This window comes from Haemaphysalis longicornis, unplaced genomic scaffold (assembly GCF_048455015.1).
Source record: "Haemaphysalis longicornis isolate Haplotype H1 unplaced genomic scaffold, Haemaphysalis longicornis Haplotype H1 scaffold_1, whole genome shotgun sequence".
Classification (NCBI taxonomy): Eukaryota; Metazoa; Arthropoda; class Arachnida; order Ixodida; family Ixodidae; genus Haemaphysalis; species Haemaphysalis longicornis.
Genome location: NW_027526203.1, coordinates 460,271,013 through 460,374,311, shown reverse-complemented (window position 1 = coordinate 460,374,311; position 103,299 = coordinate 460,271,013). Strand labels below are relative to the sequence as shown.

At 48.4% G+C, this 103,299-nt stretch overlaps 1 protein-coding gene and 1 long non-coding RNA gene across 3 annotated transcripts; one reads left to right on the top strand and one right to left on the bottom strand.

Moving 5' to 3' along the window:
- The first annotated feature begins 20,074 nt into the window (after positions 1-20,074).
- LOC144173436 (uncharacterized) lies at positions 20,075-25,153 on the top strand. Its single transcript, XR_013323271.1, has 2 exons — positions 20,075-20,224; positions 24,392-25,153. It is a non-coding gene; the product is annotated as an uncharacterized LOC144173436 (long non-coding RNA).
- An 8,857-nt stretch (positions 25,154-34,010) lies between these two features.
- LOC144156134 (ionotropic receptor 25a-like) lies at positions 34,011-83,465 on the bottom strand. Of its 2 annotated transcripts, none has more exons than XM_077687964.1 (18): positions 83,358-83,465; positions 80,903-81,061; positions 66,223-66,351; positions 64,694-65,008; positions 63,394-63,569; positions 63,085-63,138; positions 60,008-60,136; positions 58,418-58,594; positions 53,820-53,945; positions 51,213-51,320; positions 49,543-49,740; positions 43,167-43,366; positions 42,366-42,505; positions 40,460-40,709; positions 38,518-38,717; positions 36,856-36,988; positions 36,407-36,534; positions 34,011-34,981 (listed from the first exon to the last, which is right to left on the bottom strand). In XM_077687964.1, exons 2-18 carry the CDS (start codon positions 80,997-80,999, stop codon positions 34,836-34,838), a joined length of 2,706 nt encoding a protein of 901 aa, XP_077544090.1. In that variant the 5' UTR covers positions 81,000-81,061; positions 83,358-83,465; the 3' UTR covers positions 34,011-34,835. The 2 variants fall into 2 exon arrangements, with proteins under 2 accessions (XP_077544090.1, XP_077544091.1); XM_077687965.1 differs by having other exon boundaries at positions 80,903-81,141; positions 83,358-83,458.
- Between the last annotated feature and the right edge of the window lie 19,834 nt (positions 83,466-103,299).

Here is a 103,299-nt window from a genome sequence, read left to right as displayed (position 1 = left end):
AACGATGTTTCATAAAAACACGTGTTTGTGAATAATAAAATGATTATGAAGTGTGATGACCAGCTCATTTCGCCTGTATTAACAAGCGCTCCGTATTCTTATTCGCGTAAACTAGCTAGCCCAAAAGACCTTTTATAGCTACCGAATTTTCTGCGTAATTTCGCCATACGTCACACCTAGTAAATGGAAGAAATACCACCATGGATACCAAAAAAGAACACGTAAAAGCGAGACGAATATTGAGAGTGCAAACAAGGTACAAAAAAGGGGAAACCACCGAGCAGAACGCAGGACGAGAAGAGGAGGCACACACACAACACCGCTGGACTAACAACTGAACAATATAAACCAACTAGCCCAGCAGTTCACTCTCTTGAAGGTACAAAAAATGTGTCGTGGCATAGGTTGAAAAGCGGAGCGCAGCTCGGCCGTCGCGCAGGTAACTCGAACTTCTCGTAACACGGAATGTAAGCGGTCAGCTGCCACGTAAATAATTTTGGAGGCTTCTTTCCTGTTAATAAGCATTCAAAGGTGGTAATGTAACTATAAGAAACTGATCGTGGGAACCAAGGCCGGATTAACGGGGGGGCTACGGGGGCTGCAGCCCCGGGCCCCCAGCTGTCAGGGGCCCCGATCGATCATATGAAAAAAAAAATATCTTGAGTGTGCTCGCTGCCTGCATTGAAAGCTGAATGTACGAGCTTCAACCCTACCTTCCCACCGAAGCTGACTAACTCTTGACAGGTGGGGAGGAGTGAGGGGCCCCTCACGTTATTGTTGACAACCTTCGAGTCCATTTCAATTTAATGTAGTTATTCCTACTCCTCTTCCTTGTTTTCCCGAGGTTTATGAGAAGACGTCTTGGACTAAAAATCGTGGGTACAAGCTTGACCGGCACTAAGAAGCCACTAAAAAGGCCCCGAGCTCTGCTCCAGTCTTTTTCGGCACAGGTCGTTTCGGTACAAGGACATCTATAGTACGCGGACGTTTCGGCGCGCGCACGTTTCGGTATAAAAAAGGGTCAGGCATGCGAATGATGAAATAATGTCCGAAGGACAGTGTAAATTGTTTAAGCCTGAGGGACGTTATATGTAATTATTGACAACTCAAGCACTGCCCTACGGGCTCATACACAGTTTTTGCCGGAAATTTCAATGTATAGCGCTTGACAAGGAAGTTCATTGCGATGACGACCCGTTCAATAAAGCTGTAGTGGATTAGTTGAATCACACCAACGTCATTGATATCGATTAGATATTTCTCGCTGAATGGTCAGCGTATATATGGTTATTTAAATGTTCAAAGGTTGTGTAGGCCACTCGCGGGGTCGTTCGGCTTCAGCCCGCGCCTCTGTGCTGTAGCCTCTGCAGGATGTCTGAGCAACAATCCGCGCGACTCCAGTCGTAGCATAAGTCTCTAGGCCCCACTCCGTGTGGACGCAGACGCCGCCGGGCCAGCCCGACCCTAGCGGCTCCCTTCGAGCTGGGGAATCAGCAGGCCTAGGTGGTGTGAAGAGATCAGTCGTGGACGCCAAACAAAGCAACAACAACGCCTGTTTCCTTTCGGGATGACGAAAGCTGTGTCCACTTAAAAACGCATCGTGCATGCAGCCCCTCCAATGCCGTCTTGAAAACGCACCTCCGCCGCGACTCGGGGACGGTAAGCTGTTTGTCCCCGTGGGTGCTTTTCTTTTTGGAATGAGCCGGCGGACGGCGCGGACCAAAGGGCGGCCCGCACATCTGGTCCCGCTTGAGCGCGGCGGCAGGAGGAGAGGAACCCCCGAAGGAGCGCGGGAAAACAGTGGATGCGGCAAACCTGTTGAGGACTCGTCGTAGACCCCGAATCAAGACGAGAAGCTTCAGCGTGTTTCCACTGGCAGTTACGACCGAAGAACGACCCGACCGATCGACAACGAACTACTGACTGCTGGAACTGTTGCGCGGCACCGACGGGAGCAGCAGCGCGGGAATGAGCAGAGACATTCTATCCCTATTAAACTGTTGTCTGATGCCATCTCTCGTGCTCACCTGTCGCCCTCCAACCCAAAGGGGACCCGCTAATGTGTAACGGCTTGCCGACTGACCATCACAGCTGCGCAACAGCAGTTCATCGCCGCTGAAAATTCGACGGCCATGCGCAAACCCACGCACGAAGCGAACCACTCCCCAGCCCAAAAAGCGATATTTTTCTGCTTATCATCTTTGTGCCAATCGTGCTGCGATAGGAAGGTTGCGTTGCACGACACGTCTGCGCGACACATAACTTTGACTGAATAAAAAGTGTGCTGACCTGCCGTTCGCCGGGAAGCGGAAATAATTCCCTGTGCTATTCCTTCCCGAGTTGTCGCACCGCACAGCATCGAAGCACGCGTTGTGTCCTTTTCTATTTCTCTGACATTTGAGCCCGTTCGGACTCGCAGACACCAAAATTTTCACCTTCAAGGCACACTACAAAACTTTTACACGTGCACACAATGAAAGCGGCAGGAGCAGACGGACAGGATGGCAGCAGAAAAGATAAGAGCGAAAGCGCCGGCCGTCGGCACAACGAATGAAGTGACTGAATAAATAAATAGGCTGCCAAATAAGGAAATAGCCAAGAACACATTTTATTTCTACGCATAATGGAATCCCTTTAATTTATTTCTCCTTATGTTCAAAAGATAAAGCTACATATGCAAAAGTTGCTGAATTTTCGCTTGGCTACCAGCGTCATGGTGGCACTTTATTTTGCGATACCGAAACTAGCCGAAGTGTCCGGCCCCTGGTATCCACGCGGCTGTCGGACATATCCAGCGAGTTCGGAGCCACCCGCGTAATGCAGGCTCGCCGCTTGATCTAGTGGGCCAGTGCACCTCAGAGCTTGTAGAACCCCAGCGGGCAGCACTGAACATAGGCATTGCCCGGGGGTCCATCGTTATTCGCTCAAGTTATTGCACCACACATGTAAAGCCATGTCGGCAATGTGACGCCGGCACAGACGGGGAAACGGAGGCCTTGTATTTCTTTATGCATGTTTTACATTTGGATGTGCCCGGAAGGAGGTGGTTGGGAGGAATTAGGAGGGAGTGTGGGTGGGTGTGGGGTGAGGAGCAGGTCTGCAGAGCTCACTTGACTGCGGATGGCTTGGCTGCAGTGTAGGAGGAGGAATAAACTTTATTGCAGTATGCAATTTAGGGGCGGGTGGTGACTTCGGCAGCACGTTCCACCAAGGCTTTCTGGACCCTGGGGTCAGAGCCGCCCAACGCCGCCTCCCATTGACCCACAGAGGGGATTAGGCATAAGGGGTTTCGAGGGCACGCCCACATAGCGTGGCAGATGGTGTCGACATCTCCGCAGTGGGGGCATAGGGGTGATGGGTACTGATCGGGGTATATGCGATAAAGGTGTGCGCGGCACGGAAGGGTATTAGTTTGAAGGAGCTGCCACAAGCGTTCTTCCTTTGTAGAAAGTGAGGAGTGTGTTGGAGGGTATTTCTGGCGGATGAGGCGGTAGTGCGCGGTGATAGCCGCGTACGTAATAAGGCTATCTGGAGTGGATTGCGCTCCGTGGTCAGGGGTAACAGAATGGCCTGCTCGAACAGTAAGATCTCGAGCTGCTGCATAGGCCGCCTCGTTACCCCCTAAGCCAGTGTGGGCAAGGTGTCCAGACGAGCTCCACGGGCTGCAGTGTAGGTGACGGGTCCCATTGGTGGTCGATGCGAGTCTTGGGGGGGGGGCTTGTTTCTGTGCTTGGGCAGCCCGGATGTCGGCGTCGTAGTTGTCGCGCAGAGGGAAAAGCGTGGGACGGTGTGCCGGTTTCCGTGGTGGCTGGGAACGCTTCTAGAAGGCGAGGTAGGGCCGCCGCTCAGTGTACATTTGAGGTTACACAGGTGTTGGAGAATGGGACCGTGGAGCCCACAGGAGGGACAGTGGGGTGTAGGGGAGGGGTGGGGCCACACATCGCAATGGTGGACAGCTTGTCAACAGGCGTAACACGCCTCGACTGTTCTTTTGAACGGGTAGCACCGCATGATGGTGGAGCGGTAGTGTAGCCAGAAAGGCACTCGCTCCAGCGAAGTGGACTTGCACAATGCTGGTGTTGTGGACACGTTTGGTTTCCAAGATGCTGTAGGGGACGCTCTGTTTAAGGCTGGTCATGATGGTCGTGTCGTTCACGGGAGAGAAAAAAAGTTAGGAGACGGCATGACGTCACGCAGCTAACCTTCACAAGCCCACCTCCGTTAACGCCGCACCCTCTGCTGTTTCCCTTTCTCTAGCCGCCGGAGCCAGCCCAGAATGTGACCCACGATACGCTTTTGCTTGTAGTTTCATGCCGGTGTTTGTTTGGCTGGAGTCGGCGTGCACGTTCTCACACAGCGGGCGCATGTAGCACAAGGACGCCTGGGCCGGCTTCTAGTTTACTTTTTATGTATACACTCTAATCCTTGTAACCTATACACCATTTTCCATAAGCAGCCGGGAAAGGAAGAACATACTCTCAAACCAGTTCTCTCGGCGGCCGACCAGTGTTGCCTGTGCGCGCTGGGCTGCTAACATCGCTCGGCGCGGTATGCTCCGCTGCGTATACAGGGGGTATTTCGCACCGCATGCTTAGTTTTTGCGGAACTTTCAACTGTTTTAGCCAATGCTGCGATGCCGTTCAAGGAGCAAACGTCACTTGGTCAGCACTGCGCGGTGGTGGGTTACAGGGGTTTATGCAGAATTTCGATTTTGGGGGGGTGTCGGTGGGATGTTTGGGGGGGGGGGGGGTGTTGTATAAATCCCTAGGCAGGGTGCTTGTGGTTGTGGACTCTTTTTTTTGGGGGGGGGGGGGGTGTCGAAGTCCTTCTGGGGGGGTGTTGGGGGGGGTGTTAGGGGTGTGTGCATAAATCCCTGGTGGGTTATTGAACAACCAGAGAAAGCGAAAAACAGTCGCTGACAGCATGCATGTGCACGACACTGCCTGGAGAAAATGCAGTGCGGTAGCGGCGTGTTTTTGCTGCATCGCTTCCCAACACACACCGAGTTGAGATATTGGTGGATGCCGCTGATAAATCACAACGACTTTGTACCAACGACCAACTCCAGGGTTTGTTGGCTGCACTTGGACGGCAAGCAGACGGAGCAAAATCCATTTATCACACGCAAAGCTGCCACAGGGAACGGAACCCCCGGAATGTTAGAAGCAACTTTATCCTTTACCATACAGCATTGATTGATTGGTTGATTGATTAATTGATTCATTATGGTGTTTAACGCCCCGACGCTTCATGGGTGATGAAGCGCGCCGTAGTGGAGGGCTCCGGGTTAATTTTGACCACCTGGGGATCTCACGAGCGCCGATACAATACAACATTACAATAACTTCTGTTTCCTTGTAGTCAATTTAAAATACCATATATTGTTTCGTCATTACAGCCGATTGGCATTAAAGAATACCCTTTTCATCTAATCTCACCTTTAAAATCATGGCGTTTTGTTTACTTTTTTTCAGGCCAACGCATACACTGCCAAACGATATGAAAGGATAACTTTCCCCATCGCACACTGCTGGTCGATAGCAGGATAAGCAGGCAGCCCAATGTGGAAACGAAGCTCGAGATACGCGTGAACGCTGCATTTGTAAAATAGCTCAACCTGTTCACAACTCGGTCAAAGGAAAAGCTTCTAATCCTTTTGCGTTGTCACGGAATCTAATTACAATTACAAAACAGTTACTACTGGTCGCGTAAAGCATTTGTGGTGCAAGCAGCGGTTTCACAAAGGTGGGCTCCGAGCGACAGGCCACATGCGCTGCGCAGAGTTAGGTCAATCATAATCACGATCATGATCAACCAGAATTAACTCGCCCGAACGTCGACCCTTCTGCTCAACCTTCGAATAGTTATTTGACTGGTTGTGCGGTCGTGTTATTTTTCCGCCCAGGTAATTTCGTTTCGTCAGTAACAGTAACCGTCATAAGTCTAGTTAAGAAAGATTATATTACATTGCAATGTCAACAGCGTAGCAATCGCCTCGTCGAAAGTCCATCGCGAGCACGGATCACCGTGACCCACATATGCTGTGCGCGCTTCGCATTCGACGTCCGCGCTTCCGTAAACATGACTAATCGGTGAACATAACGAGCACGGTGGCATTGAAAACACGTATTTACTCCCCGATATCGATTTCTATGTCAGTCGGTGCCATACCGGTACGTTTGCATCGCGGTACTGCGGAGCACCACCGGCACCACCACCACACTGCTACTGCTGCTCGCAACAGCCGGGATCGGCATTTTCCGCTCTGGCAGCAAATGAAGACCTAAAATCCGTCCGCAGATGATGAAAACAAAACAGAACACACACACACACAAGCACTGCAACCGCTAAGTTACCGCCAAACCACTACGGTTCACTTGGTAATGCACGGGTACCGAGCAGACGCACGGAAAGAACGGCGCGGAACTTTCGGCGGTCGCTTATAGGCGGCGCTAGCGTCCGGTCAGAAAAAGCAAATGGCGGCGCCCACCTCTAGCAAGGAAAATGGTGTATATTGCAACTTATAAACGGAAAAGTTACAATGAAACCATTTTGATGTTTTCTTTATCCCAGTCCATTCTAAGGGTTACAAGCGTGAAGTTAAAAGCGGTTTATAGGTTACATTAATAATTTATAGGTTACATCAACCAAATCTGACATGTAACCTTTACGTTGTAACCTATAAAACTCATCGTAACCTATAAGAGATGCTTATCGCGCCTACTCTCCCTGCGCCCCGTGATTTCTCCGTCTCATGATGGGATACAGAGAAATGGCGGCATCCACGCGTTTCGCGCCGCTCGAGCGTTTTCACAGCTGTGGTTCACCTATGATGAACCGAGGATTGCTGTTACAAGAATTGTTTGTCGGAGTGAGTCGCCGAGGCCGCGGCGAGCCCGTTTGTGACTTGCAGCGCTACACGGCCCGTTCTTATACGACCATCAAGTCCGCATGTTGGAACAATGCCACGGCGCCAGATGGGAGCGAACTCCGCAACGGTTTGCGCGTTTTCATTGGATGTTTGTTTTCACTGGGGTCTTTTCAAATGTAATATTTGAACAAACAGCATACGAGAGGAATCTTCGTTACCTCAGTTGCTGTTTGGCTGTATGTTTTTTTTTTGTTTTCCGCGACAGAAGGACAAATTTTCAGCGTTGAACTTGATGACATTGGAGTGGGGGCATCTCTTGGATTTTACATAGAAAATTCTCATAATTATTTTTATAATCATGAATTCATTCGGGGCTGTATAAAAGTGCCTCGGCTGTGGCCTGAGGTTTTGCGCACCCGTTTTCCTCACACACATGGGCAAAAGTCGGGGCCAAATGATATCTGTCAATATGAGGCCAACCTCCCACAGGGGACGAGAGTTGCTGGATGCTACTACAGCCTGCGGGCTGCTCGTGGCCAACACAGGCAGCCCCACCTTCACTCACCCTGGTCCCTTGGGCACGGTCCAGCGGTCTCACATTGACGTCACACTGGTGTCCTAACGGTGTGCCTACACCTGGAAAACCGCCACCAGCACCTTGGGATCGGACCACTACCCCGTCCTGGTCACCCCCAGGGGCGATCGCAGGCGAGCAGACACCAAGGTCTACGCCGTTACCAACTGGAACACCTACCGCAAGGAGATGGCAGAGCGTCTGGAGGACCCAGAGCATTTCCTGGCAGCTGTCATGCAGAGCGCCAACAAGGCCACGGTGGGGGGGGAGGTACCCCTCTGCACGGCACTACCGGGCCGGGAGCTCCTGAGACTCCAGGCCAGGCGCAACCAGCTGCAACGGCGGGCCATCCGGAGCAGGCGTCCGGAAGACTGGACGGCGTGCCGACAGGTGGATGCACAGTGCAGGAAGAGAGCCAAGCAGCGGCGGAGGCAGAGCTGGGAGACGCTCTGCTCCTCCATGGGCTCGCGTATGGATCCGGCCAAAGCTTGGAGAGACATCCGGGCCCTTCTCCAGCCTTCCGTCACCAACCGGCATCCCCTGCTGGCCTCCGTCATTTCCTTGGGCATCACTGAGGAGGCCTTGGCAGAGCAGCTAGCCGACCAGTTCACCCCGGCTCCATCTGCCGCTGAGGCCCAGGTGCATGTGTTGCCGGCAGCCCCCCAGGACCTGCAAGTGGTGGCCATTTGCAGTGGCGACATCACACTCCGGGAGCTGCGGGCCGCCCTGGATCGATGCCCCATGTGGCGGAGAGCCCCTGGCATTGACGGGGTGACGTACCAAATGCTCCGGAACCTGGACATCACCCAGCTGCAGCCGCTTCTACAGCTCCTCAGCAGGGTGTGGAGGAAGGGCAGCCTTCCACCTACTTGGTGGGTGGCACTAGTCAGGCCGATGCTGAAGGTCGGTAAGGCGCCCACCGAGTCTGCATCGTACCGGCGGGTTTCCCTGACGTCCGCAGCGGGGAAGCTGATTGAGAACACGATCCTGGCCCGCCTCTAGTGGATTACTGATCGTCGGGGCGTCTTCAAGAAGCAGTAAAGTGGCTTCAGGCGCCACCGCTGTACGGCTGACTTCCTGGGAGATGTGGTGTCTATGCTGGAGCAGGCCCGCCATGACAGTGAGGTGGCCTTCTTGCTCCTGCTGGACATGAAGTCGGCCTTCGACTCCGTCCCCCACACGGCCATCCTGGAGGCCCTGGACAGCATGGGCGTTTCGGGGCACCTTCGGAGTTACGTGACGGCGTTCCTGACTAACCGGACCCTACGAGTCAGGGTGGGCCGAGCAACGAGCAGCCCAACAGACGACGTCAGCTCTGGGGTTCCCCAGGTGAGTGTGCTCAGCCCGTTCCTGTTCAACCTCGTCCTGGCTTCACTACCCGGACTGCATCCCAGCTTGGCTTACATTTACAGTGGGCATGGCAGCCTTCCTGACAAGCCGTGCCCTGCAGCTGTCCGAGACGAAAACGCAGGCCTTAATATTTCACCCGAGAGGCTACAGGGCACGCAAGACGACACCGCCGCTCACATTGAACGGCCAGGCCCTTCCGTGGTGCACCAGCGCCAAGTATCTGGGGCTCCTGGTCGACTGTCAGTTGTCCTAGCTACCTGCGGTGAAGGCGCTCCGGCAGCGCACAACGAGGGTCCACCAGGGCGTGCGAAGGTTGCTGGCGCGTGGAAAGGGCTTCACACACACCGTGGCCCTGCGGGTGTTCCACGGGATGGCGTCGTCCGCCGTCCTCTATGCTGTTCCTTTAGTGCAACTCAAGCCGCGCCGATGGGAGGCGCTGGAGGTAAATTAGCGCCGGGCTATCCGCCTCTGCTTGGGCCTTCCGAGCACATCTCCGGTGGCGGCGACGTACACGGAGGCAGGCTTCCGGCCTATCCAGATGCGGGCCCTGCAGGTGGGGCTCCACCACATCAACCGCCTGTAGGGCATACCGGATGGCGTGGCACTCCTCCAGCGCTACCGCAGCCGGCCCAACTCTCGGATGGGCATGCTGCTCAGTACGTGCAAGAGCCACATCGCGTTGCCGCAGCGGCCCCGCCTGAAGCCACCACCCCCAGGCACGGGGCAGGCTGTACGCATCGCCACCACATCGCCGCGGGTCCGTAGCAAGAGGTCCACTCCACCCAGGTGGCTGCCCTGCTGCAGGACCGCGCTGCCGGACTTCTGCAGGTGTACACGGGTGGCTCCGTGCAACAGTCGACGGGCAGAGCCGGAGCCGCCTGGACGGCCCTAGAACTCGGCACCAGCCAGGTGTGCAGCCTGCCCTTCCCTGCCTCACCCACCCACGCAGAGCTGGCTGGACTCCACTTGACCGCAGATCTTCTCAAGCAAGTCACCCCTACCCGGGGGCCATCATCCTGACTGACTCACGGTCTGCCCTCCTCCGTCTGCGTGCCGCCGACCAGCCAGCCAGCTCCAGCGGCTACGTTGAGCGGTCGCTGGCGTCCAAGCTTCATGCGGTAGAGGCGCAGGGGTGTCCACTGCGACGTCACTGGCTGCCATCGCACGTGAACATCACGAGCAACGAGGTTGCAGACGCCTTGGCCAAGGGTGCTGCTCGCCAGGCAGGGGTCCCAGCCTCCGGGGATGGGGTGTCATTTGACGCTGCAAGGACTATCCTGGCGCGAGTGGTGGAGGCCATGCATCCAGATGCCGGGGTAGTCAGTGGCCAGGCCCCCCGGGTCCTGCCCGGACGCATCAGCAGAGACGCCCGGTCGCTCCTACTTCGCCTGCGGCTTAATTGCTTCAACGTGGGAGTGCGCTTGCACCACTAAGGCCGCCGGGCGTCCCCCACCTGCGCCGACTGCCCAGAGCCCGAGACGCTAGAGCCCTTACTGTGCTCTTGCCGCCAGCACGACACCGGGAGGGCGGAACTCCGGGCCGCAGTCCAGCGATTTGGTGCCCCAAGCCACAAGCTGGAAGACTTCCTGTTCCCCACGGGACCGGACGCCATTCGACGGGAGGTCTTCCAGCCCCTCCTCAACTTCCTGGTTGTGACAGGACTAGCGCTGCGAGCCATCGAGTCCTGAACGAAACGAACGCGACATAGACTGTCCCCCACTATCCTACCGTTCTTATCTTCCACCTTCTCTCTTCCTATCCTTTGAAACCCCAATCCCCTTCCCTGGACTGGGTTGTATGAGGATGAACTCCCCGTTGAGTACAAAAATATCCCCAGTTCTTTTCTCTTCCGTCCTTTGTTAATATATCACCACCACCCCACCTCCTCAAGTAATGTTGTAGACCGTGTGAGGTTTGTAAGGATAGATAGCGTTAGTTAGCCTAAGAGGACAATTGGGCTTTCTCTTGTACTTGAAACGACATTCTTCAGTGTCCTCTGTTTCTCTTTAAAACGTTCAACACACGCCAGTAATTTAAAGGGGCCATGGAGATAAAATACAAGTTTGTTTTATTCGTAAAATTTCGTGTGTTATACTGCCCCATGCGCTTGTCCGCAGCAAATGATGCCGTAATCACTGGGAAATTAATCAATTTACGCTGAAATATTGATAATCCGGCAAAATCGTGTGTTTTCGGGACGCCAGCAATGAAGTAATAAGTGCGCGTATTCAAATGAACTGCCACTGCGTCATTCGGCTCTGCAGCCTTGCTTGCCATCAGTCCTCCAAGATGGCGCTACCATACTCATCCACGGACCGTTGTCCGCCGTTGCTTTGTTTTTGATCGTATTTGCATCTGGCTTGTTTTTGGTACAATAGAAAGTAATATTTTTGGGAAACATGAGGTATACTCGACAAACTTTGTCACGTAAGACAACGTCGCCTACGTCAATCGGCCAGTGTCGTAGACAACTCGAAAGCGGCGAACTGCTGTCCAGCTAAAAGAAGCATAGTGCGCCCAGTACCAACAGCAGTGTGCATCGGTACTTCTATGCTTACGTGTACTTTCGTAACTTTCATTGCCTACCGCACCATTCTTACTGCTGTCAAATAAATATGCATTATATTGAAGTGTGAATACTTCGCTCGGCAAGCTCATAAGCAGTGCATAAGTTGCGTTTGCCTTTGGCGCCCTCAGCCAATTGCACGTATGGCGTCATATGTTCTATTGCGGGAAATGAGCTAGTGGGTCGCATGGCCATTCCCTCTTTCCTAATGGACCTCTCCCTGTATGTAAACACCGTAACGTCACGAAGCGCACGTGCGCGACGGGTGGCGCCTGCTGGCGGCCGCGAAGTGCGGCGGCGGTTGGCAGAAAGCGCCTGGCCGCGCGGTGCCCGAAAGGAACGATGTGCCGTTTGTTCGGACAGTCTCTGGCCGCCTACATTGCAGGTGGGGGTCTAGCTATCCTAGCTGCGGCTGTCGCACCTCCATGTAGCTTTCCGTATCTACAACCTCTGCAACACTTTCGTATACAGCACGGTCAGCTGACGGGTGACGCTTTCGGATAATCAGTGCGCGATAGAACAGCCTAAACGAGTCATTCTGAAGGTTGGTGCCGTTGCGACGCATTACAAGAATGTTTTGTTTGAGATTCTTTGTTTTCGAACACATACCAAGGAAAGCTCATTCACCATTGCTTTCGAAGTCCGCTTAAGCTGAGCGCGGTACCTCAGGCAGCGTATAAGCTCCCTCTTCTTGGTCTCTTGGCGTCGCCCGGAGACAGTGGCGTACGCACGATTTCATGTCGAGGGGAAAAAGTAAAGGTAAAGCATGAAATGATTAAAAAGTAAAATATCCAGCAATGAAACAAAAATATAAAGAGCAAAAACCAAAAAGTATTCCAATAAAAATATCGCGTTGATGACGTGCACAATTTAATTCACAGATTGTTTTCCGAAGTGAAATCGCGAAACTGTTCATCGCCATTGTGAGAGTACACATAGCAGCCACATACGGTTAGTGCATATAGCTTGCGGCATTGGCACTGAAATAATTATCCCAAACCCACCGAAATGTTGATTTGTGCTTGAATGATGTGCTATTTTTTCTTTCTTTGTTGTGCTGTTTCCTTTCGTTGTACCGCCCACTCCTGCTTGAAGCCTTGCCCCAAGGCTAGCAGTCCCCCAATAAATAAATAAATAAATAAATAAATAAATAAATAAATAAATAAATAAATAAATAAATAAATAAATATCGGGAGTGATTATTTCATGATACTTAGTGTCCTTGTACGCCTGCTGAATACGCCAGCGTCGGTAGGCCGCAACAAAAGATTACATTCACTGAGTCCATTCGCTTAGCTGGCAAACAGATTTTTCGAGTTTTTTCTGGAGGTTAAATTTGGCGTCAACACAACAAGGCGATCGAGTAACGTTGAGCCAAAAGCGAGCGAAAGGCGGATGTCGAGCTCAAGAACATCACACAATTTTTTTACCGTATCTATTTATTTATTTCAATCGCTTTTATTAACATAACTGGGCTCTCTGCTTCAATGCAAGCTTTGTTGCGTTATCACCTTCCCTACCGCCACCGCCGCCACGCCATCGTCTGCTGCTATGTTTCATGTTTATGGCGTGATCACAGAAAAAGACGGCCGCGACCATCGCTTCTATGACACATAAGAGCAGCGAAGCGCTAGGCCTGATAACCGCGGAACGCACCGATGTCGCTGATTCTCTCATTCGTCAAGCTCGACTGCAATCAGCGCTGTAATGAACTAAATAGTCACTTTTCATTGTTATTTTTCTCTTGAGTTCGATCATGTGACCCAACAGCTTACTAGGACAAGTATGGACAAATGCCATGCACTGGGTTCTCTTTGTCATGGAGAGGCTTGTACTGCCCTCTTATGTTGCGGTTACGCCAAACAAATAATTTTTATTTCATTGACAAACATAAAAGCAAAATACTGCATGTTATTTGTATGTTCCATGATCGCTGACTTGGAAGCAGTTGAAACTATAATTTGTTTCGGTAGGAAACATGCTTTAAACAGCGCGCATGCGAAACTGCACCTGCTGCAAATTGCCGCACATTTCGCGGCGCCGTAAGCCGGGGCAATATTGTGCCCTATTTTGCTTGTATTTTGCGACAAAACCGCCGCCATTTTCAAGCTGTTACGTAGCATTACGTCACTTTTACGCAGGCTGAAGTTGCCAATGCATGACGTAATCGTTCCCGCCAACTGTTTAAATTACGTCACGCCTTCTCAGCCAATCACAGAGGGGGTGTGTATTACAAGCAGTATTGCTGTTGAATAGCAAAGACAGCCTTACGTTGTCATGTCCGCTGCATTTAGTCTGGTTTTTCATTGCCGGCCAAGAATTATGCGCCTTCAGTAACGAGAAATAAGGCAAACTTTAGAACTGGTGTCCGTAAACGACATGAAACGTCAAAATGACGACAGCACACACAACCGCTTTGTCAACCGGAAGCACGTGACCAAAATTGAAAGCCAATCAGAAAAGACTTCCGGAAAATTGCCTGAATTGCCGGCAATTTGTGCAGTCGAGAATAGGGCCCTCAGTATGCATCTACGCCTCTAGTACGAATAGATGTATCTGGTATCGCTAAGCTTATGGACGGGTTGAATAACTCGTCATCTCCCGTGTTTGATGGTATTAACACCAAATTTCTGAGAAACACTAGTGCATATTGTTCAGGTGTACTAACAAAAATATTCCAACAGTCTTTGGACGCGGGTACGCTTCCTCAACAATGGAAAACAGGGAAGGTGATTCCACTCTTTAAATCAGGCAGCCAAACACTCTCCTTTAAATTATCGCCCTATTTCTCTCACCAGTAACTGTTGCAAAATATTAGTACACATTATCTACAGTAACCTGGTTAACTTTCTTGAGAACTCATTTTTTTCCGCAGCTCAACGTGGGTTCCGTAAGTCATACTCGTGTGAAACCCAACTAAATGTTTTACTCACAAATTGCATCAAATCTTAGATCGACCATCTCATGCCGATTGCATCTTAGATTTTTCAAAAGCGTTTGAGAGGGTTTCACATAGATTGCTGCTTCATAAAATAAAAGGCTTAAATTGGGACGATACCGTGTTAAAATGGATAGAATTTTTTCTTACTAATCGTTCTCAGTTTGTTGTTGCTAATCGGTGTTGTTCTGGTTTTAGTCACGTTGGCTCAGGTGCTCCACAGGGATCGGTTCTTGGGCCGGTATTGTTCCTTATTTATATCAACGACTTGGCTACTCTTTTAAACTAGAATGTTCTATTTGCAGATGATTGTGTTATTTCTCGTGAAACAATTATTGACAATGACGCCACCATATTACAGTCTGACCTTAATGCTGTTGCTAACTGGTTCAAAGCCTGGTCAATGAAACTGAACATTAAGAAATGTAAAAAAATTCGTATTTCCCGCACCAAGACTGTCCCACCACCCTTTTATCTTAACAGTGTCCAATTAGAATCAGTTACATCTTATAAATACTTTGGCATCCACATTACTACTAACTTAACCTGAAACCTTCACACCGAATATGTAATTATCAACGCAAACCGCGTGTTAGGTTGGTTACGTCGTAATTTTTATAAGTCGCCATCGCAACTTAAACTAATGCTCTACAAAACACTAATACGTTCCAAACTGGAATACGTATGCTCGGTATGGGACCAAAGTCAGGATAAACTCAAAAATTCCCTAGAACGTGTTCAAAATAACTAAGTTAGGTTTATTCTGTCCAACTACAATCGAACAGACAGTATTACTGCCATGAAATCTAACCTTGCCCTCCCATCCCTCTCAGCACGCCGTCAAATTTCCCGACTAACTCTTTTTCACAAATCGTATCATCACCATGTTCTGCATGACCAGTTTATCGCTACACCCCATTATCGATCTGATCGTATCGACCACAGCCACAAAGTTGGAATTGACATTTGGAAGACACCGGAAACACTGTCGCTCCAGGAGCCCTTAAAGGGGAAGCGTGCTCGTCTCGTGCCGGCCCAGGAAGACACCGGCAAGACTGTCGCTCCAGGAGCCATTAATGGGTAAGGCACCACCCGACGTTCAGCAAGCCGAGCATGCGCAGTGGGGGTGTGGACGGCGCAACAACAACAAGGGAGGGACATAGGGAGCCCTGGCCAAGGAGCCCTGGCCAACAAGGAGCCCTGGCCATGAGATGCTTCGCATCTAAAAGTACGATTCATTATTTTATTCAGGCTTACGTTTCTGCGAAAGGAGGCGGCCACCACGCTTCCATAACCCCAGTCGCTCAATAAAAGTTTCTCTCTCTCTCTCTCTCTCTCTCTCTCTCTCTCTCTCTCTCTGTGTGTGTGTGTGTGTGTGTGTGTGTGTGTGTGTGTGTGTGTGTGTGTGTGTGTGTGTGTGTGTGTGTGTGTGTGTGTGTGTGTGTGTGTGTGTGTGTGTGTGTGTGTGTGAAAGTATGCCTAAACTAGTAGGGAAGCCGTTGTTGTTCGGTTAAGCGGGATTTCAACGCTGTCGACTTTATTTCATTGAATCCCTTAGTTTGTTCCGTAAAAGCGAATTAAATACGAAAGCTCTAACAGGAGAACGGCCAACGGGAAAACGACATAACTGCTCTAACAGGAGAATTGCCCGGGGAAATTCCCTTTGTGGGTACGTGCCCACCACTTCCATGGGACTACCACTATCATCGTCATCAACGTCATCATCTTCTTTGTTCTCGTCATCAGTATACCTACTTCAAGCACTAGCCCTTAGGTTAGGTATGATCATCATTATCTCTCAGTTGTCAGTGGCGCGTGGCGTCTCGTGATTTTTAACACGTCAGCGGTGCCAAAAATCGTCGTTCTATTGACAGCGCCTTCGAAGCAGGGAAGACTGCTTCCCCGTGGTGAGCTGCGTGAGTGACGGAGTGGGTCATTGGCATCTCGCAAATGACGTTCTTTTTCCTGCAATTTCCTCTGCTCCACAGCACCGCCACCGCGTGCTCTTTCCCAGCTGCTCCGCAGTTCTTTTCGGATCGCGGTAATGGCGGCCAGAGGACCCCCCCACTTCCACGCCAACCGTGGACCCCGGCTGCCCACTGAAGCTCGCCTGAATGCCGCCAACCGGCATTGAAGAAAACACCGGCAGCTCTACGAGCTTCGAGGAGTCAATACGGGCGTCGCCAGCAGGCAAGTAGCTTCGATGCTGAAGACTCTAAAAAGTTGAGGCAAGAAGCTGTGTGGCAAATCGCAAAGCAGTTGTGTTGTGCATGTGAGACGTTCGTACTCTGTAAAACTTGACCGAACTCTAACCACACCTCTTATATTGACTTAAGGGAACACAGGTCAGTTTATTTAACTCTGAATACTCTTCACTGCTTAGGCGTGGACTGACTGAAAATGGCACGCAGCGGGACGGTCCTTTTTCCAGTGGCGAGCCAGCGCGACCGCGTGCTCACGCGGCGTGTTTACGAAATTAGCATCGAGGGTTGGATCTCCGCTTTTTTTAAAGGCGAAGGCATTAGATCTTTATTTTGTGGAACGCGTGACATGCAAAAAAAATTGTCTTGAGGTACGCAGAATCGTACAAAAAAAAAAAAAAAGAGCGTTAGGCTCGAGCCGGGTATCACGCGCCAAAGAAGCGTCTGAGTCGGATGTGGGGTCTGAGAAAGGGCGACGCAGCGCGTGCTGGAGGAGGGTAGGCCACCACCGCTGCACGTGAAAATTGAGCAGCCTTGACGGTTAAAGTATCTACGGGTGCATACAGGAGGTTTCTTCGATGGCGGGAGAGCGGAACGAGCATCGGTGGAGGCTGTCCCATAGAGAAATAAAAAATCCAGTATTTCTTTCTCTATGGCTGTCCAGGGCGCAGATCCAGGAGTGATAGCGCGGCCGCGAAGTAAAGCAGACCGTCCGACCAGACTTTCTCCTTCACATTCTTAGAAAGTACTGAGTGCCTCCCCCGTAATGTTGGTTTCATTAACGGCTTGATTTCGGAATTCTGGTCAACTAACCTATGAACGTTCGGTATTAAAATAATGCCGCGTGAGAACAGTGCGCACGGGATCAGAGATCACGCTCGGGTGGAAAATATACATCAAATTAACAGAAAGAAATGAACTTGTCCTCATCATGTAGTGAATCGGAGTGGCCACGCGTGTGCCACTGTGTTACACCAGTGTACCGCTGTAATAGAGTGGCTACCGATTGACGGGTCTAGAAGGAGGGGAATACCATCAACTCGATGAAGCGATAAATTAATGAAATTCCGGGGGCAGAATAGACTCGATCAGTACAGGACAGGAGTTATCGGAAGTAAATGGGAGGGGCCTGCCTCCTGGAGTGGGCGAAATAAGCTGCTGCTGGGGTTGTTATTAATGTTCTTTATTTTGCTGTTGATGATAATCACGACGACGACGACGATGGTGATGATAATGATGATGAATGTCTTTAGATTCCCCCTATTCGGAACGCCACTGTAGTTTGCCGTGTTCAAGTAGCTGAGACGAAACCGCATCAGTGATGTCGGTTGTAGACACGCACGCGTGTAGAAAGAAAAAGTTTACGAACGCGCACGCCCTGCTTTTTTTTTTTTTGGTATTGTTCACTGGTGTTTTTTAGGTCCTATTCGAAGAGACTATGGCATTCGTAGCCCAATTATCGATCGAACCGCAAAATATTTTGCCTAATAAACTGTCTGACGGTTCCAGAAAAGTAATTGTTATCGAACGTTCGCGTACATTGCTCCTCATGAATCCTCCGGCAAAAGTTATATAAAGTACTATAGTAACCTGTATTTCTGCCGTATGAAACTGCAATAGTTTCCCACGCTGGTAGCTACTACTTTTCGTTCTACCTCCCCGCAACGTGACTGAGCTTGCTGTAGAGCACTCCTAACTCGCGACCGATGGTGGCAATCGCCTCTCACCAGTACCGGAAAAGCGCGAACCGAGTTCCTCAATCACTGATCATGATCACAAGAAAACAGTCTTTGAAACATCAAACACCTTCCTTATAACAGGCGATGGTGTGGAATATCTTCCATTCCTAGCAATTAGTCACAAGCTATACCAGCTCCTATTATGATAGTCCCTCTCGCAGGGAAGGCTCATCTCTGCGGTGAATGGGTGTTCCCTCGAGGAAGAAATGGAAAGGCTTTCTGTTTTAAGGAAGCCTAAGCATTTATATGTGCCCTCAACAATGAAACCTGTCGGTTCGTCTGTAACACCCAATGTGTCACACTTTTATTGTTATTATTATTGTTATTCAAAGTCCTAGGCAATTAATCTTTTTATCCAAGAGCGCTCCCATTGCCACTTTCTTGTCTGATCCCTTGTCTGATCCCTTGTGTAAATTTGTGATACCCCCTTGAATGGAGCCCGGTGGAAAATGCTTTGAAGGAATACATGGATTTTATTTAGGAAAGCCCGGTAGAAAGTTCTTTGAAGAAATACATTGATTTTATTTAGGAACTTAGTAAAATGGCCCGGAGTATTCCTATGTTATTGCCAGGCGGTCTATAATTGCCTTTGATAAAGAGTCTTCCTTTGCATTGCGTTTGTTCATAGACGAGAAACCGACGTCAAAGATTCAAGGTTTATATCGGAACGGCTATTACCTTTACCCCAAAAAATCTCACTTCGGTGTTTCTGCCCACTATTTTTCTGTTATTGTACCCTCATGTGACTTCAAATAGAAATTTGGTAGAGATTCAAAACGCTCGCTGCCTCCGCGCCTTTGCAACACTTTGGAGCTAGAGCGTCAGGTAACGCGCCTCAAGTCATCGGCGTCGCTAATCCCGCGAGTGAAGCCTGTCAATCAAGGTCACAGAGCTAAACCGCGTTGCTAAGCAACGTAGAGAAGCTTACGGCTCGGTGGACACAGCGGCTGCCGCAGACACCAACCGAGAGAGCGGTAGCTGTACAGCATGCAGCGGAATGACACTGTAGAGAGGAGGTTCGCGTTTGCATAGCACTGTTCACAATTACGTCATCGTATCTCAGCGTAATTGCCCAACGCATCGCCTCCATATTCCGCATCGACTTGCAATGGTTGCAAAGAATAGAAGGGCGAAGTACTTTTACCGGGTGTCGCACTCACGAGGCTTAAATTGAGGCGTCGCCCAGCTTAATGTCTATCCATTGAACACAAAGTAGTGGCTACCGAACTTTTAAAAAGTAAGAATGTTGAGAAAGGTTACCAAGAGGAACCAAGCGGTGTTCTACCCGCTCTAACGCTGCCATTCGCGTTCCCATTCGCGTACGACTTTCAATTTTTTCAATGCACATTACGAAAGCTGAAACATCACTGGTTTGTTATGGGATGTTCTCAATATACACGCTGCTATAATATGCACCGCCATCCTGTGTACGCAGCGCGGTCTGGTAGGAGGCTGGCTGGGTTGTTGTGCGTTTGCGTCGTGGGGTTAGCGCGGAATCCGCGAATAACAATATTTTTGAGGTGGCGCGCCGTTCGCTGCGCCCTGGGATATGCTTTAAGCGGAGCTAGAAGAGCACTCGTTTTCGGCAGTGGTGAAGTTGAAAATCGTTTCTATGTTGAGCGAGTCCCTGAGGTCAAAGCAGCAATCTGTAATAGTTTTCCCACTCGGGCATATCTGCAACGACTTCTGTAGCATCAAACAACCCTCGGGAACCTCGGCCCCTACTTGAAACAGAGCACAATGCCGTAGGCAGAGAGATAGTGGATGAAAATGTGCGCATGCAGGCGGTAAAGCATTCATGTATCTTATTTTCATACTCTTCTTCCAGGGCCCGTCGTCAGCTCCCACAAAGGTCCCTCATCCTCTCCCGGTGGAGTGATGGCCCCCGACCGGCTCTTGCTGCAGCAAGTCCGTGCCGTCCTCATCTGGAGCTGCTCCGCTTTCCTGCGTGTGCACCCAAGCGGCCACACGGGGCAGGAACTATGGTAGGTTTCCTAGTACGTGGTTCGCAGCCATGCCAAACTTTGGCACTGCGAGGCGTACTCGACCTGCTCGTGAACACAGGGCATCTTTTGTATCTCTTACGGAGTGTGCCCTCCTCGTGGAACCTGACATTGTACAAGCTAGATCGGTCGCCCACCTGATCAGCAGTCTGCGTTTTTCTCGTATGTAAAGAATGCTTTCAGGTGGGGGATATCCCCTCTACCCGGCCGTGGCATTAGGTAAAGCCTCTTTGGTCCTATCTCAATCGCTAAGGCGTTGTGCTGCTCAACCCAAGGATGCGGGATCGATACCAGCCCCGGTGGCAGATTTTATGATGGAGTGGAAAAGCGAGAACACCTGTGTGTTTAAATTTCCTCGCTCGTTAAAGATCCCGACGTGGTTAAAATTAATCCGCAGGCCTCCACTACGGGGCGTCTCATAGGCTAGGTGTAGCTTCGACGCGTTCAACGCCACAGTCGGTTAATCTGCGAAGTATATTCTGTACGTCACAATTGCTGACACGTAACAGTGAAGCCTTTAGCTGGTGGCGGCATGTAATATTTAACAGCGGAGCCGCTCTAGCGCTGGCTGTGACTGCAGTCGCGGCTGGTATCGTGTCACGCTCTCTCTAGAGTAGGTTTTACCGCCGCGCAAAAACAAAGTCCCGGAATAGAAAAGAAATAATAAAAAAAAGTAACAGGCCCTAGGGCCTTCATATTTTGCGATAAGATGGCTTACATTGCCGCTGTAAAAATGTCTCCTGAGGAATTCGTTTGTGTTTCGAGGAGAAGCCGACTTTAACAGCATCGGTGTAAGCTTGGGCTTTGCAAGCTGGCTTTCCCAAATTGCCTGTTGCGCAGTGAGGCACGGCCATCTACGGAGGGAGTATAATTACAGAGAACGGCTCTCACTCTTTTGTTATCGAAGGCATTCCGAAACACGTTGTATGACAATTAGCCGATTGGACGACTCTGCAATTATGACGAGTTTCATTTAAGGCAGAAAGTTGGGCTAGTTGCGTCATTTACTGACTGCATTTCACCAGCGAAAAAAGGGCGAGGACGATGAAGAGGAATATAGAACACTCGCTAGTATCCTGTGTCTAGGGTCTGTATCCTGTGCGCTCGCTAGTGGTCTATGTGCTTCTTCTTCATCGTCATCGTCCTTTTTTCGCTGGTGAAATGCAATTGGTCTCATTTACTTGTCGGAATCAGTTGACAGTGAAGTTGTAAACGTTACACATTTACTGCCTACCATCAATACACGGCCATCTTCGGAGGGAGCATGTGTACAGAAAACGGCTCTATCTGTTGTTTTACCGGAACTATCCGGCAAAAATATCACGATCAGCCGCTAAGGCGACTGTAACATTACGCAAAAGAAAGACGCCGAAACTAACCGGAATCTTCGTGAAGACAACCGGCAGCTCGGCTGTGCAGCAACTTCCAGGTGCTTTATCTTTTTAAAGGGCTCGTGCGTTTGCGCTACAGTGAATGTTTAGAGGCAACTTTGCTGCGATCTCCAGACTATCCATCCACGTAAGCAATGTACGGGTATGTCGGATGAGTTACTGGTACTGTTGCAAAATGTTTGACGGTTAGAAACTGCGCTCATTTCTCCTCTTTCCTAGCATTTTTTTTTTCATCCGACATGTGCTTTTCTGAATCATGAGCGTCCCTCACCAGAGCCAGTGTGTAGTGCTGGCCATAACTGCTTGAAATGAACAAGAGCTCCAATGTTCAATACGGATTCGTGTATTTCATTTTGATAATATGCTCGCCCCTACTTGGCGACAATATTGGCTTAGGAAGAGGAGAATCTCTTCCTAAGCCAAATTGGTCTTAGTTTAAAAGCGAAATAGGCTTGATTTCGAATAAAGTTTCCTCTGCAAACGTTGTCGCGCGTGTGCGTAAACATACGGGAAGCTTATTAGAGCATAGAAATAAGGTCGGCGTGGAGGTGCTGCCTTCCATCTCCCAAATCAGGACATGACCTTTCCAGTAGAGTGAAAGATGCCCAGGTGTAGGTCGATCGCTTTGCTGTGGGGAAGGGGGGGGGGGGGGGGCATGGATCTAGTCGGAGAAAGCAAAGCTTGCCTGTTGTAATTTGGGAGGCTTAGCCATTATTATCCGCTGACAAAGACAAAGCGTTCCGCCAGAGAATTGCATTCTTACGTTTTTACCGTTGGTTGCTTTCACCAGCGGTAAAAACGTGAAAAGGAGGAGAGTTTGCGGCCAAACAATATCCTAGTGATTTTTCTTTTCATCTTAGGTAATTTAATTCCTGTTTTTACATCTTAATATATCGAAGGAGGGCCTCCGCCTAAACATATCTTGGTCATTTTGTGTTTCATCTTCGTTATTTTTATTTTCGGTTTTATATTTTTATTTTGGGGTATGGGGTGTAAATATCCCAGGAAAGGCAAACGCCTAAAGGGGGCGGGGTAGGAAATGCAGTGCCCAGAAAATTACGGGGTGCTCTGATCCTGAACTCATCTGAGGTATTTCTGAGGTGCCCCGTTGTCCAAAGACGAGTCATGAAAAAAATAAGCAGGCAACTGGTAAGCTGTCCTGCAAACACGAAACACTCTTCATTTGTTAGGATTCAGTTTCATCAGGCAAGTTTTTCAGCAAGAAGTAGCGTCGAGATCGTATTCAAGTACCGGTAGGCCATTATACCGGTTTATTAAGTGGTAAACATTCCCTCATCATACAACAAGAGAATATGATGGGTAGTAAATGTTGAAAAGTTGCTGTAATTGATAAGAAAATGGAGGAAGCACCGTGACGCCCTTGCTAACGTTGGTTGACGGTGGCTTGGTACAACCCACCTATTCATTTCAGCTGGTCGATTATTTTTAAAACTGGATTTTGCTCACTGAATTTGCACCTTGGGTAAGAGTCCCGCCGTAGTGTCTGTCTCTATACGCCCTGAACTCTGGGGGCACGAGCATTTTATTTTTTGCCAGCATCAGAAAGGGCTTTCCTATAACTTAAATGGAGCACGCTACGGCACACTGCTTAAGTCCCTTAGCCTACAATTTATACTTAGAACTTCTAGCCTATCATTCCAGAACTGATGGAGCCTGTCAACTACGGAGGAGCCACCAAATTTCTAGGCGTTGATGTTTTTGTTGCTAACGTACGCCTGCTCTAAGCTCGGATAAGTTCATGCATCCTCGGTGTATTATGCTTCGTGATGGCTGCTTGTACTATTTAGAAAACCTTGTCAATGCATGAAACAATGCTTCATGAGCCTATATTACCCAGAGGGAAGATTTACGATTCTTTTGTGATTCTATTGTGATGCCCTGCGAATATTTAGGTGACAAAACGGCGTGGCGAGATCCCGACACTTGATGGAGAGGATCTAGAGTAATATGGTAGTATCCCGGCAGTCTTTGTTCAATTTAAACGCCGGGTGCAAACTTTAGTTCACGTGCAAGAGTGAGTGCCCGGTCCGTGAAATCAGCGGCAGTTTCTGAAGCTTTGATTTATTATAGGGTTTAGCGCGCCTACGCTACACAGGCGACGAGGCGCACCGAAGAGGAGGGCTCCGGGTTAATTTCAACCACCTGGGGACCTTTAACGTGCATCCAAATTACGAGCACACAGCATTTTTGCTTTTCGCCTCCATCAGAAAAGCGGCCGCCTCGGCCGGGAATCGAACCCGGGTCCTTGGGCACAGCAGCACAACGCCTTAGCCCCCGAGCCACCGCGGTAGGTCAGTGTCTGAAGTAGTTCTACGGCTACGGCCCCTGCAGAGAACACCGCGCGACCGAGAGACGAAAGTTCCACAGCTCTTCGCGTACGGTATCTTCAGTTTAAAAGTTAATGCGGAGTAAAACGCCGCAAGATCACAAAAAAAAAAAAAAAAACAGGTTTAACTTTGTCTTACTTTTTTCATTCATTCAGACAGTCTTGTCTACCCAGAAACTGGAAGCAATTGTCACATTTGAGTAAATGTAGTAGCACATAACAGTGACGCGATTAAATTAGATTACGTGTCCGCACTCTTGTTTACGGTGCAAAATCTAACCCGACATCACAGAAAACGAACTTAAGGCGCGTTAGCTACGCATTCGGCCAACGGGCCAGGTTTTATCAGACCCAGAATGAAAATTATGAAGAGTCCTCAGCTTCCGCCTCTTTCTTTTGACGTCACTGCAGGACGCGCGGATACTGCCGGGACTGCCAAGACATCCACAAAGCCGGGACGGGGACGACGGCGACTGGAAGACGACATCGCACCGCCCTCCGACGACGAGACGGAGCCATCCTCCGTTGGTGAACGCATCTTGGCCGCAGAATGCTCCCCGGAGGAACAGATATGCAAGGACCGTGTCGAGTACCTGGTCAAGTAGCGCGGCTGGAGTCATAAGTACAACACCTGGTAACCGGAGGAAAACATTTTGGACGTGCGGTTGCTCGACGTCCTCAAATCCAGCCAGAAGGACGCGATGCCGACGAAGCGAACTCAAGATACAAAGGGAGAAGTCGGAGCACCGGTGGGCATCCGGCCAGGCCCACCGTCTGGCACAACAGCCGAACCCTGCACCGCACCACACGGCACCCTACGTAGCCTTTCGCTTGGGTACCGGGCAGCTCGGATAGGCAACGGTCGCGCGGATCTACCGACCGACGCGGCACCTAGTGGTCACCCCAGAGTAACCCCCGAAAGTCGCGACTTCTGTCGACTCTGTCAACCCAACCCAAAACTCCCCTGCACCCGCCGAGTTTTCCCCCACCACCCACCACCCTCCACTCTACGACTCCTTCACCATCGCCGACAATTCAGGGCGTCACTACGTCATAAGACGTTAATACATGTAACATTAATATAATTCTCTAATTATTAGCGTTATTAAAAAATCTTGAATATGTGGTCGATGTCATTAAATGCACGTAAAACGTAGATGGAACGATTAGTATTATGTTGTATATAGACCGGTGTTAAACGCAATTATTCGGGAATAAACGCATGTGAGACTGATAAATCAGTATCTTCTTTTATTAGATACGGGAGGGTACCTGAAACTGTGCCTGATGTCACCCTATTACAGAATGGTGTTTTCAGCCAAAAAAGTAAGTTTGTAAATCCAAACTGTTCACGCTCAGTGTACAATGGCATCACAAGATACAAATGAGAGGATTAAGGTCCAAGGTAGAGAGCTTTCGAAATAATCTGGTACGTCGAACTTTATCGAATGGTTTTTGAGACGTCAGGAATTTACGGGGGTGTTGACTCCGGGGTGCACTTACGCCGGTAAACCATAAAACTAGTGTGGTGCAACGGAATATTACTTTACGAAAGACATGCTGGTAGTGTTTAAAAGTCAAGGGACCATTATTGTTGTTCCTGTTGTGGGGGCACATACCCACGTGGGGGATTGGCCAAGAAACGGGGTGGCTTTTTGGAGCCCTAAAACGTCCCTATACAATAAGCCTGCAGGAATTGGGGAAATGGTTACCGAATTATATAATATGTATAGAGAAGAATCAGTGATTGATGCCATTTTTGGGAGAAAATGCTGAACGGGTTAGCAGGATATGAATATGGTCTCTGATACGTATGCGTGAATGACCGCAATAATCCCTCTATGACAAAACCCCAGGGATACGGCCCCGAACGAAAGGAGCACAGGCATCGACAGAAAAAGGCCAACGCGTTGAATTGGTGCGGCTAGATACCGTTTCCGAATGAAAGAAAAACCGCGGCAGTACAAGAAAAATTAGTGCCCTTCCACTCTGTGAAGAAGGATGACCTGCAAAGTGGACGCAGTCCAAGGAGTGCACGAAACAAAACACGTCTGTCGTAATTTGCAATGGAGCAGATTTCCTAGCTAATGAGTTGAATGAACTTCTGACGGATTCAAGCTTTGTTCTTGCAGATAAACATGGAACTGCCTGTGTCCCTCCCGCGTCGTAAGCATCTCAGTGTGTGTAAGGCCGGGTTCAGACTGTTGCCGCAACTGGTGTAATAACTTTTAAATGACGTCATTTCACGTCTCAGCCAACCGAACTGCATGACATGGCATTTGTTTTCGTCCATAGATCACGATACAGGTTTTTCATCGGTAATCTGAACATAGCCTAACACACAAACCCAATCCGCTCTACCACTAAGGACTCCGGACAGGTCCCATTTGGCCGTTTAACATCCACGTTTAAATCTCGCACCAGCACAACGGACATGCCATCAATCAGTAAAGGCATGAACCCTATAGCTGCGCGTGCACGCCTCCCCTCCTTCCTCCCACTATTCTTCGCTACAAACCTGCGCACGCATAAACAGGCAACCGGTCATGTGCGCGTGCTTAGAAGTGACAGACGCCGTCGAAACTATCTCCAGAAAGCCCTCTGAAGAAGTGATATTGACTCACGCCGGCGTTCCAAGCGGGCAATTTGCTGTTCATCCGGCAGGGATTCGCCTCTACTCCACAAGCTGAACTTGAGGTGGTAATGGTTACGGCGTTGCCAGCAGCTTTCCGTTGTTTTTGCACCCATTCGCGCTTGTTTTGGGCCAATGCTTCGATTCTTGCTCTTTTTCCTCGAAATGAACGGCATGCATCCGTCCCATAAGGGTTTAAAACCTGGAAGCCCTTGAGCTCTATTCTCGGTTACAAACATGCGGCTGTCCGTTTTCCTTCCCCCTCGTATACATCTTACTGTGTGTGTAAGATGTCTGTGTAACACATCAACCCACACCTGAACAACTCGATTGAGGAGGACAGCCGACTAACCAGAGTTACTCAATATATCCAGTAACTCTGCCGTCTAACCGCATTGAGCCATGTAATTTCGACATCTAAATACCAGCACAACCGGCATTTCATCGGTAGCGGCATGAAGCCGAACAATGCGCTCACGCCCCCTTTTTCTACCCGCAAACCGTGCACGCATAAACCGGCGACCGGCGATGGCTCATACTGCGGCGTGAAAGACACCGGCGAAAATGTCGCTCGGAAGGTCTTCCAAGCTGAAAAAGAAATATGGGCTCAAGCCGGCGTTCCAACTGGGGAAGTTTCTCTTCTACCTGGAGGGATACGCAGCTACTCTGTGAAGTGAATTTGAGAGGAAACGGCGACGGCGGGTTTCGGTCGTTTTAGGGGGCAACCCCTTGGCAGCCGTTACGAGGGCTTCGCGGGAGCGGCGTGTGTTTATGTCCGCGTAACCGCGTGAGCGAACGCAGCAGCGATGAAATAATGAAAACGGAAAGGAGCGTCTAACGAAGGGGGAAGTGGAGTACCACACATGCGGCTACGGCGTCATCTCTCTCACTGCCTTTCCCTCACACATGTCTCTTGCGTCGCACCAAGGAGCGCCCTCCCCCTGACACTTTCCCCAGACGCTGTTCCATTCTCTGCTAATCCAAACCCCGTGACGTGACCTATTCGCGGGGGGTTCAAACACGATATGCAACAAAATGCTCACTGCTCCCTTGTGCAAGACTAATCCCAACCATGTAAAATTTGCGCGGGAGGTTCAAACACGATTTGCAACATGGTGGCTGGTGACGGCGGCGCACTGCGAGGTAGCAGCAGAGTAGCGCACGCCGCCGTACGTTCGCTGATCACGCGAACACTTCCTGAGACGCAGCTGAAATGTGCTGTGACCAAGACGACTGCAGCTCGCGCTGCGCACAAATTTCATATTAGGAAATGTAGTAATCGACAGCGCATTTTAACTTCCATCCGTGCTTCTGTCCATACAGAATTATTTTATTACATGCCTGTCGCTACACTCATGTAACGTCCAGCAAGCGGAAGAGACGGCTATAGACCTTGTCCTCTCCCTGACAAAGGCGAAATTAATTATTACCGCTTGTCAAGCCTCCTGTAGAGCTTACCAATTCGTCACAATTCAAAAGCAAGCGCTCAGGATTTTGCTCCAGAGAGATTGATAATTTCATTCAAGCTTACGTTTCTGCGACAGGCCATGTAAATAGATAGGGAATCCGTTATTATTCTGGGATTTCGACTTTTTTTTTTTTTTTGAAGTCCTTATTTTCTGCCCTTTGAAAATGAATTAAATACACAAGCTCGAACAGGATAACGGTCCACGTTTTAGCCTTGGGCAACCCCCTTTGCGGGCATTTACCAAACACTTAGATGACACTACCACCCTCATCGTCATCAATGCCGTCGTTATCATCATACCTATCACAAGTGGATGTGCCTATCCGCACTCTTAGGGAGAATAATTTCTCAATTTTCCGCATTCCTTGTGAGAATATATTTTTTAATTTGTTTGCTCTCCTCCAGCCCGATTGCAGCGCTGATTGGACCTGTGCCCAGGTTGTTTCTGTTTTTTAAAGCGAATCTTGCAGTGGTCTGACTGATGGCGTCTGTAAAGCAAAAAAAAAAAAATCCAACCTCTCATGCTCGGCTGCTCTTCCTCCAAGTCCTCCCGCCACTCATCCTCCAGCCACACAAAACTGCCCCTCACCTAAAATTTGCCTCTCCACCCACAACACCTCCATGCCCCAAACCAACCATCTCCGTATTCTAGGCCTGCACCTCGATCGCCTCCACTCGCTCTCCCCAAATAAGATTTATCTTTGGTGAGTGACCCTTTCGGAACTTATTGGAGATCTTTGAAGCGACCACGCCGAACAACTGCCAGGCCTAACGGGCTAGGCCTCATGCCCGGCTAGTCGGCGGCGACGGCCTTGTCCAGTGCATCATGCTTGAGGTAGAAATGGTGGAAGGCATGGAAATCACTCCCGAGGAAGCACGCGGGCCGGGATGGAACGCTGCTATTGCGAAAAAGCGTAAACCGAGGTCGGAATTGCACGTTCCCGACAGAGTTGCTCACGCGGGTGCCGGCACACGGGTCAGCCGCCGCACAGCGGACCCGAGAGGGGCAATGAAACGCCTCGCAACGGCATCACGGCTTCCCCGATTACCGAGGGAACACGTCCAAATCATCGTTCGGCCGCGCGACGGCCTTGATGTGAGATAAGTGAACCACTACGCGATTATGCAAGTGTTCGTGCGGGCTGCCGGCATTGCTCCCGAAGCAGCGAAAGCCGACATTATATGCCCCAATGTGGTGCAAAACATCCTCGTCATTGCAACGCCATCACAGGGAAATGCCGAAGCGTACTCCAAGTTACAGCACATTCATCTCGAGAGCAAGAGCTACGCGGTGGCCGCATACATTGCGGCCCCCGACAACACAAGCAAGGGAGTCGTTCGCGGCATCGACGCGAGCCTCAGCGCAACTCAACTGCAGGAACTGTTTGTGAACGAACGGAATCCGACCATCTTGGAAGTTAAGAAAATCAAGACCTCGCAGACGGTGGTACGTACTATTCGACGGAATGCGAGTGCCCCGCCGCTTGTTGTAACGGAGGTTACAACAAGCGCTTGAGGTCACAGAGAGCTTCCTGGTAGGAACGGGACTAAACCTCTCACCCTCAAAATCTGAGCTTCTTCTCTACCGGTCCTCCCGAAAAGGCGGACGCGGCATGCCCCCGCCGGAGCACACGGACATCAACTTACATACAAAGAATGGCCAACCCATACCTAAAGTGGGATGTATTCGTATCCTTGGGCTCCTTATACAAGCACAGGGCAGCAATCTGAAAACCATCGAGAAGCTCACCACCAAAACAGAGAACATGATTAGACTCATCATCCGTGTATCCAACCGACGTGGAGGCATAACGGAAAGCAACCTGCTTAGATTATACCACGATTTCCTCATGAGCCACACAAACTATGTGGCAGCGGCACTTGACTGGTCCAAAGCTGAGGAAACAAAGATCAATACACTTATGCGCAAGAGCATTAAGAGAGTCCTGGGTATCCCCATCACGGCAAATACCGAAAGGTTGGAACTTCTCGGGGTGCACAATACCCTGGATGAAGTTATCGAAGCACAGAGCACTGCCCAGACACAACTTCTTCTCACAACGAGAGCGGGTCACCAGATCCTGCGCACCCTGGGCTATAGAGCGGAAGACCTGGCGAACCATACCACCCAGCTCCCCCAACATATACGCGAAACCATACATGTTGAGCCTATCCCACGGAACGTGCATCCGCAGCATAATGAGGGAAGACCTGCAGCCAGAGCACGAGCCCTCCTACAACACGCGGCGAAGAACCCCACAAAAACAGCGTTTGTAGACGTTGCCCAGCATGCAACCCCCCGACTTTTCACGACGGTAGCAGTGGCCTTCGCAGATACCGTTCTATCCGCGGCGACCATCAAAGCACTGACTGCAGTCATAGCCGAGCAAGTGGCGATAGCTCAAGCAATGCAAGACTTGTCACGGCCCAACGTATATACGGATTCTCGCTCCTAGGCCAGGGCCTTTCTGTTGGGGAGGATTGCGACGGACGTAGCCAAAATTCTCACCGCACGCAGCGAAGAAGCCTTCCACAACATTACATAGTTCCCCGCGCACATGGGACACACAGTATACCCAGAAATCTCATACGTCAACGAGTTAGCTAACGACCGTGCGCGAGGTTTCACGTGCCGCGCCGGTCCCAACGCTATCCCGAGTGACAGCCTGGGCGAGTACAGAGACCCTTTACTCACTTTTCATGAAATCATTTCCCTTTATCAGCTATCCCGGAGGACACTCCCATTACCTCACCCGGAGTTCACACGACCACAATCCATAGCTTTCCGAATGCTACAGACGAATACGTATCCGACTAGAAGCAGGTTCAGCCTTATCCTGCCTTCCATTGAACCTAATTGCCTTAACTGCTCACAGGCTTACTGCAATCTTAAGCACATACTCCGGCAATGTCCTGCGTTACGTACGGCCACGGACTACAGCACCGAGCACGAATGGACGAGCTCTCTCTCGAGTAACGATCCGCACAAGCACGTCATGGCTGTCCAGAGGGCCTGCGAGAGGGCGGAAGACCAAGGTCTCTCATCTCCTGCGCGGGTGTGGCCAGCGACTACCTGATGAAGACCCTTAGAGGCCATCCAGGATAGTCCCTCAGGAGCTTTAATAAAGTTGTTTGTCTGTCTGTCTGTCTGTCTGTCTGTCTGTCTGTCTGTCTGTCTGTCTGTCTGTCTGTCTGTCTGTCTGTCTGTCTGTCTGTCTGTCTGTCTGTCACATAACACGGAGTAATATCAAACAATACGAAGCCCAAACGTCACCTTATCTGCCGTGATGCTAATAACCAGCACGGCATGGGAGAGTCCGACCGCATACGTCTTCTCCAAAGCTTCCTTGTCAGTCGACTAACCTACCCTCTTCTTTTCACCCGGCACCCCTTACACAGACCCAGCACGGAAAACTCAATGGCCTCATACGCAAATCCACCGCCACGCCTTGCTCTCACCCCCCCCCCCCCACCCCCACCGCGCGCCTTTAAACTATGGGACTCCACAACACTACATACGAACTCATCGAAGCACGCCGCTCCTCACGAATCCTCCATTTCTCCCGCACCTCCACCGGACGCCACACCCTAGCCTCCCTCCACATCAACCCCATTCACACGCCCTCCACTGCCTACACCCAGACACATTCGATGCCTACTCCTCATCAAACCCGTCCCTCGCAACATGGACCCTCTCCATCATGCAGCCCGCCACATGGCATGCCCCAAACACCACACCATCTACCACCTGCCCACCCCCACTACCATCTATGTGGGCGCCACCCAACACCCAAACAAAAGCGCTTACACCACTTCCGTGCACGGCCCTCCCCCCACAACCATTTCTGTCCTCACCCCCTCAACGGTGGCAGAGGAAGCCTTCATCGCCCTCGTCATAGTTCAACACCCCCACCAACCACCATCATTTCCGATTCCTAGCACGCCCTCTCCAACTACCATGTGGTCTGCCCTGCGCTGTTGTGTGAAAGCGGTCCGTCTTTTGAGGGCAGTATCCAGCTCAAAGACCAGGCTGTAATGGTCAAACGGGCTAGGTCAGTGGCAGTGGCACGTGGCCTACCGGACTAGGTGGCCGCCCTTGCCCGTTTTCTTTAACACCCTCCACTAAGGTGAGAAGACCCGACGCCGCGCTACCGTTCGGTACACCTCACGCCTTTATTAACTACGATAGTTTTTCTTGGGCTACTTAAACCCAGAAATTTTGGTCTGTCTGTCTGTCTGTAACTCGATTCAGCCACCCGGCCAAAGTAAAATGCTCACTGCGCAATAGTCTTATAGTATACTCACAGCCAAATGTAAACGTCTAAGCCCGGTTTATATGTTCATACTTGTCAACTTTGTTGAACAAGAACAAGGCATTACGCAAATATAAGACAGGAAATTAGTACACAAGGGATATTTACAGTGTTCCTTTATTAAAAAATTTCTGGGTGCTTGGTTTTTCGATAGCAAATGATATTCTACATCTACTGCAGAAAAGCGCCGCCTCCGTGCGCCATATGAAAAATCACGCGGCAACAGCAACGAATGGTTCCACTAGCTAGGTCCCACGTTCTCCTTGGAACGCACCTGGAGCACGGCCACGTGGTTCTATAAACCTTGTAGTCGGCCGCCTCCATTCACGCGCGTCTCCGCCGTACTGCAGCGCTGGCATTGAGGAACCCCGCCTGTAGCAGTAGAACGCGGTAAATTCAAATCGCCTTGAGCAAACCTTTAGTGTGTTTACTTTGGGATGAGCGCGACGGAACAGGAACAGCATGATATGTGAGCGGGAAAGCGAAGGGGGACATTTCCTTGGCAAATGCCTACAAAGACTATCGTCTTTTGACGACATTTGCAACGACAGAAGCAGATACGCGGCCAATTTTTTTTTCTTCTCGCGATCAAGCACGAGCGTGAACCAAACAACGCGCACTTCCTTATCTTTTTCTTCCTAGTGACCGCGCACGCGCCCTTTTCCGGGATCGAGAAACACCCTCCTTTACGCTTCCCCGTTTTTCAGAAATAAACGTTTACTCTCTCTCTCTCTCTCTCTCTCTCTCTCTCTCTCTCTCTCTCTCTCTCTCTCTCTCTCTCTCTCTCTCTCTCTCTCTCTCTCTCTCTCTCTCTCTCTCTCTCTCTCTCTCTCTCTCTTTTTCTCTCTGCTTCAAGGGTCGTACCTCTCCACAAGCTCTCCATACAATCCTCCAACACCCTCCACAGGATCCTGTGGAGCTGATGTGGGCTCCGGCCCACGTTGGCTTAGGAGGCAGCCCATTCCCATGCTCGAGAACTAATTACCCAAGCCCCTGCTTCCTTTGCCCCTAACCACAGCATTCCCACCCCACCATACACATACACCGGCATTACACGCCACCACAGACTGAACAGTAGAACAGTAACCCCCCCCAACACGCCAAATCAACGGAGGAGGCCCGCATGTGGCGCAGAATCCAAGCGCACTAGTTCCCCCACCTTACAATCCTGCAGCCCTCGCACCCCCACCTGGTTCCTTCACCCCACTGATTGCGCTGCGGGGCACTGGAAACGCACTTTCATTTCCTCTGCCAGTGCTCCAAGGATCCTTGCCCATCCCTCTCCGCACCCCAGGCCTAGGAACAGGCCTTGCAGAGCTCCAAGGTCTCGGATTAGGCACTAGTCCCCTCTCGAGGCCTCCAGGTAGCGACGACCCTGTGGGCAACCTACGCAGCCCCAAAAGGGGGAGCTTTTTGAATACATGTTACTTCTGTCATGTGGGCCTAATGGTCTGGCAAATTACGAAGTAAAGACACTTGCCAGCAACAGTTGTTGAAGAGTACGAAAAGCGCCCGTTATTACAGGTTCCGCGTATGGGTGCTGCCTCTTCTCATCTTAGTTACTTAAGGATGTTTTTACGCGTACTAAAAAAAATTCCAACCAACACAACTGCTGAATAATCCTTTATTGGCTTCCATGTTAATCCTTTGTTTGTTACATTTTTGATGAGTTGTCTGACGTGTTTATTCAACAAATGCATTCACTCTGTACCTTAAGCGTTACATCATTACTAGTTCCTCTTACGTTCGAAAAAAAAAACGTGGTCATCACGGCCTCTTTTCGATGGTGTCAGGACGAAGTTTCCTTTAATTTTGAATGAACAGGCACAACATATGCCATCAACACGCAGGTGTGCAGTTTGCCAAAATATGCTTCTTAAAATAGCTTGTGTGCTGTTTGGTATCGTTGTGTGCCCAAAACCCTTTGTACAAGTGCACAGATGTGCATCTTATCACGAGCTTCTAAACCAGCAACATGGGCCCTCACCCTGCGGCTGGTAGGTTATCTCCTACGATAAACGACCATTAGATGTATACTGTGTTAGAGTGATGGTCTCATCTGGCAAACTTGGTGCTTGTCATTCTGTAACTAACTCTCACACGTGCTAGTTTGATAGCTTTCTGAAGGCAACACAACCTTTGTGGGATCATTGTGGATCATTTCTGCAAGAACGAGTAATGCCCGACGTGACTCAGCTAAGTGCTGCGCCGGCAGAGGTTTTTCATGAGCATAAAATGGAGTGTCGATTGCAGCCCGTGAAGCATTCAGCAACTCGTTAGCTGCTGAATTTAACATTGCGGCTTCTTTTGTGGTGTCGTTTCCCCCCTCTTTGTGAAGCTGCTTTGCTTGCACGAAGAAAATCTTGTACAGGCAGCTTAGCTGTAAACAAGTTTGAAGAAGCTGCCCTTCGTTCATGTGCTCAGTTCGTAGGAGGCCACTAACTAATGCTTGATGGAATCCTTGCTGGAGTACTCCTTGACGGCGACCACTTTGCTGTTGGGTTTGCGGTTCTTGTAGTAGCAATATTCGATAGCCAGTGTGATGCAGGCCATTACAACTCCGATGAAGATGACAATAAATACGCCACCTGTTGGGGAACGGAAAGAAAGCGTCATCACTCACACGGCAGATCGACAGCTTGTGCTGACCCGCAGAGGTTTCTCAAAAACAAGCCTTGGCTACTTGTAGTATGAACACTTTACAATAGAAAACTAGATTGTGGTGCTGGTTGCTACTCAAAATCCTAAGGCAGCTCATGATAAAAGAAAACCACGCAAAAAAAAAAAGACGAGAACGACCTCTCTCTGTCCTCGTCTTCTTTTTTTTTTTTTGCGCGCGGTTTTCTTATATCATGTACCAACACGCCCAGTTTTCCACGTTAAGCGGCTCTTGAGCAATCAAGGCACCTGGATGAAAAGTTAAATAATGAACCTAATTAGCCTTTAAGGGGCCATGCAGACGAAATGCAAGTTTCTTTCATTTGAAAGATTGCCTCATTAGAAGAACACATACACTTTTAACGTGAAATTCACTCAAATTAGCTATATAACTACGATAAAAAGATAATGGCCATGCAACCCACTAGCTCATTTTCCGCGCTAGAATCTATGACGTATTATGCACAGCTGTGCGATAGACTGAGGCCGGCAAAAGCAAACGCACATTGAACAGGGATTATAATCCCAAGCAATCACCCGGCGTCCGTCAGCCTTCCAACGTCGTCCATTCCAGCTCTAGGGGACACTCGCTGGACGCCCGTTTCAGAGCCAATTGACATACCATGTATATAATTGGATGTGTTTCGGGAATTCAGTTAAAATTTACACAATCACAAATGCATGCTGTATTAGCGAGAAGCATATGTTCCTAAAGCGAATACTACACCGCATAACACCAACGCACTACCGGACAGATAAGTATACACGAACACTGTAAACTTCCTTCACACGTTTTATTAGCGGTTCTCAACTCTTATATACCCCTCCCCAAATAGATCATAGTTGGAGTCGGTGAGGTACTTCAAAAAAATTTTAAAAATTAGGCTTAATTTTAGTAACACACAGATGAAACTTTCAATGTACAAGTCAGGGCATTGATGTACAGATTTGGCGGTGGGTATAAACTATTGTGCAGATTTCTGTTTCACCTTCGCCGGGCGGCTGAATCTGACCGACCAACCGACCGACCGACCTATCGACCGACAGACAGACAGACAGACAGACAGACAGACCGACAGACAGACAGACAGACAGACAGACAGACAGACAGACAGACAGACAGACAGACAGACAGACAGACAGACAGACAGACAGACAGACAGACAGGCAGACGACAACTATTGCCTTTAAAAAATAGAGGCGGCGACGGGAACCGATCTTAGGGACACGCCGTGGCAGGTAACTAGTTTAACAACTGCCCTACGCCGTCGCCACAAGGAACGCGTCTTTCGAGGTATTTTACATTGCCACACCGGGTGGAACGTCACTCGCTTCACAACTCTGTGTATTCGTACCAATGTTCCGGATGCTGATGCCGTCGCTTTGCCGCTCGCTGTCGTCACACGACACGCGGGCGGGGTTCTTGTTCCACCAGGTTTCCTTGAGGCCCTCCAGGCGGCGTTGGTTTAACAACTTGAGGATTCTATCGATATTGAGAAAACGAAAGATTAGTGGGTCCACATAGCGAACGGTCCAGCGTATCAGAAATGTTTCGCACGGTCTTGTGCGCAATGGCTGAAATTTACAAACTAACACAATAGATGCTGCAGAGAGTGCTACAAGCACAATCAATAGCCTCGCGTGTGGCGCTGTTTCAGCAGTAAGCACATCTAGACCGGAAAGGGAAAGAAGGCAAGCATTATGCATAATCTGTAGCTTGAAGACGTTCACCATTTCGTTGTCTGCGCTGCATTGTTTCAAGACGGAGATGTAAGTTGGGTTGCAAGCGGTTGTATATACGCACGCGCTCGACAGTTGGTCCTTCAATGGCGAATTTTGCTGGACGGCCAGGGCCAACGGTTTTCTGCTGAATTCGCTTCCAACTGACACCAGGTCACAGTTTGTCATTGTGGCGTACTTCACACGGGTCGAGTCCGCTGCAAAATATAGTTGGTTTCAGCTGCACACATCGCACACTGCACGTGCAAGCGTAAACGTGCAACTCGTTGTTCGGCAGCCTCATCACAGCTACCGTATCTCGATACGCCGTCTGGACTACCTCATCTCCAAACAGAGAAAGGAACTAAACCCGCGCTGGGCGCGCACGCAGGAATGGCAGTGCGCACTCCTACACATTTGCACACAGGCTATGAAGCAGTCACTCGAAACCGCTTTCGAAGCTGCGCGCCGCAGCCGCGTAACTTCAATGATTGCGTGGTAAACCGTTTATAACGCCTGTTAGTTTCCGTACTGACAATCTACAACGAACACTACAACATCATCGACAGCATGCACGAATAAAGTGTTTGCTCAGAATTTGTGCCGGAGTTGGATTTTACAAGAGTGACATCGGCCATTTCACAACGACTGGAGCAATGTCGGAGAACAGATGACTAATACTCAGTATCACAAAAGGTTTCGTCGTGAGTGTCATACACGATTCTCGCATATCGGAGACAACAAGCGCATTGGTTTCTGCAACATACGTGTTAAAAGTCGTATCGTATATCTCGATTCGTTGTTAGCCAAATTTGCTCCCTTAGACGCACAGCTCATCACAGCGTGCATAAGAACCGGATTGAAGCTGGGATGGAAAGATGAAAATAACACACCGTATTTGTAACGGAGAGATGTCATGGCGTGTGTACGCACGGAGTGGGGCTTTCTTTTTTTTTGCTCGAACGATGTGAGAATTTCATCATGTTATAAAAACTTCAATTTTTGCAACCATGCTTGCAAGTTTAGGACCATCATAGGGGGCTTGGCGTTTACGCAAGTAATCAATCTTTGAGACGGGCTGCACTCTTCCACGGTTGCCACATGGTGAACGAGAAGGAATGTTTCCCGTAAGACCGCGGGTAACAACAACGAATGGTAATGACCGGACATGAACACTGCCTGTAGTTGTTTTTTTCCTTTTCATTGTCAACCAACGCTTTGGGGTGGATGAATTTATTGCATGGACCAAGATTAAATGACCCCGCAATTGCATGCGTCATTTAGCCACGTGGATAGCTGCAAAATCGTTTTTAAAAGAGGGAACGAAATGGGGAAAAGTGGTTTGGAAGAATGACCTTTATTTACTGTCTTAGAGCTGCTGGCTAATTTTTTAAAATCAGTTTCATGTGACTACCAAAATTACATTCGCGTACAACAGTAACTCCGCTTTCCGCTTTTATGGCTTAAAAGACCTATATCCCTATAAATCCAACGCAAGTGCAAAAAATCCCCGCATGTTAGCGAGCATCTTTCAGTACTATTCTTCCCTTTTTTAGCGCGCGGCAGGAAATCAAGTGTATTGACATTCATGTAAAAAATTGCGTTTTTCAATAACTCGTAGTGCCAAACAGTAGAGAGCAGTGTTACTATCGAATGCCGAAACAGCGATACACCTGTGTGCGTGCGCGTCCATTGGTTAAGAGCAACCGCGTGACTGTATTTGCAGCCACGGTGGCGGGCCACTGACCGATGAAGGCGAACCCCTCCTGCGAGCCCTTGGACTCCTTCACCCTGCGCACGCCTTCCTCGAACTCGGTGGGCATGTGTGCCTCTTGCATGGTCCACCATATCTTCGTGTACTTGTCGCTCACCGGGTAGTCCCACACGGCTAGTTTCGCCCGCTCTTCGTCGCTCAGCGTGTCGTCCAGGGACATGTTCTTCCAGATACTGCAAAGTCCCCACATTGCATTCAAGCGTTCGCAAGCGGGCAGAACGGTACGGGCAGTGGTGTTTCTTTAAACGTTTAGGGCCCAACTGTCCTACCGTTACGTTTTGGGAACTAGCGAAGCTAGACGACCTCGATAACAGTTGATCTCGTTTGCGCGGCTATCATTTAGTAGTGGTTATTTTGTTACAGCCGGATTGTCAAAGCACGGACAATGGAGTATCGTTAATGCAGTATGAATTGAAACCAGTGAAGTTCATTCCGTTTTCCAGTTGTTTTAGCGAGACTTCTATTCAGTGAGGTGTTATATATACAAAATAAAACATTTCGTTATCCAGAGTATATTTGTTTACCTCAGAAACGCATTTTTCTCACTCTCGCTATATTGTCAGCTCTGAGAACATTGTACGTAAGCGGTAATTTCCCGTGAACGAAAGTGCTCGCAAGCGGTTAGAAGTCTCTGCGGAAATGTCATTAATCAGGTTTCCGGCATCTTTTGCAAAAAAAAAAAAAAAAGATTATCAGACGTCCTTCCCGAGGTACGGTCTACAGCGACAGCGGTTGATGTACACAGATTACCGATTTCACGCTATTACAGCAATTCTGTAAGAGGGCATTTTATGCAATACGTCCTAAAGTTTCCGCTTTAGAATGAGGAAAAAAAGTTGCGGAAGCTCCCGAGTGGAAATTATCGAATAAATGCTCAGCCGCTCTGCTACACAACGAGTCCTCTACATTCGGCTTTACTTCTACACACATGCAGTGCTGGGAAGGCATTTTTTGTGCACCTTATAAAATGTCTCATCTCGAAATATGATGGCCCAAGGGCCTCTTATTAAATACCCCATCAGGCCGCATGTATACCTATGAAGCGCTATACACCGAGTCCCTTATAGTCGGTTTCACTACCACTCAGATGTATTGCTAGGATGAATTTTTTTCTGGTGTCATATAAGCTGTCTTAGACCAAAGTTGGGAGGCCCTAGAACCTTCTAATAGATACCTCCATGAGAATCCACGGATATCTATGAAACGCTGCACACGAAGCTACTCTGGAGTCGATTTCACTGCTATACACAAATGCATTCCTAGGAAGATGATTTCCTAGGGGCAATATAAGGAGTCTAAAACCACAGCATGAAAGCCCTGGCGGCTTTTATTATTAACAGCACTCTCTCGTGCGACGAAATGAGACACATTAAGCGTTACATACGGACAAGCGGATATCCTCGTTGAGTCCTCGTAGAAAGCATTTGAAACAGCGTGGATGCACGCCATGTGAGCGTTGGCAGGTATTAGCTTGGGTAGATGACCCTCAAAGGTACTGCCGTTGCAATTTTTCGTCAATCCACCGTGTGAACACTCCGTATAGCAAATTATAACTTCTTTACCAGCGAGCGCCCTTGGCCACCTTGAAGCACAGTGGCCTGGGCTCGATACCCCAAACTTCCGAAGGGGCAAATGCATTTTGTTTTTCAGATGTGTGCTTCGCAGCGCATGCACCCGGATATTGGGGACGGACACACGGCGATAGACACATGGCGGCAGGCACACGCCGAAAAAAAGTACGCCCCACAATAAAAGTTCCCCCACAATGAGCTAGGGATAACTGATGATGTAGGAAAAAGATAGGCATTTGTACTAGCTTTACAGATTCGCACGGTGTTTAGTGCCTATGCATCACTATCACTTTCCCTGAAGCTAGCGTCAAGTGTCGTGCGTGTGTCGTGCATTGGCTACTCACTCGTAGAACTTCGATTCGATGTGAGCCATGCGCTCGAAGTACGTCATCGACGAGGTGTCCTTCTGGGGCGCGTATTTTATCTTGTACTGCTTAGCCAGGTCGTCCAGCGACTCGATGGGTGAATCGAGACGCGACACAGTCAGGAAAGCGGCCAGGTTGGCCGTGTACGAGGCGATGATGATGAAGCCGAAGAGCCACCAGGTGGCCGCTACCAGGCGCCCAGACAGGTTGCGGGGGGCCTCGCCGCCACCTGCACGCGCATTATGCTCGCTAGTCGGGTGGGAGAAAATAGCGAGCATGCGCCCACACTTACACCCGCAGATGGGGAATGGCGCCTCAGCGCACAGTCCCGTTCGTTCAGCGTGCCAGCCATTTTTCAGAGAGTCTTAGAGGTGACTGCGTTTTGTTGGAAAGAAAACACCGTTGCACACACCCCCGCAGGTTTAAAACCCGAACACTGTCCGTGAGAAATCTTCTCCTTGACTCTTGAAATCTGAGGTATAGGGAGGGGGGACGGGGACGCACGCGAAGCATGACAGGGGTGGTTTCCACATATTAACCTTATTTAGCTCCTAAAACTCAGTAGGGGTGTTTAACAATTCATAAATAGTGCTTCTGGATGTTTGAGTTAAATGTGAGAGCGATTTTATGTCAGTCCAGCAACGGCTGGAAACAAGACACTGGTCAATTTCTGCTGCACTCCAGATAGCTATTTTCAAGCAATGAACATAGTACTTTTTTTGCCAGAGTAAAATTGTGTTTCCTCATTTAGGATACGCCACTCAGATGCTTTATCGTGATGTGAAAAGCTTCGGTGTTGACACGTTGAAAATTGGGGCCTCCTTGACAAGGGGTCCAAGGAATGTCGACGTTGTGGTGTTTAACGACGATAGGTGAACGCGAAGCTTTCATCTTGAGAAATCAAATGGCGAAGGGTCCAAGTCAAATCCGCTGCGATCAAAAGTCCAGACTGTGTGCGAGTCAAAGTCAAAGCTCAACAAGTCAAGCCCAAACCGACTGAGAGTCAAAGTCTAAACTCAGACGACAACCAAGGAATCCCGCAGAAGAAAGCTTCGCGTTCAAGCATCGTCGTGCATGATTTTTATGTCGGTCGCCCCCACTTTCCAGCTGTAAGCTGAGTATGTGAGCTATGCAGCGCAACTTTGCTTCGGACTAATGTAAGACCAACTGGCCCGCTTTCGCCCGTGAATTACTTACCGCTTTCATTTGTATCTACTAAACAGCAACAGCAGCATGATTGGGGTTATAGGCAGAAACCACGATAAACGTTGCAAATAGCTGCTGCATGCTAAAATGGTTCAGTGTGCACCTTTGAAATAGCAGCGTTGCAGCTTTCCTAGGGCTGACCGAGAGCTTGCAATAGTACTGCCAGTTTGCCTGATTGGAAATCCCGCATATTGAAACTTGTGCAGCTAAAAAGAGGAAAAGCTGGGATAGCAAACAAACGCAGACTTGACCGTACCGGTGCGGCCGCAGGACTGACGTGTCGACATGGCAATGATGCACCACTGCGGTTGTGTTTAACTTAAAAAGGCGTAGTAAAGCCGACCGTAAAAGATTCTTTATATGCTATCGTTCACTGCGACTTGGTCCAGTTGGTTTGTATTCAGTGTTATGAAACCTGGACGCGACTATCAGTCTCCCAGCCTCTCTGTGACTCCTTGTACGGTGCTTTCCGCGATGCTTGGTTCTTTACGCTAGCTGAACGTGCTACGCGTTTAGTATGTCGGTTGAACAGAGTGCTTAGTGTACAGTGGGTGCACTTTGCTAGAATGTTGGGTAGCTGAACGACTTTTATTAAACCGATTTGAGCCATTGATGTACTTGCTCATGAGAGTTTTGCAACTGCGAAAACTAACGTAGCCCAATGGTTCTGTAAACTGACCTTGAGGGGTAAGTGACGTCATACAAAACCAGAGGCATTCCTTAAGGTTGAAGTCTCGCTTCTCTTCGTCGTCCTTGTATTTCTCCTTGTTGTTTCGGTAGCTGTACGGACTCAGTCGGTCGAAAAGGTACATGAGGAAGCTGCGAGCAACGCAAGGACGAGCGAGCAGTGAGTAATCGCCTTGAATGCTTCAAATTTGACTAAATATTCTGCTAGCTGTTCTTACACAGAGACAGAAGGATTATTCAATTGGTATCGATAGACTTGCGGCATATTTGTACGCATACATGCAGTCATCCAAAGCATGCAGATAGCCTGTGTGATCGTGCAACAGCAACCACACGTGCCAAGAGCTGCACGTTCACCCTCTGTGGCTGCATGTAATCTGTGTTAACGCAAACCATTGCAGGAGATCTGTAGGACAGTAATAAGCTGCTCACTCTTAACAAGTACACAACACCGCAATTATCCGCAGCTCACCTCACGTCATCATGGCGTACTTTCTAACGTGTAACAATCTGCTCTTAGACATACGTGTTCACATCAGGTTTCTGCAGAAGCAACCGCTCAAGACAGCGATGAGTACATCGGGCGGTAACAATTATTTTCGGATACCTGACGTCGCTAAGACAAGGTCCGTTCTCCTAGTCACCAAAAATGGTAAACGTAAGAAAAGTAGTGGGTACAACAACTGGCTTTTCAGTACTCGTTCTTAATCACTTATGATCCATGACTGGTTGTTCTGGATGCGATTTTGTGGGGGCGAGGTTCCATGTGACGGCGTGTAAATGGTTTAGAGACCTTGTGAAGAAGTAGGCCGCCAGGATGCACCCCCAGACGTTTCCCTCGAGCACGGTGAGGAACTTGAAGAGCGAGGACTTGACCTCGGGCTTCTTCATGAGGATCGAGATGCCCACCAAGTCGTAGTAGGGAACGGTGAAGTCTACGACCGTCTCGCGCTCCGCCATCACGGAGATTGGCCCCAACGCAATGTCCGCGTTCTGCAAAGCAAGCGATGAGCTCTACAACGGCGATTTCCTATGAAAGATAAGGCCCTTACTCGGCGGTATTTATGCTGTCAGTAAATCTTATCTACCCGAGTAACGCATATCACTGCGAGGCGCGATGAATCCACCTCCTGAAGACTAAAATTTCAGAACTACATGTATGGTGTTAAAATTTGCGGCTACGTGGACGTGGAAACTTCTTTTCAGGACACATTAGACGTTTGGCCACGGGTAAAGATCTGCATTTCCTACACACCTGTAATGCGGTTCCGCATAAAAAAGAGATAATTACTGTATCAGCAGGTGATTAACATTTTTTAGACATACCCTTGTTAGCACAGTCTTTCATGTGAGGCCTTGTGACGCTGCTACAGTTTAGTAAACCAACAGCTTGATAATAAGATGATTGTGTCGTATTTTGTACTTAATGGATAGCTAGGAAGGCGTTCCGCCAACCCCAACCCCGCCGGATCGCTTAGACCTGCTGCACGCCATTTTCCTTCATTACATTCTTCACATACTATTTTCAGAAGAACTCGACTAACACTCAAAGTCCGACCTGAACGTGCCGTAGGGGAAAAATAGCTTCTAGCTTCTTCGCCATCATCTTTACGAGTGCCTCCCCGCAGCATGCTTAGTGCCCTTATAGAGTGAAACCCGGTTATAGCGAACTGTAATATGCGCCGCAATTAGTTAGATATATCCAACAGTTTGATATAGCGAAATCCGCCGATAAAGAGTTTTTTGTTACGAGTTCGCAATGCGCGGGACACCTCCCCCCCCCCCGTCACCGCATGCGGAAACCAACACAAAGTATGTCCTTACCATACGCAAAACAATCCATCTATTGCAAGCAATAAGGCTACCGTATTTACTCGCATAATGATCGCACTCGCGTAATGATCGCACCCCTGAAGTTTGTCGTCAAAATATGACTTTTTTTATTTCCCGCGCAATGATCGCACCCTGAACTTGTATGTGTGCCAAGTATAGACGACGATGGTCGTGCTTACGTTAGTTTCCTCCTCTTTCAAAGCGGACATGGCTACGTTATTGCCGCGGAGTTGATGATATTAGCGACATCGGCAAGCATGAGTTCATTGTTGGTGCGAAAGAAACTCTCACCGAATGCACACAATGTCCTCACAAAACATATAAAAAAACGCTCTCGGCTTTCTGTGTCGGCAGCCGTGTCTTGATGTCCCACACTGTGTGACAGCAGCAGCCACTTATTGGTCAACCTGTTCTCACCTCACAGCAAACTCGTTCCGGCGCGTTCCGTAATGAAAACAATGCGTTTTGCATCACTCGGTCTCATTCGGTGGTCAGTGCAGTTTTTATTATGTTTTTATTTGTTATCTTTACTATGTTCATGAGACTTATCGTAAACATTCTGACCTCCAAATTGCGTTTTCCGCGCTTAAACTTTTCCCTGAAAAACTTACCTCACGTAATGATCGCACCCGTAACTTTGCATCATATTTTTGAAAAAAAAAGAAAAAGCGCGATCATTACGCGAGTAAATTTCCACCTCAACTGCCTACTTCACAAAACAGAAATGATTCTAGTTCTCACTTATATTTTGGTGGCGTCAATTAGCAGAGCATTCGAATCCGTGTCCTTCAATATCGAAGCAATAATGTCTGAGCATATCAACTGCCGAAAGCGCTTCATTAAGCATTGGACGGCTTTCACTCGCGACATCCTCTGCCTCTTTGGAGCTTTCGACAGCACCAGCTGCCATGACATCGGCGACGGTGTCTGCGTCAGAGGGGCTCACAGTGACGGCAACCTGGTAGTCGACGACACTCAGGAAATCCCGGAAGGAATTTTGTGGTCCCGTTTTGTTGTGCGAAGTTGCAGTCATGAAACACTTTCAATTAGCCCGGCTTTGCACTCTGCTTCAGTCACGAAAAGGGCCGGGCGTCACGTTGCTCCATGTGAGGCTCAACGTCTCAACCGAGGCCAATCAACATCTCAATTACCGCTGTGAGACCATGCATTTCGGCGGCAATTCTAGGTACACCGAGTTGGATATATCCGATGTGAACTTCGTTATAAGGAATATGTTTCGCATGTATTTTCATAACTGATTTGTTTTTGTTCGATATATAGCATAATTCGCTCTATCCGGGTTCGTTATAATCGGCTTTGACTGTAGTAGAGAGAGCGTTCGAACCCGGAAGAACCACGGGGGATTGGCTACCGCGTGCCCCGCTTAGCGTGGAGTGCCGGCTTGTTTGTTTGCTTGCACAAACGTAAGGAACATTTCATGCACTCCGTGACTTGTTGAGGGAGTCGTCAACTAGGAAAATGACGTGCACGGGTAGAAGGCGCTATCTCACAGAGGTAAGCACTTTTTTCGCGCCCTCACTACTTGGCCTTGCTTTTTATTAACAGCGGGGCTGTTGTAGGTCGAGCCTTCTCGTCCGTCTGCTGCAGGTCGTGCGCCACGCAGGGGTAGGAGCAGGTTAAAGGCGCAACCACATGCGACGTTTTGGTCGCGTTTGGAGACCGTCCGCGGCGACGCGCGTTCAGCGCGCGCCACCAAATACACAGCAGCGCGCTCGGAGCGCCGGTGTCTGCGCATCCCAGATTTTCGGTCCGTTTTCGGCGTCTGCGCCGGATGTTGCTGTCCTCAATTTCCGGTCCCCCTCCGCACGCAACATGGCGGCTCTTTATTTGGCGGCTCTTTAGCACTTTATTTATTAGAACATAAATTTAACGTGTTTTGTTTGTTGAAGTTTTGATTATTCTTCAGTTTATTAAAAATGACTTAAACAGAACGATGCTGCCTTTACCAAAGTAAGTCTGGCAACTTGGATCGGAGAAGCGCTCTTCGCGCGTCTCATGTGGTTGCTCGCCCTCTCCAACGCCCGTTCCGCGTCGGCGCCAGGCGCCGCAGACGGTTGCAAGACGCGGCCAAAACGTTGCATGTGGTTGAGCCTTTAGAGTTCCTCTATACGCCTCGAGCTTTGCGATCGCTGCACCGCCTGCCGCCGCTTCTCCGCGTCGTTGACGGGATGTGCGCTGCGGGGCTGATAGGGGCTCGTGCAGTGTTTTGGTTCTGTTTCGCTTCTTTTCGCCTTTCCGCACCCTAAAAAAAATGTGTTATGGTGACGTCTACAAGCAAAGAGTACGTTTAGGTCACTTAAAGAGCAGCTGCGTCTTCGTACAGCACGCGATAGCATGCAAGAGCTACCCGGGGACGCAGTTATGCGCGCATCGTCGCCGCTCCTCCGGGCGTCGGTGACGGTAGCAGCATGTCACTCCTGTCACTTCCAAATACGTCAGGCACAGATGAATTCTACTGTCGCCTCGTTTAGACCTGATACTGGCACAGTGAGAGGTTGTCTTCATTTTGCAGCCTGGACAACGAATGCGGCTTCGTTTCGCATATATACGTCGCAGAATAATATGTTTCGGGGATGCATGGTTAGCCAATCCCGGACAATAACTTATGCCTTTTATAAGAATATAAACCATGCGAAAATGTTAAGTATACCAAGCCTGTATGTCGTTAAATATGTGCCCACACATGCCTTATAGCAAGAACCGAGGCAATCTAATATGAATTCAAATGACAGAAAAATACATGTTGTGCAAGTGCGGAAGAAACATAATAGCTCTAACGGAAATGAAAAAAAAATACAATGCAGATTCTGGCATCCTAAAGACGTTCCTCGAATCTCAAGCCAGGTAGGGCTCACCAGACCAACTATACGCGAATCGCACTGCTATTTCTCGAGACGGGGGGGGGGGGGGGGGGGGGGTAGAGGAGCTGGGGACGCTGTGTACAAATGCGGAGCGTAATCAAGCAATGAACGTTTTAGTAATCACACACACAAATCTCGCGGTCACTGTCGTTTTGTTTTTCGACTTCAACGAACAGCTGATCGTTCGGAGGACGCATTTTTGGAAGTATACAGGGTAGGCAGTTGCAAGCGATGAAATGTGTCGTTGGAAGGGTGTGGTATGTGATAAGGCCCTCTGATTTCAGTTTCTCCTTTATTCTGCAGGCTCCCTGTGCCATGTGACGATATTTCGAAGAAGTGTTTAGTTGGTTTAGTCGCGGACGCCGATTATATTCTAAGGCCGTCTGCTCGCTGCTCGCAGAGGATATATGTAGCGGATGAATGTTTGCGGGCGCTCACCTCACGACAAGACGACTCTTTGTCGTGTGCTGATCCCCGAGTAGAATTTCGCATTATCCGTCGTACTTACGTTGAACATTCCCGAAATCAACACACACTGGCTTGTAAATGGTGGTGATCAATATCTGAGGTATATAATTGGCAAAAGTAACTGGCGTGCTGTCAGGTATGATGTTCCGCTGTATATGTAAGCGCACAAAACTGATTTACATCGTAGTGTATACCCGTAGCATGAACATATGAGGAACCGGTGGTTACGAAGACCCTGCTAGTAAATTCAGGGCAGTGTATACCTACAATCAGGTCCATGCATACGCCTGTTCCGCGACGCTGACCTGTGACACACACCTGGCGCTTATACAGACCGAATATACCACACTAAGATCGCGTTAGAAAAATTTACACTCTCGTAAACACACCCCATATGCGAACAGAGTGACTGCTCCACAAAAACATGGATTTACAACGCCCGCAAACGCTAAATCTCAACCGTGAACATCCCGAAAAAGCAGCGGCGACAGTGGGAAGCGGGACGGAGACTCCCGCGCCTGCTTTCAAAACGGGCCGCTAGGGGGATTTCAGTGGCGCCCCTACAGGCCGCGCTCGAGGCGTATATAGCTCCCGCAGAGAAACTCTAGGTCCCAGGTCCCCTGACCCGCTTGCGGCCTCTATCGCTGGGTCTGAGAACTGCCTCGCTTCTGGTTCTCTGATCCACCGATAGAGGCCGCAGTGGTCTTGCAGGTCGGGTTCCTCTCCCTCCCTCTATGAAAGGAAGAGGAAAGGGAGCCTGTCGCCGGTGAAGTTTGGCTGCCGATTTTTTTGCGCGACCCATAGGGTTTGCGCGGCGACGGCTCTGCCGTTCTCGGGCGAGGGCCCGTTGACGTTCCATCCGACACGAGAGAACCACCCCTCCGCTGTTTCAGCAGTTTTCACACTATGTGGAACTGGGTTTAATTTTTTTGTTAGATTACTGTTTGCCTGTATGGTAGATTATTATACCTGTATTGAAGCATACTGATTTTTTTAAGTATATAAACATTCTCATATTCACGCTCCTATGGTTTTCTCGTGGACGATCCTGAAGGATTTTACCTTATTATCACTGTTTAATGTCGCCAGTTGCTACACGAGCTCAACTTATTGCTGCGAACCATGCATTCTGTTTTGGTTACTTATGCGTTTTATTTTTAACCGCCTGGCCGCTCCCGGCTTGTGTTATCTGTGCTCCAAGCGAAGCGCGTATATCCTTCCCTTTCTTTTGTACGCCGCGCACGCTATCTCATTTTATATGGAGAGTGTACCGCCCTGTCGTCACCCGACAAGTATGTTCTAATTTGATCGCCGTTGTTCTTGATTTGGTTCGATGATTCTATAAATAATAATTCAGAAAGATAAATGCTCCCAGCGCAAACGCTGCGGCTTCCGATTCGCCGACACTCGCCTGCGCACGTCCGTTTGTTGTCTGCTCCTTCGCAGCTTGTGTATTTCAGTTCTTAGCGGAGCACAAGTTCGCTTCAATAAGCTTTGTTCCTAGAAAAAAAACTGCGTCGTCCTTGGGTACGTGACAATATTTTTGAATGCCCAGAAGAGCCAAGCAGCGGCGGTAGCCGCATACCTTGCCCGACGTGAGCTTTTTAGACGTTCGAGAAATTTTACGCTCGAGATTGTAATGCGGCCAAATGTCTACGTCTGTATTATCAACTACAATTAAGTTTGTAAGGTCAGGGGCAGGCGGAAATAAGATAGGGATTAATCTTTGCGTGGGGTGCGTTCCGCAGAAATGCGCTACTCGGCTGTATGCAAGTTTTGTGCCAACGCATGTTGACGAACGACAGCCCTAAGATCAGCACATTTTTGGTTCTGTAAAACACATTCAGTTGGGCACTTTTAATACACGCGTACATTCCTTGTCTTCTAGAACGCGTATTTCTGCTACCATAAAACCATCGACAGTTTAATAAGGAAAGGCGGGCTAAGCTATATACTATAGCGAGAGGAATCAATCGGCACGATCACCTTGTCAACGAGCTCCCGGATCATTCCGTTCCACTGCTTGGTGGTGGTGTTGATGGAGCCGAACATCTTGTCTTGCACCTCGTAGATAGTGTACTCAAACTTGAGTATCGTCTTGATCTCGTCTATCAGATCGATGCAGTAGCCTTCGAACTTCTCCTCTCCGTTGCTGGTGTTCTTCTTGACGATGAACGGTGGTTGCTGGGCGCAGAGGGGCGGCACACCACACGCAACAGTGAACGGAGGGTGCGCACACTCTGTCCGTGCACGGGTGCGGCATGCGTGCTGCTCATTTATTTCACAGTGCAGTGAGCGCGTTGCCGCTGAGCTTCCCGGTGCACGAAGGGCGAACGCGACATGAGATAGGTACACCTTTGGTTCACGCGTAATACCACCGTGATTTACGCGGCTTGAAGGACTTTGCTTTGGTTGAGCCTACGGCAGGGTGAGGCTAAGACGATTTTTTTTTTTGCAGCCGTGGCTTTTTCATTTTTTAACACTAAACTAGCCGATGAGTGGCTATGCTCGTCAGTTGTTGCTCAAACATTTTTAGTTGGAATCGACGGCGAAATTTACATTTTTATAGGTGTTCCGAAGAGGCCAAAGCGCTCGAAAAAATTGATATAATGAAGCTTTCTGGAAGGTTTTACGTGCTTAATGGCAATCTCGTATTTAGGTAAGTTTTCGTTCCTTTTTTTAATGCATGCAGGGATGCTGAAAATAAAGATTGCCAACTTTAAATACGTTGTGACTGCCCTCATCAAGACAGCCGTTTCGGCGCCTTTATTAAGACTTCTTTTCCGTCATGCGATTTTCCCGCAATCGCTTCGTCTGTCGGAGGAGCGGACCAGCGCGAGACATTGGGGGCCCATTGCCTGCACTTCCCTGAACGCGAATATTAATGTCACTTTTCTCTCTTTTGGAGCTGTGTGTCAAACCTGTAGATTGATGTATGAAGTCATGGAACTCTAGATATATATTGACAGGCACCCACCGAACCCAGTGGCAGTGTAGCTAATTCATTTAAATCAGGTTCAGCTTTTTTGGGCTGTTTGCGAAAAAAATGTTCGTTTGTAGTCGATGTTCGGCCCAGACGCTTCACCTACAAGAACAATTACAGATATGGTTTTAAATGAGTTCGTCGGACTTCCACTACTGCGTGGTTTAGGTGGAGCTCTGTTACGCTAAGCCTGGGTTTGGGCGTTTCTGAATTACTAGAATGATTTTCCCTTGCCCGTTAGACTGCAAACAAACTTTCTCGGGTTCGCTTTATGCAATGTACCCAACCCAAATGGCCTATCGCTGAAGGAAGAAAATGGTCTTATAAAGAAGCCCAGTATGTAATCTACGCTCCAGTTAATACGTGACAGCGCCAACCACATTTTATATTCTAGGCCCCTGATATTCTAGGCTCCTGATACTCTAGGCCCTTGATATTCTAGGCCTCTGATATTCTAGGCCCCTGATTCAATTCAACATGGCATGTGTGCGCAGTACTGAAGGTAAAAAAGGCGACCGTGAGCTTTCGCTTGGACATGGAGGGCAGAAGCACCGCGCATGCGCGTCATGTCTCGGCATTACAATGAGGGCCGTCTTTAAAGAGTGGCTGTCAGGAGGAAGACTCTTGGCGGAAACGGCTGTTGAGAGGCTTCTCTCGGTGTGTTCCCACTTACGACGATTGTGGTCACCCGGAACACGGTGACTGCCCCCTGTTTTTCGAGTTCTCCTTTGGTATACTCTTGTAGCTCTCCGTCGGCGTCTTTGTACGTCCAATTCGCCATCTGAAAGATAGCGAAATGTGACAGGTTTACTACAAAACATGCCGCAAGAAATGCGGCACTACGGTCAATGGGCATTCACCGACCGGCGATCATTGCCCGTCGATGCAAGAGTGCGTACAGGTCCAAGTTTACTTGCTTCATTTTTGTCTACGTTTTTTTTTTCATCGTTTCCAAGAAACTTTACACTAGTCATGGCTTCAACACCAGAAGCATCAGCTTGCACAAAAATTCGCTTTAAATGGGCCATGCAGACAAAATGCAAGTTTGGTTTATTCGAAAGATTGCGTCATTAAATAACACTGACGCCACGTTTAACGCAATCTTCCCTCAAATAAGCTGTATAATTAGGGGAAAAAAAGAATGGCCATGCGACCCACTAGCTCATTTCCCGCACTAGAACCTGGGGCGTATTATGAGCAGCGGTGCGATTGGCTGCGGCCGGCATAATTTAACGCAAATTAAACAGGGGTTAGCTTACATAATGATCTATTTGCGCTTATATTTAATGCATATTTTTTATATAGCGGTAAGAATGGTGGGGTAAACAATTGAAGTTATGAACGCACACCTAAACATAGAAGCACCAGTGCGTACTGCGCGCACTTGGTCGGTTATAACAGGGTCCGAATTCCCCAAAAAAAGGGGCGTTGTTTTGAAGCGATGTGGTAGTGGCATGTAAATGCATATATTATTGGGTTGGGGTGTCGTTTTGCGGGGCGGGAAGGTGTAGAAAGCACACTTGGGGTGCCCCCCGGGAAGCCAGCTGGTTCATGGTCTAAAGGGACGCTGGACCATGAGCATCCGCTGGCTCCCCGGGGGGCCAGCGGATGCCCACAAATAAAGATACAGACGAGCATTCTTGGGAGGGGGGGGGGGGGGGGGGGGGGTTTAAAAACTACATGTTAAGGGATGGCCGTGAACCTAAATAGTAAATTTTTCTGTTTAACATATTGCGGGATGATCATTATAAGCAGTTTTACTCTTTTCTTCAGGAATGGCAGATGAAAGTTTCGTGTATTTCACGCTTGTGCGATGTTCCCGCGACACCAAGGTCTGCTGTAAAGGGTTTAAAAATAGCAGCGCAAATGCCTCTTCGCTTGCCGAGTGGCATGACAAAATGTTCAAGCATCAATCAATGTCGGAAACCTATGCTTCGCTTCTCAGAGAACACAATTTGTATGCAGCTAGCAGACTTGACAGCAAGATTTCAGTGATCTCTTACTAAATCCAAACTGGTTTTCTGCACTAAATATTTTACCTGCGCGAGAACTATCTCTTCTATAAAAACACCCTACCTAGATACTCCAAACTAATTTAACTTTAAAGATTTGTTTTAATAAAGCTCAAAAACATTTATTTCCTTTGTTCAGAAAAAGTTTGTGTAACTTATAGGCAAGGTTTAAACGCTTAAAATGTTCGAGCTTTAAAATGTTTAGATGTTCAAACAATTAAACACCTTAAGCATTAAATGCTTAATATTTTTATGTATCTAGCGTTTTTCGATTCTTAGAAGAGGTATGAAGTCCTTTCATAGATGATCCTTGACCAAGCTGATAAAGTTTTCAAAATTTTGCTGCTTCGTAACTGTCATTTCATTTATCGAAGTAAAGGGAATATTTTACGACAAAGATCGCACAAACTTAATCATAAGTAAGCTTAAAAATTTCTTGGGAACAGAAAACTGAGTGCTGAAAGGCCTTACATTTGCAGACACTTATCATCAGCCTCTAAAAAAAAAAAAAAATAAACAGACAGACAAATAAGAAAACAAGTCAACCTTCCGAAGTTACTGGCTCAACATTTATTTATTATTTATATTATTTATTTAGGAATACTGCGGGCCAGTTCTTTGGCTCTGGTAGGAGAGACATTACAAACTGTCAATAATAAAAACAGCACTTTGTCAAAAAGAAGTAAAAGGTAAGAAAGAACTAGGACTCCTCTTGCCCAATGAAAAAACATAATTAAAAAAAAAAATACGACATAGAAACAGCATACAAACGGAATAGCATAATAAAGATCACAAAACATAATAAAACCACAACACACAAAAACCACAATGTAATAAAAAGGAACCACACAAGAAAAACGTTTGAAACATAATAAAAAGGAGCCACATCTAAGATCATAGAAATTTCTTGCCTCTTAAGTTTTGCAGCCAAATCTATTGTGGGTAAAAGTGTAAGCTTTCGCAATTTAATCCCTTTCCTCTGGCTTTGATTGTGCTACGATGGTGGAATATTTTCTTTGTGACCATAGAATCATTCATTCACGACCGTAGAATCCTTCCTTACAAAATCCGTACCGAAATAACGCCTATTTTGCACACGAATACATACAAGAGCAAGAGTAACAACAAATTAACGAAACTATGCCTTGTTCATACGCAGAAAAACTATTTTGCGTGATGATGCGCTATTTGCGTCCGTAATGTGACGTGTATGCATGCGTGTGGCAAAAAGAGAAGACTGGAAGAAGACGAGCTGTGTAGAAGCCTACCTTCGTGGTACTCAGCTTCTGTTTCCCTTTTCTAATGTTAATGCGTTGGATGCCCATCCTTATCTGTTGGAATCCGTTTTTTTTGTTTCGAATAACCACAGGCCCGTACGCTCCACTGTACTCCATCTGAAATTGAACACACATGAGATGAGACGCTTCTATCGCTCACATTCATCGGTAACCCAAGCCATGTACAATATGTAAATACGAAGAATTTCTACACGGACTTGGACAGGCTTCTTCGTCATTGGGCTCCTCCATGGCTGTTTTGAAGAATAAGTGAATAATTCCTCGGGCACTTAAGTCTGCTGACGTGGTTTGAAGGTGAAAGCGGGGCAGTTATCAAAGACTCCTTCCTTTACTTCTACATCATGTTTGCGTCTCTTTCTTCGCTTTCGCTGCTTCGTTTTTGACGCGAATTACTCCGACAGGGCCTCGCTTCCCGCTTCCCCGCATTCAGAGTTCTCCTCCGCCTGCACCGGTTCTACGCACGTGCCGTCACGTGCACCTGTCACGGCGCACGCGCACCAGGCTTATCCTTGTTCCATTCTGCCAGGGTACCGGGAAAGAGCTGTGGTTAGCGCGACCGGCTGCTGGTCTGATGACCCGCGTTCAATTCCCGCACGAATCCCATTTATTTTCCCTTTACGGCGGCGGAGGACATTTTGGTGAAATTCGTATCGACGCCGACGACAACGCCGACGGCGACTACGACTACAGCCACTTTTCACGTTTGGTGGGACACCTAAGGCCTTCGCCTCAATAAACCTCTGCAATTCAGTTCGGCATGACAGCGCAAGTCAAACCAAGCAGCCAGGAGAGAATTATTACGGGAGGAGTTGCATTGTCATGGCGGAAGCGCAAGGTATTCGCCTCCTGCCGCGTCGACGCCAAGGCAGCGGTAGGATTCGCTAGGAAAGCGCATATTAACCGCTGCACGAACATGGACTGGATCGAGATGCCAATGCGCCTTCGTGAAAGACATTCGGTCAAGGCACAGCGAAGGAGAGCGAGGCATCCGGGGATATCGCGGCCTCGCCTGCTGTCGGCATCGAGGCAGCCTACCTTGAGCCGGAATCGTCAGTTATATCTATTTCATGTCCGTTTAAAAGCGCCCATTTCGAGCAAGCACTGATTGGCTAAGGGCAGACAACAAAGGTGCGACGCAGGACAAGCAAGGCGGGGCGTCGGTTTCTGTGTGCAGTGGTGCGGGTCGAAGGCCTCGCAAGGGCAGCTAGGCCACGTCCCGAAACGGGCGTGGAATGGAGTTTTTTGAAACGTACACAACTCATATTCCGCCCTTGCTCGGGGAACCAGCTGCGCCCACGAGCGGGAATCGCAGCGGGGCGAAAGCCGCTGGGTGCGCAGCCGGGGACACAAGGTAGTTGACGGGCGGCGAGGCAAGCTTCGAAGCTAGTACAGCCCCATTTTAACCCTTTGATGCCCAAAACTTGATTATTTTGCTTAAGCGTGTGAGAAGTTTTTTTATGATCTAAAAGGACTTCCGACATCGCAAATATGAAGTTGGTAAAAAAAAATGGTTCATTAGAAAGGACGCTAGGACACACTGGGCACTGGCTGCCCGTATATCACTTGTACACGAGAGCTACCTTGATCACCATGATTTATGGTTCAAGTGAAGACAACAACGTAAAGTTTGCATTGCTATCATCTGTAATGACAACGAAATTGCACAATTCCGGTTACCTGTCACTAGCCCATGGAGCCACCCGGGCTCGACGCGAGTTGACGCGCGTGAACAATATATTTTTTAGCACACGGAAATTTATGCTACCCACTCTCCCTTTAATTTTTGAAGGTCCGGGATTCTTTGTCAGTCGATAGATGGTGTTAAATGTCGAAAAAACCGCAAAGTGCGAGAGAAAAAAAAATATTGCTTGAGTTGTTGCTCCTGAGCAACACTGGACAGCAAAGGTTAAGGCGACAGCGTTACTACGCTCATTGAACGATTTTCCTGGACGAGGCATTCGCAGCCCCCGTGGACTCCAGCCGTGCTGATCACGCGTCCTGCCAGCCTGTCGCTGGAGTCGGTCCTAAAAAGGGGGGGGAGGGCAAAAAATTAACATGTGACTCTCGAAAAACAATTGGACGCCTAGACTAGGCACAGTAACGAACTGAAATGTGTCCTACTAAAAAATAAATCCAGTAAATAATGTAAAATTACATGAATTTGAAATTACTTTGAATCTTCCGCACCCGGTCACCGCCGCAGGCTATGTTTGACGAGCGATGGATGGCGCCACGCGGCCAAGCGCCGGCCTGGCAACTACGCTCATAGTTAACACTTTGAAACCCTGAAGCGGTAGCGTTCTCACGCCAGTACGGATACCGACATCCAGTAAGGCGAAGACTGCCAGTTTACCTCTTAGGACGCCTTTCATATGAACGGGTGCCTTCCATATGAACAGTCCTTCGATAATTTAAATACTAGAGTTATTCATTAAATCATTCACTCAGCGACGCCCGTAGTCGCACACCTTCACTGCCGCATATTAAGCCACACAAGCGTAGACGTCCTCTATCCTTTTTTTGTCGCTTTGATTGCCCAGTGCCGAGGTTGCGCACAGTTGCAGAGGGGAAGGCGGCAACGTTCCATTTTGTCGGTCGCAGTATTTCACTGTCACTGCAGCGTGGGTGATTATTCGCTATTTTTTCTTCGATCCTGGTGAAACATATTGTCATCATATGTTTGGCAGTTCCGGCTGACTAAGTTAACCCCCACCCCCACCATCATCATCGGAGTCATCATAATCATCCTTTTGTCCGTTGTAAGTCAAAGGCTCTCGCATTAACTTCCAACCAGTCCTATCATGCGATGCCCAAATGCATTGTTTGCCCCGAACTTATTTTATTTCGTACCTCCATCGAGTTAATTGTCTTCCATTACTTCTCGACCGTCTCTTGGGGGCGATTCTGTTATTCACCGGTTGTCACTTCTCCCCATTACATGCCCGGCCCAATTCAGTCTAGAGCTTAATAGGCTGCGTTAGCGCTCCCTCCATTTCACTCACGGAAAATTAATTGTATTTTCTAGAGCGAGTTGACATTTTGTCATGACGATGTAAAAGTGGTGACACACGCCCGAAAAGTGTGGTAGCGAACAGGAGAAGGGAATATCTGTATCGACGTGTGATTTCGTGTATGAGCGTGCGTGCGTGCGTGCGTGCGTGTGCGTGTAGGGACGGTACAAGAAATGTGATATCTTTATATGTAATAAAGTTTGATGAAAGTTGCGCCCTGTGTCGCGTGGTCTCTCCTCAGTGTTGTGCGAGTGAGGCACCGCATATCCATCCAGAGCACCTTCCCCCGAGTTTGTTCCCTGAGCCAAGATGCTCGTTTCCTATCCCTAAGCATCACTCCTGCCATTCTTTTTCCCATGACTGGGGTGAGTCTTCTTGTACGTGCTTAGTAAGGTCCCAAGTTTCTTCGCCGTGAGTCAGTGCGCATTGGTTGTATACGTTTCTTTTTAGGTGACAGAGGTATTTATTACTCGAGGCTGCTTGCCGAACGAACCCCAGGCCATACTAATTCTACATTTGATTTCTTGTGGTTTCGATGTCAGCACATGCTTTAGATTGCTCCACCATCCACCTCCTCATTTAGGGCGGCATTGTGTATTACTGGGTTGTTTCTTAGCTTTTCTCTTGCTACGACAGGGGTCACCACATGTCTACATGTTTGCTTTGCCTCCCCATAAAGGACGCTTGGGAGTTTCTAGTCATTGTGACGAAAAATCCCCGCGAAGCTAGCCTTATACAGTTCTGCTATAAAATGATCTTTATTTAATAACATATTCCAGGGCACCCAAGCAAACCTGCGTACTGGTGTATGTGCGGAGATGAGTTCCTGGAAAGAATGCTAACGCGCTATTTGACGATTTCCACTAGGCAGTTTCTACGAGTCTAAGCGAAGCTTCTTACTGCAGGTGCAAAGGTACAAAGCCAGGAAACGCCTGGCAGCGTCCCTCTGACGTTCAAGCTCAGTCAACGTCAAGCAAGCACCTTGTGCGGTTTCGCGGCGACGGCGGAAGCGCCACCGACCACGCTTCGGTCGCCGGGTGAAGCAAAAATGACTACAGTGATTGGAGCTGGCGTCTAAACAGCTTGCTGGCCCCGTATGCGACGCCACGGGAGGCGAGCAGCATGGTGAGCACTTCTACTACAAGTGGAAATCAGAACAACATCGCGTGGCCTTGCGAGAGCAGTGTTTTTCGCTAGGAGGCACAGATAAATACTTCAAAAACACTTTGTGAGGGACGAAATCGGAACAACTAATTGAAGTTTCGCTTTACGTCAATGGGATTACTAATTTTTTTTTATCTAAGGCTTCCACGTCGTCCATGCGAAGACCATAAAATAAAAAATACCCTCCGATCCAACTATTTAAATCCCTTCATATTGACTAACTGAGCTGGAGATTTACCGGGAAAACTGGTTCAATACCAAGCTTGCAGCGCAACTAAGTTACACAAGCCCACGAAGCAACACGAGGGATTGGCAGTCTTTTTGGCTTCATCGGGGTTCAAGAGACAGCTCGAGGCGCGGCCTCTGAGCATCGAGAAACGTGAGGCAGCTTACGTCTTTCAGCGTCGACATCAGCGTGTAGTTGTAGCGTAACTGCAGCAACTCGGACGGCAGGGTTGCTGTGGTACAGCTGGAGGGGTACTCGAGGGCTTCGAACTTCCTCTTCGCCATCACTTCGGCGGTTGCCCTCACTGTCATCTTCGTCACGTCCACGTAGAAAGCCGCGTCCATCTGCGATTGGCGTACGGGTGGAGTTTGCTAAAAACCATGGAGCTCAAAACTGACCTTACAGGTGAACGATGAAAGCAGCGCTGGCAAAACGGAAGAAGGCGTTACAGTAGGAGTCTAGCGGGCAGCAACGCGTTTATCGTGGCCATTTTGTTTCTTAACGTAGAAAATACGGGGTCTGAGGAGATGGCGGGCGAGAGCTTCAGCAGCTTTGCAGCGGGCGTGATAAAAAGGTGAGGTCAAATCTCACCTCCAATACGGGGGACTGGATTGCTACTGACCACTGTCAAGATTGAGACGTTGAACGCGATGTAAGAAGCCCGGGTGTGGCCCGAAACACGCGCGGTGCGTGTCACCGACCACTGAAGTCGAGCGTTCGGTCACCACGGAGCTTTAAAATATATCTGAGTATTGAACAGAGCAACCGGGAGACAAAGACTCTTGCAGTTTTCTGTCGCGTAGAATGCATTTAGTTTTGGGATACTTCGGCAGGTGTGCTCCACCACAACGCACTTGAATGACCGAACACTGACACCGAACGAGCTAACTTGTCGATTAGTGAGGCGTAGCAGGTCACGTGGCAGAACAAAAATTACTGTGTTCCGTGCCGTAGTGGTACGTGACGCCCCTAATGTCGTTTTACGGTCACAAACGGAGGTCACATTTTCCAGTCCAATGTTAGCCACGGGGCGTATATAGTGGCTGGCCCTTTTAAGTGCGCTGCAGCGTGGGAGGCTCACACGACTTTCTTGGGAAAGAAGCGCAAACTGAATCGATGCTTGCGAGAACGGTTAACCGACTCCGCACATAGTTCAAACCTTGTTTAGCGGAACAAGTTCATTCGACTTGATTCTCACCCCGCGGCTAATATATCATCAGACAGGTGGAAAATTCCGGTTAAAATTGTACAACGCTTGCTCCATATCTTCCCGAGAAAGCTGTTCATACGTGGTGGGCTGCTGGCTTACCTACAGGCCTCCTGTTCCATCGGGCTTTCTGAATTTCGTCGTTTCATTTGCCAGGGTTTAATGAAGAGGCCGTTCTCCGGTTTAGGAGGAATATGTGGGTGGTGGGGATGTGCTAATGCAGCGCAATTGGAGCACTTGTCAAAGAACGTTAGGTGAAGCTGCCCATTTGGAGAAGCAAGATTACCATCGCATTGGGAGACAAACGATGCCGCCAGGTGTGGTCGCAGTGTCTCGAGGTGTACGTACGCACACACGACGAACCATCATCGTCTCGATCATGTCAGCATCATTTCTCAGCGCTGGTGATCCGGATCAGCGCCGAGAAAAAATACTGGCAACTGTTTTCCCGTAAACCAGGCGTACATCTTATTCTGATATAATAACGCGAAGTTAAGCGCCCAGGCTCCCAAAAGTGAAGGTTTCCTCGAAAAGAGATGGAGGCGCTTACCTGATCCACTATTTTCTCGAACGCCGGATCCTTCCTGAGTTCCGTCAGTAGCTCGGAGTTGTCAGGTTCCGGCGTTGCCACAATGGCCGTCACGTTGCCACATTCGCCGCATGAGGGTTTGTACTCCTCCTGCCAGAGAGGCGACTATGAGACAGTCGAACTGAAAAGTGTGCAGCTGGGGCGACTGTTTTAAAGCGAAGCTTTCATCCTGTCGCTGATGTCATCTGTAGACCACCCAAAACGCACTGCGGGAAAGCCAACTTTCTTTGGCGATGATGATGATCGTGGGTGAGGAGAAAAAATTAAAACGCTTCCCGTGGTTGGAATCGACCCTGGGTTATTCGCGTTATGAAGCCGACGTCTGTCCTATTTCGCCATTCCATCACGGGTGAAGAGGCAGTTTGGATTTGGAGAGGGACGACGACGATGGTTGAACGCTGGGGAAAGCCGTGAAATGCCCCCCGTAAAGCACTGGGTACCAACCAACCAGTAAAGCCCCAGCGAGCACAATCGCAGTGCAGTAAAACCGTCACGATACGAAGGATACGGGCCCGCTCGCTTCTGGGTTTGTTCGTTTGGTGTTGGACTTGACTTTGGAAAGCTTCGCGGTCCCCCATCATTGTCGCTTCGACAGAGGGGTAGTTGATTTTATACGTAAAAAAACTAGCACTTTTAAGACGCGGTTTTGGTGCTTGTGTGCGTGTTATTCGATTGGTTCGGTGCGGAAAGAAGAATACATGGACAGCTAATGACGTGACAAATAACGTGCAGGAAATTGGTACAATGCACTGGTCACTGTATACTGTGCTTATGACCTGTTTGTATACCACGTTAATGATTTCCCCAAAGTGCTAAGGCCATAAGGATCCGGTGAACAAGTTTACGGGCGTAATAGACATTGAGGTATATGCGAAAATACGTGCAGCCCTTTTAAGACACTTAGTACCTTGTCGACTCAAAAGCAAATTCGACTATTTCGGGGGCTCACGAGATGCAGAAGAACTTGTGAAAATGCGGTTAGCCCTTGTGGTATCATCAATACTGAAATTTCCAAATGCCCTGGAATTCGTCTTCGGACATTTGCATTGGGGACTTTTAGACGGAACAACCGATTCGACGAATATATGAAATTAAGAGATGCGGAGGAATTTCTGAAAATGCGTTTAGCCGTTGTAACTTCGTTAGGCAGACAGAATTCTAAAGTTCCTGAAAAAATTTCAAACAGTTGCACGGTGAATCTTGAGATCCAAAAAAGATAAATAAATCATCGTCACCCTGATCATCATCATTTCTTGTTCCCTTCAGGGCCCCTTGCTGGTTATCGCATGAGTGGGGGAGAACAATAACACAGACATCGCAAACAATGGTCACGTAAAAAAGCAACTAAAAGTAACAACACTGGAAAAGACACTAAAATTACGCGTAGAACAAGAAACAGCATATTGCATGATTGGTTGAGGATATAGTAAGTTAGTGACTCGCATAACCTTGCATGGTGGGATATGTTGAAGGATTTTAAAAGATAAGTTAAATCACATATTATTCATTTATCCTCTTTATGGTGAATCTTCCGAATATTATAAAAAAAATTCGTATGCATTTGTATCTTTAATGATCATACACAAAGATTAATCAGATAACTAATTAGGTAACAAGAATATTAAGGTAAAGGGGTAATTAAATCCTTGCTCTACCTTCCTTGCGCTTCCGCTCCTTGCACTTAACTTAATCCGCAGAAATTTCTGATGGTAGCTCCTCGAGAGTATGCTCCTGATCGTTGTGACCATCGAACAAACACGCCTTGTCCCTTTCTGTTCTCTTGCTTTTGTCACCGCACTCCCCGCTGGGAACAAAGGGCATCAGCGCTTCGGTGGATGGGAAGGATTTGCGATGAGGGGACTATTTTTAGCAATTCGTTGATTCCGGCGTTTCACAAAAATCAGCATAACAGTATTTAAAAAAAGAACTTAACGACACCGGCCGGATTCGAGCCTTTGTCTAGTAAACCTACGGAGTAAGAGTCAGTCATCTTGCCTACAGGGTACGACCGTGAGTTTGTAACCGAGAGTTAAGCGGCTTACTCACTCGGCTGTAACTGTTGGGAGAGGAATCATGCCACCTGCGCGACACGGAACACGTGATAGGGTACCCGTTGCACCTGCGGGCGCCTAGTTTAAGTGTGCGCGTTCCGTTCGTTCGTTCTGCTTCTTCGATTTGCTTCTTCTTCGCCGTTATAGCAAAAAAGATGGAGTAAAGGTCGTTGCGGCAGTGAAGAAGAAGCAAGTCGGATGCAATCGTGGACTTAAAACGTCGTGATGGTCGTGAAGGTTGTGTTCAAGCCTTACGTGTTAGTGGGCGCTTCTTGATATTTTTAGACGCTCTCCAATCAAAAATATTTGTGAAATCTTTTAGAACATATCACCAAAATCGACACCCAGCAAAAAAGCAAAAGTTTAAGAAGCAGCAAGAACGAAAGGACGAAAGTAAGAAGAAGAAGAGGAGGAGGAGGAGGAGGAGGAGGAGGAGGAGGAGGAGGAGGAGGAGAAAAGCGAACGGAAAGGCCTAGAGGTTAGCCAGGCGTCCAGCTCGGTTTGCTACTCGGCACTGGGGGAACGGTGTTCAGGGAATGTGAGAGAGACCAGGGGAGGGGGGGGGGGGGGCGGATAGGAACGGACACGCGCACGCACTCTAGTCCCTTTATGGGCACTGTAGTATTTTGTATAAGGTTGTGTCGTTTAGGAAACTGTCGCCTTCAGCGCAGTCGAAGGGATCGATGTCGTAAGATGGTCTCTACTGTGAACGGTTACTTGCCCAATCAGCTGAGCTCGGTGGCGAGCACGCGTCTTTCCAGTGAATACTGGGGGCAACGACAAAGCCCACGTTCGATTGTCAATGGAATGAAAAAAGGCAGAAAGCGGGAGCACTGCCTCAAACGCTCGTACTGCAGCATTGCACAGATTATGCCTTCTGCCGCTGTCCCGTTGCACCCACGCGTGCAGTCTTCTATCGCCTCGACCCCTCATGCCGCCCTTGAAACAAAGTTCGTTCGCGCACGAGCAGAAAATTCAAGTGCTTACCCTTGAAATCAGGAACCAGGCAAACTGCCAGTTGTTCCACTTGTTTCTATGGGCCTGGAAAATGATCGAGGCACAATGCAAACGGTATACCGTTCATCTCTGTCCGGGAACACTAATAATTGGAGCATTGCACATATAACGCTGTTTCTTTACTCCGCTCAGAATCTCTCCCAGTCGAACACCAAACTTGCACACTCTACGCTGGCCAGCACAGTGCTCCATCTAAACGGAGCCACCTCTACCAAACTTCAACAAAGCCCCTCCGCGGGACTCCATATACGAGGTGTGCACTGCGAATCAAGCGCTTACCAGCGACAAGGCGGCATTGAGCGTTTGAGCTCGACCAAGAATGAAGAAGTTGGAGACGTCTGTTGAGTGAATGAGTTCGGCCTTCTTCTTGAAGTCCTCCATCGTGCCTTCCACTTCCCGCATGATGTGCCGCGTGGGAATGTTTTCGAGGAGGCGCGCATACTTGTGGTCGATGACTGAAGCGGAAGAATTAAGGGTAAAGAAATGAAAAGGACAGTTACCGCAATGCGCTAGTGATACTGGCGCAGCAGTGTCAATGCGACACCGATGGGCGTCAAAACGATCAATCTGCGCCTAATGAATGATAATTCTGCATGGCCGCGCCACACATGTCTCGGCGAAGTAGGGAAGCAGCGCGCCTGTGTTGCGTCTTCGCGTGGTCCCTTTCGCCCTCTGCCTTCCAACACGTCAACTCCCCCGACCCCCCTTTGCCATAGCCGCTGCAGAGCTAATAGCATGCTCTACGCTGCTTTTAGAGATCCGATTTGCAATGCGGGTTTTTTTTTTTTCACTTTGTGGTATATGAACCTGCCGGGAGGTTTTTTTTTACAGTGGTTACTATAAGGGCACAGTGCCAATGTCATTCTCTATTGTTAATGTATTCCTGCTACTCCTCCCCACCCCGCAGTAAAAAAAGATAAGGCAGTCACGTTATTATGAATACATAGACACATCAAGTCCAACGGGGGTTGTTGTACAATATCTAAAGCACGGTTTAAAGATAAAAAACAACTGAGGTCAACATCTCAACCAACAATACTGCTCAATAGACATTGCCGTTTACTTGAGGCCTTATTAGCTGCTCTTTCTGAGATGACTGCACCTCTTGCCTTTCTTCTACCGGCCATCAGAATACCCGCGGCCCTTGTTTTTCTTTCGGGGTAATAAAAAGTCCGCCCTTGCAGCCCCATTGGAATGAGTGGTTTTCTGCCTTTACAGCCTACATACAGCGACCTGCTATCAACTCGTACAGTGCTTACAAGTACGTCGCCTTTGTACTAGAAATTCTCTTCGCCTTTTTCTCGGCGCCAACGCAATACCTTTAAGCTATCTTAGGGCGGGTCTGTCCACCAGGCCCGACAAACATTTTTGGAGATGGTAAAGGTAATGGTAATTTGGTAATGAATTGGAATGCACAAACAACTTAAAATTCATAAGTTCTGTTCCACTATTCGGCAATGATGTGCATCTCAAATACTCAAACATCTCGTTACTTGCGTTAAAAACTAGCTGCCACGAGGCTCACTCAATAAACAGTGGAGGAGGAGGAGGAGGAGGAGGAGGAGGGCGCGCCACTCACTGACGCTGTTGTCGTAGATGATGCCGGCCGTGGCGAGGTCCATGTTCTTGCACAGGTCGCGGATGACCTGCGTGTAGAGGTCTCCCGGGGGCGTGATGTGCACGAGGAAGTCTCGCTCGAGTGGACTTAACTGGTCCCACCCACTGAGCGTGTAGTCGTTGTGCACGCCGTACGTGAGGCTGACGGTGGGAAGGCCCATCTGGCGCGCCGTGCGCCGCACCATGGTCGACAGCTTCTCCTCCGTGCTGCCCGGCGTGCGCACCGCGTCGATCAGCACGTCCGGCTTGGGGTCGCCGCCGAACATGCTGTTGCACACTGCGCCCGCCGAAGCATGCGCATGATTTCGGAATTAGCAAAACATTATGCAGTAGCATGCTTCGCTATATTCTGCTCATTTTTCATCTTAAATGTGTGCACGCCTCGTTACGGACCTATAATTCGGGCACGTCACGTTCTGCGTAGCGATGTTTAGTTTGCTTCATCGTCGTGTTTTTCATTCAATCGCAATGTATGTACGGTGCTTTATGCTTTCTCCTGCTCCCCTCTCCCCACTTTTTTCGCCATTTTATCGCACTTTGCACCCCCCCCCCCCCCCATTTAAGTAGCAAGCCCCGTCATTAGTTGGATGGACCTCTTCACATTTAGAGTGAAAGCTATACTACGCCATGTCTCGCCAGGTCATTCATCGCGTCGCAATGACCTCCAGCCACCGGATCGCTGGTGAGGCCCGTGTTTCACCTCACACTACGTGATTCGCGTCGCAGCGCTCGCTTGGAAAACGCCGCTGCGATACCACGTGACCAGGCGAGGGTTTAACAGCTGCTTCGCCGGCGCTTGGTCACTCAGTATCGCCATGGATGGCACGCCGGCTGCGCCGTCTATGCGTGCGCTACAGCGTAAGCGACAGGCTGAGCGCAATCATCTAGTAGCCTCACTTTCATGGAACACTGTGTGAATAGTCTTTGCAGAACCAAGCCGAACGGACCTTTCTCTCTCGATAACTAGGTTTACAAGTATTAAACCTGACCCATTTTTCATTAAAGTTCTCTCTCTCTCTCTGTTCACTACGAACATCTCCGGGAAGACAAGCGGGGGACATTTCTTTCATCGGGCTTGGCCCAGTCTTTCAATGCGGCCGTACCTCATACAAACCTTATCTGAGCGGCTCAAGCCAGCCGCTGTCGTGTTTACTCCTGGAGGCTAGTACTAGACGGTAGATTCCATTTTTCTCTTTGTAGTCACTTCTTCCTTTCCCAAAATACCTTCGCCCGCTTGTTTTAGTACAGGGCCAGCTCCCACGGGAGGTGCACGCGTGGCGAGGGCGGATATGGTACTAGCCTCCCTTCATCCCATTATGTCGTCAGACCTGGACTGCTTTCGCGGCTGTCGTAACATATGAAAACAGTAACGTCATTAGTCGCCCCAGCATCTATAGCTTAAGGTGTTCCTGTTGCGTCAGCAGTCACAGCACGGCATTACTGTGCTAAGCCAACGAGCAACAGTTTGTGTGTGCGAATCAGGTCACCTACCGTCGGATTCGGTGGCCTCGTCCTGGTCCAGCTCGATGAGGTTGAACGTGACGGGCGGATCGGTCATCTTTCTCAGCGTGGCGGGAATCATGAGCTTTGCCACGGAGTTCCCCTTCTCCACCACCACCGCTGCGGAAAGACAAACGTCCAATTGGTGGGCGAGGCGGTAATAAGTGGCGATATCGTGGAACGTTTTCAGTCTATCCCTGGCGGAACTGACCCCGTAAATATCCCCCCCCCCCCCCGCACATCCAGAACTCACCCATTCACAAGAACGTACCTGGAGACTTCTGCAAACCCACACTTTCCCTTGCAGGACGGTACTTTATCACATTCATCCATCCCTGTACCCATCACCTAACTGCCCCGCGTTGGTATCCGTGCCACAGTACCGCACACTATGTGGGGCTGCCCTCTTGACCCTTTCCCTTCAATAACCTCGCACGAGCAGCGGGAGGGACGCTGGGTAGCTCTGCCCCGGGAGTCCAAGCCACACTCGTGAACAGAGAGCTGCTACATGTCCGTAGCTCAGTAACGGAAGAACCGATAAACCAGGACCGCCGAAAGTTAGAGATCCCCAGCTAGCCTAAATACCGCCCACTTCATACCCCAGGGTAAATGTTAAGCTCCTATTTAAAGTTAAAAAAAGAGTGAGTGGGATTTGCAAAAAGAAAAACAAACATTCCAGGAGAAAGCGCTTACCACATATGAAATATACAAACCATTTCAATACGGAAAAAAGGACCCGTGTTATTTCACCTAACAAACAAGACAATGGTAAGGAATAGGCGTGTTTTATTTTCTATTTCTGTTCGTCAGTGACTATTTCGGTGTCTATTTCCCGGTTTCTTTTACACTGTGCCAACAGTGTCATACGACGGCCCTATAACCAGGAATTTATAAATTTGTGGTTGTCATCAGGCCCCGTTCACTTCGAGACCAAGATTTCTTGCGCTACGCCTCACTTTATTCCCATTAAAGAAACATTCCAAGCCGCGTAACTTTTCATTTTAGATTTAAAAAACAATCCTTTCGTAGCTTTAACAGCTTTCGTTCGACGTCAATCATTGAATTGTTAGTTTAGTCATACATAGTTAATGCTGTCTTTTCTCTCCCCCATTTTAGTCCATTTTTTTGCGACGTATATTGTTGAACCTAAAGACACTGATAAGTATATACGCCGAATTATTGGCATTTCTTATCAGTGTTTAAGGTTTTGACCAAAAAACTTCACCATATCCCTTCTGCCCAAAAAAGTTGAGAGATGCACGAAAGCCTTCTCACATCAAAATATGCGCCTGAAAGTACGTCGAAACCTTCGCTAAAAGTGCGTCTAATTCTGAAAGTACGTTCAATCAACGGTCAAACCTTCAAAGACCCAAATTACAAACGAAGAACGAACCCGTGCGACGATTTTTCGCGCACTAAGTAAACGCATCTACGAATGATCTAAATGTATACACCGATGCTTAGTTTATGACACCAAGGCATACTGTTGCACTTTCACTTCACAGTCGAGGCACGTATTGTCTTATTAGATGCGACTGCATCTCATTCACTCGCCTTGTTCCTGCATCCGGCGTCGTCGGCGTTGTTGTCGGCGTCCGCCCCTCCCCCATTCTCCTCGCCGCGTGAGCTGCGCTCTCCGCCGCTCACCCCCTCTCCTCTCCGATAGCGAACACTCTCTCGCGAGGGGCATTGGATTGGATTCGAATGGATTGGCTTGGCTTGGCTTGGCTTGGCTTGGATTGGATTGAATTTGGATTGGATTGGATTAAAGTGGATTGTGTTGGAAATATGTTGCGTCATAGCCGCGGCAGACGCACTGGCGCCGGCGCGTCCCCTCACCGTTATGCGCGCTATAAAACGCGGTGCCTATGCCGCTCCACCCGCCGCGGTGGCTCAGTGGCTAAGGCGTTGCGCTGCTGAGCACAAGGTCGCGGGTTCGATTCCCGGCCGCGGCGGCAGCTTTTCTGATGGAGGCGAAAAGCAAAAACGCCCGTGTGTACGAGATTTCGGCGCACGTTAAAGATCCCCAGGTGGTCAAAATTAATCCGGAGCCCTCCACTATACGGCGCGCCTCATCGCCTGCGTTGCGTCGGCGCGTTAAACCCTACAATCAATCAATCTACGCCGCTCCGCTCCATCGTTCCAGCGCCGTTCCTCCGCTGTCCAACGCTGCAACGTGAACCCCCTGTGCGTCGCATCTACACAGGGGTTCCCGCGAGGGGAGGAGGTGGGAGTTTTTTAGAACCGTTCCTCCTTTTCCGGAATTTTCAAGTAACCCTTTTGACACAATGAAAGCCCGGTTTCGCGCATGCGCGGTGTGTCCAGCGATCTTATCAGAGCGCTTTTCGGTAGACCAATCAGTCTATGGGAATGCGTTAGTTTTTGGACAGGACGCCGTTGATTGGTCCATCAAGAAAGCGTTCGCGTTTTAAAAACATTGAACTGCACTCGGAGCCAGTTATTGGAGAAAGTTACTACAGATTACAAAATCTGGCCCAGTAGTCGACATGAGGGGTGCTAATGAGTCTGTCGTTCGAAAGCGGCTGTTACGCTTCACATCTGTCACCGACATCGTATCCGGATACGTACAGGAATTGATTTTACCACTTGCAATAACTGTCCGTGAATGTCGTCTTTGTATAATTGACGTTTTAAAGGACGTAATTCCTTCTCAAAAGACATATATTATTTTTGGAGAGAAAAAAAAAACTTAGTATAAAGTAATATCGCCTCGAGCCACTTTTCTTCCGAATGGCATTTCATCTGTCTCCTTTCACTGGTTGCGCGTTAAAAAATGAATTGAGTGAACGGAAATGAATGACTCTAATTAGATTGAGTTGTTTATTACGGCGTCATTTAATTTAAGAGTACAATTATTCGTAATAGCGAAATACGAAGCACCATTTATCCTAGGTGATTTGTGCGTATTTTGTTACATGAACGTAGAGCCTAAATCAAATTCATTATTTACATTTGTACAATTGTAAAAAGTCATAAACAGCGTCAAGCGGTACCAAGTTCAGCAGCAGCATTCGCTGTACTTTTTTAAAGTGCTAAAAAGGCGTGACAGGCGAAGGAAGATGGGATGAGCACAGGAAAACTGTAAATATATGCCCAAGTCGATTGATGTTTGCGCTAATCTGTAACAATTATTTCATTTGTTTACAGCAAAAGGCTTTACACGATACACACACACACACACACACACACACACACACACACACACACACACACACACACACACACACACACACACACACGCACGCACGCACGCACGCACGCATACGCACACGCACACGCACACGCACGCGCACGCGCACGCGCACACAGACAGACACACACGCACGCATGCACGCACGCACGCACGCACGCACACAAAAAAATCCGGGTAAAGTTCCATAGATATACGTTTGCAGCTAAGTGGACGGCGCTAAGCAGAGTGTCGAGCCACAAAAAATACTGGTTCAGCTAAGGTTCGGGTTCGGGCGAATTCATTTCGTTCCTGTTCAGTTCCGCTTCGACTAAATATGCATCGAACCGGTGCATATTTAGCTCACCATAAACCTCAAGTGCAATTTTTTTCGTTCAAATAGCTGCCTTTTTTTTCAATATACGTGGTGCACTGAGTGAACGTTTACAAAACAATCACTCCTTCTGATATAAAGAAAAATGTACCATGCACTTTTTTACCGCGATCTTATGTCGTCCTGGATCTACATAAAGCCACCACCAATAGACATGACTGTTGCCATTATTCGGGCCTGTTGTTCCGTTTTATTGCACCACCTGAATGCTAACGAGGAGTTCACACAGTTAACTCTGCTTTAATTATTTTCTTATTATGTCACTGCTGACATTGTCTAGCCGAAAATGGGAACATTTTTTCAACTTTGATTACCTTTTCTCGCGAAAACAACGTCCTTGAGGCCATAATAGAGTTGATAGAGTTACCAAGGGCTAGTTCTTATAAATAAGGCGAGGTTGGGCTTTGTTTTCAGAGTCAATAATTTAGCGTCCGAAGCTAAGCGTGTAAATAGACGCAGTAGAGAAATAGCGCCGGCCACGGGTTGCGGAGACTTCGGTACCGAGTCATATCAACTAAAAAATTAGAAGCCGTTCCACTCAATGTGAAAGCTGTCGGAAATGCAGAGCAGTGATTCGCCATAGTGGCCTGTACCACCGTTATCTGCTTACTGCTACCACCCCATGCAATTCAAATTTCCCGCCTTCGCAGTGCTCGCGCGCCCCCTGCCTGAGACTGCGCCAGCGGGAGTTCTGTTCTCTTTGTGCTTTTCTCCCCGCACGTGCCGGCGTTGCACTGCCATCGTAAATTGGGCCCATCTCCCCGCGAGGGGGACTCGAGTAAATGCATCGCATAGGGGGTGGGTGTATTGCGTTAACGTTTAGTGTTTGGGGAGTTGGTGGTAGTGAATGCGTTGTATCGCAGCTTCTTGACGTAGTTTGAATGAGTCAAGGATATAAGGCGCGTTCGTAGCCTTCCGTTCTGCGTCGGCTTTGTGGCGCAGTGGGTAGAGCACCATGTACATTGCGTTCCGCCCGCAGGGTCGTGGGATCGAAACCAGGCGCCGGATAGTATTTTTTTTATATAGTGTAGGGGGAGGGGTGCGGACTACGACTACGGACGTCAACGCGGGTGACATCGTGAGTTACTGAAATGCTCTGCATTTAAAAAGAATACTGCCTGCATCTCTACACCAAAGTAATCTACAAAAAACTTCCACATAAAGCACGCACGCACGCACGCACGCACGCCCGCACAACAGGCGTTCCATTCCTTTGTGAAGAGCAGTTCTCCCCGTACAAGACGCTATAGTAGGAAAGACTTCAGTGGCAATCGGCGAACTCGAACGTCTAGTGACCAACGCTGGCCACATCTTTGAAGTCGAACGAATACAATCTTCTCGAAATTTTTTTGACACGTAAAATTTTGCATTGGCATTTCTCTTTTGGCAGTTCCCTTGATTGTGTTTTTTTATAAACCTACTTATGCAACCCCCTTTCGCCTTGTTTCCCTCTCTCGTGATGCATGGGGTTTTCCTCGCTTGTATAAAGCCGATTCCCCTAACCCATAAAACCATATGGTTTCTATAGTCAGCGCAAGTGTGTGTCCCGTGCCCCTTCCGTCACCGTTTTGTTTTTATTCTTACAATCATGTACCTAGCAGCCATATTTCCAACTCTTTTGAGGTGCCACAAGTAGGCCCTTTTTGGTTTTGAACCTTGGTCGGTCCGCTGTGCAGCAATCTCGCGACCTGCTTGCCGCTGCTCAGCTTCAGCGAGGAAATGGCAAAGTCGGGGGTTGATATCTTTTGCAGGCTGCGGAGAGTGTGACGTCTCTTTTGACAATCCTTGCGCTCTGCTTGCTAATCCAGCAGCAACATAACATTGCAGTATTGGCGTACTGTCCTTTTAGGATGTTGTAGCTACGGAGAAAGTGTGTATAGCGTTTTGATTCATCTGAAGGGAAAACGCGCGCAGGATGGCTAGGTTCCGCTGTCTCACCCTTCGAAAGGCGCTCCTCCGTTTTCTTTCTCCCGACTCACGGTCGGGCTACAGCGGCGGCGTCCGCCGCTCTAGCGCGGCCGTGGCCGACGATGGTGCCGCGTTCGGGACGCCTCCCCCGCGAATTCCAGTTAACGGCTGGCAGAATCTCTGGTTTCACTCTTTGTAGAGCCACGTGTGTGAATTCAAGTGACGTTGCATGGGCAATTGTTATGGGTGTCGTTTAAAGCTGTGCTTTCAAATCACCTTCACGGCGTTGATTGGAGCCAATTTTTTCTATAATTCGTTTTTATTAATTATTTTTATGTTTCAATTTTATTTAGGCACTCTATGCAAGATGGTGCTCGGACCGATAGCCGCATGTCTGCTAGCGTTGGACCCAAGAACAAGCAAGGGTTCAAAAAGGCCAACGGACATATTGCTGCTTAACTAAGCAAAACGTTTGGGGCAGGAGGTCAGATCAGAGCATCAATGAACAAGCAAACAAATCTCTTTACAAAGATTAATGAATGATATAATACTGGAATGATTAATAAAATACAAGCACTTAATCCACACAGCACTGCACACTGAGCTGCTATGACAAACTGAATACAAATGTCTCCCAATGTGTTTCTCTTAGCTTTAAGAAAATGAAGCTGGAATTTCTCAGGGAAAATAAACACTTCAATGTAGTCGAGGACGATGCTAGGTTTTGTAGCGACTCAAGTTTATGGGAACGAATGCATGCTCCGCACTAATTATACCAAAAGTACTAACGTCGACGCGCACAGTCGAGCGTGCACAGTGACGTGCACGATCGTGGACGAATCGAATGCGGGGCGTTTGGTCTGCATTCACCTATCTGATAGCGCCGTCCTTCCTGGCCACATTTAATTAGACTGACCATTGTTGGTCTAACAAGAACAGCAGAACCTAGGTTTAAAAAAAACCCTAGACTTTTCTCTATGAGAACAGGCTAGGGGACGGTCGTACAGGTTGCAGTCTTTCTCTGTCGCACGAGATAGCCGAGCGCAGCCTGAAGTCAGACAGAACGAATGCCCCCTTTCAGCCCGAAGTAAGATTACTTTGCACAACGAGGCGCTGGCATCATAACACACACACACACAAAAAACGATTTTTTCGCAAAGAATGCTCCGTGCCAATGCTGTATAATTATTTCTTCAGCTCTAAAAAAATATCGCCTAAACCATGCCAAAGCAATTAGATTTTCTTTAGCATCATTAGAAATGCCATTTCTTCCTTACATATTCCGGTATATAGGTAAATTAAATTACTTATTTACTGCGGCCTTGGCACACTTTTTTGGAGCTATACAAATACTCGAGCTATAAGAATACTCGCACGCTAATATTGGCTGAACTGTTGGGACCATAATAATTATAATGTATAAATGGAACTAATGGATAAGATGTGAGATTGTTAAAGGTTGCTCAAGGAAACAAAGGTTTACTTCGGCAAGTAAATGCACAGTATACGATGTTTTGAAGAGCTTGTTTCTGCAGTATGATTATGAGCTCGAGATAAGTTGCATGTGAATTGCACCATTACTCTATGCAGTAACTTTAATGATTATCAATGAAAGCCGAGTATGTTATACAGATAATAATGAAATTGAAATAATCTCAAGCTTTCAGTAAGGTATGACAGCCATATGCTAACTAGGAGCAAATGTTTTGAACTTGGTTTCCTACGGTTCCCGTCAGACTCAATACACACCCAAGCATTCGTAACAATAAACGTGTTTTCTCTGTTCTTTCTCTGTGAATGTTTCAGAATGATTATTATCGAGTTCTCTTCTCCTATATAGAATGAAACACTGAAAATTGATTGTTGTTCACCATTGTATGTGAGCAAATTGTTGCTAAACCATGTCAAAATTCTTGAAGATTCATTCCGTGTTTCTGCTTTTATTCATCTCAAGTTCGTTACGTAGTCTAGCAGCAATGCGCAAAACACCCAAGTTGGCCGGCACATACAAGTTCAAGGCGCCACTTTCTCCCACTCCCGGGGGGAGATTCCTTCGTTGCAGCGTCAACATAGTAGCGATTTTTCATCGAGGCAGAATTCAGGATCGTTGGTGTATTATCTCTAACGGTAATTCACTTTTCCCCGATGAAATACCGAATCATCTGGAGCGGTTTCAAGAACTACATTAAGGGCAGTGTCGAAATCATCGTCGTTCTGAGGTATTTTGGTCAGGATAGCTGACTTCTCGTCACGGTTGCTCAGTGGCTGAAGCCCGTTCTCCATGGTGTGAATTTCTCCTGCGAATTTGCAGCTGCGGCGCCGTTCGTGCGGCAAGGTGATCTATTCTCGTTGCTGTGTCAAATTGCCAAATGTCTTGAACAGTCGAACTTCTCCTGTGGACGCCGCTTGCCATTTGACAATTTGTCGTAGCAGTGAAAATAGGAAATAATATAGTTTTGCCGCACGAGCGGTGCCGCAGCTGCGAATTCGTAGGCGAAAGTCGCACCATGCAGAACGGGCGGGCTCCAAGCGTTGTTTTGCTAAGCCCAAACGCGCGTTCGATCACGGCCGCTGCAGCCGTTTTTTCGATGGAGGCGAAAAACGAAAAAGCCAGCATGTCGATAGTTTGGCACACGTTAAAGAACCCACGTGGTCGAAGTTAATGCGGAGCCCTCTATTACGGCGCACCTCGTAGCCCACGTGAAGCTTCGGCGCCTTAACAGCCCAACATTTGAAACTTGAAATATGATAGGGTTTTCCAGTGAGCCTCAGGTTGTGCAAGACACAGACCTTGCGCAAGAGGGCTGCTTGACACGGCAATCACGTTTAAACCGCGCTTATCCTCTGCTTCAAGTAAATTTATGCGCGGCTTTGACAGCCCAGGATTAAAACGGGCTGCAAAGACGCTTCGTTGACGGCCGGTGAATGACGACTCAGTGAGAACCCAAACTGTCTGAAATGAACAGCACGGGAGGAAGAGAGAAAAGGATGCGGTCCTCAATTTCCTTGTGTAATTGTTCTTTCTCTGTACTTCGCGCAATGTGCTTGAGCGTGTTTCGTAGTGGACTGCCTGCGCTACTCACGAGCCTGGTACAACTGCTTAACTAAAACCCGTTTGAAATGATCACTTAAGAAAGTACAATTGCACAAATGTTTTAGCTTCTTCTGAAGTGACGTCGCCGTGTGAAGAGATCGCAAGATAACTATTTCATTTGCTATACCAGAAGGGATGGCTCGGTGACTGCGCCACTGAGCACATGGTTTCAAGTCCTATTCGCGGTGCTTTTTTTATGGAGGTAAAATTTACAAATCTCAGTTTTTCCGGGATTCCTGCACACGTTAAACGAATCTGTCGAGCCGTCCATTAGGACGCGTCTCATTGACCAGGTCACACCCTCAAGACCAACGGCATGTTAACGCCAGTTTAATATCTTACATACGCATCTGTCGGTCTTGGTAAATAACAGAGGAACATAACGTGTGTTTAATGCATACAGTGCGTTTAGGTCTCCAAGTGAACTGTATGGAACATGCGATGCAGTCCTGCCCTGCGCTCAGAAGCTTCGGACCTATGTTCACCGGCCACCCGTCATATGCTCATCACCGACTCTCACTCACAGATACGTCGGCTCTTTCCTGTATACGCGCAGCAACAGCGTGCACGCCTGCCTGCATTTCGCTGCAAAAAAAAAAAATCTCGTGTACTAACAAACTTCTTAGAACAATTAACACTTAGGTAAAATAAGCATGCAGCACTGACAATTGCATCACGCGCGCAGGGGCGAAGCTAACAGATAACGCTAGCTGAACAAATTCGCGATGCCCATGATCGCAATCAAAAATTTCATTTTGTTAATTGTTGTTACGGAAATCACGACGCACTGGCGGTGACCCAGAGCGAAATGTTACCGCCAAACTACCATGCTCAACCCCACTTATGCCCTATTCTCAAGTTCTTAACCTATCACTTTGCTCGAAACGCATCGTCTGCTATCGCGGATACAAGTGAGAACCAGACTTGTTAATCTGCCCTTCCACCTAGAAAATCACGCAAAAGGAAGCCGGAAATTTGGTGGATGTCGATTTTTCTTCCCTCGTAGAGCCCTTGAGTGGCGGAATTATAACTTCGTAGTTGACAGGTTGCTATCACAAACGCCGCGGCAAGCGCTGCGCAAGAGGGTTAAGAAAAATCCCCCAGACCTGATTGTATATCCTCCCAAGATGATTTTCTCGCTCTAGCCTCTATAGCTGTCGAGCGCCAAGTTAGAAACGCGAATTGTTGGTCGTGCGAAAATTGAAGCTCTATCGGCAGCATCAATTAGTTCTTGTGGATAGTCTACGATAGGTAGAAAATCATGCACATATGGCGAGAAAAATTGGCTAGGATAATTTTGTTCCACACTATCGTCTCGTTTTATGAGCAACAAGTTTTTTTTGTTAATGACAAGTTTTCGGGGAATTGAATTTGAATTGAATTTAATTGAATTTTACTTCCAAAGAGGGCACATAATACATGAACTGGTCGCAAAACTGGGGAATCTCAAGGTCAAAACCACAGACGGAACTTTCTACGATGATAGCTAAAGAATGTTTAACTATCACCATTAAAGGGACACTGAAGTGATATGTAAACATTGCGGGATTACTTGCGCAAATTGTAGTCCGGAGTCCCCAGGCCATGTTACGACCACTCTGGGAGCGTTTACGCGATTTTATTTAGTAGAAAAATTAATTCGAAAATGCTGTCCTCCTCTCTTTACGCTCGCCCATTTTCTGCGGCGTTTTCGTGTGACGTCGGGAGGAGCCGAGCTCGCAGTTGGCTGCGCTACTGCACGGCTCACCGGCCTTCAGACAGAGTCAGTCGCCCCAGCGTTTCGTCCACCGGCCGCCGACGGGTCGTCGCAATTCGTTCGCTCAGTTGAAACGAAGCCAGGACAAGTTTGTGAATGGAAGAATGGGCCTTTCTTTACTTGGTTAGTTTGTACACTGTATCTAACTCCAAGTCAAGGTCGCTTCACACAAGCGCTGCACAAGCGCACATGCGACGCTTCGCTGACTGGTACGCCAGTAGGAAAATATAAGGCCTCTTGAAGGCGGGAGAAGAGTCAGCGAAGTCAATATAGGTACTAAGGAAATAAAATCAACTGATATTTTAACGTACAGCGTAAAAATAGGGTGCGGGAAGCACTTTTTTGCGCTGGGCGAACAAGCACAGCGGTCAGCAGCACGACTACGCATCTGCGAACGCTTTTCCGTCTACGAAATGCAATTGCTAGACGTGAGCTATTGTGGAAACTCGGGGGACGCTTACTGCACGAGCGCAATACAACAAATAGTCACCTAAGCTGCTTGAAATGCCAAAACTAAATAAAAGTGTAAACTTGTTGTACAATATATACCTTATATTACCACGGTCGGCGGAGCCCGTTCCGTGACCGGGTGGTCTGGGGCGCTAGGTATGTCGCCGCAAATGTTTTGCAAGTCACGAGTTCGAGTCCCCGCGGGTACGTGCTTTTTTTTTTGTAAGTTAACTTTTTCGTTTTCTGCCGATGTTTTCTACATTGAGTTCACCTTTTTTTTGGGCCGCAACGTTCATGGCTCCACGAACTAGTTCACAGAACGCGCGCAGGCTGGCACTGGCGCGCTAGCGAGTTCTCGTTGGCGTGCTGTTGCCATAAGCACCGGCTGCTTGCGGGCAGTGGGCACAGGCCAGAATGAACAGACCATTGGCCTGGTGCGAACACACTTTTTACGGTACGGGCATGAGTGAGGCAAGCTCCAAATATGGGGGAAAAGCGCATGACATTTGGGCGTCTGCGGGTACGCGGAGGGCGTCCATGCACTGCGTAGGCCTCGGCTAGTGAATGCTACGATTCCAAGCCGTCCTGGGAGGCTTATCTTTATGCATTTTTACAGCTGACAACATGGCAGAAGCGTGGTACGATGATTACTGAGTTATTGAGAATGCCCATCCAACAACGCCACCGGTTGTGTTTTACAGAACCGAAACCGAAACCGAAACTTGTTTGGTTGCTCACCTTGGGCATCGTCCAATCACGGTGCCCGCTCCTCCCAACGTCACAGCTTTAGTTGGGGCGGCCGCCGCAAACCGCGCATGGTAGTTTTTCTTCTTTCGCGCTTTGTAAAATAATTACCGATTTGTCAACCGGATAAACGATGAAAAGTGTACTAATTTGAGCCGGTCTACGCAGTGCAAGCAAAAACGGGAGCTTGACAAATTCACTTCAGTGTCCCTTTAAAGAAAGAATGTTTAACCTAATTTTTATGACGCCCGTTGTGCGGTATCGGGAAATACCGGTATGAGAAGAAAACAGAGGTCCGTGCCTACACGCAGAATGTCTTCGTGTGTTGTCAGAGGGGCCCTTTCCAATCGCACTTTTTTTACAGCGAAGCTGTTGATGTCGCTTTTCCCAGGATATTTCGGGTCACCGTGGCCAACATAAAAAAATGGAGGTGTACTTCTCAATCCTGGCGTTAGTGGAGAGCTGATGGTACAGCGTTGACAGGTTAGGTGGAATGACGGTGGTGGCGGAGAGGGATGACCACCCACTGCCTTCTACGACACTCAAGAGCACGTCTCCCCAGCCCGTCACTCTGCCTCACGGGAGTGAGCAGCGGCGGTCGGAATTTTCCCTCTAGAGTGGCAGGGACTGAGGTTCCTCATCTCTGGCCATTAATGAGGAATGCCGTCGAGGAGAAGGATTCCCGTCACTATGATTATTCGCTTGAATCGTTGAGGTTCTCCGATGCTCAGCTTCGTTGGACGCTTAGTTGACCAAAGATAAATGTGAACCTTTTTTTTTCTTCTACGCCGCGGGCCTCAAAAATTGTCGAATTTGACGTAAAATTGGCTAACAGACGATCATGTGGCGTGTGTCGCATCAGTCACCGTGTGCTAGGTGTCCGACGTCCGGCAACGTCTCCAATTCCTAGGTTTTAAAGGGCTTCCGTCGCGATCGAAGCATGCCAGAGAGCTCACTCGATAAACACCGTAAGCATGGTAAAGAGGAAGAAGAATGCGCGTGATTTTAGCCATGAAGATGCACCGGTGAAGGGTTTCCAGGGTTGCCTTAATTCGCAGTCGATACTACCCGAGGTCTATACTTATGAATTGCCCTCTTGGTCATAGCCAAGTAGCCATCAACCGCTGATATTACGCAATGCGCATCTAGATTCGAAGTGTTCAATAACGTGGCGAATTAATCAGGCTTTCGTTGCCAGTGGAGACGGAATCTGCTTTGCGAGCATGTGTTCACAGCCCTGCTCGAAATATGTAAGCACGAAATATAAAAAACACTTCTGTAATGTTAACGTGCTTGGGGGTACATCTTTGGACACAGAGGCTATAGCGTACCGGTAGATTCGGTACTATCACTACCTCGTGTGCAGCAGTCGATGACGATGGATGCGCCACTGTTCAGACCAGAGACCGAGCGTGCGCATCACAGCGTCGCTGGCACAATGAACGGTACTGGCAGTACGGCAGCGACATTGTCAAATTCGCTTGAAGCGCTTTCCAGGCATTGCTGCTCAACTGCGGCAACTGTTTTTTTTTTTCTTCTTTATTGCCGGGTTTGGACATCAACAAAAACAAAAAGACGTCAACAACAAGGGTAAAACCCCTAACGCTGTGGTTGCTAGCGTAGCTTGATTAAAAACGTGGCATGTTCAATACTTTTTCCACCTTCAAAAGCCAGTACGGTACACACGGCTGGGCCTTCCACACTTCTACGATCCTCCTGACGTTCTGCAGAAGCACTGCCTCACGGGCCTGGCATCGATATTACTGTTGCGGAATGCCATGCGAGACCTCCATATCCCGTGCAAGACCAAAAGCATTAACAAATCATAAGGTACACCATTACCGTCTTCTATACACAGGAACCGTATACCATGGAAATCAAGAGGGAAATCCTTTTCCAGGGCACGCTGGAGCACATCCCACAGAAAGACCGCGTCCCAACAATCCAGAAATACATGTTCGATTTTTTCGGGCTTCTTACACAGGGCACAGTCCGCACCCAAAGGAACCAACTGCGGCAAGTGTCTCGCGTGCCAAAAGGCTTTAACTACGGTGTTCAGCGCGCATATGCATCACCAAGTGTATAAAACTCGCTTGCTCGAGGTTTATCGCCTCCAGCTTCAATTTCCTGCAGTCAGGAATTGGCAATTTTTTACCGAAACTGAAAAGATAAAGGAAAACACCCCTTGCACCATCAAAATAATTGTTAGCTGATTGGTAGCAGAATTCAACATCTTCAAAAGCAAAAATAAATAAGCAAAAACAAACATTCCGAAGTGTACCCATCAACAGCACGTCGCCATGGAAACGATCGACGCTGTCCCTCTGGCCACTCTTTGTTGCCCCATAATTGTATTGCCAAAGAAAGGCACAACAGGAGGGCGTCTTAATATAACCACGTAACAACTACAGGAAAAAATAACTAGTTCCTAGGAAATATGTTTTTGCCATTTGTTTTCGTCTCTTGCATCTGAGAGTCACATAGTTCGTGCACGTTGTCTCAATATCATAAAACTAGAGGAAAAACATATCTGTCTCGAACTCTGTGCCACTGTCTTGCGCATTTATTAATCTCGTGCATTTATTAACCTAACTCTTTCTGCCCGCGCTCACTAATCACATCGCTTAAAACAGACATCGCATAAAACACGTCTGTACGTCTGCTTTGACACGGCGCACTCAGCACTACTCGCCGGCTCAGACTGGACCTCTGGTGTGACATTAGGCAATACGAGAGTGACGTTTTACTTTGCGCGAAGATACATCGCAAGACCCAGTTTTGAATCAGATTGCACTTTCAGCTTTAAAATTATCCGAATTCGTTCAGTTTGTAACCGGTATACGAACATAGCTTGCATTGTAGCGAAGCAAACGTACGGGAGTGTTGATGTTGTATGGTGGGATATTTTAGGTGCGATGTACTTGTGTGTTTATTTTCTACGTCACACGTTATGCTAGCATCCATTATTGTCTGGGAATACTTCGCCTTGGCGCGAGATTTCGGCACGAACAAATGACCAGAAAATATAGGCCCCATGCAACACTGGGCTCCCAATGATGCGAATATAACCGCAGTACCTAAGCTAGAAGCCAACTTGGGAAGATAGTAAAATTAGCGCATGAAGGCGTGTCTCACCGAAGTGGAGGGTGCGTTGGGTGGAGCCAAGCACCACCATCGTTGCAACCAAGAAGGCCACAACCAGTGTTAGTCGCTTCGCTTCTTCCAAACTCATTTCGGCGGTGGGAGTCAGGGCTCGCCGATTTAGGGTAGGTTCTTTCTTGCCGGATAACAGGTCTGCAGGAGAGTCCGGGCACAGCAATGGCTTGGTTGCAGGAAATGGGTAACCAAGATTCTCGACATTTATCTGTACAGCACTGCACAAAATTAGAAAGAAAAGCATTTTCCCATTTGCGCCCAAAGCGGCGGCATCCGCGACTGCTCCCTCTTCCTCAAGCGGCGTGATTTTGTAATTTAATTTAATCTCTTGCTTAGATTGAAACGAATTCTTTCTTTTGACTTGCATGGGTAGTCGCAGGTTTTGGCATTTGCTTTTTATGAGTAGCCACCCAATTTTTTTTTTTCAGTTGAAGGCATAAATCGCTTTTATTAATTTTAGCGGTCCTTACTCGGAGTGCGTTGCGTTATAATGCACATCGTAGCATATTAAGTAACTGAAAGTAATATGGTAGGTAACTGTACTCGCGCCTCACGCTCCATACTTCTAGTAAGAACAAATTTTTTACAATGTCCAAACAAGAAACGTACTTCTGCAATGCAAATGTCATCCACTAAACAGGCTTTTTTTACAACTTCGTGTAAGCCCGAAAACCACAGATGCAGCGTTGCGGTTAGGTTTGGGTCGCAAAGCAAAGTGATAGCCTGCGCAAAATACTGCCGCCCATTGTTCACCACTTCCCGTACAAGTTTTGTATTGTAACCGAATGCGCCAGGAGTGCAATTCAGGGGCGCTTTACTGAGGCAAGAACAACAAGGCACCGAGGCCGAGGGCCTTGTTGTGAGTGCCAAAAGCAACTGTTGCAATACGCCTACTTCTCCCATATATTCTTTTACTACGTCTGCGCACGTGAAGCATGCGTATTAGAAGAATAAAGGGAACACGGAGCATATTTGTTTTCGTTGCGATGTGCTTTATTTTCGACTCCAGCCGCAGTAGCCTTCCGGACTGTTGCTTTGTGAAGCCTTCGGCATCTCTTAAGCGCGGGTGGAATGTTTGGGGGAAAGAAAGGTTTGGACGTACGGTTCCATCGACAGTACACGCACTGAGTCATCGTCGAAAATGCAGTTATTGAGTTTGACACCACCAATAAAAAGGCGCTTTAGGCTATCTACCCGACAGACACTCATAAAACGTCCGTGAGTCGGCTCGCCATAACTTACACCTTTTAATGACCAACAGAGGTACCATGTAAAACCAATGATAAGGCCCAACCAGCTAATATGTGGTCTTCGCTTTGACATCACGCAGTGCCAGTATGACTTCAATGCATTTCTTAGGGTGTAGCGGGCACTTTTTTTCCGGAAGGAAGCTTTACGCTGCGTTACTCAGCGCGTTACACCGTTACACGAAGCGAGTGAGAGAAATATTATAAAATAAAGTTGTGGGGCCCGTACCAAGCAGGTTCCCGCTATTCCTGATCTTTGTAGTGACATTTATTGATATTTTCTTGCCACAAGTACCAAGTACCAACAGGTACTAACTTAACTGCTTACACGTGCGCACATGGGCTACACACAAAACATGAAAATGATACATTAAAAGAAAAATAATACAATTGGAATACGCACTCAGATGAAGCAGACGTACGCACGCACACACTCAAACAAAAAAAGACAAGGTGCATATATTCGGGTTACAAGAAACAAGAAAACCAAAACTAAATCTTTTATCTAAACCGTGCCCCTTTCAGGTTGAATTTTGAACTCTACTCTATCTAATACTGCTTATAATTGCTTTCTAATTCGCTCGCGAAAAAGCACCGCTCTATATCTTGCGGGCCAGTGTTACAGTATCGCTAAGATGGATAAGAATAAACTTGAATATCTGCAAATTTGCGCGGGAAAAAAAGTGGTGTATATTGTCAGTCTTCATTTTCACGATGCGCTACAAGGAAACAAATCGTGCGTTTCTTCTTTCTAATGATGATCATGGCAGTGGGTTTGGCTCAAGTTAGTTAAACTTTAACGCTTGTCTGCTGAACCTCATCGTTATTTTGGGTACGAGCTGAAACTGGAATTAGTGTTACAAAAGCAACGGAGGGTACGAGCTGAAACTGGAATTAGTGTTACAAAAGCAACGGAGTTTTCTCAGAGATACCATTTCCGCCCGAAAGTCAGACAATTTTTAAAGCTGGCATCGGTTTTTAAAACCGCTTACAGAATTACGCAACTTGATATTTTTTAGAAAAAAAAAATAAGATCACATCACGGAGCGCGAACTATTTCGTTTCAAAACTTTTCACTAGGTTCGCCTTGCGACACCCTGGTCGGCGCTAAGCAGCCGTAAATGCCTTTTCCTCTCTTCTTCTTTTGTTATGTTGCCTCAATCTGGTGCGCGCCGTCTGCTGCTCACCCGTTCAGTCGCGTCCCGGGCCGCGGTCCAGCGGCAGCGTCTCGCGCGCTGCCAAAACCTGATTGAAGACGTGTGCTGGCACGGCGCGTGCGGCGGGGCGGTTCGCGGGACAGCCAATCGGCGGCAAGAGACAAAACGCGCTGTCCGTCCAGCGTGAATCGATGTCCGAGGACAGCAACTCTTTCTTTCTTCCTTGCACGCCACCTCCTTTCTTTCTCGTACCAGGCGCGGCTGGCTTTTTTGAAAGTCACGGGCGCCTTTCGAAGAGGCACTTGAAAGTCAATCAATCGCTGGTTCCGTCCTCTTCACGACGCTCTCCCTAGATGGCGTCCCTATGCGGGAAGCGACCATTTTCCGACTTTTGCTTCGTCCGTAATCGGGACCGATTCATAACCCGCAATTAGTCCGAAAAGGAACGATGGGTGCCCCGTTCCTGATGTCGGCCAGTTGCGTTTAATCTTTCTGGCCACTTGCGTGATGGGCAGTGTAAAAGGAGCTGGTTAATCTTGTCTCTCATTGCCATTATGATTGACCATCTTTTCACGACGAACAGTGACGTCACATTCCGTTCCTTGCGTTCAGCAGGATTATTTGAGGCCTAGGCCTTTAATTTTTTTTTGAGTCCCCAAGTGACTCTTCTAACAATGCGTTTATTGCGTGGTACATATACTCTGAAAATATCAAGAAGTTCTGTTCCGTGGTTGTGGCGGCTACAGCTTTCTCAGTGCATGTAGGGACGAAAAATAAAGAGCGGGTCTTTTAGCCGCCATTTCCCCGACGCGTGCTTTCGGTTACAACGAAACGAGGACGGTACTGGTGCAAGCAGTTACGAATGCGCACTTCATCGCCTGTAACTTGTAGCAGGATGTGTAAAATCTGGGTGAACAAACCCACAACCGTACCTTCATGCAGTTAAAGAATCTTCGCCGAGTTCTTATGATTTCCGCTACGGAAGCAGTGGGGCGTGGGTTTGATCTCCTTGAAGTCCAAGCTGGCGAATGCCTTTTAACTTTCAAATGGATGGTAAAAGTGTGCACGTACAAACAAAAGTTTTAAGGCAGGTTCGGTGCAGACAAGGCTTAAAGAGGATTTATTATAACCCACTTATCAGGGCGCAGCGACTAGTGGTAACAGCGCTGCCCTAGGAACAGAAAATTATCCAATCAGTTTTCATGAAACATGGTCGCTCTACACACTGCACAAAAATGTTTGGGATGGCAACAAGGTACTACCAATCAAGTCACACAAAGTTCACCAGCGTTGAAAGAAAGAGTTCATAAACTATACTGAACTCAGTACGGCACTAGAGAAACGCTCAGGATGCTGCTCCTGACCACTATAAAGCGCGTAGACCAACGCAAAAGGAAGGCTTTGCTTCTCCTAGAGCTGCCAACTTGTGTTCCAAATTACTCATGAGAATCGACCGACACGCCACAGCAGTGGGAACATTGCCCGTTGCGGCCGGGCTCGAAGACATGCAGCACCACAACAATGGCATTCTATGGCCAATATCACCCGTTTACGTATTTCCAAGCGCTTCGCTGCACGGAGCACCCACGTGACATGCCTGTTCGCGCGACGCAGAACGGCAATTAAACTTCGTCATTGGCTGCGTCCCGAACCTAAAGCAACCGAAAACATACCAAATCACTATTATTAACAACAATAACACAGATCTGGCTTTGGAGATAAAATAAAATTTAGAAAAAAAAAGTTGCAATGAAAAAAAAAAAAAATCTGCAGAGAGACCCGCCGGGGCTCGAACCCAAGCCGTCAGCGCCAGTACCAAGTACTCGACTTCGACGCCACAGAGCCTTTTTTTTTGTCTTTATTTCCTTTTTTTTAACATTTTTACAAGTCAGCGATTTAATAAAAAGCGCCTGCCATGTTTTGGCTGGCGGAAACTATTGTAAACATCAAATGATGTCAATGTTTGAAGCACTGGCAAAATTCCCGCGTCAGGATTTTCCACTTCGTACAACTCGCACAGATAGTTCACTTTTTCCCTGAAATATGCGCTCACAGTTTGCGCATTGACATCCGCAGGGCGCACCGCCATTCGAGAGCGCCAGATACTATACAATCCTAAAAGCATGATCATATCATGCGGTACATCGTCTTCATTCTTTACACTGAGGAACCTGATTCCATAGGGTGTCACCGGATACTCCTTCTTTAGGGTTCTCATGAGGACGTCCCAAAAGAAAATGGCATCCCAACAGTCTATAAACACATGTTCTGTAGTTTCAGGTTTTTGACAAAGAACGCACAAGTTGTTCCAAGCAACAAAAAGACCTCGCTCTTCCATTCATGTTTTCACAGGGAGTGTGTTGGTGTGCAATTTAAAAAAGAAGGTTTTCACAGAGGCTGGGATTACCATAGCTTTCACCCTGGACAACACATCCTGTCCTCGGCCTGCAGAGTACACTGCTCGGTACAGAGGTACAGGAAAGAGAATTTCATTCAGATCTTTTTTCAAACCCTTCCTGGAAACATTTGAGAGATAATCCAAAGAAAAACGCACACAAAGGAATCTAACTGCGTAAACTACTTCTTTCAGATAACCTCTAATTGTAGGCCGTTCCTCGTTGCATGAAGAAACGATGAACTGCGGTAAAGCATTGGCAAGTGCAACTTGGAAAAAACTTCGCAAGAAAGGGTCATTTGAGTCCCTGAAGAACATACAACGGTTAACAATTTGTCTTACGTATATATGCGATAGCCCGAGCCCTCCCAGCTTCACTCTTCGAAAAAGAGAACTCGAACGGTGGGCTCCTTTTAGCGGGCGCTCAAAAGAAAAGCGCGCGCAGTGACATCACACATCTCACGTGGGTGCTCTGGGCAGCGAAGCGTTTGGAAACACGCCACCCCGCGTGTCGTTAATTAAGGTCATGGTTTCCTTTTGCTTCTCACGTACGTTTTTATATTCCTTTGCTCTAGTTGCTATCTCTAGGAAAGGCAATTTATCGTTATAGAAAATAGGAAAATCAGAAGTACATAAAATAGAAAATGCAGCATCCCGAATTGAAACTATGGAAGCGAAATAGTTTCGCAGTGACCTTCGGGTGATCGGTGTGCAGCTGTCCAAAATTCTCTGTGACAGGCTCACGAAGAAAGAAAACAGGGTGTATATTTACGTATTAAAAAGCATGTTTTAGGCGCCAGAAACAGGCAGATAAAACAAAGCTTTAGGCCTCCAACGTCGTAAATATAGGCACCATAAATGCTTACGTAGATGCACATAATTTCAAATGAAGACGTGCGCAACCTGTATCTGCGAAAGGACAAACAAGCATTTCATTGTTTACGATGGCACACAGCATCCAACAGTTGAACATAGCCGAACAAAGCCGTGCTGGACTAGTGGTGATCCATTGATTTTATCCAAGAAGCACACACTCATGTTCGATGGCCACTGTCGCTTGCTAGAGTGTCGCATGTAGTAAAACGGGCGTGAAAAAAAAAAAAAAACACTTGAGAGCTGGAAATAACGAGTAAAAAAGGGCTACTTGATGTCTTCCCGAGGCAATTTAATTACGACACAACAAAAACCGGCACAGATAATAAACGCTGAAGAGACGACGATCTACCACGAAATTAACATTCCCTAACATGAGGACTCTTACGTGCAGCTCTAGCAATTTTCTCATGTAGAATGATATTATCCGAATTGTTCAAGCAAGGCATCCAAACGCTGCCAAATATACACTTCCGCGAACTTGGAGAGCATTTTTCCACATTGTTTAGCAGACGAACAGATTTATGACCGAAAAGCATGTTTTAGAGACCGGAGGCAGTGAGATTTTAGGGCGTAAGGAATTACAGCTGCGCAGTAATGTTTCGCCGTTTGCTTTTCAATATAGCAGTGATCTGCTAACAAGGGCGTGCTCTATGCTGAATCATTGCGTTGAAAATAGAGTTCGATTTGCGTACACTTCTAGAAACGAGGATGCGACTGCATATGTTTCAAGTAATCAAGAAATTGGGAAAACAATATGCGACCACCATCTTCAGATTTCTGGATTCAAAATTGTGCTTCTTGTCACTGAGAATGAGCGCCCCATTCCACAGCTGCTAGTGGTTGGTTTCCGGAAGTTGGTTGAACTACAGGACTATATATGTTTAACCCCATAGAGTTTCGAACAGTCAATGCTGCCCGATAACATAAATAACGATCTAAAACTGCATTCGAAAGCGAAATTTTAGGCTAAACAGTGCTCATACACGTGCCAATTTCGAAAATAGGCATTTGTGGGCATTTATAGTCATCGAGGCACAAACGCCAGAATAGGTATGTATAGGAACTATAAAAGCACCATAAAAGCCCTTCTTAACCACAAATTCACGCTCACAGATCATAGTGGGGCTATAGGAGAACAAGGAACAAAATAGGCATTTGCCTAAACTCCCGTCTCTAGTAATAAACGACTTACAGCGCTTAACACTGGTAGGCCTTAACACGGAAACCTGCTTAACAGAACCAAGTCAGTTAAAACGTAGTTGGCCGATGTTTCGTAAGCATAATTTTTTTTTAGGTGGTGACCCCAGTGTTGCCAACTTGATGGCACTTTCTTGTGTTTAAAAGGGTTGCTTCGCCAACACACGCCTTATTGCTTTATAATATATTGTCACGGGCTCTTGCACATTGGCAATCCAGGTGTTGAGTTATGGCCAACCTCTCCTCCAGGGATATGCGCCACTGCCAAGCTGGTACACAGCCTTGAGAGGGAGACGACGACGACGCTGAGAGCCTTGCGGACGTGCGCGCTGTACCTGGACCACTGGTGCTGCTATAGCTACCAGCTCGTATTTGCCTGTCAATACATTTTATTACGAGCAGTGCCTTCATTGCCACGTCACATCTTGTGGTGGAGGTGCAAGTTCCCTACCTCTGTTCGGCCAGTCTTGGCACAACACGGAGCTTCGGCGAGGACGTCACATCCATCGCGGGACGATGCCACCAACCCGTGAGCCGACATCCACCAACCCGATAGTCATTGTCTCCCCACCTCGCGACCCCGGCTTTTTCTCTGGCGCTGACAATGAGGACATTGATCAATGGCTCAGCATGTACGAGCGCGTCAGCACCCACAACCGGTGGGATGACACTTTCATGTTGGCCAATCTACCCTTAAATCTGAAAAAAAAAAACCGCTCTGGTGTGGTTCCAAACCAACGAAGCCAGGCTGACCAGTTGGGATCAATGCAAGCAGGAACTGCGCCATTTGTTCGGTAACTCCGTGGCGCGCCAGCTTGCCGCAAAGAAAGACCTCTCTTCTCGCGTCCAGTCATCTATACCGAGTCGTACGTGGCTTATATTCTGGACGTTTTGGCGCTCTGCTGAAAAGTAGACCCCAGCATGTCTGAATCCGACAAGGTTGGGCACATCCTTAAGGGCATTGCGGACGATGCTTTTAATTTGCTGATTTGCAACGAGTGCACCACCATTGAGTGCGTCTTGAAGGAATGCCGCCGGTTTGAAGAAGCAAAGTGTCGTCGCGTAGCGCACTCGTTCACCCACCTCCCTCACACCGCGGCAACATCGTCGTGTGCGGATGCGGCAACGCCACCCCGCCCACCGCCGACCGATGACCTGGCTACTCATATAGACCCTCTCACGACGATAGTGCGCCGCGAAATAGAGGCCATGGCTCCGGCTATCGCGCCTCAATACGACCATGCCCGAAATGCCCCGACTGTAGCACTCATCCAGGCAGTCGTGCGTGAAGAAGTTGCCAACCTGGGCATTCATCCTGTGTGTGCTCTGACGTGCTCGCACACACCCGCTAGCTCCTCCACTCCCTTTCCACGGAGCGGAATGCCCAGCCGCTACGACGCCCCACCCCGTTACCGCCGCCGCAGCCCTACAGAATGGCGCACCGCTGACAACCGGCCAATCTGCTTTACTTGTTCTCGCATTGGGCACGTGTCTCGCTACTGCCGTTACCGCTGGTCGTCGCCGCCGCCGCCAAGGTTTCCTGGTACAAGCTACTCCAGCGACAGGACCCATCAATTCATGCCTGGTTACCAGCAGCGTGACGTTTCCGGCAGTCCTCAAAGCACCCGTTTTGGCCGCTCCCCGTCCCCACAACGTCGCCAGTCTCGTTCGCCCCAACCCCGCCGCCCTTCCCTGTCTGCTTCTTACGCCGCTACCTCCCTGGGAAACTAGCTCATGCAGCTCCCGGAGGTGATGCTGCATTTCCGACCTGGCCCGAAAATCCTCTCTTCACTAATACGACGAAACACAATCTTTTGGAAATTGATATTGACGGTATTCGTGTGGACGCCCTAATCGACACAGGTGCAAACATTTCGGTCATGAGCTCGCACCTTCGCCGCCGCCTGCACAAAGTTATGACGCCTGCTCCTTCCAACGTTGTACGAGTTGCCGACGGTCGGACGCCCACCGTAGTAGGTCTCTGCACAGCTCGAGTTGGCATCGCAGGACACAAAATTTTAGTCCTATTCACCGTCCTGGACGCATGCCCTCATGACATTATTCTTGGTCTTGATTTTCTTACTGACCACGCCGCCCTTATAGACTGCGCTTCCGGTATCCTTCGTCTGGATCTGCCGATCGGTCCTGTTACCGACACTGAACCTCATCACCGTCTATGCTCTGCCGAACACCTCCGATTAGCTCCAAAAGCCATAACGTACGTCCCTTTGTCCCCGTGCCCACCTGTCCCGGATGGCGAGTACATTGTTTCCCCTCTGACTGATGTTCTCCTACGACACGACGTGGCGCTTCCTCATACAGTCGTCACGGTCACACAAAATCAAATAAGCTTGCCGTTCTTGAATGTTGGTCCTTCCTGCCAAGTGCTTCCACAGGGAATGTCACTGGCCACTGTTTGTCCCCTCGATGGATGCCAGCTCTCTTCTGTGTCCACTGATGTCTCATCAAGTGCGCCCGACGGTCCGAAAGGTCATCCGCCGACCTCCGATGACTTAACAAAGATGATGTCGTCAGACCTTTCCGCCTCACAATCTCGCCAACTGCACGAGCTACTGGCATCCTACCGGGACATCTTTGACTTGGACGACCGCCCGTTAGGCCAGACTTCGGAGGTAACGCATCGCAACAACACCGGCGATGCGGGCCCTATACACCGGCGACCATATCGGGTGTTTCATACGGAACGAGCAATCATCCAAAACGATGTAGAGAAAATGCTGAACAAGGACGTCATTGAACCTTCTTCAAGTCCGTGGGCATCACCAGTCGTCTTGGTGCAAAAGAAAGATGGTTCGTGGCGCTTCTGCGTTGACTACCGGCATTTGAATAAAATCACTAAGAAGGACGTTTACCCGCTCCCTCGTATAGATGATGCCCTCGATTGCCTTCACGGTGCGTCATATTTCCCGTCTATCGACCTACAATCTGGATATTGGCAGATTGCTGTTGACGCCATGGACCGCGAAAAGACCGCTTTCGTGACGCCGGACGGCTTGTACCAATTTAAGGACATGCCGTTCGGTCTTTGTAATGCGCCTGCGACATTCGAAAGGATGATCGACTCGCTGTTGCGTGGTTTCAAGTGGTCGACGTGCATCTGCTTGACGTCATCCTGTTTGCCCCAACATTCGAGACACACCTCCAGCGTCTTTCGGACATCCTTGCGGTCTTCCGCCGAGCCGGCCTCCAGCTCAACGCGTCCAAATGCCATTTCGGCGGCCAACAACTTAAGATCCTGGGACATGTAGTAGACGCTGATGGTGTGCGACCTGACCCTGACAAGGTGCGCGCCGTCAAAGAGTTTCCTGCCCCTCGATCTGCGAAGGACGTTCGCAGCTTTGTTGGCCTATGTTCTTACTTCCGCCGCTTCATCGAGCACTTCGCTGACATTGCCCGCCCGCTCACGGATCTTCTAAAGACCGATACTTCGTTCTCGTGGGGCTCCGCGCAAGCCACGGCTTTTTCCACTCTCATTGACCGTCTGACCCGTTGTCCGATTTTGGCCCATTTCGATGCTACGGCTCCGACAGAAGTTCGTACTGATGCGAGTGGGCATGCCATAGGAGCTGTATTGGTCCAGCAACAGGCCGGTCGCACCAGAGTGATAGCGTATGCCAGTCGCCTTTTGAGCCCAGCCGAACGCAACTATTCCATCAATGAGCGTGAATGCCTCGCACTTGTATGGGCTGTAAGCAAGTTCCGTCCGTACTTGTACGGTAAATCATTCGCCGTAGTTACGGATCACCATGCGTTATGCTGGCTTTCCACTCTAAAGGACCCCACCGGACGATTTGGTCGTTGGGCATTACGGCTACAGGAATACGACTACTCGGTCGTCTACAAGTCTGGTCGCATGCACAGGGACGCGGACTGCCTGTCTCGTCACCCTGTTGACCCCCCTGACCCTCGAGACAATGACGACGACCCCGGCGTATTCGCTCTGTCGGACTTGCTCAACATTACTGACCATCAGCGCCGTGATCCGACTCTTTGCAAGATCATCGAACGTCTCAGTTCCGAGCCGGCCGACCCTTGTACGCGTGCATTTATGCTTCGTGAAGGCGTCTTGTTCCGCCGAAACTTTCGCGAGGACGGGCCTGACGAGCTACTTGCTCTGCCTCAGCATCTCCGCTCTGACGTCCTCCGCGAGCTTCACGACGCGCCTACAGCTGGTCAGCTTGGCGTGGCTCGGACTTACGACCGCGTGCGTCGGCGCTTTTACTGGCCGGGCCTTTACCGGTCCGTGAGGCGATACGTCACGGCTTGTGACCTCTGTCAACGCCGAAAAACGCCTCGTGTGCTTCCAGACGGCACCCTTCAACCAATCGCTGTCCCCGCAGAACCATTCTTTCGTGTAGGATTGGACCTGCTTGGCCCTTTCCCCTTGTCCCGGTCGGGAAACAAGTGGATTGCGGTCGCCACCGATTATGCAACGCGTTACGCTATCACATGTGCCCTCCCCACCAGCTGTGCCACAGACGTAGCCGACTTCCTCCTGCATGATGTAATCTTGCACCACGGCGCTCCTCGTCAACTGCTTACAGACCGTGGGCGCTACTTCTTGTCTCAAGTTATTGATGACCTCCTTCGTTCCTGCCGTACCAAGCACAACCTTACCACCGCCTATCACCCCCAGACAAACGGACTTACTGAACGCTTCAACAAGACGCTCACGGATATGCTGGCCATGTACGTGTCCGCCGACCACCGTGCCTGGGACGTACCACTACCCTACGTTACTTTTGCTTATAATTCTTCTCGCCTCGACACTGCTGGCTACTCTCCTTTCTTTCTTCTTTTTGGGCGCGACCCTGCCTTGCCATTGGACACCGTATTGCCTAACTCGGGGACGATGAGAAGCGAATATGCACGAGACGCGATAGCGCACGCTGACTTGGCCCGACAGGTTGCCCGCGCCAGGATATCGACAGCACAAGCAGCCCAGAAAGGGCGCTATGACCAGCACCATCGCGATGTGTACGTCGCCCCTGGCACTTTAGTCCTCCTGTGGACCCCATCGCGCCACGTCGGCCTCTCTGAAAAACTGCTCTGTTGTTTCACAGGCCCTTACCGCATGCTACGTATGGTAACTCCCGTGACCTACGAAATTGGACCGACCCCTCACGCCTTCGCCGTCATCCCATTCAACGTCGCAACTTGTGCACGTCTCCCGTCTGAAGCTGTACCATTCCCGCGATCCAAGCTGCCTCTAACCTTGTTCCGTCGTTTGCACCGGGTAGGTGCTCTCGCCGCCGGGGGTTATGTCACGGGCTCTTGCACATTGGCAATCCAGGTGTTGAGTTATGGCCAACCTCTCCTCCAGGGATATGCGCCACTGCCAAGCTGGTACACAGCCTTGAGAGGGAGACGACGACGTGCGCGCTGTACCTGGAACACTGGTGCTGCTTTAGCTACCAGCTCGTATTTGCCTGTCAATACATTTTATTACGAGCAGTGCCTTCATTGCCACGTCACAATATTGTAAATGTGCTGGTCTACACGTGATGCGCTGTTTCATTACGCACCGTTGAATACTGTAAACCTTATAGGTTTTTTTTCTTTTGAGTAAGCATTCTATGGGGAGTACCTCAGCAAAGACTGTCCGCAGCGCGGAAAGTGTAACGCCTTGCAGCTGCACAAATAATGCGTAATTAACTAAGTTAGAACAGTACATCATTGTAATTGTGTAAATGGGGATGATTAGTTGCTTTAAAGTCGATAAGGAACATTTGAACAACAACAAAAACGGTTATAGTGAAACCTTGTTAATAGGATTCCAACTGTACGATTTCGTCCGGCCGAGCTCCGTAGTGTAATAAAAAGCCCTTTAATTCGAACCTGAATCAGTTACGCCAGGCTTAATTCGAACTAGGCGCCACCACGGCGACGGCTTGGCGTCTGGTACACGGCAAGCATAAGCAACCCGCTGCATACACACGAGGCTGCGTCGCCTCCGAAGAACAGACAGGAGGTACAGTTGGGGAAAAAACAAATAAAAACCCCCATGGCGGACGTTTAGAAAGACGCATTCTTTGCGTACTACGTCGATGTGGGCGCGAGTGCGGTGGTGTGTGGTGCGCTGACAGATGAGGACATCGGGTCAGGATTTCAGAACCCGTCGCTGCCAGTGACGTCGAAGAGGGGTAGGAGGCGGCCGAAGCCCCAGTGCGGCCTTCCGCTTGGAAGTCATGTCCGGACTGAATGCCACCCGTATCTTCTGAAGTTTTGAAGGAGATGAAGAGGAGGCCTTCGGCTACGTTCACAATTGAGAGCAAAAAGTGGTGACTGTCGCCTTAAAGCACGATAGACAGAGTGCAATCACAGACTTTTTGAAGCATCAAATACTTGACATGCCCTACTGGTTCCTAACCGCAGCGTACTGTTTTTATTTCCCTTTCATTATTTTAAACTTTAAATTCGTACTGGGATGGCGGTCTCCTTGCGGTTTGAAATAACGAGCTTTTGCTGTCAAAGAACCGTTCTCATCAGGCCACCGTTAAAGCTTACTTTCCCGCATTATGCGTGTGTGTGCAAAGAAGCCTGCTGTAGGGCTTGTAAGCATAACAAGGGAAGTTCAATACTACCCTACTACAACAGCTACTACTAATACCACCACTGCTACTACTACTACTACTACTACTACTACTACTACTACTACTACTACTACTACTACTACTACTACTACCACTACTACTACTACTACTACTACTACCACTACTACTACTACTACTACTACTACTACTACTACTACTACTACTAAGGATTGGTGGCGGTAAAAAAATGGTGACATCGCTGTTGCCGCGTCAAGGTCGTAACAAAGAGAAAAAGGGTATGAAAGAAGAAGAAGAGTAAAACTGCTGCCCCATGTAAAAAGCAGAAGCAGCGATCAGACGGCGTTCCAGCTCAGTTGATGCGATCACTTTGAAGAGGTGAGATGCGAGCAGATGTCTTTCTTCAATGTCGCAAAGAAAGCGTAAGGCTGGTGAAACGCAGCAGCGCCGTAAGATGGCCTACGCATTAGTGGACGATTCTCTAAATTTCTCCTGAATTGTTGTAATATTATCTTGTGGGCTGACGTTTTGCATCTAGAATTTGTTGTATCTTTAGCTTTGCTACTCTGGTCTGTTCTTTTTCTTAAAACCTTTCTGGGTTAAAAATGTTGCCTTATCACCAAATGCCATGCATCTCGCAATGTGCTGAAGTTTTCTAAGTGTACTGCACACTTTATCCAAATTTTTTCATCAGTGCTAATTTTTTCGGCGATTTTAAGTAGAAGACACCGGCAGGACTAATCTTCGTTGTTTTTTTACAAAACGCATTCTGAATTTTGCTGGCCGTTTTTCTTCTATAAAGGTGCAGAATAACGAGGCAGATTTTTGTCGTAGCCTGGTTTTTTACATATGCTGTGAACTCCACAGGGTAATTGAAAACCAAGTCAGAAAGCTGGCTATATTCCCAGTTCTTTATAAAAGTTTGGTGCTCGTCGTGCAGCGTCAGAAAATTATGCGACAGGTTTATTAGCTCTACATAAGTCGCTCTACATAAGCAGCTCTACATACGTGTTTTAGAGAAAGAATGTCCCCAGAAACAAATAACGAAGGCGCAACAACAATTGAAAATAGATTTTTAAGGCTATACCATCAAATATTCAAACACGGAGTGCTTTTCGTTATCGTTTTTCCTGCCGCTGACGTTCGGTGTGAACAATAGTGGAACAGCCGGAACATGCGGCTGTAGCGACAGCCTGAAATAGAAGAAATTAGTAAGCGTGAAAAATTCAAGTGCAGAAAGAATTCGCAAATTCGAAAGATTAGAACAGCCAAAAAACTTAGCATTGTCGAACAACGGTAAAATTTGGCTGCATATGAGTTTAGAGCTATGCATAATGCTGCAGATAATTCGGAGGCTTTTTTCCTGGAAGGCCCTGTTATAAAAATGAAGCTGTTTGTTTTTATGCTACATTCAGTTAAGCGACCGTATGAGCAAAGCGCCGAGAAAGGGCGCAGTTCAGTTTCAAAGGCACGCGTCCTGGATTCGTCAGGATGTGCTAGGCTGGCCAGATGTGTGCCGCTAAACATCTAGGGTTGTTTTGGCAAATCTTGCAGACTGTTTTGGGCAGAAGTATGGATGGTTGGCTGTCAGATTGTGCAGCGATGCTTATGCGCAGCAGTCGATTGTACTTGCGGTTGTACTATATAATTTTGTTCAGTGTAAACTTATATAGTATATTTCTTTGCTACACTGGTTCGGAACCGTTATATGGGGTGCCCATGATTGAGTTAGGCCTGTGCGTGCCACATGACAAGTGTACATGACGGTACGTGAGTAGAAGGGTGCACGTCAGCCACAGAGAACTCTGTTCTTGGGAAGCTAGGGGCGTGGAGTGATGCCAGTCTGCCTGCCGAAGTAATTCGCGTCAAAAGAGCAAGTAACGAAAGCGAAGAAAGAGACGCAAACAGGATGTAGCAGTGAAGAATCTGGGATCATTATCGCCAGGAGAAGCCATAATGCCTTCGCCTTTAAAGCACTTCAGCAGACCGAAGTGCCCCAGGACGTTTAAAAAAGGAAATTATTGCAGCTACAAAAACGCCCTCTGCAATTACATAAGCACCTTTACGGTGTGTTTTAGTTCTGACATTAAAAAAACCGAGGGTTGCAGTTTTTCTTGTGTAGTCTCACCCTTCAATTTACAGAACATGCCGGATCACTACAGACAAAAGAAAAAAAAGTCAGTTGACATGGCAAGGCACTAAGTTGACATGAAAGTTGACATGACACTAAGCATGGCTAAGTGATCCTTCAAAAAAACCCCGGGCCATCTCCACTAACGTGAAACCTGGTGACGGGCGAAGCATGCCGTATATAAGTGTATTATTGGCGCCTTGGCGTTTTTCCCAACGGAGATGAAACCGTGTGTGTGTGTGGGGGGGGGGGGGGGGGTAGAGATATACAGTTTTGGTGTAAAAGCCTCTTGTATTTGAAGCACGAAGCTCTCTAGTGTGAGGCGTAAACAAGTGTCCCGGTTTTTTTTTAGTGCGAGTTACGAAGCGCTCCAGCGCGAGGCGTAAACAAGTGTCCCGGTGTCTTTAGTACGTGGTTACGCTCTAGCGCGAGGCGTAAATGAGTTTCGCGGTGTGTTAGTACCGTGACTACATGAAACGACGATTACGATGATGATTACGACGACGACGATGATGATGATTACGACGACGACGACGACAGGAGACTTCAGCAGCCCCAGCCCCTAAGGGGCTCCGCCCGTAACGTCTTTTTACCCGCGTTCGAATGAAGGAATTGTATCGCCTGCTCCCGCCACAATAAAGCAGCGCCATGGTCAGGCGGGGCGACTGCGGTATGAAAGAGCTTGCTTGTCGGGAGCGGTTTCCTTTTCATGCTTCAACGGAGAGAACCTCATCTGTTTTACGGTAAATCTGGCACGATGTAAGATGCAGTTGAACAGCGTCCTATTCTTGATTACTGACACGCTTTGTCCCGAGAATCCTGAAGGCAGGTTAGGTATACCTGTATCAGCTTTCTCGACAAGGTCGAGAAGAGTTTTCGCGACACCATATTCCGATATCAGAAGACTGGCTTTATACGCACTACGTCGTGAAGTCTGGCGGAAGCCACTATACGCACGACGTGAGTGACGCGCCAACGCGGCAGCCAAAGCAACCGGCGCCGCGCTGTTTCCAAGCGGCTCTATCGCCCTTTTCCGTCGCACCACGGGTACCATACCACGGGTCGCGAAGCCGATGGTTCAAATGACAGCCGTACAACGCTCCTCGAAATGGGTTTTCGTTTAGCTTTCGCGCTCCGTATCGCAATAAAAAAAAACACAGCTGATGTTATGGATGCAAAGCAAGACATATTAGAACCGGATAATGCATTTATTTCACCTACGATTGCAGCTATGCGACTTATTTAACATGCTCTGTGCCACATTACGTCCTTGACAGACCGACCATATTCCCAATTACCGATGGGAAATTCGGGGCTCTTAAATAACGTTCAGCTCCCTAAAAATAACCTAGGTTATAATTTTCACGTATTTTTTATCTCGGCTTACAATCTGCATAGTCAATGCAGTTCAGAAGCGCTCGGGTTGCGATCGGATCGAACCCTAACGGATGGCGGTGCTCTATATCCAGCCTCCGAATTAATACTGCGGGGTGGAAGCCCCTGTCCTATATTTAGAATTAACACGTATATGGAGGATTACGTTGACCGATAGCCTAAACGATGCGGCAAATCATTCTACTCATGCGCGTTAAGAAAGTTACATGTTCAAATGATAAAAAAACGAAGTCAGATGCACCCCCATTTCATTTTATTTTTAAACGGGTTTCAGTGGCAACATGCAAGCCAATTTTCACAATTTCGAAATGAATACCCACGACATTTCATTTCAAGCACATCCACATGTGTGGAGCAATCATAACAGCTTTCGTGTTTGCTTTGGGCATTAGCCATTTACGTACACTAAAAGTTAGAAACCAAATGTGCACTGAACGTTTCAAGAACTGCTTGGTTTAGGCATACGTCGTGAAGGAACTTCCTTCATGTGCGAAGGGTTCGTGAGCCTGACCCCCCTCGACGAAATGATGCCGACACGCAAGAAACAGAAAGAACCAGTTTATCCCGGACAATAAAACAAAACGGCATGCGTAGAAGTATCAGCGTGTAACATAACAGTCATGCGAGCAACCACGACACTCAACAACAAACTGCACCGATCGTTCCGAAAATATTAGGGCGCTTTAATTAACACTCAGGGCGATTTCCGAGACTATTGTCCGATTCTGTTATCGTGATGTCCGAGTCTGTTGTCACGTTTGTGTACTTCAGTTTCTTTTGCCGTCGTTCAAGTCGTACACTTAGCCGGGAATGGACGACGTCCACTGTTTTTGTAGCTTTCACTACGAAAAAGGCGTTGTTCCGGAGCTGAAATTCTCAAAGGCTGGATCAAAATCGCTAAAACAACTAAATCGTGCCCCAACTTCGAATGCCATGCCGCCTCCGTCGAAGCCGCCAAGGGGCTTGGGGAACCGGCCAACCCGTGTGATGAGGGCGCTTTCAGTTTTCAGCAACTGCCGCGTTGGCGCCATAGTCGCGTCGTGCGTATAATGGCTTCCGCCAGACCACACGACGTCGTGCTTATAGAAACCACATCGTCAGTCATATTAGAAAGCCTCACAAACACTCTATTAGGGATTCTATGTGCCGGGAGTAGCATGCACACTGTACATCGAGGTTATGTAGCCATGCAGTTGTGAGAGCCCGAGCTCGACACACGCGAATAAAGCTGGACGCCTGCTAACTTCCCTGGCTGAGGATTCTTAAAGGGGGCCACGGAGACAAAATACAGCGTTGGCTCATTAAAGAGACTGCTTTGTCCAGATAACAACAATACAGTATAGCCCACTCGAACCTGGTTTTAACGAAATCCCGGCTATAAAGAACAAATCTTTGTTTCCCGTAACCATTTGCATACATTTATTTTATGTCCACATATAGCGAAAAACGGATATAACAAACTGATTTCTGTTTCCCGATGTGTTCGTTATAAGTTGGATGGACCGTGCCAATATTTTTTGCCAACGCCAAAACTATAATCGAGATCTTAAAGAAGGCAAGTGAACCAGTCGCGACTTCGCAGACACTTTCTGGCGAGGTCTGAAGGACGTCACAGGACCTTGTGTGTGCAACTGGCGGCCGCCAACCACAGCCACCGCCAAGAAACTAGACTGGGCGGTTTCAGTTGTGCCTCTAGTTCCGTTTGACCGCATCACTTGAATGCTAGCAGGCAGTTAACACACTGAAAATTATGAGTTTAGTGTTCCTCTGTGCGTCAGTAAGCGGCAGAAGCGCAAAGGCTCACGGGTACGTCGTCTGCTTCCGACACTTCCGGTTCGAGAGCTCTCCTGACCTCCCTCCCGGCGGCCACTTTCACGTGCGTGTGTGCGTTTTGTTTATCTGTTTCCACCAAAATAAAACGCTCATGCATCGCGCATTTAACGAATAAGAACGGTGAATGTTATAAGGGACTTCTCTGAAAGGGGAGTACTTTGTGACAAATAAACAGACACACGCACGTGAAAGCCGCTGGTACACCGGAGACCAGCAGAGCTCTCTGAAGTGGTGGAAGCAGACGACGTACCCGTGAGCCTTTGCGCTTCTACCACCTACCAATGCTGGCGTCGTGTAACGCGGAATTTTAAATTTTTGCAACATTTGTTGAGATATTTTTTGTTAAAAAAACGTCTGTTGTGGCTTGGAATGGAGCTGAGGAGTTACCAAAGGCTATTTTCTTTCAAATAGGACAAAATTGTATTTTGTCTTCATGGCCACTTTAATAACAAATTAAGGTTTAATTTACATTTAGAAGGAATTTGAGGGATATTGAATGTGAGGAGAGTTGATGGGTGTATTTACACACACGCAAACGCACTTCTCGTAAATTACTCCCGCCCTCCTTCATTCCTAACCTGAGAAACTGAAGACACTGTATACGTCTTGAGAAGAGGGGAAGATTTCACATCACTGGCCCTCATGAGAAAATGTATCGTGATACCGCCCTTCAATGGGGCCAACATCGTGTCATTCGGTAAACTGTTTACTTCTCACTCACCGCTGTCTCCGTAGCTGCTGCGCTGCAGCGCTGCCACGTGTTTTGGCCACTGAGGATAAGGCGGATGTAACCAAAGTTTGGTCACTTTTCGGAAGTGATCACCACTTACACCTGAAAATCCATTGGTAGCGGGCTGGGATGAAGCAAGGGCTGTAGAAGTCAATGTCGGCGACTTCGGAAGTTTTTGAAAGGCCGAGTAGGGATGTCAGCATGCCATTAGTACGAAACATAGACAAGAGGTAAACGACGCACCGCACACTAAACTTTTTTACACCCTTTTTGGCCGAAAAGGGTGTAAAAATCTTGTCCCATGGCTAACACCCTTAAAAGGTGTTTTGGCCAGAAAAAGGTGTATGGATGAAAAAAGGGTGTTGAGCTCAACACCTTTAAAAAAGGGTGTTGAGGATGCTCAACACCCTAAAAAAGGGTGTTCAGTCTCACACCCTTTTTTTGAGGTGATGGCATGCGCAGAGGCAATGTCAAACGGCGGAGCGCGCAGCATTCAACACAAACAGCCAATACGTACAAGTTACAGTTAGAACACGGGATGCAAGCGGTACAGGGAGTGCATACTTACTTAGCAATACATGTGCTGTTCTTGCTTTTATACCCAGCAGAGGAAAGCCCCCAGATGGAGTCGGTGGGATTGTCGCAAAAATCTGATATTTGAGCGCTAATTTTGGAATTATGGATTTTACTATGAGAATATACAAATCAACACGTGGATTTGCAAAAACTTTTTAATTACGCGGTAGTTTTTCTGATCCGTAACTTATAGAATTTTATTAAATACCATACAAATCTTCCCTACCACCTCAACACCCTTCAAAAAGGGTGTTCATAATTTCAACACCCTTTTTCCCAGAAGGGTGTGAAGCTACAAATTAGGGTGTTCGAAACTAAGAAAAAGGGCGTAAAGAAAAAAAAGGGTGTAAGAAAAGACCGCCAACGAAGAAAAAAGGTGGAGAGACCTCCAATTTTGGAGGCAATTTGTACCTGTGTACACGGGTGGACTGAACATTCTCTACAAGCGGGCGGGGGGGGGGTTGTACCTCACGATGTTTACAGCTATATGAATTGGCATAATTTATTACCAGTGAAGCTCTTTAAGCTTCAGGAGGTAGTTTCGGTGGCATTAGCAAAAAATACAAAGAAAAAGAACTGGGTGCACCACCGCAGATAGGGTATTATAACAGTGAAGTCGGCTTCCGAGCTTGTTAGAGTGTGAGCTCAAGGGGCGTATGCGTATGCGCACCTCTTACTGTGCCATTTCAAAGGTACAAGTCTTTTTTGGATTCTAAAAGGTAAGAAAATTCGCGCAGCTTGCAATAGTGGTGCAAGGCTGGAGAAACAGCAACGCTGGGGGCCGACCTACCTTGTTTCCCTCTTGGATCTCCTGGAAATGTGGAGGGGGGGAGGGGGGCACACTGGAACAGCCTTGTGAAATCCGGTTAAATTTGGCCTCATTCCTGAGTGGTCATCCTGGCTGAGCAAGAACATTGTAAAGCTTAGCAAACATAACAAAACTTAGCAACACCGGAAGAAACTAGGTCGACCCCCAGCTCCGTTGTTCTTTTTTTGCAACTGAACACCTATTTCACACCGTTTCAACAACCTACAGAAAGCCATGCGTGTTGCAGTTGGTAAACATCCTTTTCGCCACACGACTACAGTCTTCTTAATTTTGAAGGTTCAAATTGGTGTTTCACGTGCCAAAGCTAAACTTGGGGCATGTGGTGCACCGAATAAGAAAACGAGCGATCATTGCATAAGAGCAATTATTTTTTTTGCGCGTGGAAATTTCTTGCGAGTAGAGGAGCATATGAGGGGATGTCTTCTTCTTTACCGTGCTATTAGCATTCGAACATAGCCTTATTCAATGAACAGCTGAACACCTTTTCCACACCCTTTCAACACCCTAAGAAAAACCAAGGGTGTTGAAGTTGATCAACACCCTTTTTTTTAAACAAAAAGGGCGTAGAGCTAGGAAAAGGGTGTTGAGACTCAAGAAAAAGGGTGTAAAGGCCTCCCAACGCCCTTTTTCCACCTATGCTACACCCTTTTTGGCTAAAAAGGTGTAAAAAAGTTTAGTGTGCGTATCGGGCAAAGTGCCACTGGAACAGTTTGGAGTTAAAAGAAACAGATAAGACGCTATCATGGGTACTTATAAAGATAAGTGGCAGTCGGTTACTTCCTCTCCTACATATTCTTGCTTCTACCGCCTGTGGGCCGAAAATGTACGGTTACATTGCTGCATTTCTGCGCGACCGCACGGCCAAGTTCCGTCTCCCTGATTCGGTCACAATGCAAGCTATTCGCGCCATTCACATGGGTAGGATTCCTGAAGAACTGCAGTATGATCTACGCAAAGCCTTAACAAAGCTACGTCCCCACACATTCCTGGTCACGCTGGAATCCCAGGCAATGAGGTAGTGCACAGCATCGCCCACGAACTTCTGCACTGGGCGCCTGGGATTCCCTGGCCTTATCCACCGACGTGGGACACTACTCTCCACTACAAACAAGAAATAAAGCTTCACTACAAGAACATCAGAGAAACTCTTCGTACACTTCCTGTTCCAGACGAATCTCTAACAACCACGCAACTACGCATTCTTCGACGCGTACAGTTAAATACCATCCTTACACCTGCTCGTTCCTTCCTCTACCGTATCTGACACTCACCAGCATGTTCCAATTGTCCCGAACCATACGCTAATTTAGAACACTGCATTTTCTCCTGCCCCATTGCAATTCAATCCGCACATTTTCCCCACCCACCTCCTTCAACGTGGCGGACTTGGCTAGCCTCGGACCAGCTCTCGGACCAGTTGGTGTTGGTGAACCTGGCC

Coding starts and splice junctions, on each gene's coding strand:
- LOC144156134 (XM_077687964.1), bottom strand. CDS start 80,999: ATGAGTTTGGAAGAAGCGAAGCGACTAACACTGGTTGTGGCCTTCTTG. Junction 53,946..58,417: donor TGATGTCGACGCTGAAAGAC/GTAAGCTGCCTC, acceptor GTTCAATTTCAG/ATGGAGTACAGTGGAGCGTA. Junction 43,367..49,542: donor TCCGGGAGCTCGTTGACAAG/GTGATCGTGCCG, acceptor CTTGCTTTGCAG/AACGCGGACATTGCGTTGGG.